This window comes from Mytilus californianus, unplaced genomic scaffold (assembly GCF_021869535.1).
Source record: "Mytilus californianus isolate M0D057914Y unplaced genomic scaffold, xbMytCali1.0.p SCAF_5, whole genome shotgun sequence".
NCBI lineage: Eukaryota > Metazoa > Mollusca > Bivalvia > Mytilida > Mytilidae > Mytilus > Mytilus californianus.
In genome coordinates this window covers 83,339,101-83,483,279 of record NW_026262701.1, presented here as the reverse complement: position 1 = coordinate 83,483,279, position 144,179 = coordinate 83,339,101, and the positions used below count along the sequence as shown (strand labels likewise).

The 144,179-nt window shown below is 31.8% G+C and overlaps 1 protein-coding gene across 1 annotated transcript; it reads right to left on the bottom strand.

Moving 5' to 3' along the window:
• Window positions 1-48,779: 48,779 nt before the first annotated feature.
• LOC127703204 (growth hormone secretagogue receptor type 1-like) lies at window positions 48,780-116,695 on the bottom strand. The gene is made up of 3 exons (XM_052207732.1): window positions 116,568-116,695; window positions 51,211-51,275; window positions 48,780-50,211 (listed from the first exon to the last, which is right to left on the bottom strand). The coding sequence occupies exon 3, from the start codon at window positions 50,204-50,206 to the stop codon at window positions 48,935-48,937; it is 1,272 nt and encodes a 423-aa protein (XP_052063692.1). The 5' UTR covers window positions 50,207-50,211; window positions 51,211-51,275; window positions 116,568-116,695; the 3' UTR covers window positions 48,780-48,934.
• Window positions 116,696-144,179: the final 27,484 nt, after the last annotated feature.

The following is a 144,179-nucleotide window of genomic DNA, read 5'->3' as shown; positions in this document are numbered from 1 at the left end:
TAATATTTTCTATATTAAAAACAAGTTAGTCCAAATATTTACTGGTGCATATATTGAACACTAAATCTGTTTATACTAAAATATATGAAAAACAAATTTGTGAATAAAGTTTCACTAAATGATTTTTTTAAATGAGTTGTGTCAACAAGATTAATAAACAGACATTGTGATGTCCATTGTTTTAACAGGTTTATTATGCAAACATTACAACATTTATAACTTGTCTTGGTATATACCAAATATTCAATCGATGTCTTCAAGCTTGACAAAAACAGTGCGGAATCCTGATTACTTGCGTGCATTTTCTAAGTTCGAGGACCATTACCCTGCTTGAAAAGTCCAAGGACCGTAACTCTGCACAACTTCATTATATCGGAACAAAATTAAAACTTGATCTGTAACAACTATATACCAATTATCAAATCAATATCTTCAAGCATGAAGAAAAAAATGTGGAAAACTGATTTGGCGGACGGAGGGACGGACGGAATGTAAACCTCAAGTCCCCTTTGGCTTTGCCGGTTGGAAACTAAAGAGCTGCATGATTCTATGAATACACATGCTACATCGATCTTTGAAAACTCAACTGTTGCTAGGCCCCTGTCCTATCTCCATGATAATTTTGTTGTTGTCCCCGCAGATACAGCAACAAACATCATCTTTTTTTGTGTGTAAATCCCATCACTGCTTGATAAGGGAATTAGGTATTGACAATTCACTTGGAAACGCAACATATACACACTCCGACAACCACTAAATAAGAACTCCTGATTAATTATAGGTAATTTCTTTGTTCCTTTGAATTTCAACCAAAGATGAAGAACTGGATCTTCCTTTACTTTATTAGATACCTAAATTACATAAGTGTACTCACAAGCAACGTTATATTGCTGGGTCTTCCAAGTGCTCCATTAGACCTCTTTCTAAAACTATAAAGATCAATTTAATCAACAATTAAGGCCGAGCTTCAGAGTTATTTTGAAACTATCTACTCTTGGGTGGTGTGAATCAAATGTGGTTAATCATACATTACATAAATCAGAGCATGATAGATATCCTTTATCTTGCAATTTCATCAAAAGATTCAACTTTCTACACCTTACACGAGCAATCCTCATTCCAAACTTGAAGACAAAGTAAAAAAATGATCTTACTTAATTTCATTAAAAAGAATGGCCAACGTAGATATAATGCTTTGTTTTAGGGAAGTACAAATCATACTTTGTAAAAAAGCACTCGGATTCATACAAAAATACTCTGAAACTGACATTATATATCAAGATGCTTGATTTCTTGATAGACAACATATTTGTTACATTTGGAGCACGTCTTTTTTCAACAAACAATCAGCATTCCCTTGAGACTTAACTGTAGTACTATTTTTACCGACATTTGCTTTATTCATATTTATACAAGAGCTTCTTAGGAACGATAATAAGAAACTAGCACTATCCTTTAACTTCACGTTCTCCTATATAGACGATGTCCTCTCGCTAAATTATTCACTAAGTTATGTTTATCGCATCTCTCCCATCGAACTTGAAATAATGGATACAAAAGACACATTTAGGTCTACAGTTTCTGGGTCTTTTGTAAAATTGGGCACTACTAATAATAGTCTGCGCAGCAATTTAGACATATCTCAAAAGAACGTTGATGGTCATTCTACCTCCTTAAAATACATATTATTTGCCAACGTTTTCCTCACATGGATCTGACAACACTCCGTTCTACTTTCTATTTTGATAATTATAATATTAGGCAATGAAACTTCATCATTCAAATATATTAAGGTGTGTATCATTTGGACAAAACAAGAAGATCCCGAAATGTTTTTGAAACCGAAAGTAATAAGGGATGTTGTCAGATCCTTGTTACGGAGAATATGTATTTCAATCAGACGAAAGATCATCTGCCAGAATGTAAATAATTTGAATCTGACGTCAACGAAGACGTACGCAATGTATGTCATCAGTTTTACCCCGAAATGAATTACAAGAAAGAATACGTATCGTATTCTCTAGATTTGTTTTGCACTATTGATACAAACCAAGTAGGTCAGGAAATGAAGCTCATTACATTTTCCGGGTAAATGAACCAGCAACCTTTATTAATAAATAAGTCATCAACAGTAAAGGGAAATATTAACGAGAGATTTTGAAAACAAGAATGTGTGGTATATGCAAATCACACAGGAACTCAGTGACATGAAAAAAAAATAATCCTCTTATAATTAGTGCAAACCATTTAAAACATTGCGTGTACATGATAAATGCGAATGGCACGAAGAACTAAAAAAAAAAGGTTTTAACATGATCATGTTGATTAGACAATCTTGTAAAAAAAACTCTAAATAGAAATGAATAAGAGAGATAGAAAAAAGGATAGGTCACGGACTGTTAAAACTATGTCGAGTAAGGTCCAGACTTAGTTTAGTATAGTGGTCGAGTATGGTTCAGACTCGGTTGAGTATGGGTCAGACTCGGTTGAGTTTGGTTCAGAATCGGTTGAGTATGGTTCAGACTTGGTCGATTATGGTTCAGTCTTTTTTGTCATGTATGAGTTAGTTTTTGGGTCGTGTATTATTCAGACGTTTAAAAGTGTCTACGAACTGGTCGAGTACAGATCGAGTACAAATTCAGACTGTTTGGTATGGTTCAGACTAGTGTCGAGTAATATCGAGTAAAATTCAGACCAAATCAGAATGGTTGAGTAAAAATCAGTAGAGTCGAGTACAACTACTTCCCACAACAGACTTTTTACTGGTTTGTAGTGCATTTCCTAATAAAGTACTGTTTTGCAATGTTGTTTACTGTTTCTAAAGTTACGTGCATCTTAGGACACTTTGTACAAAAAAAGATATAAAAGTATGAATGTTGCAATTGACAATTAAATATCATTTAAAAAGAACCTGCAAAATGTAAACAAATAAATGTGTTTTAAGAAAAAAAGAGAGACAAAAGATACGACCAGATGAACATTCAAACTCATTAGTCGAAAATAAACTGACAACGACATAGCTTTAAAAGAAAAAGACCAACAAACAAACAGCAGTATATAAAACATTACATAGAAAACTAAAGACTGAGCATCACGAACCGCAGCAACAACTTGGAAAAAGGGGACAGGTGCTCAGCAAAAGTAAGTTTAAAGTTGTTTGAAAAGCTGTTTAAGAATGTCAGATAGTTGTTCATGTATGGCTTAAACCATTGGTTGGTGTGACAATTTCGTCAGGAATGTTCAATGAAGAATTTATATGAACGAGATCATGTTTTTCCTGACTGTTTATGACGTCTTTTCATTAAATCAATTTGATGTGTACTGATTGCATTTTAGTCTTGAAGACATGCTTTTTGTGATAGTTTTTATTGGCTTCGAAGTAGCTTTCAGTAACTGCGAGTACTATAAGATCGGTACTTTGTGTGTTAATTTCTTATTACTTATTTTTGAAGGCTTTGTGTTGATCTGATGAGTCAAGCCTTTTTCAGCTGATTTTAATACTCTATTCGTATGTTGCGCTGTTAGACTACTGTCCCAGGAAAATGGTCGGGGCGGCTTGGACACGAAAACATATAAAGTATACCTCTGCATTCTGTATGGGCCTGTCTCAAGCCATCATGAGCTTGTATTCAGTCGTTGTCGTATATCATTTTTGTTTTTTCGTTATTGATTTTGACAAAAATCAGACCATTAGTTTTCTAGTTTGAATTATTTTACATGTGTCATTTATGGAGCTTTGATGACTAGCTGTGCGGTATGGCTTTTGTTTCACGTATGGTGATCTTTAGTTGTTAATTTCTGCTTAATTTGTTCTCTGGTGGAAGTTGTCTCATTGGCAATCTATCAAATTTTCTTATCTTAATAATGCTGTGATTTGCCTTTAATTTTTAGTTCATCAAATTACGTATTTGGTTTTAAAACTAAGGTGGTAACTCCGGAGGGCAAGGTAAAAGATTGATTAGATTTATTTACTAGTTCTGTAAAGGCCCTTTTCGTTTTTATACTTATGAAAGCTTATATATTTAGCCCTCCATAACGTTGTCCAAGAAAAACGTACCAGTGTACCTGGTGAAGGTAGTTACAGAGATGTCTGCTGGGAAAATTATTTGGCTCCTTCGCACTAAAAATATGTATTTCCCGCACACATAATATCCTTTTCTCGAAATAACCATTCCGTTCCCTCAAAATACTTATTCTGTTTCCTCAAAAATATTTTCTTTAAAGTATTACCCTCACAGCCGATGAGATATGTGCATATTATGCACAGTGGATGCATGTCAATTATTTGTATGTTTTAAAGGTTTTATCAAAAGGATATTTTATGCATTTCGATCTAGGTCTGACTCCGTAGTTATTTTATTTATAACCTCTTTATGGTAACTTTATATCAAAACCAATGTCATCCATGTATCCAGCTGCTGGTGTACTGCTAGTCCCCAAGATATCATAAGCTTAGTAATAAGTCTTTGGTACTTACTTGATTTATGTAATACATTTCGAAAGTTTCCTGTTGATAAAATAAGAAATATTACAAAAAAACTCCTTTACATGTTAGGCAAATCTGACCTTAGGTGGATTTTGCTATTCTCCTAAGGTCCCATTTGATCATAAAGGTCCTCAACTATTCAAGTTATTAAACAACCTTGACTTGTCAATTTTTAGGGTTAAGCGTTCCTGAGAAAGGTAAATAAAAAAGAGGTTCGGACGATCAAAATATAGGAAGTGGGATTAGCATAAAATGGTAAAATTTAACAGGTCTTACAAATGTATACTAACTTTTTCTAACGTACATAGATTGATCGATTATTGCTTTCAATACGTCCATATGAAACCATTTCAAGTATGTTAAAAATACATTAACAATTTATACAATAGGTAGGTCCTGCTATAGGGGGTCAATAAATGGCGGAAAATTTTGAATCCCAATTGAAATGTGGGTAAATAGGATAGATACACCTTCGGTCCCCTCAAAGAGTTGTTGCAAGGGTTCTTAACTTTCAGATTGGGTGTGGCACTCTCTTTACACGAGGCATCGTATTTAACGTCCCCATTCTTATCAGACGTGGCTTCGAATTTATTATACATCCCACACAGCCAAACTGAAGCCTCACTTTTGCAATAACATTAACGGTACCAATTTTACAGCAGCAGGTGCGCATTCCGAAAATAAATGTCGCTTCAGTGATGCTCGGGGACAAAATATTTAAAATTCCAAAACTTATATGAAAAATTTAACAGCTAATAAACCATTAAGGAAAATAAGTATAGCAAAAGTCGGCAAGGGTTCTACTGCCGATCGGAAGAATACCAAGATATGATTTTTTTCCCGTGGGTTCGTTGCACACGTAGTACACTAATCAAAAACTGATGTTCTAATGCCATAACTCGATTAGGAAGACAAACCAAGACAATAAACTGATGGTATCGCATGAAATCCAACATGAGTAAGACCGGGTGCCTCGACAGTGTAGGCGTGCTTTGTTATGCATGCAGCACCCGCTATGCGCAGTCACAATCAGTCAAAATGTCACAAACGGGAACAGGACACAACCGGCGAAATTACAAAACAGACGACTAATGTGTTATTTTACGATCTAAAACTGTCAAAAAAATAAGGAATATCCAATCTAACAAAACTATTAAATCTTTTTAAACATGCATGCATGTTGTATTTGTATTAATATATAAGCAGATTCTTTCATCAGGATCTCAATTGTTAATATTTATATGATATTTTCTCAAAAAAGTGTCATAAACTTAATTTAGTTTGGTATAAGGTAGTATCTCTCTATTTTGTTACGCCTTTTGATGTAACTCATCAAGACAAATTGTTTGGAGCAAAAATTGATATTTACAGGTAATCCCACCTTAAATATTGTCCTAAATATGTTCCAGGTTCAAAACTATTTATCTGAATGATTCATCGACATTTAAAAAATACGTCATCTGAATTGCATTGTCAATATTTATTGCAAAATACGAACGAAACCTTTCAAATGAACTATGATAATCCTTGGAAGTGATAATTGGAGAAAATGTTATGTTCATTTTAGGCCAGCTGTTTATCGTCTTGTAACAACGAGTTTAAATGTCCCTTTGGGTGCTTTAGCCTTTCTTTTGCAAAATTAAAGGGAAAACTAGAAAAAAAAAACTAAAATTCCTCATTTAAGGGCAATAGCTCCTAAAAGAAGTCGTCTGACAGTGTTGACGTAAACGATTGGTAGATAGATTTCATTATTCTGAACATGTCTGTCCGCTCCTATTTTCTTTATCTATAGCGGATAAGATGATAGACACAACTTGCTTTTTACCACTATGTTCAATTTTTATCCATCTTGGTTGATGAACGGTATCATCGGACACATTTTTGAAAGTAGATACCCCAGTCATAACTGGAGTCACGTTTAGTTCAAATGACATTCTAGTAGTTTCAGAGGAGATGATTTTACTAATGGGTGATTTTAAAGGGAAATGTACTGAAAACTGTCACGCTTCAAACATTTATACCATGTGTTATATGATGGGAAAAGGCTTCGTCAGTTTATAGATGCGAGAGATTTACTTGCTGTAAATTGCCTCCCCATTTGTGAAGGATTTTAAACACGTATTCTAAATAACCAAAGTTCCGTAATTGACTACGTTCTACTTTTTGAAGCCCTTAGCCAAGACGTAACACGTTTTATAAAAGATGAATATGTGTGTTTGATCGACATAGTGATCATGTCATAATGCGAACCGAAATAAACACAAACACGCGAAAAATAAAACATAAAAGAACGTAGAAAAACGGCCTTCATTTGGACAATAAACGAAAATACTGATTAAAATAATTTTCAAACAATCCTAAAAGAAAAATTTAAGGCATTTGAGCACACTATGAAATATTCTATTGACATCAATACAATTTAGTGTCACTGGGAAAAGTCTGTCCTTGATGCTGCTGAATTTTCTATCGGATAAGTTAACAATGTAAATCGGTATCGTAAGTTTAGGACAACGAACTAGACTTTTTGATTAAAAAAAAGAAGAGAAGGTAATCGCCTGAAAAGAATTTATGACAAAACCCACGACTGTAATGGCAAGACTAATAAGATTTTATCTAAAACTTATCAGGTGCGAAAAGGTAGAGTCTAATTAGCTATCAAAAGAAAAGAAAAAGCTCTGATATTGAAACAATTTCATGATAAATGTGTTAATTCTTCCAATAAGGTTAAAGGATTCTGGGACAATTTTAAAAGGCAAAAATAGAAATACTGCTCCTCAACAGATTATGAACCCAAAAATGAGTCCGAACTAAAGAAAAAGATATTAGTGCTGTTTTAAGTACCCACATTAATTCTTTCGGTAGCGATTCCTCAATAAAATGTAATATGCAAGATTGGGTTAAAGAATGTCTCTCGAGTATTGAAAACGACGAAGTTTCTCCCGATTCAAATATTTCAGTATAAATAGGTAGACTTCAAATTGATATAACTTTAGGAAACCGTGAGTCGCATGAATTTGGTGCATACGATGAGATTCCTAATGAATTATTACAATTTGGCGGGGATTCGCCTGTTGATTTACTTGTTGATCTTTTCACGTTGTTATCTGACCTCGAAGCTGTACCTAATGATTGGCAAAAAGGCATCATCAAATTCATACATAAATCAGGATCTGTCTTTGATATTGATAATTATAGAAGTATCACGTTTACTTCTAATGTAAATAAAGTATATTTAAAATTTTTTGGAATAATCTTTAATGTCCCACTTAGTAGAAAATAATATTTTCGGTGAGGTCCAGGGAGCATTTAGAAAAAATTGAAGAAGTGATGACCTTTTGATTACACTACAAGGTATTTGTTCTACTATGAGAGTACTTTTATTCGTGGGTACCAATTTTCGTGGATGGCTTTATCCACGAATTTAAGTGTCCAACAAAATATAACAACTTTTATCCAAATCAAGACATTTAAGATCCCCATGTAGGTTTGATTTCATGGTTACGGGGATATATCAGCAAACACAATATGAACTAGTTCCTTAACTACTTTCAAAGAACTTATCATTAATTGTGTAATACAATATATGAAAAAAGTGGGATTAACTATTTTTGGAGTTTTTAGATAAATTACGTGCTTCTTGGTGGTCCTTTTGATTCTGTTGACATTTTTAACTTTTCAACTCTTAACAATACACTTCCACACAATCTTATCAAACAAAAGTTTTCCTATTTAATCAAATGGTCGTTTGGTAAATCTGAATGCAAATATATTTGCTGCATCTCATGTAAAGCCTTCTTCTCTAATGAGAAAGATAAATATGCTAGATATACTTACAGGAGGTATGATGAGATGATTGAAGCTGTTAATTTTTTCCTTGATTATACTTATGTACGTTTCGGCAATAAAGTTTATCGATAAGTTGTAGGTATACCTATGGGCACATTTAATAGCAGACTTGTTCTTTAGTGTTATGAATCACAGTTTATGACCAAACTCAGTAAAGACCCGTCTAAATTGCATTTAATTGATAAATTCAACAACACTTACCGTTATCTTGATGATATTTTTTCCTTAATCATGTTAATTAATCAGGAATTTTCTAAATATACTGCCGAAATTTACCCAAAGGAACTTACTTCAAATAAATTAAATATTAACGGTAATAACTGTCCTTTTCTGGATTTAGATATTTCAGTTCTACACGGGAAACTCTACACTAAAATTTACGACAAAAGGCGATTTGTCGTTCTCTATTCTTAATGTTCCTTTTTTGGACGGTGATATTCCTTTGGCACCATCTTACGGTGTTTATATAGCACAACTCGTTCGCTACGCCCGTGTCTGTTGTGACGTTTTGGATTTCAATGAACGTAATCTATGTATTACTGATAAATTATGAAGTCAGGGATTTCGTTACCACAAATTACTTAAAACCTTTACTCAATTCTTCCATAGATGTAAAGATTTATTTATTTCAAACGGGATAGCACATCCTCATTTTTACGGAGATGTTGTTTACCGAGACTGTTTATGACGTCTTTAACTAAATCCATTGGATGTTGGATGTGTAATGATTGATACTTTAGTCTTAGATGCATGATTTTTTTCATCAGTAGTTATTGGCTTTGAACTGGCTGTCAGTAACTGCGAGTACTCTCAGATTTGTCCTTGGTATTTTTTGTTCTTGTAGGGATGTATAAGTACCCGTCCACGTCCACTCTGTGTTTTTGTTAGATATATTTCTATTTGTATCCATCTAATGAGTTAAGTCTTTTTCAACTGGTTTTTATGGTTTGTTTTTATGTTGTACTGTTACACCAGTGTCCCAGGTTAGGGGAGGGTTGACGCCTTTAAACGAGTTTAACCCCGCCACATTCTGTATGTGCCTGTCCCAAGTCAGGAACCTGTAATTCAGTGGTTGTCGTTTGTTGCTGTGTAACATATTTGTTTTTCGTTCATTATTTTGTACATAAATTAGGCCGTTAGTTTTCTCGTTTGAATTGTTTTACGTTTGTCATTTCGGGGCCTTTTATAGCTGACTATGCGGTATGGCCTTATTGTTGAAGGCCGTACGGTGTCCTATAGTTGTTAATTTTTGTGTCATTTGGTCTCTTGTGGAGAGTTGTCTCATTGGCAATCATACCACATCTTCTTATTTTTATATATATAATACTTAAGACAGGATTTTACCCATTTAATCTTTAAAAAGCAATAAACTCTGCGATTTTTAACCTTTTAATTCTCACGAAAAATCAGTTTTGATAAATGAAAGTCAGACTTCCGGATATACACAGGTACAATGCTGAAGTGTTGATTTTGTCTCATCATAATTCTCATACGGAGGAAAATTTCATATTGGGCTTTTTTTTAATTACATAAGTATTAATTCTACACTTCAAAGTACATGTGTAGCATTTGTTATGTAACCGTTTTCTGTAAGTGACATGTTTATGACCCAATGAACACGTTTGATGATCGTTAATCGGTTGATCATTTGATCTTGGGTCATCACTTCTGATTACATGTGTGCAACAATTACAATGTTTACTTTGCAATTTCCTTCAATCAAATACAACTTGTAAGCATAGATCAATCGGCGTATTTCCGAAAGCAATTATTTGATTAAAAATTTGATGAATGTTGTCAGTAATGAGAGATAAACAAGTAAGAGAAAATGAAAACCTTATTTTGCAATGTCCCACAAATCATTATAAAACAACTGTTACATATGATTATTTTCAAGAATCTTCGTTTCTGATGGCTTCAAATTCTTCACTCTATTTTTTTCAGAAAACTAAAATCCAAGAACGTATGCACCAACAAACATGAAACCTTTGCTCTAACCACGAAAATTGATACTTACGAATAAAAGTACCTTCAAAGTATTCGTAATGCTAAAAAAAAACATAAAACATTTTTCGCTATCCTAGACCTGCCTAATGCTTATGATAGACTATGGCGAGATGGTCTTTTCTATTTATTGTGGAAAAACGGCATTCAAGGAAATTGCTCAAATCTCTTGATAGTAATGTATCAAATAAAATATTGTTTGGTGCTAGTGAAACATGTTTCTTTGACCAAGAATTTGGCTTGAAACAAGTCTATGTTTTTATGACAAAGAATTTATGACAAAAACCACGACTGTAATGGCAAGACTAATAAGATTTTATCTAAAACTTATCAGGTGCGAAAAGGTAGAGTCCAATTAGCTATCAAAAGAAAAGAAAAAGCTCTGATATTGAAAAAATTTCAGGATAAATGTGTTAATTCTTCCAATAAGGTTAAAGGATTCTGGGACAATTTTAAAAGGCAAAAATAGAAATACTACTCCTCAACAGATTATGAACCCCTGAAATGAGTCCGAACTAAAGAAACCGAGACTGTTTATGACGTCTTTAACTAAATCCATTGGATGTTGGATGTGTAATGATTGATATTTTAGTCTTAGATTCATGATTTTTTTCATCAGTAGTTATTGGCTTTGAACTGGCTGTCAGTAACTGCGAGTACTCTCAGATTTGTCCTTGTTGGGATGTATAAGTACCCGTCCACGTCCACTCTGTGTTTTTGTTAGATATATTTCTATGTGTATCCATCTGATGAGTTAAGTCTTTTCAACTGGTTTTTATAGTTTGTTTTTATGTTGTACTGTTACACCAGTGTCCCAGGTTAGGGGAGGGTTGACGCGTTTAAACGAGTTTAACCCCGCCACATTCTGTATGTGCCTGTCCCAAGTCAGGAACCTGTAATTCAGTGGTTGTCGTTTGTTGCTGTGTAACATATTTGTTCTTCATTCATTATTTTGTACATAAATTAGGCCGTTAGTTTTCTCGTTTGAATTGTTTTACGTTTGTCATTTCGGGGCCTTTTATAGCTGACTATGCGGTATGGCCTTATTGTTGAAGGCCGTACGGTGTCCTATAGTTGTTAATTTTTGTGTCATTTGGTCTCTTGTGGAGAGTTGTCTCATTGGCAATCATACCACATCTTTTTATTTTTATATATGTAATACTTAAGACAGGATTTTACCCATTTAATCTTTAAAAAGCAATAAACTCTGCGATTTTAACCTTTAAATTCTCACGAAAAATCAGTTTTGATAAATGAAAGTCAGACTTCCGGATATACAAATGTACAATGCTGAAGTGTTGATTTTGTCTCATCATAATTCTCATACGGAGGAAAATTTCATATTGGGCTTTTTTTTTAATTACATTAGTATTAATTTTACACTTCAAAGTACATGTGTAGCATTTTTTATGTAACCGTTTTCTGTAAGTGACATGTTTATGACACAATGAACACGTTTGATAATCGTTAATCGGTTGATCATTTGATCTTGGGCTAATTAGTGTCATCACTTCTAATTACATGTGTGCAACAATTACAATGTTTACTTTGCAATTTCCTTCAATCAAATACAACTTGTAAGCATAGATCAATCGGCGTATTTCCGAAAGCAATTATTTTATTAAAAATTTGATGAATGTTGTCAGTATGAGGGACAAACAAGTAAGAGAAAATGAAAACCTTATTTTGCAATGTCCCACAAATCATTGTAAAACAACTGTTACATATAATTATTTTCAAGAATCTTCGTTTCTGATGGCTTCAAATTCTTCATTCTATTTTTTTCAGAAAACTAAAATCCAAGAACGTATGCACTAACAAACATGTAACCTTTGCTCTAACCACGAAAATTGATACTTACGAATAAAAGTACATTCACAGTATTCGTAATGCTAAAAAACATAAAACATTTTTCGCTATCCTAGACCTGCCTAATGCTAAAAATAGATTATGGCGAGATGGTCTTTTCTATTTATTGTGAAAAAACGGCATTCAAGGAAATTGCTCAAATCTCTTGATAGTAATGTATCAAATAAAATATTTTTGGTGCTAGTGAAACATGTTTCTTTGACCAAGAATTTGGCTTGAAACAAGTCTATGTTTTGTCTCCGACACTTTTTTTCGTTGTAATGAATGAAGTCGTAGGTATGCGTGAAGCCAGTAATTTGGGCGTCTTTCGCCTCTCTTCAAATATATCAGTGATTGAAAAAAAAACTATTGGCGAGGGAGTAATATTCACAAATCGAGAGCAACAGAAGTTTAGCAATGACAATTCTCGTTAATCCATCTTTTATATACAAATAAAGATAACAACATACGAGGGAATCACATCAATTCCAAACGGAGCAAAATCGGTTGAGTCAACAGGGTAAGCGTCACCTACTATCAAAACAGACAGATTTTTTTCCGATCTCATATTTAATAATGTGTCTAGTCAGAAACTTATTCAGTGGATATTTTCAGTTAAATTATTATAGGTTTTTTCATAGCGATATTTTATGCATTTAATCTAGGTCTGACTCGGTAGTTATATTCATCTAGAACCTCTTAAATCTATTTCTATATCAAAACCAATTTCAACCATATATTATACGATAAACTGGATCGATACCGCTGATGGTGGACGGCTACTCCCTGAGGTTATCATCGGCTTTGTAGTCGGTCTTTAGTACTTACTTGATTAAAATCATACCTTTTCGCATTGATAAAATTAGAAATTATTACTAAAGCAAAGATGACTATAGGTGGATTTACTATTTATTTTAGGTCCCGTTTGATAATTAAACTCCTCAACTATTCAAGTTTTTATACATTCCTAGCTTCAAATTTTTTTTATGGTTGAGCGTTCCTGATGCATATAAATTATGAAAAGCGCTTAGGACGACCAAATATAGAAAGTGTTATAAGCATAAAGTTGTAAGATTTAACAGGTTACAAATGAATTTCTATTTCTCATTTACATATATTGATATATCATTGTTTGCTTAACGCCCAGTTTCAACCATTTAGAACATGTTCAGGACGAGAATAAAAAAACAATAAATGCAATGAGTAGATCCCTCTATAGAGGGTTGACCGGTAAATTCTATAAGAGAAGGAAATATTATGAAGATACTATGCAGATGTCCTAGATAAATGTATATATGGAGCCCGAAAGAAATATAAACGCACATGGAAACGAAACAATACATGATAGGGTGACATGTACTTCATTTTCAAACCAGAGATTTTACTCAATTACATATAAAATAAAATACTAATGTGCTCGGCCTTGATATTCATCAATAAAAGTAAAATGGGATTTTCCTAACGATTTTATTCAATATGTGTCATTTTAGGAGGGCCTGGATGGGGAGTCCTTCATTTATGTATTCTTTATTTGTTTAGGCTATTTTTCTCTATTCTTTATACTTTTTGCCCATTATTCTCTATTCTTTATACTTTTTGCTAAGTATCCTCTATTCTTTATATTTTACCACCTCATTATTATCTATTCTTTATTTTTTCGGCTCATTTTTCTCTATTCTTTATATTTTTTGCCCATCATTCTCTATTCTGTAAACCCCCATCCACACCCTCTTTTAAGGGGAGTTGATACAGTTTCAGGGAAGACACATTACCGTTGAATATGATGACGATGTAATAACAAAATCTTATAAAGTTAATAAAAATCTGATAAATATAAACATTGCGCAATATTACTCATGAAAACAATGTGTAAAAGGGATGTCTTGTCGTTTTCAAATGAAAAGGAAGACAATTACTTAGGCTTTTTTTTTCAGAACTGTACCTTTTTTTTGTAATGCCTTTTGTTTAAACTTTTTTCGACGTTGGAAAGTTATTTCCGGAAACTTTGAGAAGATAATTTGCGAAATTTATTTTTCAGGAACAACAAATTTCTCCAAAGTACGCAGGATTTAAACAAATGGTGTATCTTTTTCAAAATGCACAATAAAAGGAAACTTAGGTGAAAACATAAGATAAATCAGTTTTTATGAAATGATGCGCATGATACTGGCCTGCATTTCATTTTCTTTTCGTGTTCATTGATCAGACCGTTTGAATAAAAACAATTGGGTTATTCTATTGCAAAACAAAAAATTCCCGTTTTTGAAATCTGAAAGTTGGCAGAAATTTCAACTAAATAATAGCACAAAACTTCCCAAATTTGAGCCTCATTTACTTCTCGAAAATAAGTACAGTTATCTAAGTTTTATTTTATGAATTTTTATATATTCTATCTCGATCTATCACATAAATCAAAATCACAAATCTCTATGGACCTCAGCCATAGTTTTCTCTGGCTTCGACCTGTTATGGTCCCAATGCACAAAAATGACAATACCATGTGAAAATGTATCAACATCCTTTAAAATTAAAGATATTCGACATAAAAATAATTGTAATGTATAATTGGCTGTTCATTTGACATATCGAATCTAGTTATCTGTTATAACGTGTAGTTGAAGCTTTACTTAATCAATAAAACAAAGGTTTTAAACAGGGTTTGAAGTTTTCGGAAATCGGTAGAAACATATATTTTCCTTTGAATAAAAATGTAGATGTTTGGTCAACGCTAATTAGACAGCGGACGGTCACTGAACAGCGATATCAAAACCAAAAAAAAAGATGTATGGAGGTCACTAACCTTTGAGTTGTACTTGAATTCTTCAGTTCCCTTGGTTTGGCGTTAAACAAATAGCAATAAACAATATAACACGAGGAGATGTGGTATGTTTAGCAACGAGACTACTATCCACCAAAGTAAAAATGAAGTGATAAGAAGCAATTATATAGGCCACCGTAAGGCCTTCAACAATGAGAAAACAAATACCTTATAGTCTGCTAAAAAAGGCCCCAACATGAAAACTTTAACAATTCAAACGAGAAAACTAACAGTCTAATGTATAACAAAATAGAAAAACAAATATGATAGACATGAACAAACGACAACCACTGTAATACAGGCTCAAGACATGTTTGTGGGCGCACAACCCTTCCAATAACCTAGGGAATGTATATTTCATGTGTATCAGCCACATGTATATAGCGATCGATAAGTTCGCTTACTTGAAATTTTAATGTAAAATCTAACACATTAGCTGCGAGTACAAAGTCTATAAATGTGTACAGTTGATCTAAATAGAATACATGTATATGTCATCGTTGCCACCAAAGTAAAATAGTATCCACAACTTTGGAATAACAAGTACTAAGATATTTGTAAGAAAGAGTGTGTAAAATTTTACTTTTTTGGCGCATAAGAGATGCAACTTTCCGTAAATCAAAATTTTCAAAATTACGTCCCGTCCATTGAAAATTGCTCATACCATATCTATTTTCATGATAAATTTGTATAATTTTCTGATATAAAAACGGATATTCAATCTCGTAAGTAAAATACGAGCTGACAACGCCATGGCAAAAAAGCGAAAAACGACCAAAAGACAAACAACCGAACACAAAACATAACTTAAAAAATCCAGCAACACGGACCCCACCAAAAACCGAAGGAGTATTCATTTAGATTACAATTTGTGTCTTCGTCTTTTCTCTCTCTATCAAACCCAAATGTGGTAAGCATTAAGCAATCAAATTGATTGCTTTAAAATATGTTCGACATTTTGATATAAACGTATACTAACAATTTTAATGAGTACGACAGGTACACACGAGACCAACAATTTGAATATGTTTGTGAGAATAATATTGAGATGAAAATAGATAAAATGGTTCAACTAGAACACATAATGTATCTTAGGTTAGTAACGTTCACATTGAGCAAAAAGTTAGAATCTGGTAAAGGATACCTTGCATCTGAACAAAAAGTTAGAAATCTGGTAAAGGATACCATGCATCTGAACAAAAAGTAAGAATCTGGTAAAGGATACCATGCATCTGACTAAAAAGTTAGAATCTGGTAAAGGATACCATGCATCTGAACAAAAAGTTAGAATCTGGTAAAGGATACCATGCATCTGAACAAAAAGTTAGAATCTGGTAAAGGATACCTTGCATCTGAGCAAAAAGTTAGAATCTGGTAAAGGATACCATGCATCTGAGCAAAAAGTTAGAATCTGGTAAAGGATACCATGCATCTGAACAAAAAGTAAGAAATCTGGTAAAGGATACCATGCACCTGAACAAAAAGTAAGAATCTGGTAAAGGATACCATGCATCTGAGCAAAAAGTTAGAATCTGGTAAAGGATACCATGCATCTGAGCAAAAATTTAGAATCTGGTAAAGGATACCATGTATCTGAACGAAAAGTTAGAATCTGGTAAAGGATACCATGTATCTGAACAAAAAGTTAGAATCTGGTAAAGGTTACCATGCATCTGAACAAAAAGTTAGAATCTGGTAAAGGATACCATGCATCTGAACAAAAAGTTAGAATCTGGTAAAGGATACCATGCATCTGAGCAAAAAGTTAGAATCTGGTAAAGGATACCTTGCATCTGAACAAAAAGTTAGAATCTGGTAAAGGATACCATGCATCTGAACAAAAAGTTAGAATCTGGTAAAGGATACCATGCATCTGAGCAAAAAGTTAGAATCGGTAAAGGATACCATGCATCTGAACAAAAAGTTAGAATCTGGTAAAGGATACCATGCATCTGAACAAAAAGTTAGAATCTGGTAAAGGATACCATGCATCAAACATCTCTAGGTGGGATTTACTTTGCATATTATCATAACTCAATAATAATAATTGTCCAACTCTGAAGTTTTGACAATCAGAATGAAAAACCTTTGATACATCAATTCGGTTTGCGTAATCCAGTTTGTCTATGTAGTTGTTGTTGTTAGTTTAAATTGAACTTATACGCTATCATACCAGAAAATGTGGCAGAATTTTTTTTAAATCCCGGTCATTACATGTAAGACAACAAATAATAAGTATGTATTTGATTTTTGTTCTGAATGAGATATTCTAAATCTGTTCAAATTACCACTTTTTTTCATCGACCGGAAAAAAATGAGCAATTCTCAAAAACCGGTTTTGTGTCAGTTTTATGGAACGCCAAAGCTGCCTTATGTGGTACTCTGACATTAGGTGCTATTTTCTTGATCGTGAAAATTAGCTTCTGTCCAACATGTCCAAGTTTTATAATAATCCATGAAGGTTAACACATTTATCATATCAAAAACGTTTAATTTCGTCGACAACATGTTTACTGCCAAAAAAAATAATATAAAAATTAGATGTTGTGGTATGATTGCCAATGAGGCAACTGTCCACTTGGATACCAAATGACATAGAATTAAACAACTATAGGTCGTCGTACGGCCTTATTCAATGAGCAAAACCCAAACCGCATAGTAAGCTATAAAAGACCCCGAAATGACAAATGTAAAACAATTCAAACTAGAAAACAAACTGCATGATTTATGTGCAAAACATTATACAAAAAAAAAAATATATAAAAAACAGCAACAAACGACAACCACTGAATTAAATGCTTCCGACTTGGGCCGAAGTCCATCTATCAGTCAAATACTAAAAATGCTTCATACATTATCTCTTTATTTTGAAAATAGCTTCTGCCAACGTTTCATAAAAAGACAACGAAACATGGATTGTATCAAAATTGTTGACTGACAACAAATAATTTCTTTTATCCGTCAAACACGGTAAAATAAAACTAAATATTCAAATAAATTTGCTCTAGATACTCTCTTTTGCTCATAAAAAAGGCTTCTGTCAAAATTTTATAAAATTCATTAATTCCATAAAGATTAGACAAAATTAGATATTGATGTCTAAATAACCTTAACCACAGACTGAACCTAAATGTTGCCGACGCCACCATCGACGACGGAAAATATGATTGCTATGACTTGTGAATAAATTAGACACTTTTAATTAACTCACACTGAAGTTAGAGGGGAAAAAGGGGGCTGGGGTCGGACTAAGGGACAAAAGATCAGTACTACAAAAAGAAGAATTCTCCGATTTTACTTAGCGTGTATGATCATTTGAACATAAACGAATATCAATCTTTTATTCTTATAAATTGCTTTCTCTGATATCACTCGCACTATCTTGAAAAAGAACTATTTGGAATATCTGTTTCACAGATGACGATGAATATGTTTCAATTGTCGTACCCACAATTCCTTCTTCTTTTCCTCTAATGTCACTTACCGAATAAGACGTATCGCCGAATTATATACTTACATGAACTACACGGCGGGTGCCACATGTTAAGCAGGATATGCTTACCCAATACCTTCATCTTCTCAATATTTGGTTGGTTTTGTATTGCTCAGTCGTTCCTATCTTTTGAGTTAAGCAAATTGCAACTGATTTTTTCAGTTTGTTCTTATGTTGTGCTGTTACACCACTGATCCAGGTTATTTGAGGGTTGAGCGCTCACAAACATTTTTAACCCCTACACATTCTTTGTTTACCTTTCCCAAGTCACGAGCCTGTAGTTCAGTGGTTGTCATTGGTTCAAGTCTGTCATATTTGTTTTTCATAAATTCGGCTTATATTTTTTCACATTTTTTGTGTCGGGGCCTTTTATAGCCGACTATACGGTATGTTGAAGGCCATACGTTTGCCTATACGTCCTCTTCATTTGAACTCTGGTGTATAGTTGTCTCATTGGCAATCATACCACACCTTCTAATTTTATTAAGTTTATAATAATCATGTTTTGTATACTGTAACATTGTTTGTCTTTTTGGTCGTTTTTACCATGACATCGTCAGTTTGTTTTCGACTTCTGAGTTTGAATATAACTTTGGTATCTATCACCTCTCTTTTGTTACATTGGAAAAAAAATTATCTTAGCTATTTGAATACAAATTATTTAAAGAAAAATAGTGGATGAAACCATAGGGTGGAAGACATTCATCTTACGTTCGAAAATTTGAGTTTTTGTGTACGTTTTCCTCATTTTTGACTGCCGGTCCCCCATAATGTAGGCATGCCCCTCAGTTCCCTTTTACGAAAGTTCGAGTGAAAGCCCTGGATCCGCGATAGAAAATATGAATACAAACTCATATAAAATAACTCTTAATCTAAATGACACCCAGAATCTAACTTTAGCTGGACCTCTACCTAAAAAAGTGACTCAAATTCAAAGTGGAAGTGGAATTGTAACTCAAACTCTACCTTTAAATGTGACTCAAACTCGAAGTTCAATTCGAAATTCGATTCTAACTTGAAGTTTAACTCCAAACTCAATTTAACTCAAACTTGATTTCTAACTCGAAATTTAACTCGAATTCGTATTTTGAATTAAATTCTAACTTAATGGATAGCCACACTCATCCGAGGGACATGGAAATCAGTTTAAAAATAGAACTAATTGTTTTCCCAAATGATCACGTGGTTTTATCGCATCAAGTAATGTGATAATCACATCAAAAAATAATAAATAAAAAAAATAGTCGGTACGATAATTTCGTTACACTCTAATTTACGGACCCCATATATATCGTATTAGGTCACTAGAACACTGTGTTACTAATAATATCGAAATATCATTAAGTAATGACTATACCATATTGAGTAATATCAAAACATCATCAAGTAATGTCAAAATCATATCATGAAAAGACAAATTATCATCAAGTATTTAGTAATGATAAAACCACATAAAAGACAGCTGTAGCGTTCCATACAGTTTGGTTGGAATATCATGTTGATGTTTCAATATCATGGATCTTTCACCACTATATTTAATTGCACAACAGATATAAAATCAAGTAAGAATAGAAGATTGCTAGGGGAACATGTGAACGAGACAGCATCAAAACAACAAAATTAAAAAATTAAAACACATCTAGAGGGCAATATCCGGTCTTCATTATTTGACACGTGTCTATACAACATGTCACAGTATATTTCGTCCTTAGTCTATAAGTGAATAGATTTAACATAAACAATCACAAATCTGCCATATGGCAAAGGACAACCTTTATCAACAATGATCAAGATATCTGCCATATGGCAAAGGACAACCTTTATCAAGATTTCTGAAATGGGACAGACATATAAATGTGTGACAAGGTTGACCTTAATTTTGAAATCACAAGTCTCCCTCTCACATGCCTTTTTTACGTTTTTTGTGAATAAATCTAATCAGGAACACTATGCTTCCATTAAAAGGAAAACCCAGATAAGGATGTTAAAACATAGGGCGTTATATATCTAAGCTGTAAACGAGGCGAAAGATACCAAAAGGACATGCAAACTCATAAGTCGAAACCAAACTGACAACGCCAAGGTAAAAACTGAAACACGACAAAAAGACAAACAACAGTATTCACAAAACAACAGTGAAAACTAAAGAATGAGCGACACGAACCCCACTATAAACAGGGCGTAATCTCAGATGATCCGAGGGTATTTTAAAATTTTACTGGACTTCATTCTAGTAAAGATCTAATGTTTAGAGCATTTTCAAATTGAAATACGCAATTTAATTCAAAAGTAATTTTAATAATTGTTAACTGAGTTGCAATTTTGACTTCAAATCAAGTTATGTACTAGTTTTTGAAATCAGGCAGTTATTTAAGCTATTATCAATTGTTTTTTTTGTGGGTAGAATTGGTTTACATCGTAGCAGAATGAAATGAAAAACCTTCGTATATAATTTCAATTTCTTTTCAAAGACTTTAAACGTTGAACAAGCGATTAAGCTGTGTTTCTTCTAGACACGTTGTATAAAGTTGTAACAGAAATGATCATTGGCATAATATTCATTATTCTCCCATTATTAAAGCCAAGTTTGACAGTTAAGTTCAAAAGAAATGGCGAAGAAATTAAGTAAGAAAGAGCAGCAAGTATAATATAAAAGTATAAATAAAACGAGAATTTCCCGCGGATATCATCAGCTCATTAGTCCGTGCTTCGATACTGACATAAGCTATAAATAAAACGAGAATTCCCCGCGGATATCATCAGCTCATTAGTCCGTGCTTCGATACTGACATAAGCTATAAATAAAACGAGAATTCCCCGCGGATATCATCAGCTCAATATTCCGTGCTTCGATACTGACATAAGCTATAAATAAAACGAGAATTCCCTGCGGATATCATCAGCTTATTAGTCTGTGCTTCGATACTGACATAAGCTATAAATAAAACGGGAATTCCCCGCGGATATCATCAGCTCATTAGTTCGTACTTCGATACTGACATGGTCTATGACATATCTATCCTAAACTCTCAGTTGGTAAATTAAAAAATTAAGATAAACTGCAAATTCTTTAGGCAAACTTGACCTGAAGACGATTTGGCAATTTTTTTTTAGGTCCCCTTTGGTCATATATATATTTTCTCAAGTATTAAAGTAACAAATTCCTGGCTTCCATTTTTTGTTTGAGCATTCTTCTTGTAAAGCGTTTCAGATACCAAACTTATAAATGTTTATTATCTGAGGTACAGTTAACTCTCATGCACCGATTTCGAATTATCTATAAACATTTTTAAAGGCAAATATTTTGTTTTACCTCGTTAAAGATATTCAATGATTGTACAATGTTAAATTTAGTCTGTTTTAAATATTCTACAAACTGAGTGTCTTTATGTATTAACATTTCGAATATGAACATCCTTGACATTTTTTAAATAATCATTTTAGTTATTCTTTGATTTCGAGTTACTTGATTACATCATATTGTGCACATCAATAAAATACTCAGGAGCTGTATTAATTGAATGCAACTCGATGGTAATTCGATAGGTTTTAAGTTGGTTTTATATTGGAGAACAATTCAAACGTTTAATTTTTGCCGAAAAAATTAAAATGAAAGAATTAAACTCTTTAACGAATGATTGAAATTGATTAATGCCAAGACAAAGTCGTTGTATTGGGAAATTTCGAGTGCAGTTTATTAATGCTTACACTATATTAACTGAATGACGATAGGAAAAACAATCCCTTGAGTCATAAAAATTCCCACTTAGTAAGAACTGATTGGATATTCTTCGTTGTAATAATTGTTGTTAGTATAATTTTGCCCGATAAAAACTTTGTTAACATGATTATGTGATAAAATCACGTTATATAATAGAGAACAAAACTACTTTTATCTAGTTTTTTTAATATTATTTATATCAACATCCAGAATATCATGCCATAATTTGAGTATACTTTTTCGATGAAGCAGGGTTTGTACCTTTTTTTGTTAAATATTTACTGTTTAAAAAACAAATAATAGATTACTTAACCGAAACATGTACAGTTAATGGCAAGTTCATCATCCCTTTCTAAACTTAATAGTTAACCTGCAGACCTGATCCAGATTCCAATAAATAGTTTAAAGAAGCTTCATATAATGTTTGTACGACTTTGCCACCAGCAAAGCTATAGAAAAGCAATACATTAACAGGTGTTACACGGACACTTTTTATGAAGTTACACGGACACTTTTTATGAATCAGAGTCTCTCGTGCATTCAGTGAGTTCATAGGCACTTTATCATTTGTTTACCCAATTAACAGTTCTTATAAATATAATATATATAAAAAAGCTAATTAAGTCCAAAAATGCTGAAATCAGATACAGTAGCTACGAATTCACTGACTGCAAGAGTATCTGTAACCATAAAATGTGTCCATGTACAAATCTCTCTTCGGTTTGCTAAGTAGTTAAAACTGAAATTTTCCGAATCGTCTATAGTTAACAATACGGAAGATTGACTCTTTTCTCTTTCTCTTCAATGAATTTGTTCAAATTTAATTGTGAAGGCGCAAATTCAGTTTCAAATTCAAATAAACTACAACCCATTTTGGACGTTGGGGTGGTAAATGAAAACATATTGTGTTACATGATCAATCATTGGATCTACACAAATATCACTTAAATCTACTCCAATGAGCACGAAAATATATTTTTACATTTGATTTAAAAAATGTGCGGATCCACTTATTCAAAACGAGACAAAATCCATTATTTTTCATTACATATTATTCCCTATAATAAAAGGAAAACATTTTTTTTTATTCATATATTTGCTCTTTTGATTTCATATTTCTGATTGTCTGATTTCTCTATCTCAATTTATTTTCATACGTCGTTGATTTTTTAAAAATCTTAAATGTGTTATTCATAGTTTTGTTATTTATTTGTTTGTTTGTTTTTATTTGTTTGTACGTATGTGTGTTTGGGTTTTTTCTTGGAGTGGAGGATTATATATATGTAGAGGCATAGGAGCCGGGGAAATGAGGTTGCACCCACCTGCACCACTTTCAAAAGTGGGTTGAAAGTGGGGGAACCCTACTCCCACACTTGTTGGCATTTCTTCTTTTTTTTATTATTGAAGACATGAAATGGTAATGAAAGTTGAAATTAACTAACTTCTAGACTATTAAACTATAATAAAATAGAAAAAAATGTTGCTGTTGCTTGTTACTTTAAGAAGTCCCCCCTCTTTTAGAGTCTACTCCTAGAGTCTATTTCCTTTTTATTGTTAAATCGTCTTTAAAATTCAAAATGTATTATTTTCTAATTAAAAAACGTCGTACAAGTCAGATACAAAACAAAAGTAACAAAAGAAACGGGCAGGTAACAACCAAACGTATAGTTTTTTCTGCACTTGTAGTCAGGTAAAGGACCTCGGCTGTCGCCTCGGACTTGACCTGACTACTCGTGCAGGAAAATTATTCGGCAACGGTTGTTACCGGCTTCGTTTTTTCATGTTACATTTGTATTGTATTTAATACTTACAGCTAGCGAATCCTACCTGCAAACATTGCAACTTTTAACAGAAAGTTAACATGAAGTTCATTGTTCAGAAACCTTAATGTTCGCATGTAGTTTGAGGACAAATTGAGACACAAAAAGAATGTTTGTAGCTATCTCGTAGACATTTGTGACTGCTTTATATGTATGCAAGAGTGTTAAACAAATAAAGCATTAAGGACTGACCATACTTACTGATTAATTCCAAATGTGATTTTTTTTTTAATTTAGAGCAAGGTAATCTAAAAGTTGATAGAGATAATATTAAAAGAGAGACCATGTAGGTACGGTTGGTAACTTATGGCATATTAAGTTTGAAATTATTGTAAGTACAAATAATTGAGGCCGTATTTAAGAACTTACACTTAATTTACTAAAAAAAAGAATGATCGGCTTAGCAAACTGGTTTACACTTATAATTAAACCCTTTTTAATGGTATTTATTTTCGTTTTAAGATTTTATTTATTGGTTGTTTTTATTGTCTGCTGTGCTATATTGAATAAATCGGTATTAAGTTATTATATTATATTTCACGCACCCTTTTCATTTCATGCAAATCTCACCAACAAAACTTATTTGATCATTCATATATTCATCATACGTGACAAGGTAGATCAGCATGAATATCTAACAGGCTAGTGAAGTGTCAAGTCAACAAGAAACAAGAAGCAACTTAGAAATTTTCTTAGAAGATGCTTTTTCTACGTTTTTTTGTCAACTATATTCTGCTTTAATTATACACATGACAGAATTTTGTTGGATTTTTACAGAAAACGTTGGAGCAAACTTGCAAATTTCTAAAATAATGGATCAAGTTAATCTGTGCAGTTGACAGGTACGGTTGGACATTGCTGAAGAGTATGAGGACGACCAATAAATCGAGAGTTCAGATGAGGCTGCCATTCTTAAGCAGGCAGCATGTACAACCAAAATGAAGATGAGAGAAAGCAACTCGTATAACCGATCGTCCGAATTTTGAGACCCAATGTGAAAATAAATCTACATCTGATCTTTTCTGTCGCATATATAAAGATCATCGGGCATATTCAGAGTTCTCCCCGAAATTTCAGAACACTACAAAATAATTTAGATTTTTCACACTTCCATTTGGATTATCGAAAGCGGAACAAGTTTTGTCATCAGTTGTCAAGCATTGGAATTTAGAGGGCCGTAGAGTCTGACTCACGATCTTGTCAAGTTTTAACTGATACTTTGCAGTCTAATCTTTAATTTCCCAGGATTTTTCGTCAAATAAGAGTGTTTATAAACCTACTCATATACCTCGATACACTTGTATTCTAATTTTCTGACAGCAAGACAATTAGCTAGAAGCATTCTTAAAAATATTCTTTCAAGCCGTTTAGGTAACAAATGTATTCCATAGCATTAAGTGTAGATGTGTCGAAACATTTAACTTCTCTACCCTATACTCACGTATTCCTCAATATTAATTTATAAAAGACAGACTGAAAGAATAAGTCAAAATTTTTTTTATAAAAAATGCCAAATTAGATATAAATGTTTGTTGTTGTAGGAACGTTACACCGAGTGTGTACTTACATGAGAAACACGACGATGTGCCAGATACGGAGCAGGATCTGACTCCCCTTCTGGAGAACCTAATATCACCCCCGTTTTTGTAGGGTTAGTGTTGCTTAATCTTTAGTTTTCTTTGCTGTGTTTTGGAAGATACTGTCGTTTGTGCTAAGGTCGTTTTTCGTTTTTTGCCATGAGGTTGTCAGTTTGTCATCGACTTATAAGTTTGAATGTTCCTTCTATATATTCCGCCTCGAATGGAAATCGAAAATGTCTCAATGAGACAACAACCCGACCAAAGAGCAGAAAACAGCCCAAGGCCACCAAGGGTCTTCAACGCAGAGAGAACATCCTGCAACCAGGAGGCAACTTCAGCCGGCTCCTTAACAGTAATTCATAGTAATTCATGGAAATGGAAGCCACACCAAACTCAGAAACATACAAATGAACCATACAAATGGCACCTGTTGTGTTGCTCATGGTAAAAACAAAGCCGTTAATAAGACTTAATTGGTAAGTCACATTTGAGAAAAAGAGGACGGGATTGTGATTATGACAATTGGAACATATTCGATGTCATCTGCTGGGAGATGTATACTCCATATGCAGGCGCTGCTGGAATGTTTCTACAACGAAAGGGAATGGTCGCAATTTTGAAGTTTAAATCATTCCTTTTGTCATAAGGTTTTGTTTTCACAGATTCTCATCGTCAATTTCTAGATTTTAATTAAGATATGAAACAAACTTAACGGTCGTTGTGGTATCCTTTATTTCAAATTCGATGGGATAGATATGTTTAACGATCGGTCCGGAGACTAAAATAATGGGTTCGGGTAGTTTTACATGTCGTACTGCGGACTTGTTTCTATGTTAAAAATCTGGGTCCGTATATATCGGTCTATTACAAAGCTGGGTTATTCATGTTATTATTCATATAACATTAAACATTTTCTTGTCTTGATATGCATGTGATATTTGCCACTGGACGTCAACACCTATAGAAACATCTTCTTCTTCTCAAACGTCAGGATAACTTTAAGTGTTAGGTAGAGTATCCAGTTCCTCTCCTTTTTGGATAATTGTCATAAAAGAGTACAAAGGGATTTTATGACTCTCAATGTGCTAGAAAATCCTTATCGAGGTTCCATTAACCCAACTGGAATAAAAATAATTATTGTGGAGATTTTGTTAGCAGAAACAAAAAGACATCAAGACGATTTACATGCATTGTAAGGTATTCAGTAATAAATATCTTTCCAAACAAAATGTTACGCTCATAACTTCCCCGATTAAAAAAAAAACTTAAAAAGAAATTCAACAAAGACTAAAAACAAACCTGTCCCACTAAAAAAAAAAACATATTACGATAAGCAAGGACTTTAGATAGACAAATGCAAACGCATAAAAACTGAATTAGCTTACTCAACGCTGAAACATTTCTCCTATTGCAATTGCGATCACTGAAATGGAAAAAACGTATAACAATAGAACGTACAACTTAAAAAACTAGATCAGGCAAAACTCAATTAATACAGGCCTATACACAGACCTACATAACACTTCATCAAATAATACTCCTAGACACAACATCATTCTAAAGATACCAAAAACTGACGTCACATAAACTATCTGATATTTGAAACATTATCTATTCTATTGATTTTGTTACTCTGCATTTCGATGTAACTCATCCAGACAAACTATTTAGAGCAAAACTATGGATATCTACAAGTAGTCCAACCTTAAAAACTTTCTTGAATTTGTTCCAGGTTCAGTTCATAATTATTTGTCTGAATGACTCAACAACGACATTTAAATAATACATCTTCTGTGCATTCCAAATAGTTATTGTTCATTACGAACGGACACCTTTGAAAAGAAGAGTGATAATCCATTGAAGTGATAATCGACGAAAATGTGATGTTATTATTAGTCCTGTTTATCGTTTTGTAAAAACTAAAAATAAATTTTGTTTTTGTATTATCGATTCGTATTGCACTTTCTTCTGTGTGCTTTGTTTTTTCCTTTGATCGAGATAAACAAATGTTAAAGGTTTTGTAATCGGAGAAGTAAGTTTAATCTAATCCCGTGATATTGTGCCTAAGGTCTAACGTTTCTCTTTATCTAGTATACTTTTCCACTAGGGTAGCTGTTCATAATGAAGTTATCAAACTAAGAGTTCCAAGTGGTTAAGTTGACATCATCCCTTCGAACATTCTACGGACGCCATCACGAGTTGATTGACCTTTATGGAATATCTGTTTCAAAGATGACGAAGCATATGTCCCGATCGTAGTAATAACAATCCAGGTGATGACTGTGGCCAAGTTTAGTTCCAATTGGTCCTGTAGTTTCAGAGGGGAAGATTTTATTAATGAGTAATTTTATCGGAAATGTATTGAAAAGTGTCACGCTACAAACATTAATATCATGCGTGATATAATGGAAAAGGATTCGTCACTTTGTGTAGAGTGGTTTTCTTGCTGTAATTTGTCTCCCTATTTATAAAGGACTTTATACAGGTATTCTTAAGAACCAAAGGTCCCGCTATCGACTACGTTCTTTTCTCTGCAGCCCTTAGCCGCTTCGTAACACGTGTATAAGAGATGAAAATGGCTTCATAGTGATCAGGTCAAACACGAGGAAAATAAAAAAAAATAACCTAAAAATCGGCCAACATTTGGAAACTTAACGAAAATACTGATTGGAATATTTTTTTCAAACATCCTTAAAAGAAACATTTTGGGCATGATAAATATAAAAATATCTTCGGACATCAATACAATTTGAGTCATTGGAAAAGTCCGTCTTTGATACTGCTGAAAAAAGTTAATAGATCAAATCGGTATCGCAAGCTTTGGGACAACGAACTATTGATTGAAAACAGAAAGAAAAGTAATCGCCTGAAAAGAATTCATGAAATATCACACGACTGTAATGACGAGACTGGTAAGATTTTATCTAAAACTTATCAGGTGCGAAAAGTCCAAAAAGCTATCAAAAACAAGAAAACGTTCTGAAATTAAAACAATTTTATGATAGACGAGTTAACTCTTCCAATAAGGTAAAGGAATTCTGGGAAATTTTAGAAGGTTAACATAAAAGAATTACTCCTCAACAGATTATGAATCCCAAAAATACGTCCGAACTCTTTCCTTAAAAAGAAGACATTTTGTGGGCCCTTTATAGCTTACTGTTCGGTGTGAGCCAAGGCTCCGTGTTGAAGACCGTACTGTGACCTATAATGGTTTACTTTTATAAATTTTGACTTGGATGGAGAGTTGTCTCATTGGCACTCATACCACATCTTCTTAAATCTATTAGTGTTGTTTTAAGAAACCATCTTAATTCTTTCGGTTGAGATTCCTCAGTATAATGTAAAATGCAAGATAAGGTTAAAGAATTTTTCTCGAGTATTGAAAACGACGACGTTTCTACCGATTCAAATATTTCAGTAAACATAGGTAGACGTTAAATTAATCTAATTTGAAGAAAGCATAAGTAGCGTAAAGCTAGTGGAATCGATGAGATTCCTAATGAATTTTTTTGGCTACGATGCGCTAGTTAATTCAATTGTTCATCTCTTCAAAATCATATCTGACCTCAAAACTGTACCTGATGATTGACAAAAAAGCATCATCAAATCCAAACACAAATCAGGATGTGTCTATGATATTGTTAATCATAGAGGTATCACGCTTACTTCTTACGTATATTAAGTATATTCAAAATTCAAATATTTTGTATAATCTGTAATGTCCTACTTAGAAAAACTAATATTATGGCGAGGTCCATGGAGCTTTCAAAAAAAATAGTAGAACGGAGGACCCTATTTTTGCACTACAAAGCATACGTTCTATTCGTAAATATAAAAAAAAAACATAAAACATTTCTTACTTTCCAAGATTTGTCTAATTGTTTTATAGAGTCTGGTGAGATGGTCTTTTCCATTTATTGTGGAAAAAACGACATTCAAGGAAATTGCTCAAATCACTTTATAGTAATATATCAAATAAAGTATTATTTGGTGCTAGTGAATGTGGCCTGAAACAAGGCTGTGTTTTGTCTCCAACACTTTTTCACTGTTCTAATGAATGAAATCAAAGGTATGCGTGAAGCCCGTAATTTGGGCGTCTTTCGTCTCTCTTTAAATATATCAGTGATCGAGAAAAAAAACTTACTGGAAAGGGATTCATATCTACAATTTGAGCAATAGACAGTTCTCGTTAATCAAATTTGAATATACAAATAAAGATAATAATAAACGAGGGAATCACATGAACTCAAAACGGAGCAATTTCGTACTTTATTTTGCATAATTATATAACTTTTTTTATTCGAGCGTCTGGCGTTTAACATTTTACTCCTGGTATCTATGATGAGTTTATCCATACTTATATTAATTTACGACATTTGTATGGTATTTTCATTACATTTCAATAACAGAGTATAATTTCATCTATACATTTTATCAGATACAACGATAACTCATTTGCAAATGGCTTTCACATATTCGCTTTACATGTACGCAAACTGACAATTTCAGCCATTTTGAATTATTTGTAGATCTTGTTTTGCTGACCATTCTTGCTTATTAAAGTTTTATCGATCTACCATAGTTTTCAAGATAATAGTCAAAAATTCAAAAGAATTGGTAAACATCGTCATTACATGGCAATAATTCCAATAAGTTATCAAATTTCACCAATTTTACTTATTTGTAGATCTTGTATTACTAATCATTTTTGCTATTCAAAGCTTCTCTGACTTTTTCTATTATACTTAAGAAAATAGGCAAGATTAAAGGAAAAATGGTAAAATGTGTCCTTCTATGGCAATAATTCCTATCAGAAGTCTTCTGACAGTTATGACAAAATAGTCGATAGATCTCATTATTCTCAACTTTTTTGCCCTTGTCAGATTTTCTTTATCGATAGCGGTTTTAAGTTATAGTAAACTTTCATCTTACCACTATTTAAGTTAAACTTGAACTTATATGCCATCCTACCCGAATATGTGGCAGAATATTTAAAAATAAAAACAATCCCGATGACTAAGACAACACACAATACATGTATGTATTTGATTTTTGTTCTGATTGAGATATTTTAAATCTTTTCCAATTACCATTGGTGTCCTTTTGTAAATCGACCGGAAAGAATAGAGTAAATATCAATCAGCGGTTTTGCGTCAGTTTGGTTGAAAAACTTGATGTTTCAATATCATGGTTCTTTTAGAAAATATTTAGCACTTTTTCAGTGCATAACAGACTTAAAATTAAGTAAAAGGAATAACAGATAACGTGGGGTATATGTGAGTGAAACAGCATCAAAACGACAAAAATAAGCAATTAAAATACATCTACAGGTTAATATCCAGTCTTCATTAAAAGACAAGTGTTTATAAACTATATCAAATTTTTTTTCGTATTTAGTCTATAAAAATTCTGAATACATAGAACAGAAACAATTTCAGTTCTGCCATATGACAAAAGACAACCACCGTAGCGACTTCTTAATTAGGACAAGCACATATTTATGTGACAAGGTTATTAAACTTATTTTTGAGATCACAAATTTCCCTCTGACATGCCTTGTTGACGTTTTTTGTGGATAAACATAATCAAGAACGCAAAGATCCGAATATAATGTTAAGCCAAGTAAGGATGTATAAAAACACTTTGGAGTTATATAACTAAACTGCTTACCCTTCCGGAGCACCTGACATCACCCCCTGTTTTTGGTGGGCTTCGTGTTGCTTTGTCTTTTGGTCGTTTTCCGTTTCTGCCATGGCGTTTTCGGTTTGTTTGCTTATGAGTTTGAATGTCCCCTTTGGTGTCTTTCGCCTCTCCTGTAAACGCGAGTATTTTAAAATTTTACTGGACTTCATTCTTGTAAATATTCAACGGTTTGGCCATTTTAAATTTGGATAATCAATTTAATTCCAAAGCATTTATCACTTGTTAACTGGGTTGGAATTTTTTCTTCAAATCAAGTAGTTGACTAGGAAACCTTGTAAAGTGGCTACGAGTTTATGAATTCAGGCATTCCAGTTATTTCTTTCGTCCGTAGAATTGGTTTCCATCGGATCAAAATAAAATGAAACACCTTCGTACAGAACTTCAATTTTATATCAAATATTAGTATTCTAAAACTTGAATAAGCTGCTTTCCCACTAGACACGCTGTATAAAGTTGTACCAGAAGTGATGATCAGAATAATGTGCACCCATTCTTAATAAAACGTTTAATACTTAAGTTCAAAGTAATGGCGAATACAATTAAGCAAGAAAGAGCAGAAATTATAATATAAATGTATAAGTAAAAAGAGAATTCCCCGCAGGTATCATCATCTCAATAGTTCGTGCTTCGATACTGACAAGATCTATTGCATACCTATCTTAAATTATCAATTGATTGATTAAGACATTAAGGTTGAACTTCATACTTCTTAGAAAAACTTGACCTGAGGACGAATTGGCTATTAGTGTTAAGGTCCCTTTTGGTCATTTATATAGTTTCTCAAGTATTCAAGAAACATATTACTGTCTTTAATTTTTTGTTTGGGCTTTCGTTTACAAAAGCGTATCAGACACACCAAATTTATAAGACTAGTGTTCATTACCTGAGGTACAGTTAACCCTCTTGCACCGATTTAAAATTATCTATAAACATTGAAAATATATTCAATGATTATCCAATGTCTATCTAATATACTACAAAACTTCATTTAATTTTGTATTTACCTTTCGAATATGTTCATCCTTGACATATTTAAATGCTCATTCCTTCGATTTGAATTACTTGATTACATTGCATTGTGCACATCAATCAAATATCCAGGAGCTGTGTCAATTGAATGCAACTCGATGGTTAATCGGTAGGAACAATTTAAATGTTTGATTTTTGCCTAAGAAACGAAATGAAAGCATTAAACTGTTTAACAAATAGCACTGGTGAACACCAAGCCATAATACAAAGTCGTTGTATCGGTACATTACCCGCACAGTTAACCCACTAAATAACCGATTCATGTTAAGAACAGACTAGGGAAAAACAAACCCTTGTGTCATACCAACTCTTAATTATTAAGGACTGATCGAATATTTTTTATTGTTGGTATAATTTAACCCTAAAAAACTTAGTTAAAATGAATATGAAATAAAAGAACATTATATAATAGAGGACACTTTAAGTAAATACACTTTTTTATTTTTTATCCTTTTAATTAATAACATTTATGTCACCAATAAAATATTATGCCATACTTAATTGAAACAGTTTTTTTTTTTAATATTAACTGTTCAAAAAAGAACAAGTTAAAGTTAACAAGAACAAAACAAGTAATGGGTGGTTCAGTATCATTGACTTAACTGAATAGTTGCCGCAGACCTGATCCAGGTTCAAACACATCTTTTGAAAGAGCTTAATATAATGTTTACAGCTAGCTAATCCTACCAGTAAACATTGCAGCTTTTAACACAAAGTTCCCGTGAACTTTAATGCGCAGAAACCTTAACGTTTGCAGGTGAGTTGGTGACAAATTTAAAAACAAAAGGAAAGTTTGCAGCTCTCACGCAGAAATTTTTGACTGTTTTATTTTTATGCAAGAGGATTGCACAAAATACGCATTAAGAATTGGTCATACCTACAGGAAACGTCCATAAGAATATCAAATTTGTGATTATTGTGGTATGATTGCCAGTGAGACAACTGTCCATCTGATTTCAAATGACTTGGATATGACTGCATGCGAATACACATTCAGTCAAAGTGTCACAACCGGGAATAGGACACCATCGGTGAATTTACAGATAAGACGACTATTGTGGTATTTAAAGATCTGAATTTACCAAAATGTCGTTTGTGAGTTGAGACACAAGATATATCCAATCTAACAAAACTCTCAATTCTTTTGACATGCATGTTGTGTTTGTATTAAACAGATTCTTTCGCCAGGATCACATTTGTTAATTCTTAAATGACATTTTCCCAAAAGAGTGTCACAAACTAAATTTGTATTGTAAAATTGAGAATGGAAATGGGGAATGTGTCAAAGAGACAACAACCCGACCATAGATCAGACAACAGCCGAAGGCCACCAATGGGTCTTCAATGCAGCGAGAAACTCCCGCACATGTATTGTACATGTATAAGGTAGAGATCTATTGATTTTGTTACTCCTTATTTTGATGTTACTCATAATGAGAAACTATTTGGAGCAAAATCATGGATATCTACAGGTAATCCCACCTTAAATATTGTCTTGAATTTTGTCCAGGTTCAGTGAAAAACTATTTATCTGATTGATCCAACAACGACATTAAAACAATACATAATTTGAAGTGCATTGTAAATATTTGTTGTGTGTTACGAAAGGAAACCTTTAAAATGAATAGCAATAATCTCTTGAAGTGATAATCGACGAAAATGTAATGTTCATTAAAGCCTGTTTATCGTCATGTAACAACTGATGATTGATTCTTGATAAACAAATACTGATGATTTCGTAATAAACAAATAGTTTAATTCAATCCCATGATATTGTTCATATTCAGTTCAGTGGATATTTGTAGTGTAATGTCTTTGTTACGTTTCCATGTCCGTTTACCTCTCTTTCGGCCTCCATTACCATAGTTGTATTTGACAAAACCTTTCGGAATTTTGAGACCTTAATGCTCTTCAATTTTGTACTTTATTTTGCATATATAACTATTTTTTATTTGAGCGTTTGGCGTACAAAATTTTAATCCTGGTATCTAGATGTATGATGAGTTTATCCCTATTTAAATTCATTTACGACTTTTGTGTCGTATCTGCATAACATTTCTATAACAAAGTATAATTTCATCTATTCATTTTATCAGATGCAACAATAACACACGTTGCAAATGGCTCTCACAGATTCACTTTACATGTACGGAAACTGAGACTATCAGCCATGTTGACTTATTTGTAGATCTTGTTTTGCTGACCAGTTTTGCTTTCAAATGTGTCTATCTATCTTTTATAGTTTTCAAAATTATCGGCAAAAACGCAAAAAAAAGAATAGTAAAAACGTCATTAAATGACAACAATTCAAAAAAGGAGTCAAAGGATTTTACTTATTTGTAGATCTTGTATAATTGCTGATTCTTTATGCTTATCAAAATCTCTCTCTATCTATTATGCCATTTTGTTTTTCTTTGTTGACATATATGTTTGTTTTTATAGTGATTGAAATTATAACATAATGTTGACTGCTGTACCCATATTTTTGACATTTTTACCTATTATGACTCTTTGTTTTGTTCACACATTGTTTTCAATATAATGGAATTTTATGCGACTGTCATATAAGTGAGAGGTTTAGTTAGCTTTAAAACCAGGTTTAATCCACCATTTTCTACATAAGAAAATGCCTTTACCAAGTCAGGAATATGACAGTTGTTTTCCATTCGTTTGATGTGTTTGAGCTTTTGACTTTGCCAATTGTTAAGGGACTCTCCGTTTTGAATTTTCCTTGGAGTTCGGTATGTTTGTTGTTTTACTTTATACTTTTGATGATGATAGGCAAACATGAAATAAAATGATAAAATTCGTCATTGTATGGCAATAACTCCTATAGGAAGTCGTCTGACAGTTTTGATGTACATAGTAGATAGATCTCATTATTCTCAACATATTTGCCTTTGTCAGACTTTCTTAATCAAAAGCAGTTTTCAAGATAATAGACAACACTTTCATTTTACCACTACGTAAGTTAAACTGGAACTTATATGCCATTGTACCCGAAAACGTGGCAGAATATTTTTTTAATTCCTGGTCGTTAAGACAACAAATTATAGAAGTAATATGTATTTGATTTTTGTCCTGAATAAGATATTTCAGATCTTTAAAAAATACGATATCTGTCCTTTTTTTTACATTGACCAACCACTTGTTTAAAGTGCATAACAGACATGTTATCATGAGGAAAAAAAGATTTACCAGATGATGTTGTGTATATGTGAAGAAAACCGCATCAAAAAGACAAAAAAAACAATTAAAAGACATCTAAAGGGCATTATCCAGTCTTCATTAAAAACAAGTGTCTATACACTATATCAAGGTTTATTTCGTCCTTAGTTTATCAAAAAATTGTAGATACATTAAACAGAAACAATCACAGTTCTGCCAAATGACAAAACACAACCAGCATCGATATTTCTGAAATAGGACAGGCACATAAATATGTGACAAGGATACAGTTAGTTTTGAGATCATAACTCTAACTATTACATGCCTTTTCGATGTTTGTTGTGGATAAACCTAATCAAGAACACAACGCTCCGAATAAAAGGTAAAGACTGGTAAGAATATATAAAAACCTAGGGTATTAAACATGTATATCTAAGCTGTCAGCGAGGGTATTTTTAACATTTTACTGGACTTCATTCTTGTAGGAATCAAACGTTTTGGGCATTTCTAAATTGAGTTAAGCAATTTAATTCCAAAGTATTCATTAATTGTTTACTGGGTTGCAATGTTGACTTCAAATCAAGTAGTTTACTAGGAAACATTAAAATTGGCTACGATTTTTTGAATTTATGCATTTCAGTAATTTCTTTCGTCCGTAGAATTTGTTTTCATCGGATCAGAATAAAATGACAAAACCTTCGTATAAAATTTCAGTTTTATATCAAAGACTGTAAATCTTGAATAAGCTGCTTAACCACAAGCCAAGCTGTATACTAATATTCATTCGAATAGAAAAATCTTGGAAAACACTTTTTCTCATAACAATACTTATTTATCAGAATCATAGCTTAAAAATCATTGCATATACTCTAACTTTTCTTTTACAGTACATGTTATACCGCCATCCCTGTTTCAATTTTTAAAGAATTTGAAAACAAAACTTTAATTATTGTCAGCTTACCCCATGTGCATTGTTTCTGACATGAAATGCCTAGAACCTGTATGAAACTATTCTATTAACAAATTCAAAGCATTTCAGAATACTATAAATGTAAAGTTTAGTAGTTAATCATTCCAACATTCAAGATTATATAAAGTATCCAATCCTGCCTTTGTCTCCAATCCACATCTTACTGTATATTTATCTATAAAAGTTCACAATTTCAGCCTCAAATGGTCAGTTTAGATATCTTGTCACAATAATATCATCTTTAACCATATAACTTACATAATTTGGCTAACATATGAACTAGAAGTGTTTAAACAAAGCCGTATTTGCAAAAGTTTTATGTATGAAGTTACCAGTCTGATTTATGAATTCACTAAAAGTTTTGTAGAACTGACTGCTAAAATGTGTTTTTGCATAACTTCAAAGCACATTTATTGTTTTCTATACAAAAGACCTTTATTATGATAAATTCATAGCATTTACATGTTAAATTATCTGTTTTATGACCCAGGGGTTAGGGATTTTTCTCTATTTTTGCCACTGATGTCTCACATTTGCTAAATAATTTTGCTGTTTCTGTGAATATGGGATATCTAGTACATTTTTAGGATAGAACACACTATTGTTAGTTTTATCGAGGTATTTTTGTATCTCTAACTTGAATTTGTTATGCTGTAGTCACAAGAAAGCACATTCATGTGTTACGGCTTATACGTGGGTTTTCGACAGGACAGACACATCCCAACAACAATATTCAATAAGGATCTAATAGCTTCAATGACTGCGAAGAGAAAATATAAGCACTTCCTAATAATGTAAATTACAAATATGCATATATTATGAATTTACTGCGCATACAGGGCTTTAGGTAAACCATGCATACTGTAAACTGTGAATTTATGCTGAGTCATCATAGTTTCTCAATTTTCATGCTATATTTATAAAACTTCATATTTGAGTTTATGTCATTAAAACCTCTGAAGAGAAACCAGATTTGGTGAAATTCTACATGTTCTCTTTTTTCACTCAAGTAAAAAAAAATGGCGCATACAATTAAGTAAGAAAGGGCAGCAATTATAATATAAAAGTATAAATAAAATGAGAAATCCCCGCGGGTATCATCAGCTCATTAGTCCGTGCTTCGATACTGACATTAGCTATAAATAAATTCGCAATTGATCATTTAAGACAATATAAAGAAATACACCTAATCAATTAATTGATTAATGTGCACAAAATTGAACTCCTTAGGCAACCTTGACCTGAGGTCGATTTTGCTTATTTCTATGTACCTTTTGATCACATATATATATATATAATATAGTTTCTAAATTGTTCAACTATTTAAAAATGCCTGGCTTTCATTTTTTGTGTTCATCATCTGACGTACAGTTAACTCTCATTCAATGATTTCGAAATATCTATAAACATATTTAGAGGCAAATATTTTATTTTACCATGCTAAAGATGTTCAATGATTATGCAATGTTAAATTTCGTCTGTATCTTATATTCTACAAACTTCGTTTATTTCTGTATTTACCTTTCGGATATGTTCATCCCTGACATATCTAAATGCTCATTTTAGTTATTCCTTCATTTGAGTTACTTGATTATATTGCATTGGGCACATTGATCAAATACCCAGGAGCTGTATCATTTGAATGCAACTTGATGGTAATTCGGTTAGTTTTACGTTAGAGAACAATTCAAACGTTTGATTTTTGCCTAAGAAATTAAATGAAAGAAATAAACTGTTTAACGAATAAAATTGATAAATGGCAAGATATGATAATACAAAGTCGTTCTACTAGTCGACTAGGACAAAGCAAGTCCTTTAGTCATAAGAATTTCCACTAAGTAAGAACTGATTGCACATTCTTTATTGTAATAAGTTGGTATAATTTAATCTGATCAAATTAGGTTAAAATGAAAGTGTAACAAAATCACGTTACATAATGGAGGACGCTTAAAGTGATACACTATTTTTTTTTTATCAAAATTACATTTATTTATGTCAACATCCAAAATATTATTCCATAATTTGAGTTTCTTTTAAGGGTTCTTTTTTTATATTTTCTGTTACAAAAAGAAAGAATTAAAGATTACTAGAACGAAACAATTAATGGGTGGTTCAGCTTCACTAACTTAACTGAATAGTTGCTTCATACCTGATCCATGCTCAAACAAATATTTTTTAAAGACGCTTAATATAGGGTTTACAGTTTAGGCTTGCTGATCCTAACTGCAAATATTTTTGAAAACAATTTTGGAGCAAGGTACATGTACCTAAAATGTTGATGGCGATATCGTATTACATGAGACACCAGGTAGGTATGGTTGGTACCTTACGTCATTTCAAATTTATAATAATTGTCAGTACAAATAATTCATGGCTCATTTAAGATTTTACCCTTTAGTTATCTTACTTGCAAAAACCGATCGGCTTGGCAAACTGATATCAAACTAATAATTGAAACACTTTTTATTTGTATTTCTTTTCGTTTAAAAATTTAATTTATTTCATTATTTTTATTTTCTGCTGCTGCGTTTCGTTCCGAGGTAGAATTACAGTAAAACTTTTAGAACAAGCTGACAAATTTCTAAAGGAAAGGAACAAGGCAGTCCATATAGCCGACAAGTACAGTTGGGACGTTGTTGAAGAGTTTGTGAACGACCCATTAACTGAGAGTTCAGAAAAACCTGCCAGGTTTAAGCAGGCAGAATGAATAGCCAAAATGAAGAGGAGGAAACACATCTCGGTTTAAACGATCTTTCGAATCCATAGTTTAAGACCAAAGGTGAACATAAGGCTACGTCAGACATATTAAGGGTTTTTCTCGGAAATTTCAGTACACTACTAAATATCTAAAATTTCCCTTTCTACTATTTGGAATAACCGGAGCGGAACATGTGTTTTCATAAATTCTTCGTCCTGATGTCAAGCATTGGCGTTCACAGGGGTTGGAGATTAGTATATGTCGTTGATGGTTGGGGTGTAGAGTCCAACTCACGATCTTGTGAAATGTTATTTTATATCTTACAGTTAGATCTTAATCTCCGAGGACTTTTCGTCAAATAAGAGAAGAGTGTTTAGAAATCTACCCACATATTAACGTGACTCGGTTTTGAATTCTACTTTATAACTACCATAAGATAAATCTATTCCTTTCAAAAAAAAAACTTCGATACACTTTCACCTAAATGTCTGATAGCAAAACGGTTAGCTAGAATTACCAGCAATATAATTTCTGTAATGCCTATTTTAGGTAAATTGTACATTTTGTCATTTTGTAAACTTCTGAGTAAAATTATGATGATATTGAGTGTTACAAGTCGTTTTGGGAAGAAAAACATTTTTAACAAAGAAAGCTGGACGTGCATTTTAGTCGAATAATTGCCATTTATTATATAGAAAAAAGTTATTTCAACAAACGCAATTGCCCAACAAAATAATGTATACATACACTAGTAGTCATCAGGTAGTCTATAAGATGTGGTCTTTTACCTTGACATCTTCGATTAAATGTTTCTGTAACCGTTTAGTTAAAGTTTACACTGACATCCAGAAATTATACACAGAAACTGTCTCAACTAAAAGAAAGTTAAAGAAATATAAAATGTACCACGTGTATTCCATAGTACTGAGTGTAGATGGTTCCAAACATTTGATTCATCTAACCTTTACTCACATATTCCTCATTGTTAACTATTTAAATACAGAGTGACAAAATTAGTCAAACTTTGTTTCATAAAAATCGACAACGTAAATATTTCTTGTATAGGAACTTTACAAATCATACTTTGAAAAAAAAAGTATAGGTTAGAATTGAGACAATGGCATGCTGCTTTATTTTTTCAACCACATATTTGTTTCGTTTAATGAAGATGTTTTTTCAACATAAGTCGGCATTCTTAAATGTATAAAAAGCAACTGTGCTCCTCTTCTGACCAACATGTCCCTTTATGCATATGATGCAAAACGTTCGTCCAGTAACTGCTGGCAAAACCACTAAATGATAAGGTTATAAAACATAGTTAATCCTAAACTTTAATATCACCATATTGTAACAAAATATATAAGAGGTGATCAATGTTCTCTGATTCATTTTTGTTTTGATCAGAACTTTTCTTAATCTAAAGATGGCAAATTTAATTTTAACAAGAAAATCTACATTCGAAAGGCATTGATTTAATACCACTTTTTCATGTTTATTTCAAAAATTTGTTCTTCATAGACATGTCCTAAATTTATATGAATGTCTGAATACTCCATATTGTCTATATATATATATATACTACTAAATTAACGAGGTCCAATTTGTTAGCCGGCATGACGTAAACACGAAGAATCAAAGAATTCAACTTTATATATAACTAATATAAAACAATCGTGTTGATTAAAAATTACATCATTCCAGCCCTTTTGTTTTTCACATAATAAATTTTACCAGTAATTAACAAGTTCCGGTTCGCATCCGATACCGAAAACAATAGTATATGTCACCTGTAGTTTTTGGTTGAAGTAGAGATGATCAGGATATTGACGAACGAACGTACAAGCGTAACTTGACCAATCGTACGAAACGCTTTTGTTTATACATAGTACATTCAAAGGATAAATCTAACATAAAACGCATGTAATGTTATTCGCATCGTCTGCATTTAGATTACATAAGACATTTTTATGTAGTGACTATATTTCTCTGTAGCTAACTCCTCACATTGGTGATTAATAATGCAATGTTTTCTACAATAGCAAAAGGTGCATTCGATATACAACACTGCTTTGAAAATTAAGGCTCCAAAAGTGATTTAAAAGAGTTACGGAGGTAATACAAGGGTGATAGCATAAATATTGAAGTTTTTTATATTGATATGATTGATGATCAATTTAAAATCTGTTTTCTTTTCGCCAATTTTAATTGGCTTATGCCCAAGACCAGTCGAATTAGGATGGGTACAGAAATCCCTGCCTGAATTAAAAAAAAAATGGGTAGCCAAAAGAGTGTTTTCATGCCAGGCATAAATTACCTTAGCCGTGTTTGGCACAACTTTTTGGAATTTTAGGTCCTCAATGCTCTTCAACTTTATACTGTTTGGCTTTCTAACTATTTTGATCTGAGCGTCACTGATGAGTCTTATGTAGACGAAACGCGCGTCTGGCGTATCAAATTATAAGCCTTGTACCTTTGATAACTATTTTTAGGAATATTTTGTGATAAAAAGTTCAGCATGTTTGTGGGTGCACATCCCCTTGTCAAGACATTGAAGTTAAGTATATTGATACATTGATAATCAAATTGGAGTTGCAACTCGTCTTTTGCATCTTTGATGGTCATTATATTTACTGATAGCGAATTTATACGGAAATCAACGACAGACTCATGTATAAACGCTCAATTTACAACAAACCACGTCAGATGAGTTGCATACTGGTTAGGGTCCAACTTTCTGGGTATAAATGGATACATGTATTACTCTAGGACAGTTGGACCAGATCATTTTACTCACGCGTACAGATGAATCTAATGTATGTTTCACCTTGCTGAATATCACTTTATAGTAAAATCTGATAATATAAGGGAACGCCCATTTAACTTCAGGGGGCTAGGGTTGTGTGTCTTTCCTAAAAAAAATGTCAGAGGAGATACAATGATTATGTACATACTGGATAAGATCAAAATTTATAAAGTTCCGTATATAGTCGTAAAGCTTTTAAAAGTTCTCTTCGTATGTTTTATTAATGGACCCCTTGTGTCTAGTTAAATCCCTTTAAAAAAACGTTATTTACTTATTTGACTATAGTGTTTTTTACACTTAAATAGTTTTGCCATCCTCAGGTGTTGGCATATATGATAAAAAAAAAAAAAAAAACATAAATCATTATTTTTAACTGGTTCAAAATACTATATGTTTTTTTTTTTTGTAAACTGATAGAATTGTTTGTTTGAAACTTGATTGATAAATTAATTGTTGGTTGCTTAACTTTCAGTGGCAAATAGTTCATGCATGTTTAGGACGAGACCAAATTAACAATAAATACATTTAGGTCGTGTAAATTTAGATTGCCATTAGTAAACGAGGGTATATTGGATAGGGACAGAAATGTATCCTTGCATCAAGCCACATAAGTATACGGACCCCTCACAGAATTGTTGCAAGGGTTCTTAACGTGCAGAGAGCATGACAATCTCTCTACACGAGGCATCGGATTTAACGTCCCCATTCTGACCGGACGTGGCTGCGTACTTGTAAATCCTGCACTGCCAAACGGACGCCCAACTTTGGCAAATGTTTCACTGCGGATCGGAAGAAGACCCGTAGTGACTATATTTCTATTCCCCAGTCACCCTTGGAAGGGGGAGGGTTAAAACCTGAATACCCAATGAAAAACATTGAGCAAACATACGATCCGACAACAGTAACTTAGTAATGATAATTTTATAAATTGTTTCAAATCATCAAAATCCTGCATAGATATTTGTTTTAGCATTGCGAAAGTCGTCGATGCAATCGAATAATCATATGTGTGATGTACATTTGATCATGCTTTCAACAATAATTACCTCTTTGTATCGTAAGACAATTATGTAACACTAGCGGAAACTTTTAAACGTCTTTCATTTATGTTATGAAAACCTTTTTAAAATCGGTATATTTTATGCGTTTCTATATATTATCTTGATTACATGCTATTCAAATAATAACATCTTTAAGTTTAAAGTAAGTTTTGTAAACATACAATTACCGCTCATATTACGTTCGTTCGTCGAGATATGTTCGTTCATCAATATCCTGGTCATCTCTAGTAAGAAAACCTTGACGAGTTCAAATAGAAAGATTTTGAAAGCAGAGACAACTGTGCACCTTATAATCAGCATGACTTTATCAGATGACAATACGAATACTAAAAATACAGGCTAAATATAAGGCGTAGGTACTTTCCAATTTGTTAGCCGGCATGACGTAAAACCGACACATCAAATAATTCAACTTTATATATAACGTTAACTAATATAGGACAATGGTGTTGATTAAAAATTACACCATTCCAGGCCACGTGATGTCGCGGGTGTGTTCAAGTATGATTTAATATTACTGCAAAAAGTTACGTTTCGTGATATCTGGTTAATGTTTGTTATCGTGTATCGTAACTAGGGTCACCTAGAATTATTCCGTCCGGTAGGGGAAGCCATATCGAGGTGGCGTTTGGCTATGAGAAATGTACATATTCAATATCTACACAAGTCAGATTATAATGGGCACGTTTACTCCCATGGCTCTTGTGGGGAGAAAGGCACACTTTCTGCCATGAAGAATTCCTACAACAACTCTTTGATAAGTTCGCATGTATACGTGGATTTGTTGCATGGTAATATATTTCTGTATCCATCCAACATATCCTTCTTTTTTGGGGGTTAGATTTCAGGAACTGAGTGAAAACAGTTTTTAACTTTCCTCTGATGGGATTTTTTTCTAGATTGTTTGATGGTTTTGCGTCCACTGGCAAATATTTCATGCATTTTCAAAACGATGATTTTTATATATTAGATGTCGTTACTATCCCGTGACGATATTTATATTTTATGACTACTTCCTGTGTAAAGTTTTCTTTATAATTCCCCTGATGAGATTTTCTTTCTTCCTCCCGTGATGTGGACCTTTCGTAAATTTTCGGTTATTTGATCGGTATTTTGCGCAATATAAGTTATTAATTTACAATTTTCATTTTATATTGTATTTTTTTCCTTTCAAGTTAGGGATAATTTTTCTCACTGGAAGGATCTTAATTGTCTTGAAAACCCCTGCCTACGCGACTTCGCTGATGAACTACCCAATATTGTAAAGTCCAGCAAAAGCTAAAATACTATAAAAGTTTGGTAAAAATGTTAAGAATTTGAACACTTGGTGTACAGATAATGATTTATTTGCTATATTAGCTTCAGCGGCTACCATTGAAGTATAAATATTTTATTTAAAGGGGCATTAGCTGTCAAATTCATATTGACCGATTTGACCCAAATTCTCAGATTTGATTCATAATATAAATAACAAAATGTACTAAAGAGATAATGAACAAAGCATGGACTCGTTATAATGTATCAGCATTTTAAAAGTGCGTATTTAAGACTAGACGCCATCTAATTTTTAATCGCGATTACCTCCGAAGACTGCCAATGGTCATACATGTATAACCCGATATAATCATAAACAAAAATATAAATATAAACAGTCAAGCACGTACAATCATATAATGATGATAAACTAGGTCTGTTTGGTTTCATATTATAAATTAGAAATATATGTATATCATCGTTTAATCTGTAAACGAAATTTTTTGTGAGCGGGATCACTTCAAGAAATTACGGTTATTTCGGGTGTCTCCCTTGTTTTACTTATCAATGCTGACAGTCTTTTATCTTTAATGAATAATCCAGATGTTGAACACATGCGTTCCACATCCGCACTAAAGTTCAAATTAAGGGTTACATAAATACGAATTCAAATGAGGTTGAATCATTGACTTGCCAGCCAATAATCGTGAAATCAGCGATGTATTTCTTTTTTTGTTATTTTGACAAAATTGAACCAAACTGACTGCTAATAGCTATTAATTTTTTATATTTATATCTATATTTTGCTTTTTATAAATGTTTGAAATAAAACAAAATATCATATTTTAATTTTTTGTCTTTTTCGTAGCTAATGCCCTTTAATTCAACTGGAAATTTACAAAATGCTGATAAAGAAATTAGGCAACCAAATGGAGACAGGAGCGTGACTTGTACAATTCAGTGTTTTCTGAAACTTTTTTGCAGTTGATTTTAGAAGAAGGAACTAGAATACTATTATCAAAGTCTTTACACAAGAAACCCAATCACTTCTGAAATGCTCGATAATTATGATGACTTGAATAGTAATTTGTTATTTGATGCTGCTGGGATACGCCGGTTTTTACGTTTTTGTGAGCTTGTATATGTTAAAGATTCCAATTGTATTGTTTCACACAATAATCATCTCCATGAAATAATAGAAAGTAGCAAAACTGATTTTAATAGACATGGTAACACTTCACTGTATTTGTATTGCTAGAACAAAATCGGACATGTGTTCAGTGACCATGTTAAAGATATTTTTAAAAGAAGGAAACATTTCTTTGATTTCCTGCTAGTTTATTTTTAGAGCAATTACTGTGAATTCTTAAAAGCCAAAAATGCGTATGCAATTTGTAAAAATGACAGACATATATATTATACCATAGCAAGATAGTTGCTTTTAGAAGCTTTGCGTCAAGCAAGTTCTGGTAAAGGAAAATTTAATCTTCTTAGCCTGGGAAGCAGAGGCGTATAACAGTATAACTGAGATTATCAAAAGCACGCGGTCGCTGAAAGCCAAATCTTTCAAAATGCAATTACATGTACATTAAACATTTATATAAGAGGTTATCTGCACTCAACAGTTGAATTTTAAGCTTCTATTTGATACTAATATCGGTCTACACATATTTCATTTGCTTTGTCGAACTGTTAGGTATGTACACTTGTATCTGTTACAGTAAATTAGAGATTATGTAGAATCCCTGAAAAGATTTTGCACAATCACTTTAATCATTAGTTATTATATGTAATCCTTGAAAATGACCAGTGATTTTACATAATCACTGAAAATTTTAAGAATTAATTAAAAAAAATTCCCTAATATTATTTCATGAGTTATCAACGGTACAAAGATCCTTTGTTTGATAAAAATAATTCAAATATAGACAAATAAATCATCTTTATTTCTTACCCCTTTAAGATTTCTGCAGACACTTTTCATCCCCTGACTATTTTTCACATCTAAAGCTAACAGTTTTTCCTGTTATATGCTATTTTACTGTTTTGAACCACATTAACTCATAAACAAAACTTCAGATGTTTCTAACAAACACTTTATTTCTCTTCAACGTGCAGTAAAATCTGATTCAATATTTGAAGGACAAAATTTATTATTTAAAGTGGGTGTTACAAAAATCGAAAAGCTGAGCAAATGTGCAATAGTAGACGTCATCCAAATTTACAATGTAATTTGTAAAATGAATGATTCGTATTGGAATATTATGCTTAACATTTCAATATGTATGTTTCTAAATATGTTTAAATACGTTTTCATAGAATATTATTTAACTTTTATTCACTGTCTCTTCATACCAATTGTTATGTATAATCCCTGACATTTGTTCTAATGATTGTGCAAAATTCATGAAAAATTTTACTAGTGATTATCCATAGTCCCTTATTATACAAATTACTGTAATATATGTACTGTCATTTCAGTCTTCGTTGTCACTTAAATATAATAAGAAAAAAATTATGTTTCGACGAGCGAATCGAGGGAGAAAATTATTGTATTTCTTTTTGTGTTTAGATTTTTTCTCATTTTCTGTTGCTCAATATTGAGTAAATCGGTTTTCAGACTTAATATATTATTTAAAGCACCCTTATCATTTCATTGAAATTTCCCACACCAAGATTGTTCGACAAATTATTTCATTTAGAATGTAATATTATTCCCAGAACAACTAAATAAATTCTTTTCAATTCACATTTGTAGATCTTTGTATGCACTCGGAGATGCAGCATCTGAGGTGTGGTCTTTTTTCTTGATGATTTGTTAAATTGTAAAGATGCGTCTACCAATTTAAAATGTTTGGTGTGTATCTCCTGTCTACGAAAGCACTGGAGTGCCATGCAAAAATAGAATTTACAACTCGTTCGCACGAGTTTCTAACTTGTGCGAACGAGTTACACAACTTCTAATTGACATGTGCACATTTTGCTCAGAAGGCTAATAATATTCTGTTTCTAAGAGCTTATTAGGCTTCTACGAAAATGTGCGCATATCAATTAGAATACGTGCGCATAACCTGTGTCACTCGTCCGCACAAGTTGTAAATTCGTAGACACACGTTAGTAACCCGTGCGCACGAGTTATGATTACGTTTTTGAATGGCACTCCGAGGCTTCCGTATATTTGCAACAAATTTCATCAAAAATAAATTCAATTTCAAATTATTTTAGTTTTCTGCAATATCAATAAAAGTGAAGTAAACGTTAATGAGACAGAAACCCTACAACAACAACATCAGAACGACATTTAGACTTTTAAAACAGTAACTTGTTTATACAATACAATGTTTGTCAAGTTCTAGATAGAAATTGCTGCTCTTGGTTTCGGGTTTCCTTAGTGAAGCTTATTCTAGAAACAGGTGTCGTGCACATTATATTACCTTTATTCACTGCAGTTTGACTGTCACTATGGCTCCATCTATCGTTTTTATTCTTGCATGGTGTAAATGATCAATATACATTGTGATAGTAAATTTCCTGTTTCTTACCTAACTTCATTTAAACTACATGTAAGATGGCAACTCCCTTTTGCAACATTCACCATAGATGATTTTGACTGTTCTGGTTTAGACTTTACCGGTTAATATTTTTATATTCCAAACGTTTGATACTCATTGACAGATATTTTGGAACAACAAATGGCATTCATCACTGTCAGTCCCTTTTCAAAATGTGATAAAATAATATGAGTTCTTTTTGATTAAAATAGCTCACTCATTCATACACAGGTAAACGTGTGTTTTGTACTAAAATCTTGCACTTTATCCAATAAAACAAAATTTATTACTTAGTAGTCGTGAATGCATATGTTTACACCCCAATACTTCGTACTTTATTTTGCATTTTAAACTTTTTTGATTCGAGTGTCACTGATGAGTCATTTGTAGACGAAACGCGCGTTTAAGTAGACGTGAACGGGTACCTTTACATCCAAAATACTGACCAAAAAATCGCAATTTCGATATTGTCGTTTTCTACGAATATTGTCCCCGTTGTGGACAGTGTATTTGCCCAATTACACCCTCCCAAATCATCACCACTTGATTCTTGTACAAAAACAAGAAAAGGGGATCGAGGATGGGGTGGAATTAAAAGAGGAAAGGTGTGACAGTTTTGTAATGTCAAGTTACATATGCTGGCTGTTTCGCACAGACTCCTTAATACTTAAAACCTTGCTGCGATATTGAAAACGTCTCAGACTTGAATACTGTTTTCTTTAACCGAAAAAGAAAAACTCAATATTAAAGTCATAAATACTCTAAAATTGATTATCTTAAATTTTGTTATTGCATTAAACGGATCAAATCACATTTTCATATTCTTAATGTCTGAATGATTGCATATGAACGTTAACTATCGCAAGGGCTACCTCAACGGAACAAGCACAATTATTCATGGTACGTTATACATATAAAAACATAGATTACTATTGAACATTTATTTCATTCAAGTTACGGACAAAGCTCTATACTTATTTCATTTATATCCAAGTCTGCTTGATGTTCATTGTGTAAATTTAAAATACAAATTTTGAAATTAAAACTGAAAGATTATTCAATCTATATTTCAATTACTGTTCTAAACATACTGTCCATGACGATGTTTCATATTGTTTGAGCGTATAAAACTTGGTTTTGCAATATCGTCTTTTATGTTCTTGTCACTGTTCCATGAAGATACACGCTTCATGTGGTGTGTATTGTGTTGTGTTCGTTCGTTTTCATTTGCAGTAAACCATGAGGTGTAGCAGGGAATAAAAATTTTAACAAACTGTTGTCTGAACCTCTGCCCGGTAACGAAATACAACATAAAATTTACAGTATGATTGGTATACATGAGTAATTCTGTTATCGTTCTGATTAAGGTGAATGTCCAATTTTCTTCCGCTGAGTGGTTTTCTTTATTCCAGAAAACTACTGCTATCATCATTATGTTCATTGGTAATGTTAAGAAAAGAAAGGAAAATGAAAGTGCTAACAGCATTAATGTAAGTTTACTATTAGCTCTACGAGTTTCTATTTTCTTCTGTTTAGACGATAATAACAGTGTTTCTCGCCTGCGCCTCGCCTTACAAACGGTATTGATAATCATAAAATTAACAGCACTTATGATCACAAAAGGTAAGAAAGAATAGATAATTGCATCAACCCAGGGCCATACAGTATTGATAAGCGTTGCATATGCTGGTGAAGGTGCGCATTCATATGTTATAGATGTACCTGTACCGTTGGTTGTTTGTATACCCACTGACCACAAGAAATGTGAATTTAATGAGGCTATAACTGCCAGCACAAGAATAACCGACAATTTTGTTCGCCTAGGAGTGCATATCATAGACGTTTTTAAAGGCATCTGGACGGCAATCCAGCGTTCAACTGTGACGGCAATTATCAACCAAACGCTTGCATCACTGCTGAAAAATCCCACAAACACGAACAATTTGCACAACCAATCAGCCTCGTTTTGAATTAATATACCGGTTAATTGCTTAATCCAAACTTGTAATAAGTTAGTCATCAACAAGAGTATATCCATTACAGCTAGCACGTACAGATAGTGGTATGTTGATACTTTATGTGAATTTTTCACCAAGACGACGAAAGCAAGTATATTACCAATGGTTCCTAGTACAAGTAAAAGTGGTGATATATACAGTTTCAACATGTCATCAGTTGCATACAGTGTACCTGAAGGCGTGTTCGATTCGTTATAATGAAGATTTTTGATAAGGCTGATAAGATCATTTTGATTTTGAACCGAATAGTTCTGCTCTTTTAGAAAGTCCAGTACATAGGCTGCTTCCTCCGGCGAAGTTATATATTTCAACAATAAATTTGTTAAATTAGTCATTTTTCCTGCAAAAGATATTTAGATACATCATCTGAGTATGCAAACGAGTTTTACATATAAAAAAACTGTAGATATAAAAAAGGGGTACATAATCCTGATATAAAAATGACAAACAATTGATTTTAATATCAGTCTAAAGCTACTTCAAAAGGCTTGCAAAAATGCACATAAATTACACAAAAGCTTTCGTTTTATCATTTATCGCAATTTCTAAGTGATACTATGTGTTTATCTGGCCGGCCTTTCATTATGAGCATATATATCAGCCTTATTTTATTTACAACATCTATTAAAGTTCTCATTACCCAGGCTTTTATTTTCGGTACTTATATTTTATTGCTTTCAAATTGTTATAAGCATTGTAAGATATTTTTCCCTGTCTATTTCTGGATTTTTCATTGCTTACGTTTTCTTCAATCGTTTAGATGTTAATGTAATCTTTTAACCATCGTTTAAGTTTAATTTTTAAAAGCTTCATATATTGTTTAAATGACACTTTAAAACAAGCGAGAGAGTTGAGATCTAACCCTGCAAAATATGCATGCGTCGTATGTCATGTCTTAATGTTTTTCGTTCATTAGAGAATTTTGTGTTGATGTCAGATCTTTGATTGGTCTGTTTGATTTACAATTTATTTAGACTCATGTGACCCTTCCGGAGCACCGGAGATCATCCCCGCTTTTCATGGTGTTCGTTTTGTTCAGTCATTAGTTTTGTAGTTTTATTTGTTTTTTTTTGCCATGACATTGTCAGTTCGTTTTCGACTCATGAGTTTACTATCCATTTTGGTCTCTTTCGCCTCTCTTTTATTGACTCTGGACGTTTAAGAATTTGACATATTATATAAACTGTACATGTGTTTGTCTCTGGATGTCTTTTTGGTTAAATTTGTCATTGGATTGCTGTCTTATTGACGAATACTTTACATCTCCTTTTATTCATAATAGATACCAGTACCAATTTCACACATATTGTAATATATTAGCTACCAACACTTAACTCACCTCAGAATTACTCCTGTGGTTGTCAGTTCATCGTCTTACCATAAAGATTTTGTTTGTATCGCCATCTGAAAGATACAAGAACTGTATAGATTGTTTTTTGTTTTTATTTTGTTTTTTAATTATTCTCAATTCATCAAACTAGCTTTATTACACTTGATAACTACGTTAAGTGGTTTAGTGATTGTAGTAGACGTTGTAAGGAGATGTACTCTAACTGTTATTTTTTTTCAATAATACCAATAAGGTTGGTTTCGGTTTCTGTTAAGTGCTTGTTTACTTCAATCGTGTATGAGAATAATGTCTGCAATTTCGACGTATTGTTTAGTTAATTTGTCTAACAAGTTTAAGACTCGGACCATCAATCATTGTCTAAATATAACAAGACAACATTACCTTTTTTGTGTTTTTCTGATTCCTTATACATAAGCCTAGTCTGTCTCTGGATAATTAACTTTTTTTCTATAGACAGAACATCTTGTCGTCGTAGATATATCATTAATTACCATTGACAGATGTTTGTTTCACATGATTAGTAGATTTAATTTTACAAAACGAACTTTAAAATGAATAATTATACAAATCTATCAAAATGGTACTTAAAAGGTTAGTCTAGGCATTAGAAGCATTGCAGTTAAGGATGAAATTCTAGATATTTAAAAGTGTACTTATGTACTGTAAATGTATATGGTACTGAATTGTGCTCTCACGACATCTAGAAAAATGTTTGAGAAGCTAAATGTATGTATGAAAAAAAAAGGACCTTAAGGATGAAGTCATGTCAGGCTTGGTAATTTTTGTCAGAAGTTTGGACTCCTTGGGTTTTTTCATACGATACAAGGTAAAATATTTTGCCCCATATCACCCACTTTTCTTTTCATGTAAGACTTCAATTGCTTATAAAAGGTTATTTACCAAAATTTAAGCAGATTCTATATTTCTTTTCTTACGATTTGGGAACCAAGTAATGTCAATGCTAAATATAAGGTTAAAGTCCGAGTCAGCCTTTTCCCGTCAAAAAAAAAAATCAAATATCTCGAAAAGGGGTTCCATAACCTATCAATATTTTTAGCATATTTGTTCTTTAAATAATGTTCTTCTGATTTAAAGTATCAATTTTAATTCCAGATTTTTTAAATTTCACCCGACTACATCATCAAAAGCACAGTCAAACGTGATATCTTAAATGCTAACGTTTTGACAGAGAAACATGCTACCTTAGTTTAGAACAACAAACAAAGTTTTCATAAACTTATATTTAACAGTAAAAAAAATCCTTTAAATCAAATTATTGCAGACATTTCCAACTTCTGTTTCACTCCCTATTATGAAGCTATTTATAATCCATATGACTTACTGCAGAGAAATACTGGTCGAATTAATAAAGTTACAGTCCATATATTCAAAGGGAATGAAAGCCTCCGTCAGTTATCTTGCACATCCATAACAGTAACTGACTATCAATGTAAAATATGTCTAGTCTTTACTGTCCATTTGTTTTCAAAAAAATAAACTGAACATTCAATTTGACTGAAAAACTATTAATTGGAAAGAAATAATCAATAAATAAACTATTGGGTGCATAGCCAAATAAGTGCACTTTAAAAAAAAAGTCACGATTTGTTTAAATTAATTGAGGGATAAATGAGTGATAATCTCCTGTGAAGATTGACTATAGTCTTCCCTTTGCTTTCATAATCAGTGACGGTGTTTTACAATTACGTTAAATGTCGTAATTACGCTCAATGTCGTAACAGTGTCGTGTACTTATGACGTATGTCAGAACAAACGTTCATAATATATATTAGGTAAAAAATGTGATAAAACATGTATCTGATTTGTCGCGTGACCATGTCTGCATCGAAAGAGTTTATGATCGAACTATGCACTTAAAGAACATAATACAAATAGTATCGCTTTGCCATGGATATCCATTAAATACTTGCCATGGAACGGAAAGTTTACAACAACAATGATTTACAACTAACGGTGCCTCTGATTAGGTTGTTCAAAAAAGAATGAACAAGTTAGACACGTTTTTTTTCTATGAAAAAAGATAAAACAAGCAAAGCGTAGAAATTGAGCAACACGAACCCCGCTAAAAAAAATTGGGGATGGATTCGGTTCATATGGCAAAATCAAAGGTACTTTATTTAAATCATTTGAACCACGTGACTTTGTCCCTTTTGATAAAATTACTTCCCTTAGCTTAAGATTGAAAATATAATTTATTATAGATTTGCGGATAATCCAGTCCTTTTCCGTCATGTATCTAAAACAAATGTATCTTCAAAAACTTCCTTTGGCGGATATTTACAAAATTGCTGTGTAATTCTAAGGGAAAATGCTTAAAATTTGACTTTTTACGAAATGGGAAGGTTGAAATCATCATGTTTTTAAAAGAATTTGGCCGAAAACTTAAGAAAGCAGGTAAGTTAAAAGTTATTTAACTTTAAAATTCAACCTACAAGGTGTTTTTCTATATGCGAACAAATGATGAACAATATCTTCTTGCTTGTGTATTTCTGTTTTGAATCTTGCTATTTTACGATTTTACGTCATTTTATTTGATCTTATATAGCAATTACACAATGGTTACGCTTCCGATTTTTAAACTAAAAAGGCCGAAAGATTTCAGAGTAGACAATGTCCATTTGTACACGGACAGAAGCCTAAAAACATGAACAATTCACCTATATGCGAACAAATTGTTCATTCGACATAGGTATTTGCATATTGGCATTTTTATTAAAAGGGCTTATATAATCCTATTGTAATGGCTGCCGTCATGATAAGGCAAAATGGCCGCTATGCAAATTAGCAAATTACCCCAAATTTTGCCATATGTGTTTATGCAAAGGTACATGTAGTTGATCTAGTTCTAATTTTGACATCGGCCAATTTACTTGCTTAAATACGTTAAAGATACATAAATGTACATATCCAGGGATAAGAACCATTGAAAAAAAAAAAAAAAAAAATAAGTAAATGCATATTTGTTTCCTGTCTAACCCTTAGACATTACTAAATTCACAAACCATGAAAATTTATCACCGAAATACACCGAATGTGAAACGAAACTTTTGAATAAAAACACGGTTTTCTGGACAAAGGATGCACAATACTGTTATCATTAGAAACAACACGCACGTAGGAAAATGAAAACAAATAATGAAATACTAACACCTAACGATTTTCAATCAAAGAAGGATACTATAAGACAAGCTATATACATTTCCCTTTGGAATTGAAAATGTGAGATAAATCAAGATAGACAACGAACAGCCTAATTTTAGTACAGCATTGCACGAAAATATAAACAACGATGATATTAAAACATTTTTTTTTTATCTTTTATGACTTCAATTTCGAATAATTCCCTCTGGAGATATTTTTTTTTTTATTATTTTACTTTAAAAGAATTGTCTTCCGTATTCAATGATAACTGTGAAAGGGAAGACAACGTATTAAATCCAAATGTTTTTTTTTTTCAAATAGTTTACTGATTTGAAAATTAATTCTAATTGCAAGTATGCATGTATCGACTGTTTTGATTGAATGACGTTTGCAATCAATTCCACGGTTGACGGTCGGAGAGTCATTAGCAACAACGTTGCGCAATCGTAGTTGAAGTTTACGGTATATATTTGAAATATTCTCTTTTGAACATTTTGAGAGCATTGCATTTTAATATAAATAAAGTACTGTAGTTGAAGATTAACCACCATCAAATCCCCAATTGACGGTGGCAACTCTTCAAATAGAGTAACTGTACTGTTATTCCTTAAATCTTTCGCATGTCATTTTTAAAAGATATTTGCATTTTTATTAGAGTAATGTGTCTGTAATCTGTATTATAGGAAATTAATGCAGTGTATCGAGACTAATTGTATCATTAATCATTTACTCCACAGAGCTTTTTGAAAGATTTAATACTATTCAAATGTCATCGTGTAATTATTTTTTTCGAAACTTTAAACTTTTATGATATAAAGACATTAAGATTTATATCTTTTCCTTATAGGACAGTAAGATAGTTGTTTTTATTCACTTCATGTTAGCACGATACCTTGAAATTGATATCTTTTGTCAAGAAGGTAAACAAACTTTCGTGTTCATTGTGATTTACGTTTAATGATTTACAATGCTTAGGACAATTGTAGCTCTTTTAATGTAAATGTAAATTCTTAAAAGAAAAGGAATTATTCTTATCAATCATTTACAAAATAAAATTCCTGGTTTGACTAAAATTAATCGTAATTAAATAATAAAATGTGCACCACTATTTTGATTCCTGTTTCTAAATTGATTCATGGTTGGTATTTGACACTTCAAAAAGTACTGTTTTTTTTTTAACTTAAAACAGAAAAAAAAAGATTAACGTATACTTATAGCAAATTATTTTTAAATAAAGATTGGTTTTCCCAGGTTTTTTTAGAGCCTAACACACTATCTAGTGCTACAAAAATGTATGTGATATATGTACATCGCCTATTACGAATTGGTTGACCGTTACGGCATATCCGTTCACTCACAGATGACGTCGGATATGGTCATAATTTCGTAACCGTAATCCCGTCCTTTTTTCCTCGAATTTGACTTACCGAATTAGAATTATGACTGGGTTTGTACTTGAATGAGCAACATGACGGGTGCCACATGCATGTAGAGCAGGATCTTCTTACCCGTCTGTAAGCACGTGCGATTTCCCCCGGTTTTTGTTGGTGTTTGTGTTGCTCGTCTTTAGTTTTTCTATATTTGTTTTGTATACTGCACTTTTATTCGATTTTCATATTTTGACATGGAAATGTCAGTTTGTTTTCGTCTTATGAGTCTGAATAACCCTTCGGTATCTTTAGACTCTCTTTTACCATAAACTTGAAATGGAAACCTGTTGTAATTGTTTCCCAAAAATATAAAACTACAGCAAATCACCAAAATTCCAGCTACTACAGTTACTTGTTCTAGCAATTTTTATTTATAAATATTTGTCAAGAAAATATAAAGGAGACACCTCAGAAAGAAGAGAAGATAAAGCAGATCAAGGTCCACGAACCTGAACAGAAAGTACTCCAGAAAGGTAACACTAAGCAGTCTCCTTCTTCGCGAGTGTATGCATTAAAACATAGTTTTGTCAATGAAGATTACACAAGTTTACATTTCACTGGGATATGAAGTATCGCTAGAGAAACGTTACATTCATAATAAGTCAGAAATAAACAACAAATACAATATCAACATGTGTACAAGTGCATAGCTAGGTCAATTTTCATACCATCCAGATCAGTTAAAAAAAATATTTGACTTAGTTTCTCCGACATAGAAAAAAACCTCTACGCAAAAAACTATTATTACACAGCCACGTTCCACCTGATTAGAGAATAGACAAATTACATATTATTCTTTGTATACGGAAAGTACTTCGGTCATCAGAAAATAAGGGCAAGTGTTATGATAGCCATTTAGAAAACTTTCAACGAAAGAAAAAGGACAAGGTTTAAACAACTGCTTGTTTGAAAACACTTTGTCATACGTTGGCAAAGAAAAATCCCTTACATCTATCTAGGAATAAGGAAATGCGAATGTATATGTTCAAACTCTTTTAGGTCATTTTTTAGTAACAACAAACAAAAAAAACTATGTCAATTGGACCTGCTTTGATACTATAACTGCCCTTGAATTTTTACTAGATAACATTTTTGTTCGCTATGGAGATTCCGTATATCGTCAGGTTATCGGAATTCCCATGGGGACTAACTGTGCACCAATTATTGCGGACCTGTTTCTGTATTGTTATGAGTTACAATTTATTACTAAAATCACCAAAGACCCATCGAAACAACATCTGATTCAAAAATTTAATAACACTTTTAGATATTTAGATGATATATTGGCTCTCAATAATGACGACTTTAGTATGTACACTAAAGAGATTTATCCTGCCGAACTGACTTTAAATAAAGCTAATACTAACGATGAACACTGCCCTTTCCTGGATCTTGATATCTTTATCTTTAACGGGAAGTTTAATACCAAACTTTATGATAAAAGAGATGATTTTTCATTTCCTATTGTTTAATTATCCATTTTTAGATGGTGACGTTCCCTTGTCGCCATCTTATGGTGTTTATATATCTCAACCTGTTCGATTCGCTCGTGTATGTTACAACGTATTTGATCTCAACGAAAGAAATCTCTGTATTACTGAAAAATTATTACACCAGGGTTTTCGATATCACAAACTAGTCAAAACATTTACTAACTTGTATCATCGGTACAAGGACATCATTCGTAAATATAAATCAACATGCAGACATCTTATACGTTCAGGTATTTCACATCCAATATTTTATGGTAATATTCTTTACAAAGCACAAAAATGTCGGCATTCACCTCAAAAGCTAACCAAACCCTTAAACAGACTTATTCGGAAAGGATATAGTTACGATACTGTTGTCCAGTCATCAACGATTGCATTTTTTGGTATTAATATTGATTCACTTATAGGGTCTTTGCATCGGAAATAAACACATTTATTCTAAAACCAGTTCTTGGCATGATACGGGTTATGTTCTTCTCATATATTTTATGATGGTATGATACTAAACCCCTAACGGGAGGGATTGTACTTGATTTTTCATATGATGAAGACATAATCTTTCAATCAGTTAAATTGAGGTCTGGAGCTGGCATGTCAGTAACTGCTAGTAGTCCTTTGTTCATTTATGTATCATTGTCATTTTGCTTAGTTTCTTTCGTACCTATTCTGACATCGGGCTCGGACTTCTTTTAAACTGGGTTTTACTGTGCGTATTGCTTTGTGTTTTTTTATTCTACATTGGCTAGAGGTATAGGGGGAGGATTGAGATCTCACAAAACATGTTTAACCCCGCCGCATTTTTGCGCCTGTCCCAAGTCAGGAGCCTCTGGCCTTTGTTAGTCTAGTATGTTTTTTGATTTTAGTTTATTTATATGTGTTGGAGTTTAGTGTGACGTCCATTTTCACTGAACTAGCACATAATTTTAGTTTGGGACCAGCTGAGGACCACCTCCGGGTGCGGGATTTTCTCGCTGCATTGAAGACCCGTTGGTGGCTTTCGGCTGTTGTCTGCTCTTTGGTCGAGTTGTTGTCTCTTTGACATATTCCCCACTTCCATTCTCAATTTTGTTTTATGATTGCCAATGGTACAACTATCCCGAATATAGGAATAGGAAAAGCTAGGATGTAAACAACTACAGGTCACCGTACGGCCTTTAACAATGAGCAAACTCATAACTTATAGTTATAGCTATAAACTTCCCCTGGATAATGAAATGTGAAACAATTCCAACGCTTAAATCAACGGTCTGATTAATGCTGACAAAATTCAATAAATAACCCTCAGACAACAACCAAAAAAAAAATCCACTGAACAGAAATTTACTTAATTAAATGTTCAATACTTGGATAAAATGTCTTTTTTTTTTTTTAAATCAACATGATAATAATAGTATAAACAGATATAGTATGAAATCTTTCAGTTTTCGTGTGTATAAGTCTGAATTATTCCATAACTAAAAGCATACAAACGATGTTTAAGTGCAGTTATCCTACAGTTATTATTGATATTATAAGATTATTTTGCCTACAAACATATGCGAAATTACCGAGAAGAAATATGCTATGTCAGGACTAGTCCCTACTGCAGTTGTATCAAATGATTGGTTATCTATATCAAGGCTAATTAATGACGTAACAATAAGTTGATCAAGGGTAATATCCATATCGGTCCGTGCTTGTGGCGTATAAAACGTTTCCATTCTTTCGTTAGAACAAGGGAATGGTGAATTTTTAACGTCTGTGTGATGCAGTGCAAAATCTTATACAAATGATTAAAGCTATATGAAGTCAAACACAAGCTAAAATTATTCTTCACCAATGAACATTCCAAGCAATAAATCTACATTCAGTTAAATGTTTAGTTTCAATATTAATATATCGTCGTATTTGTCATGGTGAGTAAGATTACTTTGGAAATATATGATAGAGTTTATAGAAGATCAGTCTCTAGTACAACACGATAAATTTTGGAACTGATATGGAAAATAAAATGTAATAATCAGTATGTTCATATCACTGGTAAACTATATGACATGCTATAGGTTGCATTTCTGTAAATATCGACAATGTAAATTCCCATAGGAACTCCCTCTACGGCTAAAACTGTACCACTTTTACTATGAAGTTTTGAAAAAAAAGTATATCCTAGAATGAAAAGTTCATATGTACTACTATATTATTAAAGGTCAAAATATAGGGCTGTGCGGCACATTTTCAACGTTTATATGACCCGAACTTCTAAGAGTTTAAACTTACACTAAAATTCTTTACTACCCCTACCTTGACTTTATGGTTTCCACAGATTTCAATTTGACCGATATGCATATGTATATTTACTGGTAACATTCCCAAGTTATGTCTCTACGAGATGAAATATAGAGATCATATCTGGGAACCAGTACGTAAACAGAATTAATCATCTATGAATATTATATATCTCACCAAAGGCGTGGTTTGAGAAACAGCTGTATTTACAAAGTGCAACCTTTAGTAACAAAAGATTACTGTTCAGTGAATCACATGGCCAAAAACCATCTATATGAAAATAGAACGGTGTTTAATACTTTAAAGATGGAAAGAAACATTGTTGTACATGAACTTCTTTCTTCAAAAGCTGCCTAACAACAGTTTTATTAAGATTGTGCGTCTTTTACAGAAATCATGTCGTGTGCATAGATATTGATATCCTACGTTTTATAATGCTAGTTACAGGTCAACGCATGTATCCCTGGTGGTGAATTTAATCGGAGGTTAGTATTAATTGCTCATAACCACTTAGGTAGGGGCACTAATGCAATACAATCTGCTTCTCTTTGTTTTCTCTCTTTGCTTTCCTTAACTTTTAAGTGTCAGTGTTGTTTAAGAAGTGCGTTTTCTTCGCAATTTACTTGGTTTGGTTTCTTTCCGTATAAACTACTCTAGATGTTTCTAGGAAGATTGTAATTTAAGTGCTTACTGTACTAGCATCACAAAAAAATTATGATGTCAAAGCAAGCGTTTAATTTTATTAAATGCAAACTACATATACCCCTTATTTTGACATGTACCACTTTTCTAAATTGAATTGTCAGCTCCTTAAATAAGAAATTTTATATGACACGAATTGCTTGACAAAACACAGTATATACGGAATAATGTTTTATAAAAGATATTGGTATTTGTGAATTTAAGGTAGAAAACACGAACTCACGTCAATGCAGTCATGCAAATTTTCCCAATATTTTATGTGAATGCGTAAAAATATGTTTTGTAGCAAAATCTATTGCACAACATTTTCCCCTGATTTCAGCGTTAATCTGGATGCCCCTGGCCTGTTATGAAATACTAGACTTCTAGGTCAGTAAGGAAATATACAATATGTTTATATGTTCCGTTAGTTGATAGCGTTTGATTTTGTCAGTTTTTATTGATTCCCCCTTTTTGAATTTTCATTGGAGTTCGGAATTTTGTTATACTCTTTACAATGTCATACGTTATTTCATTCATTAGTATTATTAATATATTGTAAAATTAGTTATGGTTTCGTATCACATATTTCGGATCAAAATCGTTCTATTTGGTTTGAATTTTTCTTTTTCTAATCATTTAATGATTTGTTAACACGAAAATTTCATTTTGACAGATCTCTTCGTAAAATAATGTTAGAACTTCAATTTGTGTTTACTCCTAATTAAAAGTTCATTATTTGATTGACAAGATTTATTTCAAATTTATATACATTTTGTAATAAAATGAATTTTCAATCCCAACACACTTGCTTCAATCAAATAATAATAATACTTTATTCTAAAAGCAAGTACAGCTTATAGGATGTATACAATGTTTGACAAATTAATTGTACATGCTCTATATCACAAACACAGACATATGATGAAATTTGAACTACAGGGATGTCCCAAAGCAGGACCATAACACTTAATTAGCACTTTTATTCAGGGAGAACTATTCCAGGTTATATTATCCCTTGAGAAGTCTGTATATGGACATTGTTTTTTTTATACTATCATTATGTTATTGGCTGTTCCGCAATTCTTTTCGCTTTCGACCTTAAGCATTTGTACTTGCAAAACGATGATAAATCAAAAACAAAAGAAAGGCGAAAGATATACCATAATCCATTCAAAATAAGTAATTGATGTATGAACAAGGCAGTATATAGTTATAGATTAGAGACATTGGCAATGGTGGTTATTTCGAACACCAAATTACTTTTTCAAGGCCAATAGTGCCGCGGTCAATAGGTAGGTTTGAATGGAAGCAAGATATATGTTGACTGATTTTTCTAGGCTATGCTGTTTTGAAAACAGTCATCTGTAAACCAATCAGGATGAAGCTACAGAATTGTGTTTAATTAAAAGTACAAAGAATTCTGATTCAACAGTTCAATGACACCATCTTGTTATAACAAAAACAGTACCAATTTAAATGCACCAGTTGCACTTTTCGATAAATATTGTCCATGCTTTTAATTAGTTAATCAGTTTATGCATGTGAAAACTAAAGGACTGCATACGACATGTAATTGAAAATGTATCAACATGTTTATTTTGTATAAACAACATTTATCCAAATATTGAACATTTAGAGAAGTAAAGTGCAGTTCAATTTGTTATGGTTGTTGTCTTCCATAACTGTTTTTCGTTTAATTTTGTTAGCTTAAATCAATCAGGCCGTTGATTTTAGCTCTTGTATTGTTTCATATTTCGTTATCATTTGGCAATTTCTAACTTTCTGTAAGGTATGGATTTTGTTAATTGTTGAAGGTCATATGGTGACTTGTATCTGTTTACATCCTTGTCCTTTGGTCTTTGGGGAATAGTTGTCTCATTGGTTACCATACCACATTTTTTTTAATGGATGCAGAGTTGTAATTATTTCACTGCCAACGTATGAAAAAGGGTAACTATATGCAGGTTAGACAGGGGCAGACATTTTGACTTCCAACGACCCCGCTAAGAGTATTACAAGGTTTTCAAAACATGCAGTTGTGTACGTCCTTGTCCTTTGGTCTTCGGTTGCTAGTTGTCTCATTGGATATCATTAACATATCCTCATTTGCATAGTGAAAATAGTGTGATCCTTACACAAAAAGTCATATTTAATGTCCCTTATCAGGCCAAACGTGAGGGTATTTAACTAAGTATACACAACGCACAACGAAGTAGACACCACTTGCATGGGGGGAGGGGGGAGAGGGGTATGGGTCTTTCTCCTCTTTGGGAAAAACCAAGTCAATATTGTTTCAAACAGATCTTTTGAGACTCATGCACTTGTAACATAATAACTGGCGTTTTGAGGGCACATTTGAATTGTATACAAGTTGATGGTGCATTTATTGTTTATTTTTCACACATTATATATATGACGTTTCTCTAACAATATTTCATTTACCAGTGAAATGTTGCAAAGTTTTGTAATATAAACTTACAAAACAATTTTTTAATGAGGGTGCACTCGCGAAGAACGAAACTATCTTTCTGTAGTACTGAAGTTTAAATTGGGTTTGTGTTGATTTCTGTTAATGTTTTGTGGACTTTTTTTTTGCTTTTCATCTCTTCTTTTGGTGTTGATTGTCTTCTTTCTATTTTCTTGACAAACATTTATAATTAAAAATTGCAAAAACTAGTAGTATATGGAATTTGGGGGATTTTCTGAAACTTTATGTTTTATAGAAACAATTTTAACAAGTTTCCGTTTTAAGTTTTATGGTAATATGTGTTGTACATATATGATATACATTTTTGTAGAAATTAGTAATGTGTAAGCCCCATAAACCGCCGTAAAAAGCAAAACTAGATTTAAAACTAATTTTCCGTCAGTTTACGTTAATCTTTTTCTATTTTTAAGTTAAAAAAAAAAAGAAGCCAGTATTTTTGGAAGTGTCAAATGCATAAATATTTGGTGCTCCTTTTCTAAAAAAAAACCAACGACAAAATTTGATCGTTATTTATACTGAAATGTTCATGACTTTTTTCTAGTAAGAGTTATTGTGAAATGAGTCGCTGTACTTGTAAACAAAGGATAAGTCATAGTAGTACTAACCCCATTATCATTGTACAACCCTTATAATTTGTTCAATACATTCAAATGCAAATTGTTTGATATGAACTCAATAGAAAATGTTCAGGAAACCAATATTTTTCTTTCACCTAAATACCAATTCCTATGGGGATACAAGCTGTTTACAATGTGTTTCCTTGTCACTTGTTAAGGACATGAAATGTCCTCTCATGATCTTCAGATCGCTTTAAGTATTTCTTCATCGTTATTAGATAATTGTTGAAAACTTGTGTGTTTCCAAGTAACGTTAACTTTAAGTTCATTTATTAATTCATTCCAAGGAAAATGCAGCGAAATTTAAAGCAAACTGTTCTTTATGATCTGAGTATCAGGACATGACCAGAACTCATACGTAAAATTCATATACTGTCTTAAGGAATACATCAATTACAAGTTATAAACGGATTATTGTATATCTTTAGTCTCGTTTTTGTTTATGATTTACCATCCTTTTGCAAGTACAAATGCGTTGAGGTCACAGGCGTAAAGAATTGCGGAACAGCAAATAACATAATGCAAGAAGAAAAATAACAATGACCATATACAGGCTACTCATAGGACGACATATCATAAATATTTCTCCCTGGAAAAGTAATGTTGATTAAGTGTCATAATCCTGATTTTGGACATTCCTTTTGATCGAAGCAAGTTAATTGGGATTGAAAATTGATTTTATTACAAAATGTTAATAAATATGAATTAAATCTTTTGAATCAAATACTAGTATTGGATTTTTGATTATGAGTAAAAACGAGTTTATGATCTTTCGATACAAGAAAAAGCAATTCAAAACCGGTCAGTAGAACGATTTTGATACGAACATATGGTACGAAGCCACAACTGATTTTGAAATATATTAATAATATGAATGAAATAAAGTGAGACACTAAAAATTAACATATAGTATTTGTTTACTGACTAATTTTCCTGGGAAGTCCAGTAACAGGGGGATCCAGATTAACACTGCAATTTCTATCTTAACTTCGCGAATACCAACATCTATCATAAAACTCTATTCCGTATATACTAGTACTGTGTTTTGTCAAGTAAATAATGTCAGATAAAAAAAAAATATTTAAGGATTTAAAATAAGTGTACATGTCAAAATAAGGGGTATATATAGTTAGCATTTATTGAAATTTTAACGCTTGCTTTGACATGATAATTTGTTTGTGATGCTAGTTCATCATTAAACAACATTAAGCACTTAAATTATATACCTCCTCAAAACAGTTAGAGTATTATTTACGGAAAGAAACCAAGTTTATTGCGAAGAAAACGCGTTTCTGAAATAAATGTCTATTTCGTACACTGACAATTAAAATGTTATCGGAGGTAGTAAAGACAGCAAATAAAGAGAACCATACCATATTTTATACTGCCCCTTCCTACGTGATCATATTTTTCGGGCGAATATTACTAACCTCGGGGTTAGTTCACCACCAGTGGTACATATATTAACCTTTAGGTGGCATTATAAAACGAATGATATCAATATATATGCACACGACATGTTTTCTGTAAAAGATACACAGTCTCGATCAACCTTTTTGTTAGGCAGCCTTTGAAGTTTGTAGTACATGTACAACACAGTTTTTTTCTTTCAACACCTTTCCATTTTTTATAAAGATGAGTTTTGCAAGTGTCATTCACTGTACAGTTATCTTTAATTCCTAAAGCATGTAATATAGTTTACCAGTGATATAAACATTCAGATTATTACATTTAATTTTCCATATCAGTCCCATAATATTGCGTGCTGTATAAAATAATCCTCTATAAGCTCTATCATATATTTCCAAATCAATTTTACTCACGATGACAAATACGACATTATATATTCAATTTGAAACTAAATTTTTAACTGAATGTAGATTTATTGCTTGGCATGTGCATTGGTGAAGAATAATTTAAGCTTGAGTTTACTTGAATATAGCTTTAATCATTTGTATAAGATTTTGCAATGCTCCACACAGACGTTTCCAATTTAACCATCCCTTGTTCTGATGAGAGAATGGAAACGTTATATACACCACAAGCAAGGCCTGATATGGATAGAATCCTTGATCAACTTATTGTAATGTCATTAGGTTTAATATAAATAGACTGTCCTTTGATACAGCTACAGTAGGGACTAGTCCTTAAATGGCATGTTTTTTTCTTGGTAATTTAACATTTGGAAATAATCTTATAATATCAATAATAAATGTTTGATAATAATAGGGCCGCGGCTAACATGTAGGTTTGAAAGCAAACACGATAACAATTGACTTATTTTCCAGGCTATGCTGTTTTGAAAACGTTCATCTATAAACCAATCAGAATGAAGCTACAGAATCGTTTTTAATTATAAGTACAAAAAAAAATGTGGATTTTGAACATTTCGATGACACCATCCTGCAATAACAACACTTAACAGTTCCAATTTAAGTGCACTAGTATTTCGACAAATATTGTATCGACAGTTATATCCGATGCTATAATTGTGTTAATTATGAAATCTGGTCATGTCTTGATACTATAATTATAAAGTAAAGTTTGCTTTAAATTTCGCTGTATTTTCCATGGAGTGAATTTATAAATGAACATAACGTTAAGTAAACGTGACTGGGTAACACAGAAGTTTTCAACAATCTTCTTATAACGACGAAGAAATACTTAAAGCGATCTGAAGACCATGAAATGACATCTCATAATGTTCTTAAACAGTAATTAGAAACATATTGTAAATAAACAGCTTTCATCACCATAGAAATTTGTCGTTAGGACTGACATTTAGGTGACAGAAAAATATTGGTTTCTTATATTTGTTCTATTGAATATATATCAAATAATTTACATATGTATGTATTGAACAAATTATAATACTACCATGACTTATCGGTTGTTTACAATACAGCGACTCATTTCACAAAAACTGTTACAAGAAAAGAGTCATGATAATTTCAGTATAATTAACGATCACATTTTGTCGTTGTTTTTTTTTAGAAAAAGAGCATCAAATATTAAGCATTTGACACTTCCAAAAATACTGGCTTCTTTTTTTTTTAGCTTAAAACTTTAAGAAAAGAGCACCAGATATTTATTATGCATTTGATTAAAAGATGTGGGATATACATTATTGAGGCTACAAACTAACGACACATTAACCAAAAACATATCTGGATATAGAATGAGTTTCATAACAGTGTGGACATGGACACATGGTAATTAAATGTTATCGTGTGTATCACTGGCTGTCGACAACAAAGACTTCACGCAATTACAGTACGCCAGGGGCCTCTCAATGGGGATATACATAATTACTATCTTTACACATGTCCATTCATAAAATAAAAGTTTTAGTATATTTATATACTCATAACAAAGTTTCTTTTGACAGAATGAGTATATTCAGAGGTGAAGTAATCGAGAAAAAAAAAGTTATGTTTTTTTCTTGCACAAAAGTTCTGTGGCTCCTTAAAAAAATAGAACACATTTATTCGTACGAGTTGATGTAGAAAAACCTGCGATCAGCTTCCATACTAAGATTATTTTTGTTGGAAATAAGAACCCCGGACCTTCATAAAAAATTATTTATGTCCTGTGGAATGTATAATTTTTGGACGGGACAAATTTAAATTCCCATCGAAGACTCCAACGAACAGATGTTCGTGAACATTTGAATATCATTCTAACAAAAAATAACTCGTGAAAACACCAAGAAGCATATGAATCCGGTCTTGTGTGCAAAATTTACGTTGATTGGAGTCAGAGTAGCTTTTGTGGGAACATTGATATTTATTTAAGATTTTGTCTTACCTGAACACGTAAAACAAAAGTTACGGGATCTATATTCTTTTACTACAAATTAATCAAATAATTTCAATGAATTTGGTCCTACTCAACTATTTTTTTTTATTTGAGGACGCATATTTGAGACAATTCTGCATAAACGTTTATTTGCAATTTTATTCATGCTGATTTCAAAAGTCTCTTGCAAAGCCACCCTTTACCTTGTTTAAACTGAATCAGGAATGGTCGGCCCCTTACAATTTGAAGTTGTACTCACTTCTTTTTCGGTTTCTGTGTTCATTATATATCCATGAATTTAATGATATGTTCAAAATACATCTGTTTTGGAATAATAAATCATGTGCACAAGACTAAACTGGTCAACTGTAACACGAGATAGTTATACTGGTTATTATGTCAACATAACAGTAACAGTGTCATAATGACCTTTAAACTGGGTGCACTGGTTTAATTATTCTATCATAACAGGTATTGTGAACATATTTAATTCATGGATAGATACTGAAACACAAATTAAAAAAAAAATAAGTACAATTGTAAATTAAATCCCTGTGATCCGTCTATTCGTTTTTCAAATCAACAGAACAGCTTCATTTAACAGGTCGGGCACATTTCCTTATACGGACATGTATTATTTAGCATAGTTATACCCCCGTCAATGCATGTATTAGTGTTTGCTTACAAATTAAGAATTTTTTTTTTATTTTAGCGATTGACCAATCCACTGATTGATTTACAATGCGTTGTGGACTACTTAAATTTTCACTTATTGCCAGATAAGAATTTTTCTTACTTTATCCTCTCGATTACTTGGTGATATCACCTCTGAATATACTCATTCTTTCAAAAGAAACTTTTTGCTGTGAGTATATAGATATATTCAAAACAAATTCCTATAAACTTCATGTGTAAAATAGTAATTATGCATATCCCCGTTGAGAGGCCCCTGACATACTGTAATTGCGTGAAGTCTTTGTTGTCGACAGCCAGTGACCGACACGATATCATCTTAATATCAGGTGTCCATGTCCACACTGTTATGAAATTCATTTTTATTTACAATATATACCGCTCTTATTTGAGCTGACAAAAAGTTGTATATGAATTAACAGAGACAATCAAAGATTTGGCATCATAACCAAATCCCTAAAAGTTTAAAATATATCAGGGACTATCAGTCTATCAGCAGCGGTATTGTCCAAGTGATTATTAAGTCGATAAAACAAGAAGGGGGTTCGTTTTACAGAGATTGGTACAACTAACGACCAGTCTTGAACCTGAACACACATTAATACAGGTCGTAAATGGAAGGCGGGGTTTCAATCGAAATTATTGTACAAAATCAGGACTATCACACTTGATAATCACTTTTTCATTTAGAATTATTTCAAGATATCTCTTCCCCAGAATAGCTAGTATGTACGGACATTGATTTCTAAATCTATCATGAAGTTTAATGCATTTGTCAGTGCCCAACTCTTTTCACCTGCGACCTCAACCAATTTGTAGTATATAATGATCACTATATCATTTTTTATTGATGTTTTTCTGATGACAGTTTACAAGATTAATTGAAGATAGTAGCAACAATGTTAAATCCGAAATCCAAACTGATCTTCCTAGGCCGATTAGGTCGTCGGATACAGTGAGGTTTGAAATGAAACCGGATAACCGTTGACAATTTTTCCAGATTACAACTGATTGATATTCTGTTCAGTAAACGTTCAGCTATAAACAACCAGACTTAAGATACATAATCATATTTAATGTACTAGGAATATGGACATTTAAACAAGTCAATGACACCCTCCTAAAAATAACAGCATTAAAGGCACCAATGTTACAGCACCAAATGCACTTTTCGACAAATGATGTACTTTCAGTGATTGTCGAGGCAATAGTGAAAAGTAGAAATTCTGGTCATGTCTTGATTATCAAATAATAAAGAAAAGATTGTTTTAAATTTCCTTTGATTATCCTTCGAATTAGATTATTTATGAAAATACGGTCTACGTTATTGATAAACACAAAAATTTTCAACAATCATGTAATGATGGTGAAAAAATTACGTAAAGCAACCTGGACAGCATAAAATTGTTTTTCATGATGTTCTTAAAAATTACTCAGGAAATACATTGTATATAATGGTTTTTATCACCATATAAATTTTCAGTAGAAAAAGAAACATTTGCTTCCTTCATTTGTTCTAGTCAGGACTTATCAACCAATTCACATTTGTTCTTAATATTCAACATTGTTTGAATGTTTTGTACAATAACAAATGACGCTGGTACTAGTATGACCTATCTATTGGGTACAAACATAGATGCACCCGCATTTCAACTTAATAGATGGGGTATATATCATTGTGAAATCAAACCAATGGCGACACGGCACTATACAAACAAACATCAGTCAAAATGTATTTGTTACCAAAAGACAACTTTCATTCGAATCGTGAGAAAGTGGTGAATACATTTAACATTCATTTTCTGAAGAAATCGCATATATCACATCGACGATGTTTCGGTCATGGTAGGTACTAAAGTAGCTTAACGAAGGAACAAATTCATTAACGTTGTCAAAACGCCTATTTGGCCGTTTGATTTCTTTTATTAGATCGTCACTGATGAGTGTTTTGTAGACGAAACGCACGTCTGGCGTACTCAATTGTAATCCTGATAATTATGATGAGCTTATCTACAGCATTTTACCAAGAACGTAAAGTTAACCATTCAATCCGATTCATCTACTTATATAATTATGTATGTCGTGTAGCTAATCAAAGTGTATTCTGCTAAAACAAAACATAAATTTAGGAAATGAAAACCTATGACCACCCTATTACTTTCCACGATATTGATTTTTGTTATGATCAATCTTCGAATGAAACATGTTTTGCAGAAAACGATGATTGTGGATGATATTTATTTCCCATAAGATTTTTATACCGAAAAAAGCAACCATAAGGAATATAATTTAAAAGATACTCTTTTTGTTCGTCCTGGGCGGAACGTGATATTAAAAATTACATTTTGTTACCTTCATTTTGACTTTGTTGGAGAGTTATCTCATTGGAAATCATATTACAACTCCTTGTTTTATAACTATTAACACTATTTCTATATTGGATTAAAAAAAGGCAAAATACGAAAGAAAGGGTCAATTTACACTGACTTTATTTCAGACCAGTATAGAATAAGAAGATGTGAACTATTCATTAATACCAATATCTCTAATAAAACATTATTCCGTATATACTGTGTTTTGTGAAGTAATTAATGTCAGATAAAATTCGTTTAAGGAACTGTTAATTCAATGTAAACATAATTTGTTGTTGATGCTAATTTATCATTAAACAGTATTAAGCACTTAAATTGCAGACTCCCTAGAGCAGTTAGATTATTTTTTTATGTAAAGAAACCAAGCTTATTGCGAACAAAACACGTTTCTTAAATAAACGTTTATTAAGTACACTGGCACTTCAAAGTTATGGAAAGCAAATAAAAATAAAGAAAGAAGCAGACCATATTTTATACTGCCTCTACCTACGTGATCATATTATTTTTTCACAATAACAAATGACGCTGATAGTACTCTGACCTATTTTTTGGGGACAAACATAGACGCTTATGCATTTTAACTTGATAGACGGGGTATATATCATTTTGAAATCAAACTAATGTAGACACGGCACAATACCAACAAACATCAATCAAACCTCATTTGTCACCAAAAGGATACTTTCATTTGACGATATCGTCGGTCATGGTAGGTACTAAAGTAGCTTTACGAAGAAACACATTCATTAACGTTGTCATAAACACGTGTTTGAATTTCACAAAACGCCTATTTGTCCGATTGAATTCTTTTATTAGATCATTACTGATGAGTCTTTTGTAGACAAAACGCGCGTCTGGCGTACACAATTGTAACCCTGGTATATATGATAAGTTTATCTACACTACAGTATTCTACCTAGAACGTAAAGTTAACCATTCAATCCGATGAATCTTCTTATATAATTATGTATGTCATGTAGCTAATTTAAGCGTATTCTGCTAAAACAAAACATAAAATTAGGAAATGAAAACCTATGACTACCCTTTCATTTTCCACGTAATTGATTTTTGATGTTGATCAACCTTCGAATGCTAGTTCATCATTAAACATTTTTAAGCACTTAAATTGAAGACTCCCGAGAAACAGTTTTTTTCTACGTAAAGAAACCAAGTCTATTGCGAACAAAGCACGTTTCTAAAATAAACGTTTATTATGTACACTGGCACTTAAAAGTAATGAAAAGCAAAGAAAAAAAGAGAAGCAGATCATATATTGTGCTGCCTCTACCTACGTTATCACATCATTGGGCGGATAGTACTAATCTCGGTATAAGTTCACCACAAGGGGTACATGTATCGATCTTTGTTGTAGCATGAAAACGTAGGATATCATTATCTTTAAACATGACATGAAGTTGCATGAAATCACTATAATTCAAGTAACTACTGGTTCTAATAATTTTTATTTATTAATGCATGTCAAGAAAATATAAAGAATAAAATCAACACTATGTCCCAAAGAAGAGACGAAAAAGCAAACAAAGGTCTACAAAACATTATTAGAAAACAACACAAACCAGATTTAAACTTCAGCCCTCCAGAAAGATAAGCGCTTTCTTTATATGCGAGTGTTACCGCGTTAAAACGTAGTTTTCTAGGTGTAGATTACACATGAAATTACATTTTGCTGGTCAATGAAATATCTTGTGAATCGTTACATGTATTATGTGCGAGTATTAAACAAAAGGTACACAATCATTGATCATCATGTGTACAATCTAAAATTTCCCGCAAAACATGATACTACATGTACAAGAGAGGCGAAATATACCAAAGGGACAGTCAAACTCATAGGTCGAAAATATACTGACAATGCCTTCGCAAAAAAAAAGAAAAAGACCAAGAAACAGTAACAGTAAACAAAAAACAACACAACATAGAAACTAAAGACTGCAAGTTCATGGTTAAGTTTTTTTTTAATTTAATCAGGAGCTGTTTAAAAACAATTGGAGACCCTATTCGCTAAAGTGTATGCTAGGTCACCGGAAGCAAGCTGCTCTACCTTACCGATACATATGTTTTTATATCAGTATCATTGTTTAGATTACTCAAAAAGAAGTTCCAATTGATTTTTGACGTTTTCAAAGCAATCTAGTAGGTTAACATTGGCATGGTTTGTGATGAAACGTCCTTCTAATGATTTACTATCGTATTCATTTTGGCTGGGATAACGATCCATCTGGAGTAAAGAAATAAGACTCAGTTTCACCGACTGAGGGGTAAGACACCTACCACTCACAAGGACTGTCCATTAAGTTGTTCATGATATACTCGCAGTAATGCACAGCCACGTTCGACTTAAATTGGGATCTTAAATAGGATTCTTTTTATATGGAAAGTATAACAACCACTATGATAATAAGGGAATGTGTTATTATAGCCTGTAAGATACGTATCTACGGTAGACCAAAGGAAAAGAATGTTACAAATTGTTTGTTCTCAAAACTCTTTGAGGGGTTTTGTAATACGCCTGTTGGAAGTCAAAATTTCGGCCCCTGTCAAATATGGTCATCCTTTTTCATATATTGGCAGTTACAAATTCTAATCCTGCATCCATAAAAAATAGGGAATTGTCGTATGATTACTAAATAGACAACCAAAGATGTATACATAAACAGCATGTACAGGTCAACATATAACCTTCAATAATGAACAAAACAAGTACCTTTTACTGGATTGAAATTTACTTAAATAAATGTAAAATATTTGGATAAATGTTGTTTATTCAGTATAAACATGATACATGTAGTACATGTATACTCATATCTAGTATGAAATCCTTCAGTTATTATATAAAATTGAGAATGGAAATGGGGAATGTGTCAAAGAGACAACAACCCGACCACAGAACAGACAACAGCAGAAGGCCACCAACAGGTCTTCAATGCAGCGAGAAATTCCCGCACCCGGAGGCGTCCTTCAGCTGGCCCCTAAACAAATATATATACTAGTTCAGTGATAATGAACGCCATACTAAACTCCAAATTGTACACAAGAAACTAAAATTAAAAATAATACAAGACTAACAAAGGCTAGAGGCTCCTGACTTGGGACAGGCGCAAAAATGCGGCGGGGTTAAACATGTTTATGAGATCTCAACCCTCCCCCTATACCTCTAGCCAATGTAGTAAAGTAAACGCATAACAATACGCACATTAAAATTCAGTTCAAGAGAAGTCCGAGTCTGATGTCAGAAGATGTAACCAAAGAAAATAAACAAAATGACAATAATACATAAATAACAACAGACCACTAGCAGTTAACTGACATGCCAGCTCCAGACTTCAATTAAACTGATTGAAAGATTATGTCTTCATCATATGAATATCAGGCACAATCCTTCCCGTTAGGGGTTTAGTATCATACCATCATAACATATATGAGAAGAACATAACCCGTGTCATGCCAACAACTGGTTTTTAAATAAATGTGTTTAGTGCCGATGCAAAGACCCTATAAGTGAATCAATATTAACGCCAAAATATGCAATCTTTAATGACCTGACAACAGTATCGTAACTATATCCCTTCTTAATAAGTCTATTTAAAGGTTTTGTTAGTTTCAGAGGTGAATACTGACATTTTTGTGCTTTATAAAGAATATTTCCATAAAAAATTGGATGTGAAATACCTGAACGTATAAGAAGTCTGCATGTTGAGCTATATTTACGAATGATGTCCTTATACCGATGATAAAATTTAGTAAATGTTTTGACTAGTTTGTGATATCGAAAACCCTGGTGTAATAATTTTTCAGTAATTCATAAATTTCTCTCGTTAAAATCTAAAACATTGTTACATACACGAGCGAATCGTACAAGTTGAGATATATAAACACCGTAAGATGGTGACAAGGGAACGTCACCATCTAAAAATGGATAATTAACGATAGGAAATGAAAAATCATCTCTTTTATCATATATTTTAGTATTAAGCTTTCCGTTAATGATATAGATATCAAGATCGAGGAAAGGGCAGTGGTCATTGTTAGTATTAGCTTTATTTAAAGTAAGTTCAACAGGATAAATTTCTTTAGTATACATACTGAAGTCGTCATTATTGAGAGCCAAAATATCATCCAAATATCTAAAAGTATTATTAAATTTGTGTATCAGATGTTGTTTCGATGGGTCTTTACTGATTTTTGTCATAAATTGTAACTCATAGCAATACAAAAAAAGGTCCGCAATAAGTGGTGCACAGTTAGTCCCCATTGGAATTCCGATAACCTGACGATATACGGAATCTCCAAAGCGAAAAAAAATGTTATCTAGTAAAAATTCAAGGGCATATATAGTATCAAAGCATGTCCAATTGACATAGTTTTTTTGTTTATTGCTACTAAAAAATGACCTAAAAGAGTTTGAACATATATATTCACATTCTGACTTTTTAAATGCCCATTTAATTAGGTGTGTGAATTTTTTCTTAATGAGAATGTGAGGCAATGTGGTATATAGGGTAGAAAAATCAAAACTTTGAACAGATTCAAAATCACCAATATATGCATGCAATTTATCAAGTACTTCCAACGAGTTCTTGACACTCCAAAAGTAATTAATTCCACTATTTTCGAAGGCCTTATTTGAACAATTTATTATCAGGTTTTTGATTGTACCAAGTGTACTGGTAAGAAGAATAGACAATTAAGTAGTGGAACAATGGCTTGAAGACGAAATGAATCTATATTTGTAAGGTGTTTTGTGTAGCTTCGGAAGCCAATACATAGTTGGGACTTTCATTGTATTTGGTTCTGCTTGTAAAGCGGTAGCTAAAAGTTTATGTTTGTTACAGATGTCGTTTTCTGAAAATGGAGTCAGTTGGAATGTTGGTGAATTGGTGATTTCTTTTTTCAGAACCTCAATGTAAAATTTACGTCAAACAATAATAATATTATTAGCAGCTTTATCGGCCGGGACAAAAACAAATTCCTTGGCTAGTTCTTTTAGTTTATGTTTGATACGAGAAATAGGTTTATTGTGGTTATTGTTAAGAGTAAAATGTTCTTTAAAATGTTGAATACGTATATCAACTATGTTCATTACTGATTTAAAAAAAGAGTCCAAAGATTTTTTGTCAGCTTTTTCCCGTTTTATCCATTTCAAACAGTAAGTATGGAGTGAGTCGTGGATGATATTACGACACTCATTCCAATTAATAATTGACGGGGGACGATATTTAGGTCCTTTACTGAGGAATGATTTTAACTCTCGGTCTTGAACGATGTTAAGATCTCCTGTTATAACATGGGAAATGGGTCCATAAATGTATTCGGAATTACTGCAATTACATGAAGTAGGTGTATTTTCACTGATATTAACATCTTTACACAATTGGCTATAATTAAACACAAATTTCCGGGTAGATTTCTTGTAAATATAACAAATAAGAGGGAGCTCAGTATTATCAAAATATCCCGGAATTTGTTCTTTAACAGAATGGTCGTTAAAAATACCGGCAAAATTTACAAAATCAAAACCTTTATTGACATACTTTATTTTAATAAACTGTTTTTTATGAACTTCAGGGCGATCAATTTTGGGAAACAGTTTAGAATAACAATATGCTATTATAATTTGAACGATTTCATACTTAGGACTGCTATATGAAATTGTGTTGCAATCCTCTAAAATTTTATTTAACTTATTAACCGGTAATGAACAGAGCTTTGTTAACAGATAATGTCTGCCGTTGTTTTTTGAAATAGAAACTAGGTCTTTCAGAAGTTGGTATGATTGGTCCGAAATTTTCTTTTATTGCGATTTTTTCTACGACCATGAGAACGGTTTTTACGAACAGTTTTAGAAACTATATCCAAAATGTTAACAGAATCGGTTCTTGATATATTACCAATTCCCATGATATTATCATTAAGACCGAGAGGGTAGACTGTCTGTAATTTTTTAATCCAATTTAATTCAATTATTTTCCGCGATCGTACAAACTTTGAATGAGATTCACCAGGCTGCTTATTTACTACTTCTAAAGGTTGAACTGCTAAATATTTAATAGGATGATTGTGCTTCTTAAGGTGTTGATAAATGATACTTTTGAATTTATTGGGTCTTTTAAAACGATACAGATGTTCTTGAGTGCGTTTAGATAAATATCGTCCAGTTTCACCTACGTACTCAATACCGCATCCCGGTTTGTTTCATGTGAGTAAATAAATTATACTGTTTGTTTTTCAAGTAATATCAGTTTCAAAATTTAAAGAAAATGTGCGACCATTAAACGTGGACCTTACCGTATTGTTGGTGGAAAGACGGGGACATGTAAGTCATTTTTTGGCATGACACTTATCGATAGAAGGGTAACCACGATTTTTATTGTTAAAAATGTTAGCGATGGTAGTATTTTTAGATAAGCGATTTTGAAGATTGAGACGTGTAGATACCCTTTGAACGAGTTTAGTATTTAATATTTTTCCATTTCTAAGCTTCATATTTGTTTTTTGTTTGTGAATTATATTAGAAAGGAGCAAAGACTGGCGTCCAGAATATGAACCAGCATACAATGAATTAAATTATGTAAAAATGATAAATCTGTTCGGCTAAAGATGTCAAACGCTATCCGTATTAATTACCCGAAAAAAGAAAGGGTATATTAGGGTAGCGACTGACGTCTGACTAAATAGTAGAATGGGGCTGAATATTGAAATACTACTTTTTGATAAATATTCCTAAAGTAATGAACTAGAGAAGTTCTCGCTCGGACACACACTCCATAATCTAGTATATTATAAGAGCATAAACCTGAAGCACGGGGAGGCACTCTACTGTCTCCACACGGCACTAAAGACAAACTCTGTAAAAAATAAAATTGAGAATGGAAATGGGGAATGTGTCAAAGAGACAACAACCCGACCACAGAACAGACAACAGCAGAAGGCCACCAACAGGTCTTCAATGCAGCGAGAAATTCCCGCACCCGGAGGCGTCCTTCAGCTGGCCCCTAAACAAATATATATACTAGTTCGGTGATAATGAACGCCATACTAAACTCCAAATTGTACACAAGAAACTAAAATTAAAAATAATACAAGACTAACAAAGGCTAGAGGCTCCTGACTTGGGACAGGCGCAAAAATGCGGCGGGGTTAAACATGTTTATGAGATCTCAACCCTCCCCCTATACCTCTAGCCAATGTAGTAAAGTAAACGCATAACAATACGCACATTAAAATTCAGTTCAAGAGAAGTCCGAGTCTGATGTCAGAAGATGTAACCAAAGAAAATAAACAAAATGACAATAATACATAAATAACAACAGACCACTAGCAGTTAACTGACATGCCAGCTCCAGACTTCAATTAAACTGATTGAAAGATTATGTCTTCATCATATGAATATCAGGCACAATCCTTCCCGTTAGGGGTTTAGTATCATACCATCATAACATATATGAGAAGAACATAACCCGTGTCATGCCAACAACTGGTTTTTAAATAAATGTGTTTAGTGCCGATGCAAAGACCCTATAAGTGAATCAATATTAACGCCAAAATATGCAATCTTTAATGACCTGACAACAGTATCGTAACTATATCCCTTCTTAATAAGTCTAGTTAAAGGTTTTTTTTAGTTTCAGAGGTGAATACTGACATTTTTGTTCTTTATAAAGAATATTTCCATAAAAAATTGGATGTGAAATACCTGAACGTATAAGAAGTCTGCATGTTGAGCTATATTTACGAATGATGTCCTTATACCGATGATAAAATTTAGTAAATGTTTTGACTAGTTTGTGATATCGAAAACCCTGGTGTAATAATTTTTCAGTAATTCATAAATTTCTCTCGTTAAAATCTAAAACATTGTTACATACACGAGCGAATCGTACAAGTTGAGATATATAAACACCGTAAGATGGTGACAAGGGAACGTCACCATCTAAAAATGGATAATTAACGATAGGAAATGAAAAATCATCTCTTTTATCATATATTTTAGTATTAAGCTTTCCGTTAATGATATGGATATCAAGATCGAGGAAAGGGCAGTGGTCATTGTTAGTATTAGCTTTATTTAAAGTAAGTTCAACAGGATAATGTATAGTCCCTATTGCACTGTACAGTTATTTCTAATCCGGGATTAATTATTGATATTAAGCCGAATTATTGACGTCAAAATAGGTTGATCAAGGATAATGTCCATATCAGGCCTTGCTTGTGGCGTACATGTATATAACGTTTCAATTCTTTCATTAGAACAAAGCATGGGTATATTGTAAACGTCTGTGTAATGAAGTGCAAAATCTTATACAAATGATTACAGTCACATAAAGACAAACACACGCTTAAATGGTTTTCCAACAATGAACATCCCAAGCAATAACTCTTCATTCAGTTAAAAGTTTAGTTTCACATTGAATTAGAGTCGAATTTGTTATGGTGAGTAATATGATTTGGATATAAATGATCTACAGTTTATAGAATATTATTTTATAGCACGCAAAATTTTGGGACTGATATGGAAAATTATGGTATAATAAATGTAATAATCTGTATGTTCATATTCGTGGTGAATTATATTTCATGCTTTACGAAAAAAGGATTACTTCAGTGAATTATATGGGCAAAATCATCTATAAAAAATGGAAAGGCGTTTCCTCATCTAAAGAAATGCGGAACTTTGTTGTTCTACAAACTTTAAAGACTGGCTGACAAAAAAGTTGATTTTCATTATGCGTTTTTTACAGAAAACATGTTGTGTGCGCAGATATTCATATGCTACATTTTATTTTTGCTGCCTAAAGGTCGATACATGTACCCTTGGTGGTGAACGTACTTCGAGGTTATTACTACATGCATTCACCCAATAGATATGATCAACTAGTTAAGGGCAGTATAAAATATGGTGTGCTTCACTTTCTTATTCTCTTTGCTTACCATAAACTTTTTAGTGCCAGTGTACTTAATAAACGTTTATTTAAGACACGTGTTTTGATCGCATTGAACTTGATGTCTATACGTGATAAATACTCTGACTGTTATTAGGAAGTCTGTCATTTCATCACTAATTATCTTAATTCGCTGTATAATTAGCCCATTAAAGTGCGTAATGTTGTTTAATGATGAACTAGCACAGGAAACAAATTTTTATGTCTAAAATGGAACTTAATTTCGATAGAAAATATGTTTTTGTTTGAAAACAACATAAATATATACTCAAATGAACCTCTATTTGACATAACCATTTTAGTTTCTTAAATAAGTATTTTTTTTTATATTAATTCATAAAGAAATCAGACAAAAAACACTATCTCACATTTTACATTTTTAAATCAATTTTGTTAATGCGTAAAGATATGTTTCGTAGCAAAATCTAGCTCACATTCATGGCTTTCAAATGTTTGGTGATGATTGTAAATCGCAAACACCGGAGCACCTGTGATTACTCACGGTTTTTGGTGAGGATCTATAATATTCTATGTTGTGTTCTGTATACTGTTGTTTGTCTTTATTGTTCGTTTTTCGGGATTTTTTTCTATCGCGTTTTCAGTTTGTCATAGTCTTATGCGAGTGAATATCCTTTTGGTATATTCCGCCTCTTTTGTCAAGAAGTTTGGTTGTTATAAACAGAACAATCTTACTTTTCTATGGAACGAATTCAACTTCAAATCAGAACAGGGAAATAAAGAAAGAGACTAATAAAAATTTTTTAAACGAATTTTGTTTGTGATCAGAAATCAGTAAATATACCGAAGACCTTTATTAGCTAAGCTACCAAAATAATGAATTGATTATAATTTGAGGGTCAAATTTAGACATATATGAATGTATTTTAAAAAAAAAATCTTATTGAAAATTATTCTCCTAATTCAATAAATCGCCGTCTAAACGTTGCCTTGAAATGCTGAACAGTCTTTTTTTTTCAGAAAAAATATGTGATTTTGAATAATGGATAAGTCTGAGACAATAAATAGTATAATTTTATGACAAAGTTTCCTGTTGTGACTATGTCTTGTCTAAGTGAATATCCTATTTTAATAAATATTTTCTCTTGTTGCGACTACCCCTTTTTGCGCTGACACAACGCCCAAACCGTCACCAATTAATCAGTCAGAACAAAGTAGTGATGAGAAGACTATAGCAAAGATTTTATAGACAGGGACATGACAGTCTTTATGCGATAAACGATACCAAATGGGATTATCATTTTGATTAAAATGATTATAAGTTAAATTAGGATTAAAAAGTTAATTTTGCTATACTTATTCTAGATAGCGGATTGTCTAGATTCATCTCTTGTTTCTTGAGTGATTTATCTAAATAACATGATTTCTGTGTAATCTTTTGTTGACAATTGATTGTCTTTTTTATCATGATGTAAGTTTGTGCAAATTTTTTATTTCCCCTTGTTGTTACCTATATTTTTATCCATCTAAAGGTAAGAAATGCAAGCTTGTGATAAACCATTTGCATCTTATCTATTTTGCTTTTGCATTATAACGAAAAATTATGGAACGTGAAATATGTTTCCGTTTCTATACCTTAATATAGCAAAGATTGATTGATACGGTTTCGGTCATTTTCAAGTAATACCTCATTGAAATTTGAAAAGTGAAGTTATTCATTGAAGCTTCACAGCTTGAATCATAAATGAGAATGTGTTCACCTTTTCATTAAACATATTGAAGATTAAAAAATGAATAATTAACCATTACATTATTCATAATTGAATAATACATATTGAACGTACTTCAGTGCGATCTATTTGCCATTTAGTTTTTCTATTTGTAAAAAAAAAGGAGAATACGATACCAAATCAAGATACAAATAAAAACCATAAGATGTAGAAAAACTTTAACACCCATGGCAAAAAAAAAAAAAGAACGATGAAAAGACAGAAATTTCTTCTCAAAAAGTTACATAAAAACTTAAAACTGGGTGGTACGAAACCACAAAAATATTGGGTCGATCTCATGTTCCCTGGTGGTTTAGATATTCCGTCGTGTTTCTCATTGCAAGTAAAAATTCAATAATTAGTCGACATATATGAGGCTAGACCTCGACCTACGTTTCACAAATAGTGTTACGTGTGGTGTACTTACTAACGACCAGTATTGAAAAGTTGTAAATCGTTGAAAGGCTATCCAAAGGACTGTACCGAATCAGGACTATGATACTCAATCATCACTTCTTTCATTGACAATCGTTCCTGGAATTTTATGCGACTGTCATACAAGTGAGAGGTTTAGCTAGCTATAAAACCAGGTTTAATCCACCGTTTTCTACATAAAGGAAATGCCTGTACCAAGTCAGGAATATGACAGTTGTTTTCCATCCGTTTGATGTGTTTTAGCTTTTGATTTTGCAATTTGATAAGGGACTTTCCGTTTTGAATTTTCCTTGGAGTTCGGTATTTTTGTTATTTTACTTTTTTCTATATAACTCGTCCCGATAGTAGCCAGCATATATGATTTTGATACATGTATCATGAAGTACAATGCCTATGTTATTGTTCTCCAATATTATTTTTTTTCTGCGACCTTAGCGAATTTGTTCTTGCAAAATGATAATTAATCATAAATAATAATCCATTTATCACTTATATTTGATGTGTTCCTTACAATGGTATTGAGTATGTATTTACTGATTGGTAATAGCTACGGTGTCTAATTCGAACAAACTGCTTTTCAAGGTCGATATGGCCGAGGGCAACAGGAAGGTTTGAAAGCAAACAAAACAACAAGTGACAAATCTTCCATACCATGCTGATTTAAAAACGTTCAGCTATTGAATAACCTGAACTACAACAAAATTGTAGCTACACAATCGTATTAAACAGTAAAGAGTATGTGAACTTTTAATCAGTTAAATGACACCCTAAAAACATAAAATGGCAACAATTTTACTGTAATATTGGCATATTTCGACAGAAAGTGTCTCAAGTGATGCTCAAGGCCATTATATTGTAAAGTATAAATTCTGATCATGTCTTGATAATCAAATCCTAACGAAAAGTTTGTCTTTGAAAATAAAATTTACAATAAAGGGAAATGCAGATGTTTTCAATAATCATATGATAACGATGTAGAAATTTTAAAAGCGATCTATACACCATTAGATGATATTTCATGATGTTCGTAAACAATAATTAGGAATCGTTTTGTTTAAAAATGAATTTGATCATCACATTGATTTGCTGGTAGGTTTGGCATTAGGAGAGGGAGAAACGTTTGTTTCTTCCTTTTTTTTTTTATTAACATGTGTATGTACTTATTATTTTATGAAGGTTTGAAAATAATAATGATGCTTGTACTGCCTGACCATTCTATGTTGTACAAGCACATATGTTTATGAATATGAAATAAAGATGTTGGGGTATATCTAATTGTGAAGGCAAACAAACTTTACTGAAGGCCGTTCGGTACCCATTGTTGCTAACTTTTACTACATTTGGTATCTGTTGAAAAGTTTTCTCATTGTAAGTTTTGCAATGGTACCACATCTACCAAATAATTTTTTAATACTATCTGAGAACTGCCATTATCGAATTCCCTTAAAGAAAAAGATATTCAAAACAAAAAGACAAACAGTTATGCTGTTCCAAACTTAACATGTTTCTGTTCTCTTGATCAGAGGGTTAACAAAAGGTACAAAAAAACTTACAATAAAAATTGGTACAGGAAGCTCCTAATTAAGAACTCTTTAATACCGGTAATATTTTGAGGCAACAGTAGTCTACCGATGTTCAAATCTTGTAAATCTGTAAGGACGAGACAAGTCAAGGTAACAAACAAAAACTGAAGGAAAACTCCGAAAGGAAAGAGACGTCGTCTCCTGCTGTACATGCATCATACGCTATGCGAATTCAGACTAAGTCAAAATGTCACAATCGGGAACAGAACACAATCAGTAATCATACGGATAAGACGACTATACTGGTATCTAATGATTTAAGACAACATGTCGTAGTCATTTTAGACATTGACACATCGGATCATTTTATCAATTGAGGATGTTGACCTTAAAAAGTATGTAGTGTCGATTTCAGACCTTATCCTTATAAAATAGACACCGAAATCAAGAGCAAGCAAAACAAAATAAATGATATCGTATCAAAGAATGCTTTTGATAATTTAGGTACGTTTCTAAGAGAAACAATAAGGTTGAAAATTATCTAGCGTATTTGAATAAAGCCTTTGAAAACAATTATTTAAGTTGTCGCCGTCTGACTCGCCTCAAGCATTTTTTATTTCAAATACTAGATGCAAATATCGCATCTACGATATAGTCGGTGTTTAGAATAAAGTAGCTTAACGTTGGTAACATTATACCTTGACGTCATTATCTGCAGTATTTTACATAAATCCGCATTTTTTGTCGATTTTTTAAATTATCGTTAAAATCAATTAAAACATTTTTAACCAAAATTCTATAATTTTAAGTAAACTTATGTCTTTTAGAAACAAAACAGTTCATTCTGGTTAAAGAATACCTTTATTACAAAAGGGATAACTTTGCTCTCTAAGTCTCCTTGGGCTAAATGTGGTTGGAATTCAAACGGTTTTGTAAAATTTAATAAAACAAATCTTTATTTTGGGCTATTTGGGATATCAGTATCAACGTTTTATAAGAATTTCGAAATAAAATAGTTCCACTTCACTTTCTTACATTTATATTCTTCACATCAACTAAGAAAACTTTTTATCTTGAAACAGCCGACGTAAATGTCGGACCAAGTAGGGCCCGTACCGAACTTACTCCTTAAAAAAGCATAATGCAATTTACGTTATTGTATCAAAACTGTTTTCAACAACTATGTCTAACTCTCAATTGTACTTTTCATTTTATGTATTTGTAAAAAATTATTATCAAATATTATATGTGTATTGTATGCAGTATTAATTTTGCTATATTAAAACAAAACAAAACACTTGATATCAGAAGTAAGGAATTACCGTAAACGTTTGTTAAAATCAAAAGTGTTCAAATACATTACAAACTTAAGACGGTCCACAAAGTTATAATGGCGCCTCTGTAATTGACAAACACAAAACGGATGAGTAAATGTAGGGATATGTTCAAAAATCTGGAATACTGATACTACGTAACTACTGTTAAGACATGCATTTTCGCGTGCAAAAATTAGCTTTTCTCCATCAAGTTCATAAATTTGCTTCTGATTTTATTCAATAATTTCTTGAATAATCTTTTCATTTTATAAATGCATTTGTTGTTATTTTTCAACAATTTGACAGAAAACTGCTATTGTTATCTTTTATTAAAATTATTTTCTCAGCTTTAGTACTATTTCATCCTTTTATTTGTGTTTAATAAGATATCATTATTAAAAGTATTGATCACTTGGAGATTATTGTAAACATACGACGGTGTTTAAATTTATCACTTAAAAAATGTGAAAGACAATTAATCTGGCTAACGTCATGCATGTACAGTTTCCCATAATGCAACGTCATCAAGTTGACACGTGCGTATGACTGCTTTTAGAGAAAAAGATTATAATTCGACCAAAAGGATAAATATATATTGACAGACTATTCGGAGAACAGTAAAAGAAAATACAGAAATAAGATACATTGAATATATTCCTTTATGTATATATATATATATATATATATATATATATATATATATATATTGTAACGGCGGTCAATGAATATCCTCTTATAGAGTTAACCTTAACATTAGCATTCTTATGTTGCTTAGAAACGACTGCTCTCGTGACCAATCAGTAGAAATAATTGTTTTAGTTATATAAGTCAATGAATCATTTCTATTTTCTTCTTGTAGTCCTTTGATTTCAAACAAATGATTGGTAACACGAGACATTCCCATATATTTAATTGAATGTGTTTGTCATGATAATAACATGTGCTGACTTATCACTCAGATTTGTTCTAATGATTTTCATTGTCATTAAAACGAATGATGTCGAAAAGATTGTACATGCATACAAAAGCAAAGTCATTTGATGCAACTGGATGAACAATTGACTATTTACTATTTAAGATTAAATTGATAATATAACAAAAGAGATGTGGTATGATAGCCAATGAGACAACTATCCACCAGAGTTCAAATGAAGTAAATGAAAGTAATTATAGGCAACTGTACGGCATTCAACTATGAGAAAAGCCCATATCATATTGTCGGCTATAAAAGGCCCCGACATGAAAAATGTGAAACAAATTCAAACGAGAAAAACTTACGGCTTAATTTATAACAAAACAATTCACGAAAAACACATATGACAGACATGAAACAACGACAACCACTGAACTACAGGCTCGAGACTTGAAACAGACAAAGAGGAAAATGGTGGATTAATTTGACATATTTCATTCTGCATAATGCTTTTCACAGATTTCATAAAGACACTTCCGTCAAAATTTTGAAACACGCTAAAAAAAATGCAATGTTTTCCCGAACAATTTTGAATAAATATTGTTATACATGTAAGGATTTTGCGTGAATCCCTCGGTGTTCTAACATAAAAAAAAATGGTGGTTTTTAAGTTTTTCAGCATCCTGAATGTTTGGGGAATGCATTTGTGCGTTTTATAGTCAACAAGGATATTCAGAATACACCTATATTTGGAGTTCGTCTCTGCGGTTATAAGTTGATAAAATGAAAATGCAAGCAGCAATGATTAGCGTTGATATCTTATAATAAGAGATAAGAGAAAAATTCTCATAAAGCTGGTTAAGTACTCTTATATTGGTGCTTTTTGTTAATTTTTTTAATGTAAGTTGTGTTTCTGTTCTTCTTCGTACCGATCTATTGATTTAAGCAATTTGCAACTGATCTGTACACTTTGTTCTTTTGTTGTGCTGTTACACCATTATATTTAAAACGAAAAAAGAAAGAGTTGTTTTATGTATTTATCGTTTAAGGAAAATTGATATGGCAATTTACTTCGAATTTAAGTTATTTTAGCGAATACAAAACGACAAACACCATGGTAAGCTACCGATATATGTAACATTTTACGATAATAGATGCCAACCAGCAAGACATTTCAAAATTTGAAATTTGTATAGTAAAAAAAAATAACGGTAATATTCTAATAAACAAACAATGTTTTTGTCGATTAAAATCGCTAATGGTATTACTTTTACCTACTGTAATCACCATAACCATTTCAACAGGAACATATTGGATAACATATCTTTAATCCTTATCAAAGTAAAAATGGGAAATAAAAAGAAAATAAAGGAAAGGAATTCATAAGGAATCTTTTATAAAGAAATCCAAGTCAAACCGAAAATTTTTGACGAATCATAAAAGGACATCTTAGGTGTTCAAAATATATACCGATTCTTAGAGACTGATTGATATTTTCGGCGTTGAGGCGATCACTCTCCATCAATTAAAACCATTTTGATTACGAAATAAGAATTATTTGAGGCTTAATAATACGCCTTAATGTTAGACGTTACATACATTTATTAACGACTACCGGCATGCGGTTTGCAAGAACGAATTAACAGTTGTTACTGTTGTATAAGTTATTATAGCAAGAACATGCTTATAATATAATTATGAATTTTTAATGAAATTCAATTCAATTTAATTTTGTTGTACTGATCAGCATTTTACGCTGATCAGTACGAGAATAAATACAAAACATATAACATCACTTGACAAAATACTTCAGAGAAGCATATAATTATCAATTATTGTTCACTAGCAGTTCAGTCGTGCGAATAAATGCATTAAACAAGACTTAACACATATAACGCATTTTTTTTAACATTTTCAGTACTTAGTGGTTGAACTAGTTTGAACGAAAAAGACGTTCATAAATCATATAAAATATGGTTTAATATACTTTATCTTAATTCTATGTAATACTCACATTGTAATACAAATTGGAGCTCATCTTAGGTGCATAAGTTGATTTTTTCAGAAAAAAAATATGTGAGATTTTCAAGGGAAACGTGCGTCAAAATGAATTCATTTTACTTTTGGTACGTAAAACCACCAAAAATTACTCAGATTCTAATCGCGTTATGGCGAAGATAGAAAGGGTCCGTAACAAAAAAGCGACATAAAACGATGCATTACTTATAAGCGAAAAAAAAAGAAAACTTAGTAAAAAATATTTTTTCGTAAAATTATGTCCGTTTTCAAATTACAGGTGATCTGAAAAAAAAAAGGATTCTTTAAAAATAAAACTAGAAATGACCAATACTATAAAATGAAATTGATGTGAAATTAAATGGGGCAACTATTTAAACGTTCTCAAAACAAAACAAAATTATAACGTTTAATTTCGTCATTAGCCATGAAAAAATCCTTTAATTGAAAAAAAAACAGCACCTTGAAATGAAACATCCAGTGGTTGCTTCCTATTTGACATATTGTGATGTTATATTTCGGAAATTATTTCTGTATCATGAATTATGCCCCTCATTAAAACAGCAGTTACATGCTCCTTAATCAGAAGATGCACATACAGAATGTAGCGGGTTAAACATGTTTGTAAGCGCTCAAACCTCACCCATATATGGGACAGTGATGTAACTGTACAACATAAGAAAAAACTATAAATATCAGTAGCAATTGGCTTAACTCAAAAGATCGGTACGATAATGTTTGTTCTGCATGATTCATGTAGACGAGCAACAGCAATAGTATTATGAATTTGAAGACTATGTTGCAGCAAACTATTCTCATGGAACACGTAATAATTAATAAAACTAAACCGATTGAATTTCACTGTATTTCACAATAGTATACATATCAAGAATCTGATATCGGTGACCAATACAATTGTGGCATGTGATTTATTTTAAATGAAACAAACAATATTCTTTTCACAATATTGTAATAATAATGTGAATGTTACAAAATTCATCATTTATGTTGAATGTAGATTTATTAAATTTTTTTAGGTGTAAGTTTTTCATCTTGGTTATAAAATTATACACTGTATATATGATTTTTTACAAAATACAATATAACATATTGAATTCTATTTCACATATGCTGTATTCAATATTTGTTATAAATTTCACATTATCTTTTCTGTAATTATTCTAATTATTTATGAGTATAGAGATCATCCATTTAGTAAATTGACGTGATTCCCATCATTAGAGGGGAAAGCTACATAATTATTAGAAATTGATTTGTTTAGGTTATGTCACTCTTGTTTATAATCATTTCATGTACGTTTATAAATGGAAAATCAGGGAAGGGTTATCGTCTTGCTATTGAGCAAGACTAATGTATCTTTAATGATTTATTTTTTTATTTTTTTATTTGTTAGGTTTATTCACTATAAAACAGATTGAAACTACTAATGCATCATTTTTGTCCATTCAACTGTGTGAAAATTCATCACCTTTCCTTCAAGCAGATAAACTGATTTCGTTTGTGATGGTCAAGGGGGGTGTTCTTATAAGGGTAGATGTACCTGTCTAAAATCAGAGCAATTATATAACAATAGATGTCATCCAAACTTACCATGCAAAATTAAATAAAATGCACTCTTTATATCTGAACATATGCCTTATATTCGTAGTAGCTAAAATAGTTTTAACCGGTTTATTAAATACAAAAAAAAAACATTTACTAAAAATATATCAAGACAAATGATGTTAAAGGTTGCAGTAAGGTTTTTTACAAAATCTTTGAAATATTTTCATTAATCATATATTCTTTTAACAAAATCACTGAAAGTGAAAGTGATTTTACAAAACGATTTATTATTTTAGGAATTTTACAAAATCCTGTATCTTACAAATGCACTGTAGCAGACATGCATATATTCATTTATATATATATATTTTTTCGACATACGATAAATTATATGCTTGCATTATTAAGACTTATACATTGTTTTGTTAACCACAAATTAAAAGAAAAATATATGAATTGATAGGAAAGAAAAATAAACAAAAAATTCACAAAGCTTTAAACATATGATTGAATAATAATTAATAAAATGTTACCGAAATCTGATTCTCCAATGAAAATTCTTTGAAAGGTAACTCATTTTCCAGGGCTTAGATTTAATTTAAATTGTAAATAAACTATCTCTTTTCTGCTTTTCACATGGAAGACTTTGAAGTCCAGCACTTTATTTACTACATTGATCATAAATTGGTCAACCATTTAGCACAAACATCATTCAAAATTGAATAATACAAACCAAATGCCGAAATAAGGTATAACCGGCCGATATTACAGAGAACCCTTTCAATTGTGAACGGTCCATCAAAGCTAAGCGTTGAAGACCTTATATGAAAAATATAGCTTAAAACTTACCATATCATTTCTTTGCCAAATATTCCAAATTAGATATATTAATTATTTCAAATCATTAGAAATATTTTTTTTGCCATCCTGTTGGAAGTTCTTATTTTAGTAATAGGTAAAATACCTTTTTAATTTCCGATTTAAAACGACTGTTTCTAAACATTAAATACCTCATCAAATGTTATAGCAACACTGGACGTAACTGCAAGAACTGATTTCCCATTATCTGTTACACTTCAAATGATCAATATAGCTAAAGACAATTAAGACATAATTGCAAACTTCGATGTAAATCCGTACGGTATACCGCTATAATAGGATTAACCATGGTGATGATATACGCGAGTTTGTTTTAAAGGATTTAGAATCGGGAGGCGTCCGTTCGTGACAAATATACCTTAAGTTTGTTAACTCTTAAAAGCTACGGAAACTTTCATTAAAATAAGCAAAAATCTCCGATTGATAAATATCATTCACTTATAAATTAAAATGAGGGAGAATTTTATACGAATGTGACTTCATTCAAAGTCAGATGTCATAATAAAAGAAAACGGTAAACATTTTATCCTGCATAGAAGTTGATCAAATTAAATTGTTTTCACATCCTTCTCCTATCGAGAGATGAACTTCGTCGTTCAGTTTTCTAGTAGATAATCGTGAGACTTCAGAGGAAATGGCGACAATTTTAGATTTATATATAGTAACAACCCAATTTTACTTGCATATTGAGTATATATATATATATATATCTGTCAGAAGATATGATATCCAAGAGTGTATTTGTCTAATGGGAATTTCGTTGGTAGACGATTGTTGATGACAAGAAAGCTATCTTATTGGTAAAGTCTGCAGAGTAATGTCTTTCAAATGCTGTATGATCGTTACCATGACATGGTCCTGTTATCGTGACAACAATCACGTCCTCTTTTTCTTGTCAACAAAAACGACTTATCAGGGAACCTGAGTTTTAGGAATTATTGTTAAAGACGACATATTGCCAGGCTGTCTGATATAAGGAGTCGGGAACTCTTTTCCTCTTAAGATCAGCAGACTCGTCTTAGAATCTTCCAATTATATATCTGTTTTTGTGTAATTATAGTATCAAATGTAGATACTAGAGGGAAGATATATCTTACATTAACACGTAATTCTTTAAAATACAAAATAATTTTGACATCTGACAATGATGCTAGGTTCGCCATTTTCCTTTAGTTATTAAACGAATACTTTTTGATACGACATTGAAATCATATTATGTGCAATACATCGAAATATATTCTTGCATGGTGGACGTAATGGTATGGTTTTTTTTTTTATTGTTTTGGCTCCCACGTTAGTGTGCTTCTGTCTTGCATTGTGTTATAGCTGCATCGCAATATAACCTTAATAGTTAAACTTTGTTTTAAAAAATAAAGACATTCGAACGAATTGATGACAGAAAGCTTATCTCTCTTAAATTTATCTTCACCTTTTTAGAACTCGGGGCTATTTAGAAAATGCAAAGTTCTATAAACATTTGTCTTTTGTCAAAGACCGTATGGTGACTTCTAGATGTTTGTTTTTGTGACGATATTGAAAAGTCAAAGACGGATTTTATAAAGATGGAAACAGTAGAAGCTGTCAAGATGCTAATTGATGGTACTAAGAACAAAATATTCATTACGCTCAGTCACAATCGCAAGCTGTTTAGAGTCATTAGATTACAACCTATTCTTAATAAATGCTATCCCCTGGTTACTTCCTATTTTTTTATAAATTACTAAGAAAAGTTATAAGTTGGATTTATTAAAAGACAACAGTTTTTTTAAGTCGTTCATGCATTGTTCTTCGAAGCACTATAAATGTGTATTAATGAAAAGTAAAATCACAAAAATACTGAACTCCGAGGAAAATTCAAAAAGGAAAGTCCCCAATCAAATGGCAAAATCAAAAAAACAAACACATTAAACGAATGGATAACAACTGTCATATTCCTGACTTGGTACAGGCATTTTCTTATGTAAAAAATGGTGGATTGAACCTGGTTTTAAAGCTAGCTAAACCTCTCACTTGTATGACATTCGCATCAAATTTCATTATATTGACGACGATGTGTGAACAAAACAAAAAAAAAACAATAGGTAAAAATGTCACAAATAGGGGTAAATAGTCTAATTCGAATGAAGCCCTTATTAACAGTGCCAGTATTGCAACAAATGACCAAAAAAGTAGAGTAATAGATTACTTATTACTTGAAAAATCACAACGTCTTTAAAATCGTTAGCTGTACGCAAAGACAAATACAAATTAACAAATGGTGGAAATAAGACGAAATAGAAAGAGTACTATTGGATTCCCTATCAAATCAAATATTTTATCAATTATAAAACACGCAGTATTCATACATTCTTTAGTTATTGCAATATATCTTGTAATCAATATAACTTAAAATTTTACTACAAATCATCCTATTTAATATTATCTTTTACTTTGGATTAAAAGCGGTTATCAAGGATCGAAAGTAAAATGGGGTTGACATTTCCAAACCCCGACAAACGTTTACTCAAATGACTGTGCAGATGAAGAAACTCGTCAGGGGATGTCGTATTTTATTTATTTATAAGTGTTGTCAACGATTTACCGTCGGAAAGACTGAATATCGAATACTAAGATAATTAACCTTTCAATCGGACCTTTTTTTTTAAATCTTAATTGTTTTGATTTAAATGAATATTAAAATAATAAAAAAATACAAATGTTAAAACATGATCATTGTGGTACTTAATGAGATCATTAAACCAGTATATTTTGGCTTAATTGACAACGAATACTTGGACGTTTACAAAAATTAATTAACACTAAGACACTTTATCTATCAGCTTGGGACAAAATCCTAAGTAAATGAATTTGTAGAGGTGTGAAACAAAAAAAACATTGGACGGTTGCAAGCTGATGAACTTTTACGATTTAGTTGATAATTTTATTTTAACATTTTATTGAGTCAATGTAAATACAAAATATGCAAATCATCCACATCCAAGACTTGATCATATTTCAACCTAAATGCTGATTCAAAAATTGAGAAATGCATTCTTAGTGTAAACTGATAATTCCAATACCATGCAACCATAAACTATATAGAATGTTTTTAGGAAAAGGTATGATGATAAACTTTAATATATCATGTTATGTAAAAGAGAGGCGAAAGATACCAAAGGGACATTCAAACTCAAAGTCGAAAATAACCTGACAACGCCATGTTTAAAAAAGGAAAAGACAAACAAACAAACAATAGCACACAAAACACAACATAGAAAAATAAAGACTGAGCCACACTAAACCCATCAAAAACTGGGGGTGATCTATCATACACCATGATAAAGTACTGCAGCCATTTCTTTGATTAGTTGATTAATTGTTGTTTGCGTTACATCCAGTGGAAAATATTTCATGCCTGTTCAGGATGAGAACAAGTACAAAATTATTGCAATAAGCATGCCTTGAAATCGTGGTCGAACATTTAGAATGCTACTGGAAAATAAGGGCATAATTGATATAGACCGCAATTAAGCCCTGCAACAGACACCCTACTGACCTCTCAAAGAGTTGCTACAGCAAGGGTTATTAATATGCAAATAGAGCGATACTTTCTCTTCACGAGGCAATTGTTTAAATGTCCCCGTTGTGACAAGGCGTAACTGCGAATTTAAACATCCAAAACAGCCAAAAGGACGCTCCAACTTGGCAAGATTTTTACCCCAGGTCGAAAGAGGACAATACTTCTTCAACCCAGTCACACAAAGGGTACATTTTCCTTAAAAATTAACTTTCAATTTGACAACACTTATTTTTATGGTTTTTTTTATCTTCATCTAAATAATTTGGTGTGTTGAATTACTTTAATATATATATTTTTTGACTCAACACAAACATAACCTTTGCATATTGTGTATCCTCTTGTCTATTGTTGAAGACCGTATATGGACCTGTAGATTTTTTTGTGATTTTTTTTGTAAAGTTTGTATCAGGTCTTGTTGGGAAACTCCTACATTTTTATTGATTCTTATATTTATAGTTTTATTTGTCTTTGGTTTATCACTTTTAGTATTTATTTCATTTTTTCTTAAAATTGATTGAAATTGTACACAAAAAAAATATATTACTAAGCTGAAAGTTGATATAATAAAGTGGTATTAGCAAATCCAATTCCTAATATTGAATAGTATGTTCATTCTGAAATTTTATCAAGAGAAAGTAATTTATTACATTTTCGTTCTGATTTACAGCTATTGTATTTCAAATCTTAAAGTTAAGTTACTTCAATCTAAGAATCAATTTGTCAACATTTTTTGACAAGATTGTGGCGATGTGAAGTTTTTCTTTTATAATTCTAATAGTATAGTTGTAGAGATTATAATTTCTTAATCATGTTCTGTAATACGTGTTTACAAAAACGAATGATATATCTTGTAAGATAAATTGCCAATGCAAATTTTGTCAAAGTCATTAAAGGGCGATATTACAAGTATACAAATTCTTGAAATGATGGAGTGGTTGGAAATTTATGGGCGATCTGGAGTTTGTTCTGTTGTTCTCATTATAGTGTACTCCTGTCTTGAATTGTGTTTCAAGTTTCATCGTTGTTTTGGCATTAGTCATTGGAGGAGGAAGCAAGATTGCCTGGAGAGAACCACCGACCTTCGAAAGGAAATTTGGCCAAACTAATCAATTCAGATTGGCGTCAAACCCACCTGTTAGGTGAGGGGTTCGAACTCACATCCTTAGTAGATGAACTACTTAGACTACTCTGCCACGGTGGACCAGTATTAATTTGATGAATAGCAATATTGTTTAAGAACTTTCAAGTGAACATTCCATTTCACATGCTTTTTGTCACGTATTTTTCAGTTTACAGTTTCTTCTAGTCGAGCGTGTAAAATGGTAAATTTGACACCATTCTGTTTATATATTAAACGACACATAATGTATAAAGATAGAATTATAAATATACTACTTCCCCTTAATACAGGTATTAAGTAGGACAAAAAGTAATAAAGTAGTATTTTATTTAGGAAAAATGTTTATGTTTAACTATATCTTATTTCCGTCTAAAACTTCGATCAAACAAGAAAACTTGATATTAAAAGTGAAAAGACTCTCGAATTACGGGAATCAATTTGTCAACTAAATATATTCCTACTTAGACTAATAGATAACTTGTTGCGGAGGTATAAACCGGCGATGAATATTGACGAGCTGGAATGTTGTTGAATGTTGAACTCTCGTCAATATTGTTTTTACGGAATGATCTCCATTACAACATAAATGTATCTGAATCACCCTTGTTGCCAGAGCCAAACAGATAAAGGACAAGGAACCAGTCCCAGGAACGATCATAACAAGTTGACATTACCAAGACAAAACAGACAAAAAAGAGTAAAGTAAAAATTGAACGCCTGTCCGTTCAGCTCAACGATATAGGCAATTTCATCTCCACTATATAGCAAAACTAGTTGTCGTGTTCACTAGACTTAATGACTTAATTGTTGTTGATAAATAGAATTTGGTTATACAAGAAAGGATGATGGTATTGTATCTACAACATATAAATTTAACTCGTGGTCATTTGTTTAACAGATGTTTCTTCACGGTTAACTTACTTACAGTTTCGTGCGTAGGATGTAAGAAAAGAAGCTGACTATTTGTGGTTTAGTGCTTATAGATTTGTCTATTGAACACTAATTCACTTTAACTAATTTTTATTAAAACTTATTTGTTTATTCCAACATTGAAATAGTCCAACATTTTCAGTTTAAATAAATGCATGTACATCGGTTATCTCGTATAAACTGTTTCATATTCCATCATGTCAGGGCATGGTATAACTGAATGACAATATGGCTGTTGCTTATTGTTAAAATCCGTACGAAACCTATAGTTAAGATTGGTAACCTACCGCTAGAAGACTAACAGGGGAAAATATTCCAGACCTTAATCTGATTGACATAGGATCGTTTAGGAAGGCAATTTGTGCAAGGAGAACACATAAATAGTTATGTATCTGTCGATACTAGTATCGTGACATTGCACATGGTCATGTTTTTCTCTGACTGTTAATGACGTCTTTACACTAAATCCATTAGATGTTGGATGTGTACTGATTACTCTTTCAGTCTAAGATGCATGATTTTTTTTTATTAGTTTTTATTGGCTTTGAACTAGCTGTCAGTAACTGCGAGTACTTTCATATCTGTACTTAGTGTCTCTTTGTTGTGGGGATGCATAAATACCCTGTCACGTCCACTCTGTGTTTTTGTTAGATGTATTTCTGTTTTGTTTCAATCTGATGAGTTAAGGCCTTCTTAACTGATTTTTATAGATTGTTCTTATGTTGTACTGTTACACTACTGTCCCAGGTTAGGGGAAGGGTTTGCGCGCCTTCAAACTAGTTTAACCCCACATTATTTATGTTCTTGTCTCAAGTAAGGAGCCTGCAATTCAGTGGTTGTCGTTTGTTGCTGTATATCATATTTGTTTTTCGTTCATTATTTTGTACATAAATCAGGAGTTTAGTTTTTCTCGTTTGAATTGTTTTACATTTGTCATTTCGGGGCCTTTTATAACTGACTATGTGGTATGGGTTTTATTTACTCATTGTTGAAGGCCGTACGGTGACCTATAGTTGCTAATTTCTGTGTAATTTGGTCTCGTGTGGAGAATTGTCTCATTGGCAATCATATCATATCTTCTTATTTTTATATATAAGTTATATATAAAGATTTTTAGTTCAAAATGTTGAAGAAATTGTTTTTAAGTAACCCTGAAAAGAATAGTCGTAGTGTACATGACATTAGTTTACAAGGGCAAGCAAGAAAAGGATATTTTTACAAATTTTGTTTAACACAGTCTGAGGCAAATTGTGTATCAAAATGTATACATTTAAAACAAATAAGTTAAATTTTGTTCACTTAAAAAAAAAACACAGTGAATATATCTTTTTTTTCAAAATCGAAGAAAACTACTTCTTTTTTGGTTATACATGTACCAATGGAGTTCATGTTGTATTTCACAAACTAAGTCATCATGAAAACTGGAACATAAACTTAACAATGTTTACAATATATAACATTAAAGAGTAATAGTAAAATATGCTAAAATATATTGAATTCAAAAAATGCAAATGAAATACCATGCATTTTATGGATATAATTCAAAAAAAAATTATAATTTCTCGCGTCCGAAGAGCAATCTGGATTTCCCTTGATTGGGATCGCTCAAACCTAAAACTGCATGTTATCCTCTAGATGTCTTTTGGTTATTTGTATTGGGTTAATGTCTCAATGAGGTATATCCCACATCTTCTTTTAATGATCTTAAATCATGTCAATTCATTTTTCCCCTTCATTTATAATGTCAGCATATTACATACTATATTGAATATTTTTTTGTTCTGCGTCAATGTCGAGTATAGGGCTTTTATGAATCATTTAATAAACTATACTTAACTGATAAGAGACAGTGTCAATTCTGTTTGAAAGACGTATCTTTCAATCTAGATGCGTTTCATATTATTCAAACACTCTTAGGCGATATTATATTATATTCAATTAATTTTCTAATGGATCGTATTATTATAATTGATAATGGTGTCAATTTGATTGTTGAAGTGTTGAATTGTAGATCTGTACTGTAGTTTGCAGTAGCTCGGATTTTTTTGTGTTTAATGTGATGCTTTATCATCAGTTTAATGTGAATGCAACAGCCTATTTCAATGAATTATTTAATCCAGATAGTATGATATCAGACAAAATCCAATAAGTGATTTTATAATGATGTGAATAAATTTATTTGTCATGTATTACAGCCAAAGTATGTCTGCATGAAACTTTTGATAAGACAAAAGTGTCATACTTTACATGTATAACTTTGTACTTGTCTTGACTCACCAAAGTTAAATTTGAAAACAGAACACTACAGAGCTAATAGAGTCACATCTCCACTCACCTTTTTTTAAATGTGAAACCCCTTAAACAATTCGGATAAAAAATATATTAATGTTATTAAGTAAAAAGATAATGTAAATGTCTCTTTTTTTTTGCTGTTTGAAATAATTTTTTTTTTTTTGTATAGAATAACATCGATGTAATAGAATGCCAAAAGTGTCATAATATGAAGTGATTTTTCAATTATAACGGGAAAAACGGTGATTGTTTCATATGTATTTACCATTATATGATATGAAGCCTGCTTGATATGATGTTCACTTGCCATTATATGGCGTGCAAGCATCCATTGTTCCCTTGATATAATAGAATGTGCATTCGCCTTAATGTGATGTCTACCAAACATAATATGATGTACAAAGAATTTACTTTGGTAAGTTTTATAATGTGTTTAATATGTTAGCACTTTACTTTTGGGCATAAAAAGTTAAGAGCTCTTCTTGTTAAAACATATTCATGTTTATAATGCCAACAAAAGATAAATCAAAACGTTCATAAAATGTTTTATTTCTGTACAAATATATTATTCCTTTCATTTATTTGACTAGAAAAATTAATCAGATCGACAACAAATACATGTATTGCAATGTTTCATATAATGTGTCTGAACAACATACATACGAGAGTTAACTCGATAATGCACCAAGGTAAAGATAAGATATGACATGTGTTTCGGGCAAATCTAAATCAAGTATGCTGAAGACTAAAATTTTGAGCAAACTCAATATATAAAATGATCTTCAAGGCCAAGCAGACATAAGGATATATAAAGAATAAGATCTTGGTGTGTTATGATTGTAAATGAGACAATTATCAGTATTGACCTAAAGACAAACACATGAAATAATCTGATAAAGACCATTGCATGATGGATTTGCCACATATAAAACTACAACTTGTAACCCATTTTAACCATAAGAAATTATATATATATAACCCTGCGTACTCAACTATTAAAAAGGCCAAAAAAAGGACGAAGTTGTTGTTATAGAATGAATCGAGAACATTTTCAAATATATTTATTTGTTTAAAATATCTTCTATTGGATCTCAAATATATCAATAAATGTAAATTGGTGTTTCAAACTCACCTGTTATTGAAATAAGACCATATCCCTTTCATATATTTGAAGAATCACAACAAACAACCCCTATACACAGGCTTACAAAAATGTAACCAAATAAAATCGTGTATATCACAGTTTATTTTTGTGTTGCATTGTCAAAACAAACATTTGGATTTTTCTTATCTATAAAAAACAAAAAAAGGACATGCATCCTTAGGTAAATTCATTTTGAGCAACTTGAATATGAATAAAAATGAATTTTCATGAATTAAACATAGGAAGCTGGAATGAAGATAGACCGAAAATATTTAGTGTTAATATGATTTTTTGGTACTTGTTTTGTACTCAAAAAGATATATAAACAACTGAAAACATAAGCCCAGGCAAGCTGAGTGGCCTTACCATAGGTTGATATATTTAAACACTCCATTACAAAAAAAAAATTTAATCTTAGTTAATTTTTATGAGGTCTGTCTATTGTCTCATTGTAAAGGTGGATATTGTTATAAATTGTCATATCGGGATACTTATGGTAGCGAAAATTTAAAACAAATATTGTTTACGGGTGCTTTCATACAAGCAGATATTAAACTGTCAGATCAAAATCTTATGATTGAATCATAGAAGAAGAACCCACAAATTTAAATCTATTTACACAAATATGGCTACGTCAATTAATACGTATTGGTTTATTAAACATTGTAAACTGTCATGATATGTGGAATCAAGAAAAAGATTGCAGTTGGATTGAAATCTTGGAGGAAATTAATTGTCCTTGCAAATTATCACTATCAGCTGCTCTTATTCCATATATCTATATTTAATAAACGGCCATCGATCGATCAATTAATTAATGATGTTCCAGAATAAGAACGGATATTAAGCTAACTACATACAACTTTTAGCTATAAACGCATTTACTTGTAACATTTAATAATTTCATATACATATATTCGTATATTTTTTTACAAGATCTAAAGAAAAATAGTCTAAGGTAGATCGGGTGTCTTCCGCCATCTTGGATTATAAAATAGCAGAAAATAATTGGTCTTGATCTTTAATGAAATATGAAATGATCAAATTTTGAGTGAGAGATGTGATACACTTGTTATAGTGTTCATCTAAATGAAATAGATTGCGTTTTTTAACTTATTTTGATAACTGTTTTTACAAATACAGAATCTTTGTGTTTGATTAAATTTTTTCAACTTTGCCGTATTAGAGGAGACAGGTCAAATTGTGTTACTTTAAAAAGGAATATGTTAGGAAATTACATATTTTGTCTCATAGCAAGAAAACGAGGTCTGTTACCCCAATTTTTATTTGTTATTGTTTTCACTTTAATTTCCAGTTGACTTGATATGTAAAAAGCCATTTTTCAGGTCCGACATTTTCGATCTCGAAATGACGTTTGATAAAAAACAATACAAATGTTACAATGTTTCTAAACATTTAAGATTATGTTATATCTCACTGACATATACCTCACATAAAATATGGGAAACATAGCTTGCTGAATTTGTACTATCGGTCGATTAAACTAAAGGTATGGCCCACATCGGGAGCTGGCAAGCTATTCATTTCCTATACTGGTCCATCATTTAAGATAGAATATTGGAATTTCTGTGTGTTTTATAAAAGAGTTGGAAAAAATCCTTTGCAACTATTTACATATATAGTAGAAGATAGTGGTATTTTCAACGAACCATCGAGAGCTACAAACACTTATACTTAATTTTTCGGCCCAACATTTTTACTAGCATTTGGTAATTTGGACTTTCTCATTAATCAGCAATGAAACTTTGACTATCTATTCACAAAGGTATTGTTATGAACAAAGAACCAATTAGATGTAGCAAAATTACTGTGTCACTTTAACGTAATTTGTCAATTGGAAATGTATTATTATTTTAAACTGTAGTCTTATCAGGGATATTTTGTGTGGTATTTCATTTCATCATTTATCAATCTGTAGCATTACCAGTTGTTTTTTTTTAACAAGAATTGAATAAGTATGTAACATCAAGTAGTCGTCTGTCATGTAAGAATTGTTTACCTACTAACTGCGTCTATTATAATCTAAGTGCAAATGATTATTCTTAAATGATCGATTGTATTTGCATCTGATGATCATTAAGTTTTCACTTTTACTTGTGTTTGATGATTACTAGATTTTTAATTTTTACATTTGTTCTTGTGACTGATGATTTCTTGATTTTCGCTTTTATTTGTGTCTGATGATCACTGCATTTTTACTATGATGTTTCCATGATGATAACCTTTAACTTTCATATGGTAATACTACTTGATAATTTATATTTTTTTCTGTATAATTATGTTCATTACTAACGATCACTTTTGCGATTTCATGGTAAATACTAGATTTCCACTTTTTCTTCAGCAGATGAATACGGTATGCTCATTTTGAATTTCAATTAGTGTTGCTTAGATATTCCTCTTTAGTTGTACATATTGTGTTAGGTGATTAGTTGATTTTTACTGTTTTATATATACACAAAGAAAAAAGTTCAGCACCCCTGATGTATTGAACTATAGCATTTTACCACAAATTTCAATTTAAATGCAAATATAGAATTCAACAAGACGATTGTTTGATTATAAAGATGTGATAGGTATCATACACCTGAACCATGTCTTCCATGCAATATTCAAAATTCAGTATGTCCACGCTTCAAATTTTGGTATTTAAATATTTGAAAAATGTATTCATTTTCTGTGAACGTGGTACGAAGACAAAAATCGGAGGCTCAAAGATGGCAAATTATCGGCAAGCGGCCAACAGCGATGTCTTTTAAAGCTATTGCACTTCAGATGGGCTATCGATTTACCGTAGTCAGCCGGCTTGTGAGAAAAAAAAAACATCCTACCCAACTCCGTGAAAGACTTTCCAAGTTCAAGTATACCCCCCCCCCCCCCCCCCCCCACCTCCTTTCCCCGTAACACTGCAGCGGGAAGACAGGACACTGAATCATATGTTATCTGATCGACATCAACGATTGTGTTTTGCATGGTGGTTGGAACTTGAGGACCTGGCGTAGAATCTTTCGGTCAGACGACAGCCGGTTTCTGCTGCAGATGGACTATTCAGATTTTGGAAATAGAAAAATACGGCACATACCCCAAGGAACATCCAACCAACTATCCCTTACGGTAGAGACTCTATAATGATATGTGGTGCACCTTTCATGATTACAAGTTATACCATACGAGGAAATCTACCAGGTGATTTTATACATCAGAGAAGTTCTTCGGCCAGTTGTTGTCCACCTTTATGACATCACCAACATAGCTGAAAGGGCTGTGTTTATAGATGATAATGCCAGGCCGCATCGTGCAATGGTCGTAACCGCCTACCTTCAAGGTGAAGCCGTGACTTAAATTTGGCGTTTTCAAAGTGTAATGATAATTTTATGGGGCATTATCAACTTAGAAGGTTAATACTCAAGATAGACATGTTTGAGTGGTAAAACTCTTTTCATTGTGTATATGTTGATTTCTTGATTTGGACCTTTAACATTTATATTGGTTTGTATTACCTAATTGCATAAGTTTTGTTGTTCGAAGACAAACAAATAACTGTCATTGTAATGAGAATCTAGCTTCCAATGAGTAACTATGCTTATTAAGGGACCAGTTACTGTAAGTACAGAACGTCTCATATTTCTTCAGTATCGAGAGAACAGTTTGCTATTAATTCCAAACGGAAACAGTAAATTGGAAATAAAATATTAAATATCGTGTTGAAAAACGATTTGTTCTTACTTTAAACCATGCTATAATTTACAAAGTGGGCAGATTGTTACAATTTGATGTAAAAGATGGAAGAAATAGGAACTAATTTGTATTTAAAATTCAGGAAATTGAGGAAATTATCGTAATGAAAGAACAAATTTTAAAATAAGAAACATTTATAGAGTAAGCTCATCATTAAAAAAAAAAACCAATCCAGTCACTCTGATTTTCGTCAATTTTTTTTTTTTTTTTTTTTTTTTGGTAGCAATTTTGACATAAATCATCTTTGCTGAAATTATTGTTATGCTTTGGAAAGGAAGATTTATTTAATTTTTAAAACGCTTTATTTTTTTCTTTTTCTCTAGATTTATTTACCTTTATTTAGTATGCAGACTGATTTTAATGCTTAGACACTATTTTACTCCTCATTCATCTGATTATATGGTAACAAAAAAAAATCGTATTTTCCTGGACATTCTACGCTAAAAGAAGTATTTGGTAGAATTGCCGTGCAAACTTTGCCTTCCATGAGTCTTTTTATTACGACTTGCAAACATAACACTAAGTGTATAGGTATGAACATTGAAATATCATTCGAGCAAAAGTCCTTGTATTTTTTAAAACAAACATTGATACACATACAATTAGTTGTTCACCTCTTTACTTATAAATATAAAAATAAACCTAAAATCAAAAGTCTGCATTCATTTTAAGCACTAGAATTCAGACCCTATTGTCATCTCCAATATATTAATCAAGTTAATTACAAAAATCCATTAATGGTCACTCTCTTCTTTTCATAAAATGCCATAATTTTATAATCTCAATTAATATCACATTAGATGCTCTTTCACATGTGTATCAAATGTGCATAGCCAAGACTTTATCAAACAAATCCGCCTTGTGTCATACATATTGCATTGTGTTCCCTTTTCAGTGGTCATCGTGAGATCTATTGTTTGTGTTAATTGTAAAATATATTGGATCTTGCATAACTTGGGTAAAACTCATTGAAGATATCATGCTTATAGTTCAGTTTGTTTGTCTACCCAAGACTCATCAATGGCGCTTTAATCAAACCAAATTGAAGGCACAATCAATTATGAACTTAAAGAGCATTGGAAATCCGACATTCCAGAAAGTTGTGTCAAATCTGGTGTAAGTAATCTATACCTGGGTGCCGAAAAAAACAGTAGCTTTTTAAATAATTTTAACATTGATTAACAGTAAATTTACAAATTGTAACATATAAATATCTCATGTCGCCAAAGACTACTGGGCTGGTCATACCCCTGAGGATGAAATACATTTCAGCTATGGCATCGGCCTAATGGTTTTATAACAAATCTGATATCAGCTTATATTTGAGTACGCCAGAAAAGTCTTACGTCTACATAAGATTCGTAAAAATAATTACGAATTTCAATAGTATTGAAAAAAAAAAATTGGCTAAGACTATCTATACCTGGGTGTAAAAAACCTTGTTCTTAAAACCTGAACGTTTTTGAACAGTAATGATCGTTTAAAAGATATCGCACGTCAGCATAACATAACATCTAAAGCTAATGGTGCCTAATGACCGAAACAAATTACTTTTAAAACGTCAGCATAAAACGAAAGTGTCTGAAAGTTGCCGTGATAACTGCTATACTTGATTTCAATGTATCTATAAAAGCTCTATGTATAAACTGATAATACTGATCCTCAAAGCGTACTTGCCTGTCCCAAGGTTTGCTCATTGTTGATGACCGACCGGTGCCATGAAGTTCTGTGTATCCTAGTTCTGTGGTCTCAGGTTGATAGTTTTTTTGACAATCATACCACGTCTCCTTTTTTTTAGAAGACAGTTCTGTAAATTGATTCACATGGCTTTTATACTACAAATATGAACATGTTAAACGTGTCCTGATGAATCGCGTTTTTTTTTTCTGGAAACAAAGGCTGTCCTTAATTTAGACGGTAATTTCTTCACAATGCATTGGCCTGATATATTATTTTTTTTCCGAATGATTTAAATCCTCATTTATACATTAACATGTTTTTTAAATGTTTGTTAAGTATGTCACCTTATGACCTACAGCCTCAAACGTTTCTACGTATTTAGACATTACTAGCTTTTAAATCTTCAGTTTTGAGCATCCTAATGATTGTTGTTAGAGAAAAGTGCTTCGAATACACGAAATTTGCAAAGTTTTATTTTCACTTAAGCTAGTTATTTCGTCCTTCAAAATTTATTAAGTAAATTGATTTTTTACCACGACTTACACGTTAAATTTGTGCATCCCAATGTTATAGTGTTCTTCGTAATTAAAAAAAATATCATGCATCCAACTGCAAAAATTACATGAGCATGTTATGGTAACACATGTCATTTTACGGAAAAGGAAATACGACAAAGGAATGATTTCATCTTTGCAATTGTGAACTTTACATTTCTATATAACAACGTTAAAATAGCGCCTGTGAATAGAGTTATCTTACTGTTGATGCAATATTCCGGAATTTTTGTTTCCTATCATTACTTCTATGATAGAGGGTTGCTGACTACAAGGAAGCATCAAACCAAAGATTCCAAGTAGTTAAGTTGAAGTGTTTTCGAAAGTTTTACGGACGCCACTACGAGTTGGTTTACTGTATGGGATATCTGTGTCACAGATAACCACGGATAAGTTATAATTGTCTTAACAACAATCCTGTCTTCTTTACATCGTTTGTTTCTCTACCGAATTTTGATTTATCATAAGCAAAATGATGGGTGCCACTTGTGCAGGATTTACTTATCTTTCTAGCGCACCTGGGATATCCTGATGTCTTCTGCTAGGATTCAAGTTGCTCGGTATTCAATTTTCTATGTAGTGTTTAGTGGTCTTCTTGTCTTTTTGCTGTCTTTCATATTTGCCATGGCGTTGTCATTTTGAATACCTTTTAATGATACATATTTATCACGAATTATTTCTATAATTTATCTGTGTAACCTATGATAGGAATTTGCGCAAATATAATATAATCTTGGGCACAATCGTAAGAATGTTTAATATCCAAATTTGTACATACGTAATACACCTAGTGAGACAAATAGTACATGTAACAATTGAAGTCAAGCAATTGAAACGAAAAAACACGAAATAATTAGGTGATGATTTGTTTTGTTACTAGTGTTTACATGTGAAAGGAGGCTCGAGATACCAAAGGGACATTAAAAAATCATTAGTCATTTTTCAGTGGCGTTCCAAATTTCCCGCCTATTCTCCCGCCCCACCCCCTATTACAGGAATACCTGGTGTATTTATTACAAATTTGTTTTCGTCCTGAACATGCAAAAAATATTCGCCACTTAAGGTAGATCAAACAATCAAACAATCAATTGATCAATCAATCACTAAAACTAGTGTCATATATTCACATTAAATAATAACGAACTTAAATAGACGGAATGTAGACTTTTACGTGTCAAAAGGGAACAAAGCAATGTTTGTCCTTTTCAGCCTATTTATTCATTTTATTTATAACTACAGAATTCCCACTCAATATGGTTTTAAAGATCTTGATCTGGTCATTTTATTTCACTTACACCTGGAACTAGTAAAACATTCTTTGAAGTGTTCCCTATAATTCAGACAAATGTTGCATATTGTTTCATAAGTAATATTACACTACACAGCAGTTTACCTACACTCGGAAAACAATTATTTGTCCTATTGAATATAAATATAAATATCGGACTCAAAATAACAAGTTAATGACAAATGATTCATAATAGGTCTATCATTTTTTCTTTGTCTAGAAAATAATCTTAACGAAATTCTTTGTTTGCTGACAGTTTCATGTTGAAAGTAAAAGGTTGCTTTCATTAGAACAATGATGTGACATTTAATTCAAAGGTAAAACGAACACGAAAGAACGCAAAAGAAAATTAATCTAATCTTCATGAAATAATCACATATGTCATCGTGTAGAATTATACTGTCATGAAATGTAGCCAGCTGTTAGAGTACAAATCCCTCATTTGAACAAAATGAATGCAAATGCTGTTTATAAAAACTTTTACAGGGTAGTGTTTCGACTTCGTTGTAGATTAATCGTGTTTGTTTTCAAATTCAATGTAATTGTAATTTTCAATTTGAAAATTCTGTACATCTGTACTTATTATTATTATTTATAATTGCAACTCTCTCAGACAGAAATGATATTTTTTTATTATTCCATTTATTGAGATTGAGATTAAAAAGGGAGGACTGAAACATCTTAAAACTAATTTAACAAATGTCCAAAGTCAGGAACCTTGTCATTAGTTGCCTTTGTCAAACCTTAGTAATTCATTTTTATATTTGGAATATTTAATGTTGATTATACATCTTTAACAGTATGTGTTCAATTTATTCATTACTTTTTGACACTCGGTTCGACTAAGAACTTGACCTACTGTGGATTCATTTATTTTCGTGGGTATCAATTTTCGTGGATTTCTGAAAACTTGCATATTCGTGGATATTTGATTTCGTGGTTTTGCCAATATCTGTATACTAAGCCTATTGAAAATATGTTATTCGTTGTACATTTTAATTCGTGGTTCACCTGTACCCACGAAACCCACGAAAATTGGTATCCAACGAATAATAATGAATCCTCAGTATTGTACAGATACCAATACATACCACACAAGTTGTGTTTATTTTTTAGGATTGTATGTTGTGTTGTCCTCTATATGCCTTTTGCTTTTTGTTTGGTCGTTGGGTGGTTGTCTTTTTGAATTATATCCCCAATCGTATTTAGAATTACGTTAGGCTTTTAGTATTGTTGTTTCAAAGTTGAGATTTTCTGTACTTTATTATTCACTCCCTTACGTTTGGTTTCGAGTGTACCTGCAAACTTAAGGTTATTCCAGATACATATGGTGTGTACATTGCAATCGGGAACTTACGTTTACATTTCATTAAGTATAAATCTGATTAGAAAGGAGATGCATCTATTGGAAATGGTTTTACTGTTCTTTTTTTATTTATCATTTCTGAGAGTTCCCACTAAAATTCCTTTCCGTAACATCAAACTTGATATATCGTAAAAAAATTGTATGATTTATTAATTTACCTTTGTCATAATTGTATAAAAGAGACGAAAGATATCAGGAGAATTCAAAAATCATAATGTAATGTAATGTATGTAATACTGTTTTAATTTAATGATTTTACATTTTCAATAATTCAAATAATTACATTTTAACGTAGGACGAACATATTGTTCTATCATCAGTCCTTTGTATTTGTAAGTTCAAGATTTATAACTTGAATATTTGAACTATGTCACAATTACTGATTGTAATTATGCAACAAAAACATTTCAATAGATTTTATGCTACAAAGACAAATGTGTTGAGGTAAAATCCTTGGTAATGACAATGACGATGAGTTTCAGGTCTACGAAATTGAGGCCTAAAAAATATATGTACTTAATTTTTACAAAAAAAGAGAGAAGACACCATAGATAATCATAACTCATATATTTTATAAAAAAAAGACAACACGACAACTAAAATAAAAACCACAATTGACAAACAACAACAACATAACTTCACACATAAAATCAAAAGATTTAACCAACACGGATTCCCCCTAAAAAGAAACAGAGATGAACTCAGAATCTTGTATTTGTTCTAAATATGATACTTTTCTTTTACCAGAATTATAATTTTGTACGCCAGGCGCGTGTTCAATCTACAAATGACGAATCAATGACGCCGAATAAAAAAAATTAAAGGCAAAATAAAGTACGAAATTGAAGAGTATTAAGGAATCAACATTTCGAAAGGTTTTGCCATGTGAGTTAAATTCCGGTATTAGTATTATAAGATTATGTCAAAATCCGAAAAAAAAAGGAAGGGATTGTGGTTACGTCAAGTGGGACATTTCCAAATAGATCATTTCTTCAGTTTCAGCAAATTGCAATTTCAGCCAGTCAACCAAAATAAATTTTATTGTCACTGATCTGGTAGACGGACGATATATGTCCTTAATGTGTGTATTGTTTTAACACCACTAATTGACAATAATTATCATTTTTTGCTTTTAAAATTTTAATCATGATGTTTTTAGTTTTTATAAACGTTTCCTACACAAATTAACAACGTTTTCATGTATGACGTTGGGATTTACGTGCAACAGTTAAACAATCCTTCAGCATCATGTTCGAAGCAAATTAGAGGTCGAACTTTTATAATAAATTTGAGGGTTTTTATACTCTAAACTTTAGGATTCTGCAATTCATTGAGTCGATAATTTGTAATCGCTCTTTGAATTAATTGAAAGTGGTGTTTGAGTGGAATTCAATTGTTTACTTGTCTTTTTAGAGTTTTGTTTATATAGTTTTTTTTATGTGGGGGTCCTTTACTGTTGGTTTAAGTTCAACTTTCCGATATTCAATTGACTTTTTCTGAGAGTTCCATTACAGTTACTTATCGTAACGGCAAACTTTTGTGTCTGAGCAGAACGAAACCCCAGTGTCTGAGCAGAAAGTTGATGAACCAGGATTATGTTAAACGTCTCGTCCTTTTTTCTAAAAAAAAATTCCGGAAGATACCAAGACCTTGTTGATAAATATGATGTATCAACTTTAAAAATAATACATGATGGTTTTGAAGTATAGATTCTAGGTACTAACATTGTTTATCATCTTAATTACGTGTTATAGTGCTCTTTTTATTTTTCTTTGTATATTTTAACCTTTACTGTTTGGTCAATTTTTGGTAATATCCTTTGGACGTGGCTCGCTATTTATACATCCCGTCATTGTGTTATTGTGCTATAGTCATTTTTTTTGTATTCTTGACTTTCATTTTTGCTGATGTTTGCTTTGTCTATAGAATGTATACATGCCATTTTGTTTTTCTTTGTTGACATAGTTGTTTGTTTTTATAATGAATAAAATAATAACACAATGTCGACTGCTATATCCCAATTTTTGACATTTTAGCCTATAATGTCTGTTTGTTTTGCATGTACATTCTTATCTATATAATGGAATTTTACGCGACTGTCATACAAGTGAGAGGTTTAGCTAGCTTTAAAACCAGGTGCAATCCACCATTTTCTACATAAGGAAATGCTTGTTCCAAGCCGGGAATATAATAGTTTTTTCCATTTGTTTGTTAAAGGCCTTTCCGTTTTGAATTTTCTTGGAGTTCTGTTACTTTTTATGACTTTTTGTTAAAACAAAAATGGAAAAACCAAGTGTTTAGTTATGCGTAAAACCGTTAATATTTAAAAACATTTTTTTTTTTTTTTTTTGTATTTGGTTAAAACATAATGTTATTCAGTTAAACAAGTTTCAATTAAAATAATTAAAATAATGTATTTTGAATGCTGCACGAAAACATTATTATCTCTAGTTATCTTTTGATCAAATTATCAATGTAAGATTAATATCTGGAATTTTGAAACCTTAGACTCTGTAAAACAACCATTCAAAAATATTCGATTATAAACACAATTGTATCAATAATGAAATTAACATACTTTATAGTCTTTATAGTCTTTATAGTCAAATAACGTATAATCCTTGTTTTTGACAGAGACAATGTTGATTAGTCTATGGAATTTTTACGTTTTCTCTGTCATACCTTTATATCCGTGACAATGGCAGTCGATTTCATTGCATAAAAACACGACCGTGGTGTACATAACCTATGAAATGCCTTATATTTACAAGATAGATTATCAACAGTTTTATAACACATGAATTTGTATGTGTTGTCTAAATCACGATATGAACAGTTTACCAAGTGTCACTGATCTTTTTGACGCACAATATCTTTCCTTAGTGTGTTATTGCTTTAAAACAACTTATTGACAATGATTATCATTTTTCTGCTTTTACAGTTTTAATTATAAATGTTGGAGGTTTTTATAAACCCTGCCTAGACAAATTAATAGCGTTTTTGACGTATGATTTACACGTAACAGTTAAAAGTTACAAAATCAACATGTCGGAAGCGAAATAAAGTTGGAACTGTCAGCTAATTTTCTCGTTGAAAATTTATGTCAAAGTCAGAATCAGAAAATGAGAAAATATCAAGATTATTGTTATGCTCCATGTCACTAGTAAATGAATTTTGATCTGAAACGGTCATTTTGAACTTAACATGTCTTAAAAGACGAAACAATAAATAAATGAGTTGTTTTCAGATTTTCAGTCAATTTTCAAACCCACTGCGGTAATTTCAGTACTATTTAGACCATTCAAGTGCAGTCAATTAAGGTCTGTTCGGTCTATGGTCAGGTTGTTCAGTATTTTTTTATTTACATTTACAGATCAACTACATACTGAATTGTCTAAATAGCTACTTAACAGTACTGAATTGACTGCAAGCAAATTGTCTGTATAGTACTGAATTTACGGCATTCAGTTGATTTGAAATTTGACTGAAAGACTGAACATGAATAAACAATTTATTGTTCCGTCTTTTCAGATAATGTTAAGATCAAAATGACCGTTTCAGACTAAAACCTGTTAACTAGTGTGTGCGCTTTTATTCTAAGGTTTATCAAGACACACGTGGTGTGCACACTGATATCGGTAACATACATTTATGTTTCATAAGTTAAAACCTGATAAGATGCTGGTTGACTTCAAAATAAGATATTTATCATCATAAATTTGTTTTAACGATTTGTTATGAGATATATCTCTTGATAAAATATGCAGCAGGCTTAATTAAACATGGTAGAAGAAAAGCTGTGTATCAATTAAATGTAAGTAACATATACAGGTTGTGGTTGACACAATCCTCAGAAATTGAACGTATTTATATAAATTTTCTTTTTTTTTACTGTTAGTGTTTGGGTTTTTTTTTTTATTTGTTTTTTTTTTGTCTTTTCGCGTCTCTTTTTTTTTTTTTTTTTTTGCCAAAGTGAAGTCTTTCTTGACAACATGTGATTTTGGGTTTATATGATTTGATTGTCAATTTATCGTTGATATATATAGGTTGCACTTCTGTAAATATAGACAATGCAATTACCCATAGGAACCCTTTTTACGGCAAAACTGTGCCACTTTTACTATGAAGTTTCGTAAAATATTATATTTTGGAATGAGAGTTCATATGCTCTACTATTTTTTTTTCAAAAGTCAAGACATAGGTCTGTGCGGCATATTTTGAACAAGTATATTTTATACTAAAATTATGTACTTCCCTCCCTTCACTTTGAGTTTTCCTCAGAATTCAATTTGATCGCTATCCATGTGTATTTATACTGGTAAAATTTCCAGGTTCTGTCTCTATGAGATGAAACATAGAGATCATATCTGGGAACCAGTGGTAAACAAAAAGAAATATCTATGAATATTGAATATCTCCGCAAAAGAGAAGTGGTTTGTGAAACAGCTGTATTTACAAAGTGCAACCTATAAATATTTTACGTTTCTGGTTGTAACATATTACAAGTCTTTGAAATAATTTTGAATTGAAATAATTAAACTTTACCGGTGTATGAAAACCTTATTATATCAAAATTCATGTATCTTTTTGAATTGTTAGATTGACAACTTGAGTCTTGAATTATTTGGTTACGAAAAACAATCATTCAAACAATGTTCGATTACAAACACAATTAGCTTAACGTTGAGATTAACATACCATAACATATTTTTTTATTTTTATATTTAAGTCCAAGAGCGTATAATCCTTGTTTTTGACGAGAACAATGTTATTAGATTGTTTATCCACAGTTTTGTAAGACACGTATTTACATATACACGTGTTCTGCACACTGATATCGGTACAATACATTTATATTTTACAAAGTTTCAACCTAAAAAGAAAATGCTAGTTGTCTTCAAAATAAGACATTTGTTTGCATATATTTGTATTTAACGATTTGTTATAGTATCTGTCTCTTGATTAGATATGCAGCAGGCTGAATGGAAACCTGAGAGAAGTAAAGCAAAGTATCAATTACAGTTTGTAGTTAAAACAATCCTCAGAAATTGAACGTCTTTTATAATAAAGTGTATTTTTTACTGTTACTTTTTGTTTTTGGTTTAACTGTCGTTTTTCTCCTCGTGTCTCGTTTTCCTTGACACCACGTGATTTTTCCTTCATATAATTTGATCGTCAATGTACCGTAAAGATTTATATGCATTTTACGTTTCTGGATGTAACATAATATTAGTCTCTGAAATAATTTTAAATCAAAATAATTTAATTGTACCGGTGGAGGAAAACATTATAAAATCAATATACGTGGATCTTTTTTTAGTTGTAAGATTTATAAATTGACTTTCGAAATGTTTGATTATGAACACAACCATTCAAAAAATGTTCGATTACAAACACAACGGTGTCAACGTTGAGATTAACATACTTTATAGTACCAGATTGTAAAATCCGTATTTTTGACAGAGACAATGTTTATAAGTCTATGGAATTTTTACGTATTCTATGTCCTACATTTATATCAGAGACAATTTCAGACTAACTATTTCATTACCTAGAATAAAACTATATCTATATATACAAGTTAGGTCATTTATCTACAGTTTTATAACACATAAATTGCATATGTTGTCTAAATTGCGATCTGAAACAATTTTCCCAATGTATTTCTAGTTTCACTGATCTGATTGGTGGACAATATCTTTCCTTAATGTGTTATTGCTTTAACACTACTAAATGACAATAATTATCTTTTTTTTTTCTTACACTGTTTTAGTCATATTACTTGGAGTTTTTATAAACCCCACCTGGACAAATTAACTACTTTGTCATGGATAACGTAAGGATTACATGTAACAGTTTTTTTTTCAAACATGAGTGACATCATTTATTTCCAATCACCTGGAATACATAAGCTGTAAGCAGTCCAGGACAGCTGACAGAGAGGTCCCTGCTATTTTTTTTACATATCCGATGTGTCAGAGAAAACAAATGGGTGAAAAAAAACGACCTGCATATAAAATTCTTAATAAAAACCTGCATCTATTATTATTTATATTCTGCGCAACCCTGAAACTTTGCAACTTTATATAATTGTATACCTTTAAATTACAAATAAAAAATTTATATCAATATTATTTGTTTTATTTGTTAAAATTTTATATAAGCATCGTTTCCGAAGCAATATACAGATGGAACATTCAGCTAATTTTCTCGTTGGAAATTTATATCAAAATCAAATAAGAAAAATTGGAAGATATCAATATTGATGCATTGTTTCATATGCGCTATTATTTCTAATGTTATTCAAGATGCACGTGTTGTGCACACTGCTATCGTTAACATAATTTATATTTCATAGAGTATAAACCCAAAAAGATAGATGCTGGTTGTCTTCAAAATAAGACATGTGTCATTATCCACTTGTATTTAAAGATTTGTTATGATATATATCACTTGATAAAATATGCAACAGGCTTAATTAAACATGGTAGAAGGAAAATTTATGTATCAATTGAAATGTAAGTAACATATTCAGATTGCGGTTGAAACAATCCTCTGATTTTTAACGTCTTTTATAATAGTTTTTTAATAGTTTTTTTAACTGCTGTGTGTCTTTTTGCGTTTCTTTTTCCTTTTAGCCATAGTGATATTGGATTTTATATGATATGGTCGTCAATATGACTTTTCTTTAAATAAGTATGTTATGTTTTTGGTTTTGAATTAATATCAGTTTTTAATTTAATTTTTCCGGTGGACAAAAACAGTATTATATCAATATTGATGTATATTTTTTGAATTATTATTTGAACTCCAAGAAAAATTCAAAACGGAAAGTCCTTTATCAAGTGACAAATCAAAAGCTCAAACACATCAAATGAATGGAAACGACTGTCATATTCCTGATTTGGTACAGGCATTTCCTTAAGTAGAAAATGGGGAATTGAACCTGGTTTTACAGCTAGGTAAACCTCTCACTTGTATGACAGTCGCATAGAATTCCATTATATTGAGAATAATGTGTGAACAAAACAAACAGTCATAATAGGTAAAATTGTAAAAAAATTCGGGTACAGAAATCAACATTGTGTAATGCGAAAATTTCAGCTAATTTTATCGTTGGAAATGTATGTCAAAACCAAAAAAATAATATAATTGTTATACTCCATGGGCGCTTTTATTTCTAAGGTTTTTCAAGACTTACGTTTTTGTCATTGATATTGATTACATACGTTTAAATTTCACTAAGTTCAAACCTGATAAGAAAGATGTTGGTTGTTTTCAAAGTTAGACATTTGTCATCATAAATTTGTTTTTAACGATTTGTTATGATTTATGTTGATAAAATATGCAGTAGGCTTAATGGAAACATGGTAAAAGAACCTTTATGTAGCAATTAAAAATTTTATTGGTTATTGTTGAAACAATCCTCAGAAATTGAACGGATTTTATGATAAATTTTAGTTTTACTGTTAGTTTTGGGGTTTTTGAACTGTTGTTTTCTTCTCGCGACTCTTTCGTTTTTGCCACAGTGATGTCTTCCTAGACATCATGTGATTTCGATTCTATGTGATTTGTTCGTAAATATACCGTTGATATTTATAAGGAGTTTACTTTTCTGGCTATGATAATAACATAATATCAGTTTTTGAAATAATTTTGAATCAAAATATTTTTTATCAATGTAGGAAAACATTATTACATTAATATTCATTTATATTTTCCTAGTTATAAGATTTATAACTTGAATTCAGAAGCCTTTGATTATGAAATACAACCATTAACAAATGCTAGCCTACAATCAAACTGTGTCAACGTTGAGATTAAGATACTATATAATCCTTGTTTATTACAATGGTATTATATACATTAGTTTACGTAATAATGATGTATGCTATGTCATATATTTATTTCGGAGACAATGTCAGACTTTTTCTTTGCATAATAGCACAATCGCAATGTGCATTACCTATAAAATACTATATATATATTGACAAGTTCAGATTATTTAATCAGTTTTATAACACATGCATTTATATGTTGACCAAATTGCTATCAGAGCCAATCTAACCAAAGAAAGTTGGTATCATTTGTCTGTCCGAGGGAACATAACTGTTACATGTATAGCTTTAACACTACTATTTGAGAATATTTATCCCTTTTTATTACAGGGTTTCCGTCATATTATGAACGTTTTTTATACAAACCGTGTTTCGACGAATTCCCTACAATTGAAAGTAACTTCAGAAACATATCCGACGAAAAGAATAACAGTACTGCTTTCCTATTGTTTTCCCTTAAAAAAATAAGACAAAATTTGAAGATCTCCCAATTAATCTTATGTACAATAAACGCATTTCATTAACTTAATCTTTCATCATGTATGGCCAGATCCAAACAATTGAATCCAAACGTATTATATGTAGAAAAGCAAAGACTACTATAGCTGTGTTCACTACATATAAGTGGTGAAAAATGTAATACAAGTTGTTGTTGATAGACAAGTATAATTCTGTAATATTATGTGTACACATTCTTAAGATATATTATCTTTCATTGCAAGACACGTAATTGAGAGTGGGAAAAAGGGGGACAAGGAGACTTTGTTAAAAAAAAGTTGAAAACGACGAAAATCAATATAAGACAAAAGACGGAAATTCAAATTGCTAATATTGGCGTTTATAGTGTTTGCTCATCTTCATAATTGTATTATAACATGTAATGAAGAAATTTTCCTCATGAACATACTTTTCTAGCATTTGTCTGTCTTTGTCAGTTAATGTTTTTTTGTGTTCCTTAAAACAGTTTACTTTATATAGACCGTCAAAGGGTTTTTGAAAAGGCTGATCATAACGTCTAAATGTTGAACAATGTTATGTTATCCCCATTTGCTTAAGATCTTCTTTGCCATTCTTTTTTAATTAATTTTTTTCTAACAGACTGCATTTGACTGTATTTGCAAGCGTAAATAAATGTATAAAGCAATTTTCATTAAAAAGTAATTTGTTGAAAAGATAATGAAAAGGTCATTTTGCTTTGTCCTATATTTATGTCCACTTTGTTTAACAGCAAACGATTTTAAAAGAAAAGTGAAATCATTAAATGGGTTTTAATTACGTCATTTTATAAACTAATATCTATAATTACAAAAACAAAGTTAAGAAACTAAAATGTGAAATACAAAGCAATCTGTAAATAAATGCAATGGAAAGCATTCAAATAATCAAAGCGAGTTTTCTCAATTGAATGAAGTTTGTTTTATGCGAAAACACATAACGAACTACATTTATAATGTTAAACAAAAATAAACAAGACTTACCTATTGCTTTCTGTAGTACCATCAGTCACAACTGTCATATCTTACACTAATTAATTACATGCTGTTGTTGAATCTTAGTAATCCGATTTAGATTATTGTCATATGTCCTGAAATTCTGTTCTAATATATCCAGCTGCAACCTAAAACACGAAAAGGCGAAACTGTTTGGAGTAAGAAATAATTTCTATCATCGCAAAAATAGATACTGTTATAAATGATCAATAAGGCTCTTGATAATTAAGATGCTTATTCAAAAAGCCTCGGTTTATAAGATTATATTCTTTTGGAAAATTATATAAATCAGTAATTATATTGAAATATTCCTTGTCATTTTCTGGTATAATTAATTATTTTGCACACACCTTGTAAACCAATGGAAAAGATAAAAAGAAACAAAGACAATAAAGTGTGTGTAAACGTAATATTTAAGAATACTTTTCAGTAGAGTCAATTTGTTTCTTACTGTGTACCTAAAGTCTCACGACAGCTCCGATCCGCTATCTGTTGTTTTTGAAGCATTCTTTCTTGATTAAATTTCAATATATATCTGTATACAAATAGTTAGATTTGTTTCGAACAAAATAAATAGGAAGTACACAAAAGCATAAAAAAGGGAATACAGACAGACTCGTACCAGCAATGTTTTAAGTTCTAACAGTGAAGTCGTAGATGATAAATTACAATATAAGACTGAAATAATGTACACCTACGCAAGATTTGAAATATCTGATTGATTGATTGCTGGTTATTTAACGTCCAGTGGCAAATATTTCATGCATGTCCAGGATGAGAACAAATTAACAAAAAATACCAAGGGTCTGAAACATCTCACTATAGTGATTAAAAATCTTACGGCTTGTTATGTTTCAAGCTAATTTCAGATATTTTACAAAAGGGTTCCCAATTGATGCATTATATTTATATCAGTATCTTGTTATTCTATTTTTTCTTTCTAAATATGTATCCAGTATTTCTTTTCGTGTTTATTCAGTTATTTTACACTCTTACTTGTTTTGAATAATTCAAACGCATATCAAATGCAAAACACCGAATAGCAAATATATTTCAAAAAACAGCAAGCATTATTTCTCAACGATATTGAGTTGACTGCAATGAATTTACTTACAGAGACTTTTTAAGACGACTGAAAAAAGATAACAACATCTTTCAACTTCACTCTTAGTAACACAGAGGTCGTCTGTCACAGAAAATTTAAAAATATTATTATAATATTGATCACATCTTTCACTTAAATTGAAATAAAGTATACGACAGGTACAAGTTAGTCTACTTCATAAATTTATCCACGTTTAACGGCGGTGAAGGTCGGATTTCACAAATGTACGTTTTCATTTAAATTTTATTCCAGCAAGCGTATGACGAATTAATATATTCTAGTTTATAAGATATTGGAGACTTTATGCTTTCTATTAGGATTCATCATCATTTCCTTGATAGAGGGGTTGCAGTTTATAGAAAAGCTATTAAACCGAGGGTTCTTTATGGTAAGGTTAAAATAGTTTCTTCGAAAGATACAAGTTGGTTGACAGTATTAGTATCTATGTAACAGATAAATACAGGTATCTTTCATTTGACGTAGCCACATTATTATTCTCGAATATTACATATCATTTTTTGTAATACACATTATCGCTGTTTGTCCGCCATTACTGGATACATAATTCCCCGTAAAATGTTCACGTCACAAGAGAAAATTTCAGTGGCCACAAAGAAAAAGTGATTGTTGCATGACGTCAATAGTTCAAGTGTCGAAATTTCTAGGGTCAAGTGTCGCCGATTCCTAAATCGCGATAAGGTCTATTGACCACAGATGTTTAATGTCATTAGATACACTAGTTTTTACTGTTTAACTTTTTTGCCCTGGCGTTATTAGTCCTTCTTCGACTTATTTTGTTTTATTACACTCGTCCTGTATCTTTTATTACATTTTAAGATTCCTTAAGATCAACTTTTGAACTTCAGGTTGCAGTCGGAAGTTCCTAGACGGCGAAACATACAAAATGTATTCTGCTATACATACGTTTCCAGTCATGGAGTAAGACAGATATGTCCAAGGACAAAAAAATAAGAAGATTCCAAGCGTCGAACACATGTTCGAACAAGAAATAAAGTCAGACAAATATTTTATTAACAAAACTGGATCTAAATATGAATCATGAAAATTGGAATTCTGGGGAATTTTTGAAATATACAGCCTTAGAAGACAGTTTCTATCTATCAACACCTTAAACCAAATAGGCAGTTACCAAATAACATGTGTTAAACTAATTAACGTCCGTAGTACTTTACCTAGAACGTCCTAAACATATGTAAGATAAATGAATGAACTTGATTTATTCATGAAATATAACGTTATTTTATTTATTTCATTCTTTGTTAATTTTTTTTTCTCCCTGTCCATTGCTCTAGACAAATATATTTACCTCAATTACATCATTTCCATAGCATCATACTAAAACAGTTTATAATTGGTGTATTATGAACCGAACGATTTCTTATAATTGATGTGTTTCGTTTAATATGCTATTTATACAAATAACATAAAAAAGCTTCAAATTTTCTGGCTCATTACTTGTGTTTCGCATTTCTTATTCATGCAGCAAATGTTTCAAATCATCAATGATGGATGGTAATATACTTAACCCGGCTTTATATCAGATAATATCAACATTGTTTCATAAATTGCAATTATACACCAAGGTTTACTATAATAGCATTTCCTGAAACATGGCTGTTTCTCGAAAAGAGAGGAAAATTGCTGATTTGACAACTAGTATATGTGTACATTGCACAATTCGCCATTTTAAATCTAAAGGATACTTGATAATAGTTTTAAAAGCGATTTCAAAATTACGTCGAAAACAATTAAAAATAAACCAATGATCACAGGTTTTTGGGGACAAACCCGTTTGGTTATCCTCCCTTTTTTTCAAAAAACCTTTAATTATTTTCGTGTTTTTCTGTGTAAAACTTACATACAGACACTAGCAATAATATGTGTTTACAATTTAATATCAACTTGTAGTTTACTATCCAAAGTGGTCACTGATAATATATATATGAAAGAGAGTATTTTATTCCGTTTCATACCAATTTTTCAATGTGGATTCTTGGAGGAATCTGAAGCCTAATTCATTAAATATTTACTATACTTCGAGTTAATGGACATGATTCGTTTCCGCTATCATTCCTCTTCTTAATGAGTTGCTCTTTTTATGTCATCCAACGTCTGTCGGCAGAATGGGTCCACTTTTCTTTCCGTCGTATTTTAAATTTTAATGAACGGAAGTCTAGTAAGGACGATCTTTCTGATTTTGCGACAAATCCGGTTCCCTGAAACAGATGTTCAGATTCTTATTGTATAGGAAGATAAACAAAAAGAGTCGATTGAAACAGTATAAAGTATAAATAAACTGCAATTCTGCTTGACGAGAACAGATGTGTATCCATAATATCTAATTTGACAAAGGTTCGTATAATTAACAGTAGAATTATTTCCTGTAATCACAATTGTAGTCGATACAAATTACTTTAACTGTTTATGGTGTTGCTATGCGAAATACACACCGAAGCAGAAGCATCGATATTTGAATGTTCGACGGAAAATTTGTATACATTGTATCAGGAATTAATATATGTTGAGTCTTTCAAAAACTGCAAACACGGTATTATTTATTATTGTTTTACTTACATCTTGATTTTTGGTTTTTCATACCGGTATAACAGGGTTAAGTGCATTATCTGTATATATTCAGTTTTATAATCTCTAATGTTATTCTTGGTCAATTTTCGTGCAAAGGGTGTAGTGGTAAAATATTATTCAACCTCCTCACGTTTATAAGCCAGTCCCTTGTCAAAAAGCTATTATGTACATGTAATTGTCTTTAGTCATATCCTAATGTTGTCTTGTAAAGATTACTTGTTGAGGGCATATCATTTATAGTCTCTGCTAAAAAAATGAGAGCTTTTTCGACTCGGGGTGATATACAGATTTCAATATTTTATAAAAAAAAACTTGTCTGTTATAAGTTTGCTTCTATGTGTCATTCTATTTTTTGTGTCGTTTGGGTTGCTCTGTTATTGACTGTCATTCATTTAAAAATATATATTATATAAATCCTATTCTAATGTTAACATGACATAGTAAGTTTGCATGCAGTGACTGTGATTAAATTGGTAAGTGACAAGCGGTGGAGTCAATCACGTCTCAAAATGAATCAAATTGGATCTCAACACTGTAAGATCGGTACAAAACTTCGTCGTATCATTTACACGAAAACAATTTCCTCTAGTAGTTACACATGCATGTTTTATACTACAAGTACAAATTTTGATAGATATTTCACAAAATAAGATTAGTACAAAAATATTTTAATGTGTCACTTTTTAAACGAATAAAAAATTGATACCCAACACTTTTATACTGGTATTCCTGGCCAAACTGTTTTACCAATATGACCCAGACAGTACAAACCTAGTCTACCCTGTACACCAAATATTGCTGGTGATTTAATGCTGCCTTTGCAACAGGGCTATTGCATGACAGACACATAATTTGGAGTTCAGTTTATGGGTGTGATTTATCATAAATTGGTGCATGTACGAAACCCCTGCTTTGTGAATTTCTTCTTTGACAGCAATATCCTGGTGATGTACGACAGCACTTATACCAAATCTTTAAAATAAAAAGTAAGCTTTACTGTGTAATGTTCTTTGATGGCTTTTTAGATCTTATCTACAAGATTTGATTGCATATCCATGAAGTTAGTCAAACACTGTTAGGTGCACATACCTAACATAAAAATAAGAAGATATGGAAAGATTGCCAATAATACAACTCTGCACCAGAGAACAAATGACATAGACGGATTAGAGATAGTGTCCTAGTGATTGTATATGTGTGTGTGTCGATAAATATGAATAACATTGGTGGATTAAGTTTGTTATTGTAATTAAATTAAAATGTTGAAAATCTTCTTTCTTCAGAGACGCTGGGATAACTGAAACCTGTCGTGCTAAAAATTTATTTATAATGTGCTGACAAATGTTCAACTACTTACGTAAGGATATGAAATGGTATAAGTAGTTTATTTACAGTTATCATGCACTAACATGTCAACGCTGAGGTTGTGCGTTCGAAATCGCTTCGGTTTGTTCTATTATAATCTTAATTGACTAGGATTTCCATTTTGCTTGCTGAAGGTCGGTAGGTTTCTCTGGGTTCTCCGAAATCCTCTACCAATAAACATCAACAATCAATTATTCAATCAATGATCAACACTAGAAAATAACTTTTGCTTCTAAGGAGAGTTCAAGTGAACTTCTGATCTTAAATATTATTAACATCCTACTAGAAATAAAACTGTTATAAAACAAACTCAATATTTGTTATAATTTCAATTTGTTACACTACAGCAGTCCATTTCTTCTGTGATTAATGATTTTTCAATATGCTTCTATGTAGAATTCACATTATTTTCTCAAATGTCCCACACATGAACGAACAGACTGCCTTAATTAGAGAAGTAATGAAGGAAACAAAATTGATACTCATGAGAACGCTGTCTATACACAAATAATCATATTGCGAATATAGCAATAATAGATCGTCAGGTTTTAATTATTTCCTACTGAAAAAATTGCCAATACATACATTTTCAAACAAATATCCCTTCAATTTTTATATAGCTTTCTGTCATTATTAAATGATAAATCCAGGATTAACTCTTGGGGTGTGTATCAACTTCGTACATTATTTGTTTTTTTTTAACTTTTTTGATTCGAGTGTCACTGATGAGTCTCTGGTAGACGAAACGCGCGTCTGGCCTAAAAACAGTTTAGCCTGGTATCTTCGATGAGTTTAATGTTTCACTGACATCATTACAAATACTTTTATAAAAGATTTCTTCGTCTATTGTCAGTAACCACTTCATTATCTCATTATTTTGTATATATAACGCCCAGTTGCATATAACACATATAATCTGGTATGGAACATGTATATGTGATATGAATACGAGCCCTGCTTTGTACTGGACCGATATGCTTAACAGCAGATTTAATCCTTTGAGCTAACTTGCAGTGCTAGTAACTGCAAGCATTCTTTGATACGGTATAATTTGCTAATTTTTTACGATGTTTAATATATGTTTTACCGTTTTTTTACCGAGTATAGTGCTTTTTCTGTATGATTTAATGTATGATATTTTTTATACATTGTGTTAATCTATTTATCGAGAATTCAAAAACGAGGATTGAGATCTAAAATACAAGTTTTAATATCTAGCGTAAATAAAGGCAACAGTAGTATACCGCTGTTCGAAACTCTTAAATCGATAGAGATAAAAACAAATCCGGGTTACAAACTAAAACTAAGGGAAACGCATCAAATATAAGAGGAGAACAACGACACAACAAAAACACATTAAAATGTAACGCACAGAGAAACGAACTATAATATAACAATGGCCATATTCCTGATCGAGTTAGGAATCTCGTCTGCAGTTGTGGTACATGTATGTCAGATATAAGGCTTAATGTTTTCATTATTCGAAGAGTGTAACATGTAATGACAGACCTAGAGCTTGACATATTGTATAGACACCTGTCGATTGTTGAATATTATTTGTTCCCCTTTACATATCTCTTTGTTATTTGTGTTGAAAAGTGGCTGTCGTCTCATTTCCTTTTATTCATGCTAAAACAAAGTTGTAATGAGCTAGTAAATGCCAATAGGAAGACTTGTCAACCCACACCAGACAAATTTTCAGATCCCGAGCCGATCAGTCTTTGCACTTATTTCTAAATGTAGCGTAGTTAGTGGGAAAGCATCCAGTTCATGTCACAATATTAAAGCATTTGGTTTGACCCAACTTTGGATCGAGAAATACATTAAATGTTCCATTTTTGCAACTAAAGAGATTCAATCAATATTTGTATAAACCTTTTTTCTGCTAGATAGGACCAATACTCTCAAAGCAGTGATTACCAAATATGCAACAAATGCCTTAAACAATATACTAACTTAATTTTGATATAACAATAGCATGTCAAAGCGTCTTGATGATTCTCTACAGATCCAATTTAGTAAACTCTAATTTACTGACTATTCGAACAATAGCAAATGTATTGCCATCAAGACTCCCACTATTTCCCGGAGTGAAATAGTTGTGTGTTGCGGGGAACAATGAACTTGCTTTTGTCAGAATAGACAGAAAATAAGTGATTATTACACTGAATGAACGGGAAATGTTTGCTTCTAGTAGATAGCCTTTTTACGGGAAAATATTTGCATCCAGTAAATAGTTCACACCCAGTAAAAAGTTTTTGAAACTATCAACCGAAAAAAAGTCTTTTTTTCAGACAATTTCGTAAAAAAAATTATTCGTCTATAATTAATAAAGAAAATACACACTGAGGTATATTAATTTGCAAATTTATCAATCTACTTCGACAAAACATTTGAAAACTGTTGATTAATTTTTTTGACTAAATAAACTATTACACGCTCCGAGAAATGTAGATTTTACTTTTTCTGACACAGTTTATTCAAAAAAATATCTGGAACGAAATGCATTTGTTATACAAATTTGTCTTAGTCATATTATATAATAATCACATCGAAATGGTACAAAAACGACAGGAATAGTAATTGTCGCGTTTAAATGGGCTATTGGACATGCAACATAAAAATGAATTAGTGACACAATTAATGAAATTTCAATAAAGGTCAGTCTTTACGTGTAATCTATTTTATTCCTCGAGGCAGCACCAGGAAACAGGATGGAACAAATTACTGGTCAAAGAGTGATGATTAATTAGAGAAAAAAAAACGCTTTATAACTATTTACTTGTACACGACTGGTTTTTAAATGATCTATATTTAACTACGAGACCGTTCTCTTTCCGTCACTAATATAATTGAAAGAACACTTGTCGATTGCTCCTTTGTTTGTATTAAGTAGAATCCATGCAGGAAGCTTCCCATGAAACAAGAAATAATTTAGACAAATCCTTTTACATAATGCTCTTTCAATGAAGTTTTTTTTTCTTATATTTTCACATTTTGTAGTCATGATAATTATATTTATGTTATCTCATTGAAATGAAATAACTAACTTAACAGATATAACGAAGCCTACCTGCTTTGAGTCTTGGCCAAAACCTGCGACATCTAAGGTACTGTTAAGTCAAATAATGCAATTTCGATTTTCGTAATTAAATTTTTCGATATGCTGGTAATGTTCGAACATTGGTACACACCTATTTGTGTAGTATTTATGCGTCGGTTAATTCAGCATTTAATTTTATATTAAGCTTTCTTTTTCAACCAGGAATCATTGGAAAAATCATGACTTATAAGGTGCTACTGTCATCGTTGCCATCACGATATAGGGAATCGTAAAAGAATTTCTCTGTATATCTCCACTGATATCGTCCGATCCTTATACTTGTAACCACTTCACTATTACTATTAAGATTTTAACAGATTTTTGTTATGATTGATTCAATGTAAGTCGATCCGAAGCTACTATGTTTGTTATTGTAAGATTCTGTATTACGTTCCTCGTGCTGCTCAATCTTTTTAAAGTTTCATACATGACTGGTGCATGTGATTTTGGTGATCTCAAGACATTTGTCCTATTTAAGTTATTTATCAAATGGCTCTGGATATTTTTGTCGCTGATTTTGTTTAAAACTCAAATATAGCATAGCGACTGTAGAATTGAATTTAAATAAGAGTTGCCGAATTTATTTTAATTATTAGTTTTAAAAAAAGAGTAATTACGGACAATGCAGAGACATTTATTATTGTGTGAATGCAACATTTACCCCAGATAGCTGCTGTATCAACCTACTGAGAGAATAAGAAAGTAAGAATAACTTATTGTTAGGTGAATGACGCTTTAGTTATATACTGCCACATGTGGAGCAGAATATGCTTACCCATCCGGGACACCTGAGATAACCCCCAGTTTTTGGTGCGGTTCCTGTTGCTCAGTCTTTAGTTTTCAATGTTGTGTTTTGTGTACTGTTGTTCGTTCGTTTGTTTGTCTTTTTCTTTTTTAGCCATGGCGTTGTCAACTTATTTTCGATTTTCGATTTTGATTTTGATTTTGATTTTTAATAAACATTGAAGCTCAAAGAATTTTTTCATGTATTTGACCGCTCTACTTTTTTTGTCCTGAGAATCGTAGTATCTATAGAAAGCAAATTCAGTAAAATGTGTCGTACGCATTTAAATTGCATTTGAATACTATAATAGAGTATGGTGGTGACCTAAATTTAACCAATGCAAATCATTGCGTTTCAAATGCAAATTTCTATATACAGTATTTACATATCTGAAAAGAAGGATATTAATTCTCAATTGGAAGTAGTCAGACCTAAACTAAATGAAATCTATGTATTTGAATAATGCTTATCAAATTGCAGCAAAACATTCAAAAACGAAATGCAAAGCGAAAACTAGTAATTCTGTTATTTCATTATTCTGCTTGGTAGAAATGAATTACTATCCATCAAAACTATACATAATTATATATGATAAATTGTAGAAGCACGTCATCAAACCATTTATAGACGACAGTATATATATTACATGCATATGCATGCCATCAATCGTAAATATCTCTTTTCCCAGTTTGATGTTATAATAAATCAGAGGGTTTTATATATGCATTACTTTTTTGGCGAAGGAAACACTTTCTTGTGGCCAGTAGTTATTCGGATCTTAACTGTGATCCGACGAATCAGCGGATTTTTAATTGTAGAATCTTTTTTATAACTGGGACTTTGCGTCTAAAATTGAAATAATACAAAAATGGAACGCTTTCAGAATATTATTTGCTGTTATCGAAAGATCGATTGAATATGGCCTTTGTACTTATACATTATCAATATTTATCTTAACACTCTTGACAAAAATCGGGGTATTTGCAGACCCATTAGGCTCACAAAAAACAATATTTTTATATATACTATAGAACCCGTCATTAGCAGGCCAGGTGAAACAAAATCACCAATACTGCTCACGAAGTCATTATTAACAGTTACTTCAAATCGTCGTTAACCATAACCTACACAGTTTAGACTGTTTTAAAACCGGCTAAAAGATATATTAACCTGATTTTCATCAATTATTCCTATCAATATTACAAAATTTCTCAACTGAGAATTTACATTAATATGTGTTTGAAATAATAATCATAACTGTAGAATAATCATCGAATGGGCGGAATTTCTACCGACGACGAATTATAAGTGAACAAACAACCAAACAATTGATATCGCGACATTTCATCTTATTCAAAAGAGAACAATAGCTTCATCTGTTTATTCTTAACAATTATTAAAAACATTTTCCAAATTATTCTATAGATACCAATGATTAGTTTTGAAGTTTGGTTACACCTGTAGAAAAAACTATTAAAACGGAATATAAACCCTAAACTTTACGATAATGGAGTTTGTAGAGCCCGTAACTTGAGATACGACCCATGTCAGCTCATCGATCTTCCGAATAAAATTATCATCAACGGTTGTCAACTTAAAACTGTAATTAGATCTTTGAATATTGTTTTTTGTCGAGGTTCTAGCATTTATTTTGGTATCATTGAATTTAAACATAACTCTATATGTATTACTATACAGTTATTTACACTTACGTTCCACATCCTGTTGCTGCTTATATTTTGGCATTGCACAAAGTCAAGTTTTTCTGCACTGTTTTTTACGTCTTTACATTAAATTCATTAGATTTGTACTAATCGATAAGTGTTTTGGATACAGGATTAATTTTATTAGTTATTATTGGCTTTGCACTTCTTTAAGAAACTGCGACACCTCTCAAATTGGTACTTTGTGTCTTTAGTGTTTTTGTTATTTGTGTATGTGCGTTGTATCGATCTAATGAGTCAAGTTTGTAATACATTGTACTATTACACCAATGTACCAGGTAAAGGAGAGGGTTGGGCGCCCTACAATATGTTTAACCCCGTCACATTGTTTTTGTGTCTGTCCCGAGTCAGGAGCCTGTAATTCAGTGGTTGTCGTTTGTTGTTTTTTATCATAATTATTTTTGTTTGTTTTTGCCTACATAAATCCTGCTATTGGTTTTCTTGTTTAAATTCTTTTAAATTTTTTCATGTCGGTGCCTTTTAAAGGTTGCTATGTATTGTGAGTTTCGTTCATTGTTGATTTACATACCGTGACCTATAGTTACTAGCATCTACGTTATTTGGTCTCTGGTGTAAGAAGTTTCATATCAAATCTCCTTATATGTATTTTATATTAAAATAACCTATATAAATTTTAAAGAACACTCTCCCATGACAATAAAAGCATGTCTATTAAAGTTAAATGCATGTTGCTGTTTTCGGAAGTAATTTCTCACGACAAGTTCATGCGTGGTATGAGTAGACTTATTTATAGATAGATGTCTTTAGTGTTGCATTCAATGAAAATCTGAAAATACCGTTTTAAAACCGCCTACTATAACATTATTGATAAAACTAACACCTTAAACTCTCCAAATTGCACGTAGCATATTTTAATTTCTTCCTTTAACATGGTGTTTGCTATATAATTACGAAATTACGGCAATGTCCTTATGAAACTCTTCCTAAAATTACTATTCAAATAAAAACAAAAAAAATATTTGGCATTACCATAGTTTTCAACTATATCAGTTAGATTTATCTTAATCTATAACACCGTAAGGTATTTCTATTCTAAATTTAATTTCAAAATCACCCATTGAATTTGAAAGAATGATTGATTCTTTATTGTCAACCTTATAGAAATGTTTCAGGGTTCTTCCTGTTATTCTCGCTAAATTACTTTGATAAAATCGATATAATTATTCCATTTTTAATTAATTGATTGTATTTAGATTTTATCATATTACCTCGTTGTTTTTGATATTCATGCACTCCAGATACTTTAATTTTCAAAATGTATAATGCAACTCTTCTAGAGCATTTTAAGATTGAAAATTTTAATCTATCTAGGGTAGATCAATATCAGAACTAATGGGGTAAAGTGGTGTAATAAAAATCGCCGAGTATAATATTCAGAATAGATTCAAGCGATAATTTAATCAACGTGTGGCTTATCAAAACATTTATCCAACTAGCCATATTCGCATTAAAGGCATGGTTAGAGAAAATATAAATATGAAAATGATTTGAAGTTTTTAGATTGTTCATGATACAACTATCCACCAGAAGCAATGGAACGAGGATCTAAACAACAATTGGTCACCGTACAGACTTCAACAATGAGAATAATTCATAACGTTTAGTAAGCTATTTTACCCATTAGATTGGAATGAAACACAAACAAAAGTAACAAAAACACAAAAACACAGAATCGATCTACGAGGACTCAGAAGTTAGTTCGAAGCTAGTTTCAACAAAAAAAAACTATGTTTCCCAAACTAAATATCAAGCAAGCAATGTTTTAGAATGATAGTTTGGATTCTCCTAAAATGAACAATTATTGAAGCTTCGTGTACACATTTTAGTCCAGATTTTTAATCAATTGTGTGCATTACATAATCAAAGTTGGACTTTGAGGTTTTTTATTTTGAATAATATTTACAGGAAACAAAGATAATTATGATGCCTACCAGGAGTTCTAGTGTAACAAGACATGGCACATTAGATATCAATATATTCGTTCAATAATTCAAAAGTGAAACTCCCAGCAAGACATTGAATTAAATTCGTAAATTGAACGTTTATAAAAAACATTGTATAAAAAAGAGACAGAGGAAAGAAACTATTCGAAGGTGTAGACTTCGTCCACCTTTAATAGAATTCTAGTTTGTAGCTATAGGGTTTCTTTTATTTTCGTTTTTATTACGACTACTTGATCGGTACTGTTATTTAACTTTTTGTCCCACTGAGGTATTATCTGTTCAGCAGCTAGTGCTTCGAAATCTTATTTTCATGACTTATCTTAAAACTGACAATTAGGAAAACAAAAGTATAAAGCTACAAATTTATAAGACTGGTATCTTTGGTGAGTTTTTATATAACATTGGATCACTCTTGGTTTGATACATCGTTGGAAATTTTGGGATTTAAGGATCTTTCATTACCAGAGATAATCGAGATTGATCTGTTACATTTTCGTGTATCAATGTACCACATGCTGTCATTTTATATATATATCATTAAAAACGACCCATAGAATCTCGAATCCAAAACCACATATCTTATTTTACCCTTCAACAATTTTTTTTATGTCTCGGCCTACTGAGTTTTTACTTTTATCATTCACCAATTCTATAATAACCATGTAGTTTTGTTATGCAATTTGTTTATTACAGAATTGAGTCATTAGCTTTGTTATTATCAGGTAAATTAAAGCCTTCAACGTTGAATTACTCTCGGGAAATTATTGCATTGTTAAAAGTCTGGCATTTTGTCACAGGAGATTTTAAAAATATTAATAGTAAAATGTATTCTAATGAACTATTCGTTAACGACCATCATTATGACACCAAAGTATCTCTTGCGAGCTTAGGATAATACATGACAAAGATAAGATGAATTGCAAAAATATATTGAAATGTACAACAAACCATATCAACTTCCAGCACCTGAATACTTTGTCAAATAGACGTACAAGCAAAGCTTATGTAGACAAATAACAAAAAACAAGACATGGATAGATATAATTGGTTAAGATACCCTATGTGGTGGGGTAAAATCATTTGCAGGTGCTCACAAACCCATTTTCCCTTTCTAGACCGTCTGTAGGAAAAATAAAACGCACAATGAAAAGCTTGCACAGTTCAGCTTCATATAAGATGACCACTAACTGAAAGAAAGAAATATTGTATACAATACTAGTATCGATTTATTGTTGAAACTTGCATCCTTCTTAACTCTTTCAAAAGAACCTCTATAAACGGGAAGGTTCAAACTAGTTTACGCGAATTTCACAGTTAAAGTGCCAACTGGTGAAAACCATAACAGTTATTGGACAGTTTGAGTTTGGACTTGATGAGTTCCACCTGTATAACATTCCGTTTTTTAACATCAGTAAAATACTATTGCCTTTATTTATTTTTATCATTTTCTGGCTCCAAATACATACAATTTCGCTATAGTTGAATTCGGCGAGCATTTCAATGGTTTTTTCGATAAATGAGAAGTTTTATCTCAATTTTTTTACAAGCACTGCACTATAGTATATTATATATAATGATTTTTCTTATGACATTTAGGTATTTTCTTGTGATCTATCAATTTCATGAAATTACTCACAAAATGTACAAAGTACAAAACACATGGAATAGAGAATGGAAATTGGGAATGTGTCAAAGAGACAGCACCCCGACCAAAGATCGAGCAGAAAACAGCAAAAGGCCACTAATGGATCTTCAGCGCAGCGAGAAAATCCCGCACCTGGAGGCATGCCTCAGCTGGCCCTCTAACAATGATGTATATAAGTTCAGGTAAATGGACGACACACTAAACTCTAAAACATAGAAATAAACCAAAATTAAAAAACACACAAGACTAACAAAGACGAGAGGTTCCTGACGTGGAATAGGCTCAAAAAATACAACGGTTTTAAACATTTTATGAGATCTCAACCCTACCACTACACTTCTAGCCAATGTTGAATAAACAAACACTCAGCAATATACACAGTAAAACTCAGTTTAAAAATGTTCGATACCGATGTATGAATAGGTTACAGAAGAAACTAAGCAAAATGACAATGATAAACATAAATTAACAAAGACTACTAGCAGTTACTGACATGGCAGCTCCAGACCTCAATTAAAGCTGGTTGGAAGATTATGTCTTCATTATATGAAAAGCAAGCAAAATCCCTCCCATTAGGGGTTTAATATTATGACATCATAAATAATACGACATAAGATCATAAACCATATCATAAACTGGTTTTAGAATTAATGTGTTTTATTTTCGATGCCAAGAAAATATGTATGTTGTGACTGGTATGAACAAATGAAGTGGTGAAATTATTATGAATTCGAAAATAGTATCTTCATATATGAGGAATTTAAATAAAAATTATTTAACATATCAAAAATATGTCATGTACTTTTAACAGCATATATTAAAGAAAAATTAATTTACAAATACTCATACAAAATTAAAGAATTGTTATTTTGTAAAATTGTGTTTTCCTCTTATGTAGTCAGATGATAATGGTTAGTCGAATACCAATAACAAATCAACAAATATTGCATATATCCATCGATATTATTCTCTTACACGTATAATCAGGATTTTGTATAATTAACTATCATGTCCAAAACAGCTGATACATTATTATAATTTATTCCAAATCTATTCAACTTCTCCTTTCGTCATGAACATGCTTGACATATTTGCCACTGGAATTACAGCAAACAACAATCAATCAATCAACTTTACCTTTATCTGTTTAGCAGAAACACTTACTGTTTATAGAAAGAAAAAAACTCTTTGTAACGAAGTTTATATAAACTTTTAAACAGTTGTTATTTATTATCTATTTTCTTGGAACTTTAATCAGTGATGCCTATGATATGAGAGGAAGTCATTAATTTTATCTTGCTATGTGTCAACCTTTTTAGATGGTGAAAAAGTAATCTGATATTTCAAATGCAACTTTTACGACCAATATGTCAAATGCAAATTGTTACAAAAGAGCAAACTAATGTTACTACAGTGTTTTTAACAATGTCTAAAATATCGTTCTTTGATTATGTTATCATTTGACGTTTGGTATCTGTCTACATGGATGTATCCATTTGCACTTTTTACGTATTAAAATGGATAAACATATCTATCACTAAGATATGTACTTAACATTTACTTTTTAACGTGAAAATATGATCGATGCATCTATCTTAGAATGTCCCTGTAGGAGCTGTGCTAGTCGTATTAGCAGTATTCGTAAATATGAATATGAAATCATCCATTTTAAAGCAAGTCGAAAATGACGGATTATTGTTCAAATGTCGTAAATCTGTTTATAGATATAAGAAGATGTGGTATGAGTGCCAATGAGACAACTCTCCATCCAAGTCAAAATTTATAAAAGTAAACAATTATAGGTCAAAGTACGGTCTTCAACATAGAGCCTTAGCTCACACCGAACAGCAAGCTATAAAGGGCCCCAAAAATTTCTAGTGTAAACCCATTTAAACGGGAAAACCAGCGGTCTAATCTATATAAAAAACGAGAAACGAGAAACACTTATGAACCACATCAACAAACGACAACTATTGAACATCAGATTCCTGACTTAGGACAGGTGCAAACAAATGCAGCGGGTTTAAACGTTTTAATGGTACCAAACCTTCAGCCTTTTTCTGAAACAATAGTGTAACATCACAACATAGAAAGACACACTATAACATATCAACTGAAATAGCTTAACTCAATCAAAGGACATATACTGACCGACTTTAGAAACGCAACACTAGATTATTTTTTTTTAATTTTTGAATGAATGTGGCACTGTCAAAAGCAATGACTGCCTGTAACAAACGCCAAAATGATTGTCAGAAAGATCAACCAATTCTGTTCCACATGTTTTGGGTTCTGTTTTACACGTTCTGAATATGCGTTTGTTCCACCCATTACAATGGGTTTTGGTAATTATGCGGTTGAAACTTCAGGGCTTTCGGTGTTTTCTTCAGTCGATTCTTTGGCAGTTCAGATTATGGGAAACGTTTATGGCATTAATCTGTGCGCAATGGCATTCGGAAATTTGATAAGCAGTTGACGTTGCGGCCGTAAACATGTCTCGTAAATGACGTTGCGTAATCAAATTCTATTGACGTTGCATTGTCACTACATGATGATCTGGTCATTGATAGTCAGCAACAAATCCTGTCTACCTGTATCAATGTCGGAAGGACAGTAAGACGAGTTTCTGAAGTCAACTTGTATGGTTGCAGCACGTTCACGTTTTCCTGTTTGCAGTATTCTTATGGGCTGATTCAGTTTTTTATTCCTCAGTCTTGGCAATATGGAGATGCAACATTTTTAAACTGATTTAAGTGTGGCTAAGGATCGAAAGAACTGTTTCACGAAGCAAAACAAACTGGAAAAATCTTTTTATGGGTTCCAAATTTCGCTTTACAAATTCGTGCAATTAAAAAATCCGGTATGTTCAATAACCACAGGTAAGTCAGATGTTGATTTTTTCTTAAGAGAAAGAAGTATGGTAAGCATTAATAGTAGTTGTATGAGAATCAAACATGATGTGGGGAAAAAAATCAACAAAATGAGTATTGCGTTTTTAAAGTTAGTCAGTATATTAACACCAGTGAACACACACTGAACAAATAAATTTGACCTATGATACAATAGAATATATACAAATAATCAGATTAAAAACAAAATCTTAGGGAATCCCATGAAGTCCTAAGGGAACGAGACCTTACTATAAATAGTGCGTTACTAGGGTAGGCGTCTTCCGGTGTGCAGTCAGCAACACCTGCAATGACAATCCACACTCAGGAAAATTTACATATCAGCCGACTATTCTGGTATCTAAAGCGATGAGACCGTGAACACATATCGTTGGTGAGTTGAGAGATAGAAACATCGTATTGCTCAACCAATTTGTGATGGTGACCATAAATTTTTTTTTAGTTGGTGTTCCTCAAAACCCTGATGATAAGTTTTGTGTCAAGACAGAACCCTGTCAGTGAGGTCAATTTAATGTGAATATGCGCGCACGTAACGTATCAATTGAGATATATAGACGCCATATGATAGATAAGAAGTTGGAAATGTGAAAACTGAAATCGGCGCCTTTGTAATAGATACGAGTTTATAGTCGTTAATCTACGTCAATGTCAAGAAAGAGATCTAGATATGAAGTGGACCTTTTAGTTTCGGTAGTATCCTTAGTTTCGAGCTCACTTAGATATATGAGATGCAAGTAACAAGACTCTATATATATGAGAGTGAAATGAATCAACTTGGAAAGATGCATTGCCGATTTGTCTTTAAATAGGGATTGAGTACAAAAAAGTATTGGTGCTAAATAAGTACCCATTTATTTTTCTTAAACATCAATTCACCAAACTTTAAAACAAATATTTTGATTAAAAATCCAACATATTTTTAGATATCTTCTTCGGTGTATTTGTTTATGGAATCTGTGTGGTTCTTCAAAAAGTGACATTGTTCATGACCCTTAACAAGACATTTATACCTTCAACTCTCATATTTGTATAAAAAAGAACTGTTTAGTAGCAAGATTAAAAAAATGTAAATCTTTAGGATGTTTAATAGTAGGAAGATTGAAGACGTTGGAGTAAATATATTAGATGTTTTCTAGACGTGTTAGAAAGGGATTTAAATACTGTGTTAATGTTAAATAAAAAATTATCGATACAATATTAAATTGAGGACCTTCTCAAAATACAGTTGCATTGAAAAGTATCCAGGCGTAGTATATATAGTTTACCTTTGTGGTATGTTTTATACAATATAGCGAACAGTTATCGTCGACACCAAATTTTAAGACGTGCATGGGGATTTCATAGATATCAATATATGTATTTGTGTTTTGTTTGATTTAGAAATGCAAACCAAACTTATACTATATAAAAGGATAAGTCCAGCACTAAAATTCAACAATTTGATTTAATCCGTGTCTTAAATGTCTCGTCAATGTTCCGACAACACTAAATGTTTTTAAACATCTGAGGGCGAGTTGGACATAAACTCGGCACTCTGAAATTCTTCTATTGAGTGTTTTTGCATTTTCGTTTTCCCTTTACGGTTTTGTCTTATTTAGTGTCTCCTATATGGCGTGACAATTGGAGGACGGTTCTCATAAATCTTGTCACCTAAAATAACACCGTTTGTAGGAAAATCTAACTCCAAGTTAGTGTCAATTCTTGGAAGAAGGTTGCATTGCTGTGCATCGTTTTGATGTCCAAGAAAACCACTTTCACAACCGTATCTTATTTGTCTTGTATATAATTAAGCAGGCCTCGCAATAGGTGAAAATGAATATTCCATTTTCAAAATATCCTCATGACCAAAGGTAATAGAGTTAACGTCTACTTATGAAAGATTAAAGCTACTTTTAACAATATCTCAGTTAAATCATGGTGTTCTGTTTTGTAGGTGGAGGAAGCCGTTGTAAAAAAAAGCAAAAACAAAACTACCGACCATTCACCGAAACGTAAATTTAACACTTTGCTTGAATAGCGCCCGAATATGGTAATCTTTAAAAACTTAATTTGATAACCTCATCTGTCAGAAAAACTAACTGACGAAAATTAATAGAAAGAAAATGTCAAGGAAAATGTGAATTCGAATAATTAGTTCACTCTTTTTAACGGGTTTTTGCAAGTATTGTCCCTTTTCAGAATTACTTTTAATTGCCAGAGTGACATTTCTAGATACAATGAAAAAATAAAGATAAAATAATTGAATAGGACAAAACAATAAGCTCCCCTCGAAGGTGATAAGACGAGGAGAGACATTTTTTTACGCTTCGCTTATATTATTTGTTAAACTGCATGATGTCCGTTTAAAAGGTGTTCCGTCTTTTACACGATATATCCCAGTAATTTTTTTTTTCGGTAAAATAATTATATCGGGTTTTTTTGGGAAAAAAGTATTGAGGGAATGCAAATAACTTCTATTTTATCATGTTTATAGGGGTATAACTTTTATTCGGGTTTGTGATTTAATTTATTTTACCGGCCTAGAAAGACAGCAAAAAAGCTTGTGTTTCTATTATTTTTTCTTAAATTGTCAAGTACTCAAATACCCCATTTTTTTAGAATTTAATGCTACATTTCTCTATTCTAGAAACATGATATATAATAAGGAGATGGGATATGATTGCCTAACTAGATAATTATCCACCAGAGACCAAATGACGTAAATATTTGCAACTAAAGATCACCGTATGACCTTCAACAAGGACCAAAACCCATACAGCATTCAAACCTATAAAAGTCCTCCAACATGAATTCATATATTTTATATACATTTCCAAAAAACGAACATTTTGAACAAAGAATGATGAAGAGTAAAATGAGATTTAGATGTGATTTGATTGCAGTGTTTTTTATGCATTTATTTTGATCATTTCGTGGATTTTTCCTTGTAGTCGTTCAACAAAATATTGAAAAAAAGGGAAACAACGATCTTAATCTTAATCGATTACTGTTGTGTAACAATGCAATTTTATGGTGATAGTATAAGTATATATGAATAATGATCGTGTTGTTTGCATAATCCTCTCCTGTGTATTGTTTAAAAATCATTTCAGCAGTATCAAACACACCCATACAGGTAACTATTAAGAATGGTTATATGGGCTTTTAAAAATGGTCCCCACTAATAGCCTGTAGTAGTATTGGTATTTAACATTAGCGCCAGAATCGTATTGACTTTTCTAACACGTCTATTAGTAAGAAGATAGACGATGTAGGAGAAAATCTTTAGGGTGTTTAATAGGAGGAAGATTTAAGATGTTGGAGTAAATCTTTGGGATGTTTAATAATCCATATCTGAACGACATCGATGATTAAGTATATCCCTTTCATAACTTTTTGAAGGTCATCCTTTTTGCAGAAGGAATGATATCAAAACTCTAGAAAAGATGTTTATTCGAGCATCTAGACGAGCTGGCCATCATGAATAAATATCGTCCTGTATAAAGATATTTATTCCGTTTTTTGGTATCCAGTATAAAGATATGAGTTTTTCGTCGTCATCTTTTTTTATATTAATACCAAATGAAAGAAGGGCTAGTTTTGGTTTTTAAAAAAATCTCATTTTTCATGAACGAAGTTGGTTCTGCGAGTAGTTGGTTATTATTTTGTATTGATTTGTAAAGGATCGCAACCATTGTAGAAGATTGTCTATGGTGATAACATATAGAATCTAAATATAGCCTTAAATCATTGACAATTAAAATGAAAACCCGTAAGAAGAGATGTTATAAATCTCATTAACATAGATCTAATTGGCTTTATAACACATGTTCAGTTACATTTCTTCGATTAAACCCTAATCAATCAGTCAAAAGTGAAATGTGTTAACCATTCATGTCAAGCTTTTTTATGATATAAAAAGGAAATGAATTATGATTTCCAATGGTACAACTATTCAAACACACCGATGTACAACGATATGAAAAATTGCAAGTTGCCGCGTACTGCTTTCAATAATGAGCAAAACCCGTACCATATAGTAAGTTATAAAAGGTCCCGGTATGACAATGTAAAACATGTCAAAAGATCAGTCAGCTTTCAAATATTCGTCTTTGAGCGTTCATGATGAAGGTAAATCCAGAAAAGCGCGTCGAACGAATGAAATTTGTAAATTGTTGATTCAATTTATTATCGAAAAACAAATATGACAGATGTCATCAAACAAAAACGACTGTATCAAAGTTTCTTGTTTGTGAAAGGCACACGGGTTTTTACATGATTGTGAAAGTTCAACCCTCTCCTTAGCTTTGGACATTGACGTAACAGCACCACAGCAAATTATAAACATCAGTAGAAAAGGGATTGACTCACCTTATCGGTATCGAACACACAAACAAATACAAATACAAAAGGCGCAACATGATGACAATTTCTAAATTACTGAAAACTAGTTTGAAGCAAAATTTCAACTGAGTAAACCAATTTTAATAGACTAAACAAATCATCAAAAATACTAGACTAATAATTTAGTACACCTGACGCGTGTTTCACACCGTTCGATAGCCAAATCAAATACAAAGTTGAAGAGCATAAAAATTGTGCAAAATATGACTACGGAATTCTATACCCAGGATAGAAAAAATGTTAACCAGTACACATTTTCGTATTTTAGTACAAATTTTTTCATTGCCGCAATTTTCGTCCATAAAATCGATCGTACGAAATATTTTCGACAGATCCTGCGATATTTCATTTTATTTTATTTCCTTTTATTGTTTTGTGTGGGTATCAATAGAACTATAAGTATCATTATTATTGAAATAAAATAAAATTGAAACAAATCATTGTAATTTTTTTCTTTGATATATTATGATTATTCATGTATAATTCTATTGTAATTGAATAGTTATAGTTAGTCTCATTACAAGCTATATAATTCACATTGCCGATTCCAGTGATAACAATTAGTATCGATAAAAAGGTTATTTTCGTGAATACGTTGACAAAGTTCAGAATCAAACTAAGTTGAATAATATTTACTGAAAAGCTTATTTTTCAAATAATCAAAATAAAGCAGAAGTAAGGAATATGTTATTTCTGTGTCAACAATCGCATACATCAATGAAAAAATGAATTCTATCATCGTTTAATATTTAATAGTATACTCACATTCCGTAAAAAAAAATGTTTTATTATCCCATCTGTTATCACACTGTCGCCGGAATACCACCTTCATTGCTTGTCGGATATCAAATAATTTGAGTGAACATGTGTGAATGAGTTATATTTTTAGGCATGACAACAACACCTTTCTACTGTGAGCTTTTAGGTTGCATTTCTGTAAGTATTGACAATGCAATTTCCCATAGGAACTCCTTTTACGGCTAAAACTGTACCACTTTTACTATGAAGTTTTGAAAAAATCATATCCTAGAATAGAAAGTTCATATGCACTACAATTTTTTTCAAAGGTCAAAATATAGGGCTGCGCGGCATATTTTCAACGTTTATATGCCCCGAACTTCTAAGAGTTTTAACTAACACTTAATTTCTTAACTAATCCTACCTTGACTGTAGGATTACCACAGATTTCTATATAGACAATATGCATATGTATATTTACTGGTAACATTCCCAAGTTATGTCTCTATGAGATGAAACCTAGAGATCATAACTGGGAACCAGTATGTAAACAAAATTAACTATCTATGAATATTCTATATCTCCCCAAAGGAGGCGTGGTTTGAGAAACAGCTGTATTTACAAAGTGCAACTTTTAACTAATTTTATTTTGTTGATGAAATCGTCTATTTAAGAATTGTCACCGTAAAAAAAAATTAATAACCGTCAATTATTCCTTTCCATAATTTGATTTTTTTTTAAAGATTGGCGTATAAAAGTGCTGACCTAAGCAAATTTTATATAGAAGCGCTTCATTTTAAAAATGTGTCACCAGTCAACGTTTCTGTACCATATAAAACTACTAAAAAATTAGCGTGGTAATAGCCTCAAATATAAAAGGTCCACTAGCATTGGCATCGACACAACGATTGTGAAACTCATCAAAGATTTTCAATCTATAGTTTAAAACGCCTGACGCGCATTACGTCTACATAAAACTCATCAGTGGCGCTTCGAACAAAACAGTTGGAGGGCAAAATTTTAAACAAAATTAAAACGCTTTGTTCGAAATCGAAATCACGCCCAATCAGGTAAAGGCTATCTACCGTGGGGTAGAAAACTTTAGTGTGGTTAATCATTTTACGTTACATAAACAGTAAAGTTACAGGAAATGTTCTTATCATTTATAGCTTATGTCACCTCATCAAGTCAGGAGCACCGACTTAATACCTGGTTTTACATTAAATATTAATATAAAACACCATATGATTGTTGACTGCAAATCATCATGAAAAATTACGCTTCATGTGTTGACATTGACTGAAGATATATTGAAAAGTCAGTTAACTAAAAACTCAATTAAGCAACCTGTAGCATTGAGAGGCAACTATTTCATTGATAATGTGGTTAGCTCAGATAGGAACATGAAAAACGGTTTTTGTACCGTTATTGTTTTGAATAAATGGAATAATTATTTACCACATTTAATTGGTACCACTGATGGCGGTTTTTAATTGCCCACTTGGTATCGTTCCCCCTTAAGCTTTTTATCAAACAATATTTCATTTTTATTAAACAAGATTTAAAGTCGTGTATTGATTCCCTTTTTCAAATTTTATCAATAAAATTGTCCGATTTTTTAATATTTCTTTTTTTTTTTTGAATTCATATGGGCATAATCCTTTAACTAAAATTATTCTAAAAGGTTTCGAATTCAACACTGTAATTAGATCTTTGAATATTGTGTTTATCAGTATAGATATTGATCTTATTATCAAAAAATTAAACCATTAAAACCAAACTTAATAGTATTGTTATACACATATGTACATGCACGGTCCTACATTCTGTCGATACCTATATTTTGGCATTGCACAAGGACATGTTAATCTCTGACTTTTAATGACGCCTCTTCACTTAATCCATTTGATGTTAGATGTGTACTGATTGATATCTTAGTTTTAGATACATGATGTTTTTATAAGTTGTTATTGGCTTTAAACTAGCTTTCGATAACTGCGAGTATTATCAGATCTATACTTTGTCTTTTGTGTTTTTGCAAGGGTTTTTGTGCTTTGTATCGATCTGATGAGTTTGTCTTTTTTCAGCTGATTTCTATAGTTTGATCTGATGTTGTACTGTTACACCACTGTCCCAGGTTAGTTGGAGGGTTTGGCGCCATCAAACATGTTAAACCCCACCACATTTTGTATGTGCCTGTCCCAAGTCAGGAGCCTGTACTTTCGTTTGTTAATGTATATCATATTTGTGTTCCGTTTATTGTTTTTTTAAATAAATCAGGCCGTTAGTTTTCTCGTTTGAATTATTTTACATTTGTCATTTCGGGACCTATGATAGCTTACTACGCGGTATGGGTTTTGCTTATTGTTGAAGACCGTACGGTGACCAAACGTTGTTAGCTTCTACGTCATTTGATCTCTGGTGGAGAGTTGTTTCATTGCAAATCAAATTACATCTATTCATTTTTATATAAACACTTTTGTGTTCACTTTTTTCAGAACCATAGTAATTAGGATTTACTGAAGATTTGTTTTTATTTGTTATATGTCAAAAAGAGGCGAAAGATACCAAAGGGATATTCAAACTCAAAGGCGAAAACAAACTGACAACGCCATTGCAAAAAATCAAAATGACAAAAAGACAAAAAGTATGTAAAACACAATTCACAAACAATATTAATTTGATTACAATTTGATTACATGGCTAGATGCGTGTTTCAGGAATAACCTTCAACTAGTCCGCTCACAACCGAAGGTGCATTTGTGAAGTTAGTGAGCATTAAATCGACTTAAAACAACAGCCAAACACTGGCTACTGTGAAGGCTGGCCAACAATACAATAAATTAAAAACAAAATAGTAGATGTGATTTTCAGTTTTATGCAAGTGTAAAGCCTCAGCCTGCTTCAAATCCTTATTTACTTTAAAAGCTTTCAACAGAGACTAACAAAGGTTTTTCGTCGATATCAAAATATTATGCAGAAAGAAATAAAGATTTTTAAAAGCGGTTTTATCTATCTTCTTAATTTCAAATTATTTTATCAAATGTATGATACGTAATGTGGATGTGATTATAAGGAACAATGTACTACTAATTATTATATGTTTTTCATACGATTACTTTAAAATATTCTAGATACTTTTACATTACATTTTAACAAATAAATCATGCAATAAAATGTTTCTGGTAAAAATGTTTCAGTTTGAAAATGAAAGGTATATCAAAACAAAGCGTGCAAAATAAGAATTAGATTTTCCAAAAATTCAATGAGGTTGCGTAAATCAGATGTGAATACTAAAAAATTCCAAAGATCTTTTAGAATACATACAATCTAATTCTCTTTCATCTTGCATAAGTATTAAAACATTGACTTTTCTACACTTTACACAAGTATTCCCCATTCCAAACTCAAAGACAAATTGAAAGAGTTGGTCCTGCTTTGTTTCATAAAAAAGAATGGCCAACGTAGATACAAGTATCTTGTCTTTGGAAGGGATACATCTTACTTTCTAAAACATCACTCTGATTCAAATAAAAGATTCTCTGAAACTGACATTATCAAGATGCTTGATTTCTTGATTGACAGCATATTTGTTACGTTTGGAGGACGTGTTTTTCAGCAAACTATCGGCATTCCCATGGGAACCAACTGTGCTCCTCTTCTTGCCGACTTGTTCCTTTATTCATATGAGGCTGACTTCATACAGGAAGAAAAAAAGAAGTTAGCAGTATCCTTTAACTTTACTTTCCGCTACATATATGATGCTCTCTCACTAAATAACTCAACATTTGGTGACTATGTTACACGCATTTATCCCATCGAACTTGAGATAAAGGATACAACAGATAATGTTAAGTCTGCCTCATATTTTGACTTACATCTAGAAATTGACAATGAGGGTCGGTTAAAAACAAAACTTTACGACAAAAGGGATGATTTCAGCTTCCCAATTGTGAACTTTCCATTTCTATGATGCAACATTCCAGCAGCGCCTACATACGGAGTATATATCTCCCAGTTGATACGATATTCCAGGGCTTGTATTTCCTATCATGATTTCCTTGATAGAGGGTTGCTGCTCACAAGGAAGCTATCAAACCAATAGTTCCAAGTGGTTAAGTTGAAGTCATCCCTTTGTAAATTTTACGGACGCCATCACGAGTTGGTTGACAGTTATGGAATATCCGTTTCACAGATGATAGCGGATATGTTCCAATTGTCATAACTACAATTCCATCCCCCTTTCAACGAATGTGTCCTACCGATTTAGACTTATTACTGGGTTTGTACAAACATAAACAACACGACGGGTACCACATGTTGAGCAGGATCTGCTTACCCTTCCGAAGCACCTGAGATCACCCCCAGTTTTTGGTGGGGTTTGTGTTGCTCAGTCCCTAGTTTTCTATGTTGTGCTTTATGTTCTGTTGTTTGTCTGTTGGTCTTTTTCTGTTTTAGCCATGGCGTTGTCAGTTTATTTTTGACTTATGAGTTTGAGTGTTCCTTTGGTATCCTTCGCCTCTCTCTGAATGAAGCTCTATGACTCAATCAACATATAAAATTATAAATTAGTTAAAGTTAATAGATAAATGTGTCTTTGTTTATTTTTGTTATTTGTTGTCTTAAACAATATTGCTTACATGATTGAAAATACCCAGCGCTTATAATTTGATATAAAACAAACGATAAAAATGACTAAACACATTTTACAATATAAATGTCATTTTAATGAATTAATTTGACTTTTGATCTTTTGCATTCTTCAGCAGAAAACAATGTAGTTACGCGCACAAATGTAAATAAAGATTCACTCCGCGATAAGATCTAGAGTGAGGATGATTTATTTCTTTCGAAGCATTTTATGCTTTTAACTATACTGTTGACGTTGATATATAAATATTACCTACATGAAAGCTGTTAACATATTATTGTGTAAATATTCTCGTATGATTCAATTTGCAATTAAATATGACAGTTTGCCTATCTTATTATTGTAAAAGCGAATATCTTGACAGGTAATTTTTGTTCTTCAAAATTTGGCATTCAAATTTATGTCCCTTGAATTCTAGAGTTATGACTACCAAGACATTAACCCATTTCATGTATAATCTGTTTTGTAATAAACAAGAAACATAATTTTATTTATTGACATGCGTACTATTTCAATCTTCCATCATGGATTGAAAATCTAACAGATAGTATCCAAATGACCTTTCACATAGAATGCATTCATTCAAAACCAACATACTGGTTCCTAAATATCTTGATAAAAG

Bases quoted from the DNA above. Each gene is read 5' to 3' on its own strand.
- LOC127703204 (XM_052207732.1), bottom strand. From the start codon at position 50,206: ATGACTAATTTAACAAATTTATTGTTGAAATATATAACTTCGCCGGAG.